At 41.4% G+C, this 110,130-nt stretch overlaps 3 protein-coding genes across 4 annotated transcripts; 2 read left to right on the top strand and 1 right to left on the bottom strand.

The window, feature by feature from the left end:
* Positions 1 to 1,608: 1,608 nt before the first annotated feature.
* MOB3B (MOB kinase activator 3B) lies at positions 1,609 to 108,167 on the bottom strand. Of its 2 annotated transcripts, none has more exons than XM_080372713.1 (5): positions 108,055 to 108,167; positions 105,431 to 105,518; positions 63,102 to 63,710; positions 26,244 to 26,446; positions 1,609 to 5,327 (listed from the first exon to the last, which is right to left on the bottom strand). In XM_080372713.1, the coding sequence occupies exons 3-5, from the start codon at positions 63,517 to 63,519 to the stop codon at positions 5,298 to 5,300; spliced, it is 651 nt and encodes a 216-aa protein (XP_080228839.1). In that variant the 5' UTR covers positions 63,520 to 63,710; positions 105,431 to 105,518; positions 108,055 to 108,167; the 3' UTR covers positions 1,609 to 5,297. The 2 variants fall into 2 exon arrangements, with proteins under 2 accessions (XP_080228839.1, XP_080228838.1); XM_080372712.1 differs by lacking the exon at positions 1,609 to 5,327 and adding an exon at positions 21,101 to 22,036.
* Positions 79,759 to 101,513, top strand: IFNK (interferon kappa). The gene has a single exon (XM_080372714.1). It carries the CDS (start codon positions 97,126 to 97,128, stop codon positions 97,687 to 97,689), a length of 564 nt encoding a protein of 187 aa, XP_080228840.1. The 5' UTR covers positions 79,759 to 97,125; the 3' UTR covers positions 97,690 to 101,513.
* On the top strand, positions 104,747 to 108,537 carry LOC308056836 (uncharacterized protein; the record flags this gene model as incomplete). The annotated part of the gene is made up of 2 exons (XM_080372710.1): positions 104,747 to 106,693; positions 106,739 to 108,537. Exon 2 carries the CDS (start codon positions 107,605 to 107,607, stop codon positions 108,535 to 108,537), a length of 933 nt encoding a protein of 310 aa, XP_080228836.1. The 5' UTR covers positions 104,747 to 106,693; positions 106,739 to 107,604.
* Between the last annotated feature and the right edge of the window lie 1,593 nt (positions 108,538 to 110,130).

Here is a 110,130-nt window from a genome sequence, read left to right as displayed (position 1 = left end):
TTTCCAGTTACTCCACCAGTCCCGGCATCTCTAATCTTTAGCTATTCACCACCATCAGAGACACCCAAAGTCCAGCAGCAGCTCTTCTCCTGGGCGCTGTCGCTACACAGCCAGCAGCCATTCTTAACCCCTATGCTCCTGTTCCCCTCAAGCTCTGTAACTGACACATTCAGTATACTGTATACTGTAGCTTTAGATATATAATAATGTGTATATATAGTTATATATCCTTTAGCAATCAGGACAAAGGACAAAAAGAACAGTCCAACAAGCTGTAAGTCCATATGCTGGAGTTAGTTTCTGTCACCCTATTAGACCTCTATTTCCTTCTTGGGCAGCCAAATTCTAACCAAGGCTCTTTAGTTCTGTCTTTAGGAGATTAAACTTTGCTTTGAACTGGCTTCATCCTATTTACTTGTGCCTTCTGTCTTGGATTGTCCCATCAGAAACCAGCTGAAGAACATGATGAAACCTATGAGTTACCCAGGCTCAACGAACTGTCAGGCACTAGCAGGCCAGCTTAACTAAAGAAAGGCTCTGTTGGTGAGAGGCTGGCCAGTTTTCATTAGTAAGACATTTAGTCAATTTTTCTTGATGTTGCATTGGTGCCAGGAGGGTTGTGAGGAAGCTGGTGCATTGGCAGTGATGGATCTCACTCACTTCTAAATTCAACCCCACAGTATGAAAATCACATGCATTTTTCTTGCTGAAGACTTAGATCCCAAATAACTTCACAATACTTCTGCAAGGTTATGTTTCTTTTATTCAGATTTGGATTTCATCGCTTCATCCACTAGGATTTAAAATTGGTCCTATTCTTTTAATGACTACAACAGTTAGTGTCGGTCCCTCTTCCCATACAGCTGAACCACTACTAAATAACAAACAGAACTCAAAGAGCTTAAGACACAACTGACACCACTGAAAAAAATGAACATACCAAACAGTGCTGATGCATGGAGAAGGAAAAGGAATCAACCACTTATTAGAAAGATGCACCCCCCAGAAACATTACCAAAATAAAAAAAAATTATTCTGTGGGGAAGGGCAGGGAGTGTATGTATGCCCACACTGATACTTCCACATCCATACCCTCACCCAAACATACATACATACATACATATATATATATGGGCACACACACATGCATCGACACACATGTATTAGGCTGGGCAAGTTATTTTTTTTTCTCCAGGAGAATATTATTACAACACTTTATTATATTACATCTGTCTTTAAAACAGGAAAACTTATTAAAACAGAAAATAAACAACTGCTTTAATAGCGCCAACTTATTTGGCTAAACCTTGAAAAACACTGCCTTTATATTTAGCGTGAAATACATGAAAAATCATGTTTAATCATTTTAGATTTAAATGTATACCACTATCAGGTTCTTATTACTCATTTGGCTTGCCTTGCCCTTGGTATAGTGTTCGTAACTGTTAAAAATGTCTTAATTTCTTCTAATATATAGGAAAAAATGCCTAAACACTGACTACTTGTCTATACTGGGTCCCCCAGTGTTATCCCCTTTCAAAAACAGTTCAAAGCATATTATATAATAGCAAGCATATTCCTGTTCTATACATAGTGCATCCTGTTTTGCAGTGCTTGCAGGTACCTCCGGCTCTCTTGCCTCTGCTCTTCCGAACAGATAATGCAAAACCAACCTTTGGTGGTCTCTCTTCTGAGGGCATAGATGAGAGGCATCCTTTCTGGAGGCACAGACAGAAGTGAGAAAGCTACTTTTTGTTGACAGCATTGTCCTTGGGGAAGGACAACTGCTGCTTATCAGTTGAAAAAAAATAATCCCTTTGATAGATCCTGGGTCTCCATCTTTCATAAAACCTAAGAGAGGTCACATAAAGATTTGTTTCATGTTACATTTGTCACTACAGTGACACTAATCTATGTTCACACAAAGTAGAAGTCCATTAAAAATCCCTTATTACAGAGACAATCATTGAAAGCTATTAAGTCTTTAATCACTGAAGGCAATTTTGGTATCACAGGAACCTTTCACTTTCTGAAGTGGACTGTGGTCTCAGTCAGCTAAAGTGATCCCTCTTACAGTGCCTTGAAGCTTAACACTAACAGCATCTCTAAAGTACCAGATTAAAAAAAAAAAAAATTAAAATCCTTTTTAGGCAAGAAAAACTAAACTTGATTGAAAGATTAGAAAGGTCATTAAAAAAACGCCAAAACAAAACAACAAGCCCAAACAACCCCTTCTCCCCCCAAAATCCCAGAACCATATGAAATGCTGGAATTATTAGGAACAGATATAAGTGGTAAGATCAGTTAGAAAGTTCTTCTCATTATGAAATGGATGCTTCTGCATACAATCACATTTAAACTCAGTACTTGTTACATATCCTGAGGAGTCACACAAATCGGGACTTGCAATAAAGAACCAAAGCGCAGTTCTGTCCAGATGTGGCCCCTAGAAATTACTGATGAAGCTGGAATCCTTGAGTATGAGATCTAACAGGATTCTGCCCCTCTCTCCTCTGTGAGCAGGGTTAATATGATACTTTTATGTAGTGATGCCACATTCCAGACATTGCTTTTATTGGGATATCACACACCAGGCACAGGAAAAGGAGAAATGGCATGAGATGGCCTGGCCATGGCTGAACACCTGTGCAGTGGAAGCAAAAGTACCTGTTGGGATGCATTTAGCCAAAGGCCAAACCCTGCCATTTGGAGGACATTTATTCATTTAGCAAATTCCATGTTCTTCCCAGCAGAATAAGCAACCAAAACGAGTGTATTTTGCACTTTGTTGTAGCTGGTTCAGCTCCTGGGTTGTAATGGGCCTTTCCCATTACAGGAGTTTTGGCAATGTCAAAGACAAATCCTCTAGCATACAATTCTGCATTTCCCTCCTTTACCTCAGACAGTATGCTGTACTAGAAAAGGAAGCGTAAGAGTTTCTGAAAAACAGTTTTACAAAAAAGGAAACCACTCCAACAGATAAATTTTGCATTCACAAATGTAATGCATTCACAAAAATGTTATTGAAAAATAATTCAGAGTAACTGGGAACAAATTCTGCTTCATCTTCAGACTGAGTTACAGTGAATAGACTCAAACATACGGTAAGTAGCATAATAAAGTGAAGAATATATTATTTTAATGCATAAAATGCCATGTTTTTCAATTTGTGTAGTGACTGATCTTTATGCACAAAATTTCACTCATTTGCATCTTCACATGAAACTTTAAAATATAGCACTGCAGTACTGCCCAGTCATGAGAACACCAGATGGCAACTGAGCACAGTGAAATTCAAGAGCATTGTATCAGCCACAGTTCCATCTCCAGCAGTGCAACAGCCCAGGCACTTTAGAGCAGTACAAGAAACCCTTTCTTATGCAATTCATATTGTAATTCCAGGCAGTTGTCACCCACATGCATCATGTACCTTCTTCCAAAGATTTAACATTTTTCATCTTCTTTAAAATGAGGCAACTAAGCTCAGCAATAGCTGTGTCAATGAATTCCACAAGCTAGATATATCCTGGAAAAGGGCCAGCAGGCCAGAATTTATCTGTGTGTGCATTCCAGTCCCCAAAGAATTAATTTCATTGCAAAGACCACTAAAGGAGGTAGGAACACTTAAGTCTATCCCCTTGAAAGAAAAGGATGCTGCTGCTTGCATAATTCTAAAGATGCAGAAAAGCCTCCACCATAGCTAGACTGAATGTTCACAGACAAAAAAGCCCTTTGTTCCAGCGAAGATGTGATCACTACCATTTAGAAGCCCTATTTTAAGCAAGCAGGCAAGCCAATCTGAATGTACCACAATATGAGCTAGGAAAGGTTTGCTGTTATTCTTTACTGTCTGCTACCACTGTATTTCAAATGTTCCAGTCACTGGATACTCCATCAGATTTGCTTCTGATACTGTTTCAGAAGATGTAAACATACTTAACTCACTTGAGAAGGCAGCAACAGGCTTCAGCACTTAACTCAGGAAGGAGTTATCTTTCACAATAACACGTGTGCAAAATTCATTAGAAGGCACAGAACACATAGGTGTGTCCACTTGATTCCCATTTATTCAGCTGTATCTCCCTTGTGATCTCTCAGTTAAATATTGCTTTATTTATTCTTTTTTATTATTATAAATTTTTTTTTAGACAAAGCCTCTTATAAGGACATATTTGTCATAGAAGACTTGATTTACTGTAATGGATCCTTCCATCCTGTTCAGACATGTGTTAGTTAAGCTGGACCGAGTACTGGGAAAAAAATTTTGTGTTAGTCCATTGTGGAAAGCAAGCTGCACTGCTGGACACCATTTAGATGCAACAGAGACCTTCACTTAGGTCCTCCTGCTCTAGCCATTATACTTCTCACCTTTACTGTGTTTTCCTCCCAGTTACTAAAATTAAATTTCTTTTTCCCTGAAAAGATGAAACTTTAAGGCGAATGAGGGATCCTTTTTCTAAGAGGACAGAAGGATATCAAATTGCATGATAGATTGGTGTACTTCATAGGGTACTTCAGGAAAATGCTGACTATAGTTGGGTTTTTTATGTAATGTAGAGATATTGAGCAGATTCACTGTCAGTCACAGTATGAATTCAAAGGAAAGACTTCACACTGCAGAGCTATGTCTGGATTCCTACTCATGTAATTGAGATCAGAAACTGTCCCATTGTCACCAATTATGAGTCACAATGAAGAACAAACTGCCTGATCAGCTGAAGGATGTGGCTGTGTTCCTGGAAACACAGGGCTCCATGGCACTTGGGACTGGTGACCAAGCTTGGGTGCCCTGGTGAAGGGTGGAGACTATTAAAGGCTAAAAGTCTTTGTGATTCCAGATCATCAATATTCTGTGGCACTTAGGAAACAAAGCACATACCAAGAAACAAAAGAAAAAAAACCACAACGTTGCAACTAATAATACAGTTTTGTTTCAAAATAACTAATCTGGAGGCCAGCCAAGGGACTTGAATTTCAATAAAGCTTTAGCAGCAGGAGCACAGTCTGTCATCCTTCATGGCTGAAGATGTTCTTGTCCCTGATGAAGCAGCTAGAACTAATATGAAATTGATTCTTCTTTTTCTTAATAATCCATGTCACTCAGATGAGGTTCCTAGCAGCATATTCAGGGTTAAGAACCCTGACAGTGGCAGGAAGTGTTTGTGAAAGTAACTGTGGTTCCCAACTTTCCTGCTTTCATGGATTAAAACGCAGGCTCAATCCATGAGGGCTGTCACATTCTTGAACTCTGCAGTAAGAAGGAAACTGGAGTTTGCATCTCTTTAGTGGGTAGCTTTCTAGTGACACATCCTGGTTGTCATCTCTTTCTGTAAAAAAAAAGAAAGGGAGATTAAAAAGCAAATGACATTTGTTGTAAAGTGTGTGCACATGCCTTCCCCATTAACATTTCTGCATCTCTGCAAATTCATGTGATTTTATATGCCACCATGGTTCTGCTCCTCTCCATCATTTCAAGGACAAATAACCTAACTGCAATTAGCATGCAGCATTTTTTCATTTTTGACAGATTAATACCCTTTCTAATTCCCTAACCGTGTCAGGTAAATGGTGCTGCATCCCACAAAAAAGAAATAAATCACCTACAAAAGCAAGAAACCTTCTAATATAATGTAAGAAATAGGATTCCAATCATTGTCATTGCACCTACAGCCAAGAGGAAACATCCTTTGCCAAGATACGATAATAGTTACAGCCAAGAAAATACATCTTTTGCCTAGTTATTTCTGCCACACATGGACACAAAGGGAACATGGACACAAATCTTCTCTGAAGACTTGACCAAAGCTGTGGCATTTGTCTCTAGGATGGGGTGTTGGAGCATTCACAGGCTCCATTAGGAATTTATCGTATCTGTTCTCCATATAAACCTCCATATAGGATTTATCCTATCTGATTTACAGGCACTTTGATACAAACTTTCTGGTAACTGGCTGCCCCATTCTGGAGAACTCTTTATATTTGCCAGCAGATTTTCTGGAAAGATGTATTAGATGGCCTGTCCAACATCCATTCACATACAAGGCATAAATGTGTGTCGACTGCTGTCAAGGCTAAAGGGCTGATGCATCTAAGGGTCTCTACAGTTGTACAGGTTGTTCCTTTAGGTCCTGTTTCATAGCATCTCCAGACTGTACAGCATTTCCCTTGGAAAATCTGTTCAGATTTACCAAGTTACCAGAAGTTTCTGGAAGTCTTAGCTTGTTTGCATAGTTTGTTACAAGATCATTATTATCTAATGTAAACACCTTGCTGACAGTCTTGTAACTGTATCTTACCCTTGCTTAACAGATCCTTTCTCCACCTAGAATCCTATGCAGAATTGTAGCACTTTTTTCCCTTTCCAGAGCTTTATTCAGTTTTCATTTCTAACTAACCGCATCACTTGTTATTTTGCTGTCATGCACATAACAGAATGGAATATTGTAATTCACAGCTGTTACAAAGACAATGGTAATTAGTACAGTAATGTATACAGTAATGTGTGATCTCCACAGTGATCCATACAGTAACCTGAACTAGTGGTTGCTTCTCTTCTAATTTGTTAAAGGTGACAAAAATGAATGTTCATGGAAAAACCTGTCCCTTTTCTCCTTAAATGTTTTGTGGTAGGTTTTTTGGTTTTGTTTTTGGTTTGTGGTTGTTTTTTTTTTTTTTTTTTTTTTGCATTGTTTTGTTTTTCTTTTAAACAGCTGGAATTAGGCTTATTCCTTCAAAGCAGCAAACATCAAATGCAGAATTTAATATAAATCAGTGCACTCTTGGACAGCTTCCTACTTTTTTATACATAAGCAGATACAAAACGCCTCTCTTTCTTCTTTCTCTGAGAGATCAGAAAAAGCAACTATGCAAGTACCGAATGCGGAACATATATAACTCACTACTACTTCAACACCATGGTAACTAGCTCTGACCAAAGTAGGCATCTAGAAGCTGATAAAATCCAGCAACGCTCAGTTTGGTTGGAAGCCCTCAGGAAGCTCTTCCCAGAGAGGGAGGGCGGGGCAGGGCAGGGCAGGGGACATGAGTTGTGATGTGGTTTAGACACCACGCAGAATTTTTACTGACAGGGCCTAACCCCGTTTCCAAATCTGGTTTTCCCCACTGAGGATGCCAGGTGCTGCCCTGGCCAAGCTGCCTCCGCAGTGTGATGCCTGGCTTGTGGTGCCAGGCTTTTTGCTACAGGCTGAGGAGGCACACACCTTGCGGAGACTGATTAGCACCTTCCTCAGCAAAATCTGCCACAAGTAGAAAGGAGCTAAAAGACACTCAGCAAGGGAGTACTCATTGCGAAAGCCTTTGTTTTCTTCCCAGATTTTAAATTACTCTTTTATTTCCCTTGTCTGAAGATTAATTTGGTGCTAATGCTTAATGGAGATTAATTAGGTGCTAATGATTGAGGCAGTGTTAATCTTTGCAGATGCTTAAATTTACACATCATCAGTGTCTGTGAGTCCTCCATACTGTACTGCCAATAATCTCAGCTGACAGATCTGGGACCTAAAACACCACCACCACAGTTCTTCCTGCAACTGCTGCTGAACAGCTATTTCTAGTCAGATAGTAGCATCTTACCCTGTTAGAAAAGCAGTAAACAGGGCAACTATTGGAGTCATTGTAAACTTGACCACCCTCCTCCAGGAGCACTGTGAGGCAAACTGCCTCCCGACAGAACAATAAAACATCATAAGCAACATGTTCAGCCTGTAAAATGCATCTCCATTCTTACCTTAAAGAAAAAATTGCTTCAGAGGCAGGAGTTTGAACATGGATAAATGTGTCCAGGCAAGGGAAAGAGTAGGAACCTTGGACAATCGATTCATGAGGTATAAACTAGAGGGCTTTAAACCCGTTTGCCATGTGAGCTTCAGCTATGTGCAGCTGTTGAGTGTTTCACTGCTCAATATCATGAAACACGAACCTACCATGCCATTCCTAACTCTTCTGTAGAGGCAGAGTTTATTATTTTATAGTAATATAAATTCTACCCAAGCCTCTCCCTCCTTTGATTTCTGGAAGTTCGTTTGGTTATGAAGTTATACTCATGATCCCTTACATCCACTGCCTTCCACCTAAATCATATTCCCCCCACCCTGTCAGGAGAATGCTGCTGCAAATGGCTTTGCAGTTTTCTCCCTGCTTCTACTGAACAGGCCTTCCGTTCCAACACCTGCTTGGCTTTGGTTTTGGAAACGCTCACCAAAGTTGTAGTGAAAAAAATGTTATAAAACTTAACAAAACATCATCACCTCTGATGCACAGAAACTTCTTCTGTATTGACCTATATTGTTATTGGTAAATGAAGGACACAGAAGTACAGACTATGTTCACACTGCACTCCTGCGTATAAGTGCCTAAGGTTTTACTGATTTCAGCCAATGACAATGAACTAGACATCCTTTAAAAAAAAACACAAACAAACCCCAAACAAAAAAAATAATCAAAGAACAAACCACCCTGATCCTTACAACAGTGAATTGGTACATGCTTTGTGAGAGTGACGTAGTTCTAGTTGGTTTTTTCTTAGAGGAATTTACAATAGAGAACAAAACCAAACAGAAAATGGTTTCTGAAAGACACTGATATAACTATGAAGCTGGCAAAGAAAAAAGTTAGCTTCACTCAAAATGCTGGTGAGAATGAGAGGAAAAGTCGTACCCACAGTGTGTAACCTTGGCCAGGCAGCAGCATGAGGCATGCTGTGTGCTGCAGAGCCCACTGCTGAGCCTTTTACAGACCAGACTGCTCCTACTTGCCAGACACTCCCTCTGAAATACTTACCTTTAAGAACTAATCCCCTGCTCTTCACAGAGCCTGCTGCAAAATCTCTCACTGATTCTGATGGGCGCCAGGGAACTTAGCACATTGCCCCACTCCATTTAACTTAGTGGAGAAGTCCCCCTCAGAGATCTGGCTCTTAGTTATTCTGGTAGCGCACAGCCATTAGGTGAGTACTGGCTTTAACACAAACTCAAAGCCGAGTCGTCTTCAGTGTTTATTAAGTCTTTCTAGTTTTGTGCTTCTCTGAAACTTTAATGTTCGTTTTAATTTGGAAAAGGTGCAAAGGTATGTTCTTGGCTAATAATTATCAATTAAAAGCACATAAGTGTACTACCAAACATGGGAAATGACAACTAGCTGTTGACTTGACTCTTCTGAGATGGCAGGAAGATGGAAATGCTGACTTTTTGGCTTAAGGTACTACAATACCCAGCCCCAGCTGGATATTAAATGAAATACACAGGCTAGACAGACAAGTTAGAAAAGCAGACAGAGACACAGGCAGGCATACACAAGCATTTTTAAAGGTCTTTAAAACTTCCAAAGTCCTTCCATGCTGACTATGATATGGAGAAATAGTGTGAAATAGGGACAATAGACATCGATTGTGATTGTATATGTCTGCTCAAGGAATGTGGGTATGGTGACTGGTCATGGGTGCGGTGTCTGGTCACATAGCCACACAGCTCTGAGGAGACAACTACAGTTTTTGAGGAGACACCTGCCCCTCTTCCTCTAACAAAGGGGAGACGGGGAGACGCCTGCCCTTCTTTCTCTAACAAAGGGGCTATTTAAAAGAGAATGAGAAAAGATGAGAGACATTCAAATGCTATCTAGAGGGAGGGAGTGCTAAGTCTCCTTGCTGGAGAAGATCGGATGGTCACAAGAACATGAATCACCTACAAACCTGCAAGACCACCACATTCCAGGAAACGGACTGATAAGCTAATTAACATACGAAGCGGGTTTAGGTAACGAATATGTATAGGCGTTAATTGAATATTCATTTGTTTTATTGTATAAATGTGGGATGGTTCGTCACTTCGGGCATGCACGCTTGTGGAGGAGCGATCCCCCGTGCATCTGCGCGCAATAAACATACCTACTTTATAACTTTCGAGTTATAGAGTCTAATTCCGCACGTCAACTAAACACCCAAAAATTTGTTAACAGAAACTCTCCATACCAGAGCTTTAGATACCAGGTGTGCTGCTTCTTTAAAACAAATCGCAAGAAATTTCAGAACATTGTTCCATACTGCTGTGTTGAGACTTGTTCCTGCTCTCAATTTTTGACTACTTGTGAATTTGGATTATTTAGAAATAAATGTTGGTTTTCAAAGCCAAAATACAAAACAGAAAATAAAATCTGGACCTGATTGTGTGCTGAATACTCACAGAGCAGCCACTAAGGAAAATTTAACACAGGACTATTCTAAGTAACTTAAAGAGAAACATTTGCTATTCTTTGTCAGATCCTTAAAGTACTTTCTCACTTGCTGGAGTTAATGCTAACAAGCCACTTTCTAAGCACCAGAAATCTGTCTATTCTGTTGGTATTTGTGATTTCAGGGAAGGTTGCATCCCTTAACATTTTTCAGGGAGTACCAACATAGTTTCCCAGAAAAAGAGAAAAAAGCAACACACACAGTCTTAAAAAGGTAATAAATATTTATTAAGAAAAGAATGAAAAAAATCCAACACCTTACAAGCATGCACTAGTAACGGAAGAAGCCTCTTTTCAACAGGACAAACCTACCTATGGGGAGATGCTGATGAAATCTGAATGTGTTATGAAGAATGAGCTCCTCAGCAAAGAATCACATTCTACTAAGAAAATAGTATTTCTATGCTTGTATGAATCAAACATGGACTTGCCAAAATATAAGGCATAAAAAACAATCACCTTTGGACTAGCATTTAATGGAAGCAAGGTGTCTGCAGTCTGCCTTATGCAAAAGCTGACGGGAAAGCTGGTGAAGTGATATGAATAAATAGCATAAATCAGAGTATTCTAAACGAACACCAGAAAAAATGCAATAATAACCTTCACTAGAACCAGGGCTTCTTTAAAAATTAAAATCCTTGTTGAGTGCCTGCGTCTGACCCTTACTTCTTATTCCCCAAACTGCAACCGAGCAGGGCTTGCCATTTCCCCTCCTCACCTCCTCCTACTGCCAGCTGGCAAGCTTAAGGATGATGTGACAACAGCTTCTTTTAGCTCTTTGACGTGGTTTTAAACATGGTGAGGGTTTAGGATGTTGATATAAGTGTCTCAGCAGAGAAGTGGTTAGAAGAAATGTATTACCTCCTGGTGGGTAGAGGCACCCTGCCCAGAGGTACCCAGCAGCCTGGAAAACCTGACCAACTAGCTGACAGCAAGGAGATGCCAGGAAAGGACACCATGCACAATTCACTTGTCCCAACTTATGGACTTACAGAATTCAGCCCTCTATGTAGCCTATCATGTACTCATGTCTTCAAACACTGCACCCAAAAAACCAAAGCACTGCCCAGCCTTAGCCATATTTTTACAGTTAAGGAATTTAATATCTGTGTAACAATCCTTAATCCTTGTGGATAAATACACAACGTTGAGCAGGAAGGCAACACACAAACAACCCTTCTGATCTGATTAGAAGGCTGCACTGGAGCAGACACACACATCACCAGGACACACCTTTCCAAACCCAAAGGGAATACCCTATATACACCGAGAGGCTCAGTGATGTACCTGTGGAGCCAGTTGTCTTTTCATTGTTCAGCTCAGAACCACTGAGTAAGTGGATGAAGAAGCAAAAGGTTTAGAAGAACATTTTCCATGTGGTTCTTCAAAGCACAAATGGCTATGACTTCTGTGACTCTTTTTATTTACAAAGATTTCAACAATTGATAAATAATCATCATGTGGACAAAGCTCTTCGTATTCTGGTCAAAAAGACACCGTTTCCTATGGAATAAATTATGGTCTAAGATCCTGTGCTGCATAGCTATCTATATTCAGCTATATTCATAGCTAATTAACCAGGATAGGAAAGCTGAAGCCACATTTGTAACAGTAATATAAACTGTAAAACAAAACAAAAAAACCCAACCTTTTTTTCTCTGGAATTTTTAGTTAGAGCCATGCCCTGAATCTTCATTTAGAAACTGTGTTTTCCAAAGTTACCAAAAAAAAAAAAAAAATAATTCTTTGCTTCTTTAGTTGCCCCTATCTCTGTACACTGACCACAAAAAAAGAGACTGGTAATTGCTACCCAATGGGCATATTGATCATTTCGGTATTTCCTTTGTTAGGTTTCAGGATGTCTTCAATGAATGAGTCTCAATTACCATGATGGACTAAATTAATCTCTCCTACAATCAGTTTGGCTTCAGGGTAGTTATTTTGAGGCTAAGTATGGCCTGATAATAATCTTAGTTGCTTATTCCTGAATTTGTATGGTTATGTTTGCAGGACACAGGCAAAACCCTGCAAATGTAATCCCTTCTCATTGAATACACAGACATTTTATCAACTGACTGTAAGCAGGAGCAGAAGCAGTAAATTACAGTGGGAAATGCACCTGTCAATAGGGTTAGATCCAGGTAGATATACAGAACAGCATTTAGATGACTGACTTGCTTAAAGGCATTGTATTGCAAAGAGGTACTTCCACCTTCTGTATGTTTTTGTCTCCTGTAATAATAAAGTAAAAATCCTTCTGTGGTTGGTTTTAGTGTATCTTACCCTATTAAATGGACTTGAGATGTGCTGCTTTTGGCACTGAGGTCAAGCAGAGTGAATGAGCAAATGGTAACACTAACTCTAGTATAAAATTTTGCAGAAAATTTATCAGGAGACATGTTAGTTCTCTACTGTGAAGTGCAATTTTGTTGCATATAGTAGTTATTTTTCATAAATAATTATATACACTAACAGATTTATTTAAATGGTATAAATAGTAAATACATATTTCTTCTTTTTTTCTTTTTTCTTTTTTTTTTTTACAAAACTGCCAAGTTTATGAGGTGGCAGTTTTTTTCTTCTGGCAATTTGAAAAACTGGACTTCATGCTTCTCAGTTTTCTAATTCATGTGGGTTTAGAATGACTAACAGCCAAATCGAACACTCAATAAAACTGAGTCACTCAAGAAGAACTGTTAAATTATGAAAACACATCTTTTTAGTTAGGTGGAATAGCTTTCCTGAAACTTCTGATGCCAGTTAGATTAGTGGGTTAAGCCATTAAGTGTTACAGAAAGGAAATTACAGACATTTCTTGAGCAGTTATCTGAAATTTCAAGTTGGTTTTGTTGCCTGAACTCACCAACTACCAAACTCTGATTTAATTAAACCAGAATGTGCACAAAGTTTAGGTCAGGCTGACCCACCCTCTCAAGTCATTAATGCTCAAGTACCCACCATCTCAAGTCATCAAAACTGATGACTGAAAGGACTTCTGATCAAGGGAGTCAGTTTGGGGAAATAACAGATAATGATAAGAACACTGTTATGTAAATTATGCAGGAAGAAGTCACCACATGAAAAAAGTTCTGGCTGCAAGAGGAGACAAGCCGATAAGGTGTTGCAATCACCAATTCGCACTATAAGTAAGAAGCTTGTAACCAATTCTGTGTGTGAATGACATAGATATGTGATGTTCTATGCAAATACTATACTGTATACAGTGTGTACCCTGGGGTATGTTATGTGCACGTTAGGAGGAAGGATCCCCCATGCACCCAGGCTGCAATAAACCAATGTTGGCTTTCTAAACTATCATTTGGTTTTGAGAGTTTTCCAGGTTATGATTTTCGGTAACATTTTGAGTTCTAGGAGATCTCAGGTATTGCTGCTGGTTTTTTTTAAAGCAGTCTTTCATTTGTGAAGATTGACAACACTCAGTCAGTGTTGCCTCCTTGTTTCAGTCTAGAAGGGGCAACTGATCTGCATCATTCAGAGAAGCACAGGATATACCTAAATTGGGAAGACAATATTTCGTCAAAGAGGATGGGCATCAGTAGTTCTCTCCATAGTAATAAAACCCAGTTGAGATGCTAATGCAGATAGGACAAAAACTATCTAAAAGCGTTACAGGAACCATTGTGGGGGAGTTCCCACCACACTTTTTGCAGTGGTGGTGAAAAAGCTTTTTCCAGTCCCTGCTTGCAGTTAATGTGCCTTCCACACAAAGCACAAACGGTAAGGACCCCTTTTGCTAATAGGTTTAAGAACTAGTGTAAATAGACCCATACACATTATAGATTCAATTAAACGCTTAACAGTTTTGCCCGTTTCTGATTCTACCTAGACAACGTATTCTTTAGGGTTTTTCCTTGGTGGAGCACAAACTGCAACTCTGATTCACATCAGCTACAAGTTACTAGGACAGGCAGAGTAAGGTATCACGTTGTGGTCACTAAGGAGCAATTTTGGCTCTGATTCAGCTTAGAATTTAAACACGAGGGCAAGCCCAGGAGCAGGAATCTCATGTGAGTAGTGTAGAAGAAACACTTACGTATCCATTATAAAGCAAATAATTTGAAATTCTTGTTTCATATAACAGCTGACCTGGAATGCCCCTGTCATTTTTTTGTGGTTTTACAACCACAATTTCCTTTTACTGCTCTGCTTTTCCTCCTTGTTGCTGTAAGCAAGCCAGCTACTCCCCACACATACTAAGCTAGCACAGAGCAGCCACCTATTGACTAGGCAAGATTCACATTAACTCAACAGAAACTCAAAATTAATTAAATATTTATGGAAATATTTTTTGTGTGTCGTGTCTTTTCTGTTACATCAATCTCATTGGAGTTGATTGTAAAAAAAAAAAAATAAAGAAGTGCAAAAGTATCAGATGGATGTTATTTTGCAGTTAGTTTCTGCTCTTTTAATGTTTTTCAAAATTGAAGATATTTGGAGGAATAAATTTCTTCAAAATGTTCATGTTCTCACTTTATTCCAAACAGTTAACTAGAATTGTTTTTATCTTGTATTAATAATATCTTTGAAGAACAAATGTGTTGTGGAGATGCCCCTTTATATAGAAGAAGCCTATAACTTGAATTGATGTTAAACTTTAAAACAGGACTTCGGTGGTGTACTTCTCACCACAAAAACAGATAATCATGTCAGAGCACAAAAGCGCAGAGTGGTTAATCCAGAGCACCAACAGTACCATCCCAAAACCTCTGATTAGTTGATTACACACAGAAAATTGTCAGTAGGGAAGACTGTCTGTCCTCCTGTTCCAAGCAGAGTGTGCTTGAGTTCAATGCAAGGAAAACAGTGAATGTGATGAAAATAATGATTAAAAACATGCATGCCAGAAATTATTTACTGAGAAAAACTGACACTGCAGTGCATCTTACAACTCTGAGAGTCAGAGAATCCTGGTTTTCAGCAATGTTAAGTCCTAGTGTTCTCATTTCCCACCCTGACTTCTTGCAGGAAATGGAGGAGATGGAAAAGATGACATTTACTTAGCTACCACTAGTTTCTTGTTCAGCTGGTGGTCACATCTATTAACTGAGACATTCTCATCGTTTGTGCAATGGAAAAGAAATTCTGTTGGATATTATCACCATATCTCTTGTTGAAATGGAAAAATTGGACTGAGGGCAAGGAATGCTTGGTTTCTTTTTTTTTTTTTTTTTTTTTTTCCCAAAGCAAAAATACTGCTGACTAGTTGGCAGCAGTGACAAGCTTTGTCTGAATGGGGACTTTTACTAAATTGATGACCAAAAGGAAAAGAAAAAAAGAAAATTATACCTACTTTAATGTTGGCTCAGCAAGTGTTTCATTTTTGGTAATACCCAAACAAGTAGTAAGTCACTACACCACTTTGGGATGAGTAACAGAATTCGAAGCAACTACAAGCAACAAACATGTATGAAAACTAAATTCATATTGTGAATTGTACTTGAGAACACACAAATACCTACATCACATGCTTAAAGAGAGCCAGTGATATGTCCGTCCATGTCTGCGTTCCTGCTCCCCGCAACCCCCCACCCCCACCCCACCCCCACCTCCCACTTTAGTTATTAGTTCCGCATCTACTGGCACATGTAACTGTTGGGGTTTTTGTTTTCTACAAGGCACGCAGTAAATATTTAGCAAGTGAATTTTGCTATAAGAAAGGCTGATAGTCAATTCTATCTAATAGAGGGCATGGTGTGCAGTTTTGTGGGAGGATGGACAAAAGCAAATCAGAGAAAGGATGGGGAAGCTAGGTGCCAACTTCTCCAGAAGAAGCTATTTGGGTTGGGCCTGCCTGTTCTTACCAGAGTGGCAGGGAGCTGGCAGCTCTCCCTCTGAATGCCCCAATATCAATGCAAGAGGAAGCAGAAAGAAAAGTTTTTCATACAGAAGCTTCACTTACAGGTTTTTTTTTATCAGAATCTGTTAAAGATCAGTTATTCTTCTGGAGCATCAGCAGTATCTATGACTCTGAACAAGATTAAACCTTAAATGTTCTTTGCCTAAAGTTTCAGCTATCCAGACAGCACACAGAACTCGCTAGGAATTTTAGAAGGATAAAAAGTCGGAGATATCTTTAAAACAATACATTAAGATTCACAGAATCATAGAATGCTTTGGGTTGGAAGGGACCTGAAAGATCATCCAGTTCCAACCCCCCTGCCATGGGCAGGGACACCTTCCACTAGACCAGGTTGCTCAAAGCCCCATCCAGCCTGGCCTTGGACACTGCCAGGGATGGGGCATCCACAGCTGCTCTGGGCAGCCTGTGCCAGTGTTGCCTTGTTGTCTGGCTTCTTGTAAGTGCTATAATACAGGACACTTCAGAAAGATCTGAAGTGCTGTACTTTGATGTCAATGAGCAGCAATACAAAAGTAGAATTGGGTAGCTATGAAGGATAATGACAAAGAGAACACAGTGACTTTAATGAAATTAGTTTTCCTCTACTTTTGAGCTCAGACTGTCCTCTGCTGACTGCCAAATAATTTATATTACACAGTCTATTGATTTATGAGTACCATCACTGCTTTCATAAAGACTGTAAATGGAAAAATGGAGAAAATTCTAATTTTCACCATAAATATCAAAAATTAGTTAAGCAGACCAAACAATAATTTGGAAAAAAAAATAATCAAGTGAATTAATAAAGGTATACTTTTATTTTAAAATACATGCTTGAAAAATCTGTCTGCAGAAGAAGTCTTATGTAATCATGTTTAACTGAGCTGTGTTTCATCTGAGTGTACCCTTGTCACAATGCTGATACTTTGCCATGTTTTATTAAGTCTGCTACTGCTGATTTTTCCAATGTGAGCACTGGTTTTGTCTAGTGCCAGACAGGCTATGTTGATGGTACTTCTACTATGTCTGTGGCATTTCTGGCAAAGAATTGCCTGATACATACACATCTTTTCTGGTATCAACAAGGATGCAGCAAAGCTGCTAAATACTTTGTGGAATGATACATTGTTTGTGGTAAATCAGATGTGCAACAGCAGCTACTTGGGCCTCATGTACAGCAATGACAGAGCTATAGGACTGATATTTATGCCTTACTGTAGCCCTGGGAAAGCAAGAAGCATAGAAGAGGAACTCTGAAGTGTTCACCTGAGCACAATCTGCCTATGGTACTTTTAATTAGCTCATCCTGAAACAGACAGGGTGCTTGGAGAAACTCACATGAAAATGGACACTTTTTGATTTGGTATTCCGACTTCTGAACACCTAACAGGACTAGCACCAGCAGCTGCTGCAAGCCCAAACCCTCACATGCATGTAGGGACACACTCCTTCCAGTACACAGGACTACACTTTTGTCTGTGTGTGTGCCGTCAGAAGAGCAGGCTGCCACAAAACCAGCAGTCGCACCATCACAATTCCCCCAACTCTGTGTTTCCACTACCTGGCTTGTGCCAATGTTAGGCTCTGTGTAACTGCTCAGGAAAGTGTCCTGGCAAAAATTCCAGCTGTTCAAGGAGTTAGTCAATAGGGCCCCCTGGGAAACTGCCTTCGGGGACAAGGGAGCAGAACAGAGGTGGCAGATCTTTAAGGGTGCTTTCCATAGAGCACAGGATGTCTCAATCCCCATGTATAAGAAGCTAGGGAAGGATGGCAAAAGACGGGCATAGCTGAGTCAAGACCTGCTCGTCAAACTAAAGGGTAAGAAGGAAATGCACAGGCAGTGGAAGCAGGGATAGGTATCCTGGGGAATAGTACAGAAGCATCACTCAGTTGTGTTGGGATGGGGTCAGGAAGGCCAAGGTGTGGATGGAGCTGAACTTGGCAACGGGTGTGAAGAATAAGAAGGGCTTCTATAGGTATGTCAGGCAGAAAAGGAAGGTCAAAGAAAGCATACTCCCCCTGACAGAGGTACTCAACAACTTTTTTGCCTCACACTTCACTGGCAATCACCTCTCGAGTGAATGGACCTCCAGGCAGGGATGGGGGGGCCAAAGGCAGGGTCTCTTCCACTGTAAGAGAAGATCAGGTTCAAAATCACCTGAGGAGCCTGAACATACATAAGTCGATGGGACCTGATGAGAGGAATGCCAGAGTCCCGAGAGAAATGGCTCTCCCAAAAAAGCCACTCTCCATGATATTTGAAAAGTTGTGGTGGTCAGGCAAAGTCCACAGTGACTGGAAAAAGAGAAATGTTGCACGGATTTTTAAAAAGGGTAAAAAGGATGACCCAGGGAACTACTGGCCTGTCAGCTTCACCTCTGTGCCTGGGAAGGTCATGGAACAGATTCTCCTAGAAGCCATGCTAAGGCACATGGGGGTGATTCGAGACAGCCAACATGGCTCCATCACCGGCAAGTGCTGCCTAACCAACCCGGTGGCCTTCTATGATGGAGTGACTGCATTAATAGTCAAGGGAAGAGCTACAGATGTCATCCAGCTGGACTTCTGTAAGGCCTTTGACATGATCACCCACAATATCCTTCTCTCAAAATTGGAAAGATGGATTTGATGGCTGGACTGTTCAGTGGATAAGGAATTGGCTGGATGGTTGTATCTACAGGGTAGTAGTCAACAGCTCAATGTCCAGGTGGAGATCAGTGATGAGCGGTGTCCCTCAGGGGTCTGTACTGGGACCAGTGCTGTTTAGTAGACAGTCTCCTCCAACACAAACCATTTTATGATTCTATGATTACATGAAACTCATCAGTTTTGGCTGAACTGGTGCTCAGCTGATGCATCCCTGGATCTGACTATGGTAACATAAAGGCTAGCTCCAACACAAGGAAGGAGGAAAGGATTATCCAGTTAGTAGTTATAGGAAGGGCAGGGTCATCATTTCCTGTTTCAGTCTGCGTTCTTCTTGGCTTAAAATGATTGTGGAACTATATCTTAAGTGATTTTTTTTTTTTTTTTAATAGGTTATGGAAGATCCTGGCTGAAAAGCCTAGAGATGGAAACATTATCTTTTGACAAACAACGTCACACATATGTCAGCACTGCTGACAGCCTGGCTGTAAGTACAAAAATAACTCTTCCCCTTGTAGTTTTGATTGTTCTGCTAAATGTGCCTACAAACCTGTCAGTTAATATAACCATTGGGTACAAAGCATTCTGCAGCAGCTCACAAAGCAGCGTATTGCGTAACAATAATGTTGGTGGAAAAACAGCACATGAACATGCCACCTGTGACTGTGGGGCTAGATTGCTCTCTGAATTTTATGAGAAGATCTGGAGTAATTTCACTGACTGAAAAGAAAGTGTCTCAGATTCATGTGAGTGTCATCAGGGCATTAATGTAGCTCTGAATCTTAAAATATAGGATGGCAGAGTTATAGTCATTACACTAACCTCAATGTTTAATTTCCTGAACGTGTTTAACTTTGAAATCTTCTGTCACCCAGACCATAGCAGGTTTTTGCAAATAACATATAATACTGCTTCCTAGGGGGAAAAAGAGCAGGGAAAAAGAAAAAAAACCTCCAAACTGAACAAAGTTTAATGATTAGGTTAATGTATTAAGCATGCGTCTCCTTACTTTGTAGACTGCCTGGACAAGCACTAAAAGTTCACTTCAGAAAGACAAATCTAACAACATAGATGGTTACTTCTAAGCAGCTCCACATATTGCATGAAAATGTTATCAGAAACCAATCATGCTATAAAGCAAATGGAACCATTTACACTGAGAATCATGGAGAATAAAGCAAGAAAACCTGCTGCCTTTGCGTAGCCTGCAGACGATCTCCATCCTCATGGAGGCAGTTACCAGCATCACCTTTTTTATGCGCTCAGCTACACTGACTGCCACCACTTTGCTGTCCACTTGCTACCATGACCAAATGTCACTACATCTAAATGAAATCAGCATTTTAACAGTTACTAGAACAGTACAGTGAATAATATCCTTCTCTAGTTTTCTTCATTCAACTGTAATTATTATTTTTGTTCGCATAAAAAATGTTTATTAAAAATGACTTCTGAGAAAAAGGTCAAAGTTCTCACAGGATGTGACTTATAAAAAGAAAGATTTCTGGAGAACGAGCAAAGCTGATGGTCATATTCTGCTGTCTTTCACCCCTGTCCTCAGAGGGAAATTTTAATGCCATCAACAGTTTGCAAAGTTATCTTCTGGGAATCTGACTGGTTTGCAATATATTTTTGGATACTTCTGAAAGAGCACAAAATTTACTTTTTGGTAACTACATTTGGTACCTAGGACACTACACTGATAAAACAACAAAAAAAACCCCAAAAAAACAAAAAAACCCCACCATTAAAAAATGGCATATACAGGTATCTCTGGCAAACAGATTCATGCATTTGACACTCCTTAATAACTGTGAGAGAAGCAAATGTACTCAAACCACATGTATCATTCTTTCCTATTTGGCAGTGTCATCCTTGCACATTCCTTCTCAGTGCTCATTGGCATGATTTGAGTGCTTGACCTGCCCACAGTTCTGCAACTTGGTAGCCATGGAAAGATGAAATATGCTTGAGTTTGCCACCTAGATTTTTTATTGTAACATGAGTTTCAGAGTACACATTGAATATACAAGCCCTGCACACATTCTCGGGCCCTCTGTGACCTTGCAAAGATTTGCACAGCAAAAAGACCAAGTGTCTTTTTTTTTTTTTCTTCCCCTGTCTCTCCTCTTTGGAGATACAATTTAAGGTTACATTAATATGTAATGGTCAACAGTAAGAAAAAGAGCCAGGTCCACACCTCCCACAACTTTAAAAAAAATAAATGCATCTTGGGAATCTTGTTCCTTCAGGTGAACTGCACCATGCTCAGACCTCCAAACTTAACACTAAAATCTCACCACATTTTTAGATTAAGTTGGGTTTGTTTTTTTTTTTTTGGGGGGGGGGCGGGGGTTGTTTTTATTTTTTTACTTAACTCTGACAAACACAAGGCACAGTGAAATATCAGGCAAATAAAAAAGCACAGATTTGGAAATCAAAACAAGATACTGCAATACACACAGATCAATGCTGAGAAGCTGAGAGCAGACTTAGCTGCATCACAAACTAACTGCTATCTGACAAAATGCCCTGCACTGAGATTTAGTCACAAATGTCTATGGCCTCCGAATCAGAAGGCTCTTACATGACTGAAGGAGACGTGTAGCTAGCTGCTGGATTCTTTGTGTTTATCTTTCTGACAGGCACCTTCTCGCTGGGGGCACGGGGCATGGGTGGGTGGGTATATAACAAAAACATGTGGTTTAATGCCTCTTGCATTACCTTTCTGGCTTTTCAGAAAGTTGGGGTTTTTTTCTGGTTTTTTTATTCTTCTTCCCACCCTTACTAGAGGTCATGTTGCTGTAGCTGCCCTGATCCTCAGGTTTCATGACAGAACCTGTGCCTGTTCCAGCCAAACTTTGACTGTAGCAGTAAACAGGCTCTGCAATCATCAAGCCAAACCAAGCATCTGAAGGTGGTCGCCAGCTACTGCTAAAAAAGACACCCCATGCCCTCACAGTGAGGAATGCTCTTTGAAACTGTTATTTATGCCAGAGAAACTTCTGTGACCTGATGCTGCCATACTTCTAGAAGACACTTTCAAATGATAGATTCCTTTAGGGAGCACTTGCTCTATATGTAGCAGTATTTTATTACTGCTAGTTAGCCTTTCTTTTCTAAGATGGGAGTAATGGAATGTGATACATATCAGAGAAAGTACTCACCTTTCTTTGAGTACTTTAAATCTTCAAATCACTTTTATGATGATTTATGCTGTGTTGAGCTAAAGAAATCAGCTATTTGGAAGAGATTGTGTTGCCTTGCATACAGCAGCTTGCATTCCTTAAAAGCAGAAAAAGCTGGTGAGTGACCTGTCCCAGCAAAATATATGAAAACCAGCTTTCAAGTTACATCTTAACCACGAAGAGTTACACCTTTCACAAGTGGGTTAACAGAGAGTTCTATGAAGCAGTTCTGAAGATAGTCAATCTACTCTGGAAAAAAAGGGGAACAAGGGTCTGGATCTGTAGTTTGGATCCCAGACTAACAGACTGCTAGATTCAAGTGAAGTCTACAGAGCTAGGAAGCATGACAGCATGGTGCTTACACACTTCCCATTTTCAGCAGTGCAACTCCTAAACAACAGCAAAGCAAAAAAGTGAACACTGAGTTATGGAACACAGGAAGTTGTGGTCTTCCCACTCCTTTTGTGTGTGTCAAGGATTCAGCTTGCTGCTGAAGGTAGGAAATTGAACCAGGAGCAAGCTCTACTCTTATTACAACTCTTATTTCATGGCATCAGAGTAGTTTGCAAAACTGTTAAATTCAGGCTCACAATACTTCTGTGAGATGCTAAATATTCTTATATTCCACATGGGAAAAGTCATGCAGAAAGCTACTACCAGAGAGAGGCAAGAAACCCATAACAAAACTGGAAACAGAAAGCAAGGCTTCAACCAACAGATTGCATATGACTTACTTTGCAGAGGATGTTTTGGACTGGGTGTAACTGGCAGGTTTTGGTAGCAGTGGGTATGGGGTGACATTGTGGCAGGAGAGCATGAATTCCCTGTGCCAGTCACAGCTACTTCCAGCTGCCACTGAAACACTGCAAATAACTTACCATGTGCTAAAGCTTCAGCTAGAGAAGCACACGGTGCCTCTGCTCACAGATATTTAAGAAAGCAGCAACCACTTAGAGGAGAGGACACATGGCTGGTGGCACTGTTGGGGATGTGGTTAGAGATGTACTCTCAGAAGGAAGTGCCCTGTGCCAGTGCAGGCACACTCCTGAAGGGACTGCGGGTCATGGGCAACCCTCACCAGAGCAGGGACACCACGAAAGACTGTATCCCACAGTAAACCCATGCTGGAGTGGAGGAAAACAAGTAAGAGCAAGAAGCAGTAGACACATCCCTGGTCTCCTTCATTGGCCCTCACCTCAACAAAGGGATTAGGAATAGCTGAATGTAACACTAGCAGAACCAAGGTGAGTTGAGACCTGGGAGGAGGGAAGAGAAGTTTTTTACCGAATTAGAGCCTAGGGAAGAAAGGTGTTTCTTCATCAAGTGTTTTGTTTATCTCATTTTCCTCAATAACCAGATCTGTAGAAGTTTTGTTAAACGGTGATAAATCAAGTAAAACTCCCCAAAGCAAGACTATTTTGCTTATGATGTGCTTGTAAAGCACTCTAGCATATTTCTTCAGACCTACATACTATAAAATCTGTTGTTAGAGAAAAGGTATCACAGAAAGGAAGCAGAGGGGCATTACTCGCTGTAGCTGGGCTGCTGTTCGAACAGTAAGTTAATGTGCTGAGGCATCTGCATTAAGATTCTTACTAAAAAGCACATTTAGATGAAGTGCTTAAAGCGTGCTACACAAGTGGACACCTACATAGGCTGAGGGTGGGATAGGCACCACTGCACTAGACAGTTTTGGCTATGGAAAGAGACTAAGAAGTGAATTAAGGTGAACTACTGCCCGTGGAAAATAAAGCTGGTCATACAGGGAGACAGTACAAAGCAGATTCCACATCTTAAAATTTAAACCTTAGTTTATTTTCTGATAGCCTCTGCATGGAGGTGTGCCTTAATGTGGTCTTCTGAAAGCTCTTATGGTGCAGACTGCCTTGTCTGTCTGTTAGCTGCAGGAAAGGGGAGATATGCTTTCAGACTTCTTTTCCCTCAAATTAACCAATTGGACATGCGGGTTTTTTTCCCCTCAGGACCACCTGCAGTGTTAGTGACTGTGCCAGCTTCCTTTTCTGTCCCCATATAAAACAGATCTATGAAAGACTGAGGGATCTGTCAAGCTAACATAGTGATGGAGATGGGAAAAAGATACGCAGCATCTTAAACTATAGCTCCCTCTTTGGTTGCAGAAAGGACAAGTTATGCAACTCCCAGAAGGGAGGGGGAACCCTGTTTGACTCATTCGCTTCATTTGATTTTGTTACTGCTGTGCTGGGTTGCAAAAGGCTGACAAAAGCTATTATAAACAAAAAGCATAAATCCTGCAGGCTAATATTACTACTCACCTACTGCCTGACTCAATTCCTTTCTTGAAGTTATATTGATAAATCAATTGCCTTCCTGTTTATTAAAGCAGTCTGTTTATTTAATCAGCTCTTGGCCCATTTTCTAATTATGGGAGGTAATGTGGGTTCATTTTCTGCCATGGTGAACCTGGCAGGGCACAGATTGTTCTCAATTAACACATTAAAATTCAAGATTATTTGTAATGTCTGCTTTTGTTTGGCAACTCCATTCCTTCTCTCTGCCCAGCTGAAGACAAAAACACAGACAGATATTTTCTTTCTGCATTTCCATACTGCTGATACCCACTCAAGTCAGGGACAGGATGATGGAAGCAGGTAGAGCTTTGTCAGTTTGCTCACATGATGTCTTCCCAGTGCAGGTGAAATACAGAGGAGACTCTGTATACCAGCAAAGTTAATAATATTGCATCACATGATGATCCTAAGGATAATTTTGTGAAGGGAGAGACTTCAGGCACCTCCTGCACCACTCTGGCCCCAATCCTTCATCTGTCTGCTTAGTGCAGGAATACTGCTAACCACAAACTGCAGCATTAAATAATTTTTGTGCTCTCTGTGTTCCAAAGCAAGCAAGATCTCGTAATGGCCTTAAGATCGCCTCTCTTCTTACCTCTGAGATGTCCTGCCTTGTACCTTGCTTGTCACACATCTTCAGCATTTAACAGCTACAGCTAACCTAGGATCACTAGTCTGGCAGTTCTTTTTTTGCAGGGCCTCCTTCTATCCCTTAGAACACATTTAGATGTTATATTAAGTTCTCCTATTTTGAAACAAATCATAGATACATAGCAAGTTATCAATACGTGCCATACGCAGTGTCTTTCAGCAGGCCTGGAACTGCTTGAAACAAGACCATTCACTTTTGACTTGCCTTACAGGCTCTCCTTCAATTAACATAAGCATATACATGTACCACATGAGCAACAGCTCCCATTCCTACAGAAATACAGGCAAACAACATTTTGCCATGCTTTCAGAAGTGTTTCTACCAACTATGCTATACACTTCCTTGCAATGTGCCTTTATGTGGAACAACTGAAAACTTGACACGGTCCTGGGCAGCCCTCTCTAGGTGACACTGCTTTGAGCAGAGGTTTGGCCTACATGATATCCATAGGTGCCAGCCAACCTCAGCTGTTCTGTAATTCTGTGGAGACAAAAAAAATCCCAGTGGTTCTAACACTTCATCAACAAGCCGTACAGCAATGCTTTCCAAACTCTGACCCATGGAGGAATGTTGCTCTGATCCCTTTTAAAGTTGGCTAAATGCCCACAGGGGAGGACTGTACATAAACTGCCTTCTGAATTGTGCTTTACCTTTCCTTCTTTGCTTACACTTTCACTTGCATTTGCAAGCAACAGCAAAAGTGTTTCCATTTCTGGAGCCTTACTTTTGGAAACAATATAATTTTGATCTATTGCAGTCGGAAAGGAAGTGTCTGGTTTTGTTACACTGTTAATTGTCCGAACCTCTGTCTCACCTCGTCTGTCTCACTTAAATCCAGAGTATGCTCTGGGTCTAACACACTCAATACCTTCGCAAACACCCACTTAAAGATTAAAAAACATAAAAATTCACTTTTATGTAGACCACTGTTCCCTTCACATGCATTCATATGACTGCTATGAGTACCGCGCTGTTACTGACCAATACAAAACAGAATAAAATTATATATAAAATATATAGTACAGGAAGAAGCAGAAGATAAATGAACTTCTGTTTTCAAATGGCAGTATTTCCCACCTTTTTTTTTTCCTATAAAAAATACACTGCACTTTTCTTTTTCTACCGAGCCTTCTGAACATGTCACAAATACTGCAGCAGATGGAATGGGTCTGTGGACAGAGGCAAGAGTTCACCCCTTTAAATTGCCTTTGTTCAACCGTGAATGTTATTCCTAGATGAAACCCACTGCAACACATGTGGGAAAGGCTCAGTGATGAGAGGATGAAAATTTCCTAGAGATTTCCCTTAGACCCCGCACTTACCAAAGGCTCTAGTTCTTTGCGGTCTATGAGGTTCAGCTCTGTCACAAAGTAATAAAAATGCTTGTAACAGGTATTGACGTGAGCCTCTGCTCCCATGAGGATGATACGGTCAAAGTGATGGATGTATACGTGAACAAACACTCGAAAAAGCCGGCAGAGTATCTTCTTGCAGATCTGAAGAAAGTTCTTTGGAAAGGGAACACCTGTGAATAGAGAAGGCAGGGTTGTCATAACTATCCTGTCATCCTCCAAGACTACAGCTTTGGAGCAAAGTGTGAGTTTATAACTGCAAACCAAGTTATAACTTCTTAGGCCTCTTTCCAATTCAGAAGATCACTTAATGCATACATTTATCTGACCACTAGTGCCAAAGATAACCAAATACTTGAGCAACAACTTTAATGGATCAAGACTGACAGGTACTGGTTCTTTTTTACTGAACAATTTAAGAGGAGCATCCAGTATTATAATGTTCAGAAATGTGATTTTCACTGCAGTGCATGCTGTACCATTAACATCAATGGCTTTACAACCTGAGATGGCTGTTCCCCATACTGATACATACAGGGCTTGTCCTGGAAGTGACACTCTCATTACTCATCTTATTCAACAGTGCAATTTCACAGCACCAAATTTCATAATGAATTTTAAATAACTGACTGATGGACAGACAGCTTTGCTTTCACCTTCTTCCCAGTTATGTGCACCAATATGATTGCTCTTTTAAGAGAAAAATTCTCAAACACACATGAAAACAGCTCTTCCAAAATCCTTAGAAGTTACACCACTTCACAGCTGGAGACTCCAAAGCAGCAGCAAAAGCAACATTTGCAAGTAAACAGCCAGGCATCCACATTGGGGCACCAGTTCCCCTTCACTGAAGTCTTGCACAGCATTGCATACCACTGAGCTGCTCCAAAAAGCTGAAGGTTCATCTTCTTCTGTGAACAGGCCTCTGACATGATGACATGGACTCCCTGGCCAAGGAGGTACCAGGGTATATCCATCACAGATGCGAACACTGTGGTGTCTGTTAGCATGGCAATGAGGAAGTACCTCAGCTGCAGAAGTGTCCTGCTCAGTGCATCCCTGAATTGCCTCTACATTTGCCATTGCTGAGGTGCAGATAATGTGGGAAAGTGTCTTTGGTTTTTTTGGCCTGTACTGGGTCCACTGGAAGCAAATCTTTTTGATACAATTTCAAATAGTTTAAAGATGTAGTGCAACCCCTCTTCCTCCTGACACATAAACCAGGGACCAGAGAAACAGTCACATCTATCAGAGCACAACTACTTCATCTCCTTAAGAAATATTTGCTTTTGGTTGTCACATCCATTCATCTCAACGCTAAAGCTAATTTCTGAGGTCACAGAGAGGGGGCCTAAATGCTCAAGCCATGAATTAAGACATTGCTAAACTATGGAAATGATAATACATACAGATGTCTTGGCAATATTTGAATCAAAACTCCATGCAATTAGACAAACACCTAGATTATAAAAAAAAACATTGCTGTCATTTCCAAGGGCAAAATAAATATGACCAATGAAAAAAAAATGTAACAGAAACCCCAGACAGTATTTTATTAACCAGGGGGATCACATTTCAGCCATCAGAGCATGGCTAAATTCAGGAATGATTACAGCAGCAGCCTGCTTTATCTTTTCATAAAGCTACCCAAATCAGAATTTTAAAAATATACCCAAGAAAATGTTAAGTCTTAAAAAAAGGGGAAGGGGAATAGCTGGCACTTGTCACTGCAAGCTGGTTCACTGAACTGAGAGATGAATTCTTGGAGGCACTTTATCTTCTTATCCACAACAGGCATGTCTCAAAATGGAGAATAATTAGTTTCATCTTCCATGGGCTGACATATGATTGTTACTGAAGAAAGTTACTGTAATGAAGAAACTGATACTTCTGTATTAACTGCCTAAAACAATCTGAATAAACCAGGCCGACAAATCCTTTTAACTTCTCTGCAGCCCCTGTTCCCAATTAACAGTTACAGGCAGTAAGTTTAAAGGCTGTAGAGCACTGTTTCTGCTGTGAGGACTTTCATCTGACAGCTTTTCAGCTGTGTTAGGCAGTCAATTTGAGGGCACATAAATAAAACACGGGAGAAGGGGGGGGGGGGGGGGGGGGAGGGCAAGGGGAGGCTGGTGAACAGCCTAAGGTGCATAACAAACTTGTGGTGTTCACACTGTTTCTCGCATGCATTACATTTTCAGACAGGCTGTGTAGCTTCGTATGCTGTTGCAGAACTCCAATTTTGCAGAGGTCTCTCTGTTTCATTTACTCTTATATAACAGTGAAACATTGATACTATCACAGGTTTATCACCTGGGTATAACAGAATCCGTAATGGCTCTCTGACTTCTCTCCCCTTCCTGCAAAATTGGTTTACAAACTGACACAGTGTCCTAAATAGTTAAAAAGTGCCTCCTTGTACCACTGAAAGCAACTGGTAGCTGTACAGGGAGCTAGACCCCTCAGCCATGGGGAGCCTGCCAGCCAGTCTGTCCCTGGAGCACACAGGGTCACCAGACTCAAAGTCTGATCTACCTCAAGATACACATGAGCATACAAGGTGGCCACAGCACTAGTTTAAACATACACTATGCTGCTCTTTGTCTTCAAAATTAGATGAAAAGGATTGTAGAAATGCAGTCTCGAAGGAAAAAAAAACCCTAACACAACAGGACAGATTTTGATCTCAGTTACAGTAGAATGAATCCAAAGTAACGCCATCAAAATATAAAAAAATCAGAGTGAAACCATTCTAGATTTATATTCTGAGGTCAGAATTTGGCCTAATGTTTTGTTCCCACAGCAACTGCTATAGTTATAAATAAATCAACCACAGGACATAATCATTATGAGTAGCTCTTGGAAATGGGTTAGCTTACATTTAGATCCCTGACTTGTTAAAAGAGTCTGTTCCTCTGTCCTTCAGCTCAGCCACAGTAGCCTCTGCCCTCTCCCCATCCAAGCCTTCATTTAACATAGAGTCCAGGTTTAATAATTCCTTTCCTGGAACTCTGTAGTTAAAAATGGAGAGGAAGAGAAAGAAAAAAACCCAAAAACAAAACCAAAAAATAAACCCACCAACAGTCCAAGTATTTATTTAAACTTCAGATTATTTTAACAGTGAAAAAAAATTCCAGGAAGAAAGATGACTGTTTTAAACACTAAATTAAATTGCTGTGTTATGGTTATTAAAAGGCAAATAAATACAAGGATGACTCTGAAATTTTTGAGTTAGCTGCTACTTGCTACTTGCTGAAAAGATAATACAGAGAGACCAAAAGTTAAAGAAACTAAATGAGGTGGGGATGAAGGAGGGTAACTAAAGGTCTGAGATAAACACAAGAGGCAAAAGTCTGTCTCATTTGATATATGACAATCTTGAATCTTCTTTATTCCATACGTATCATTACCTCCCCTGAAGTAGGTCAATTGCACAGATTAGAGAGGAAACAAAAGAAAAGTCATGATACAGTTTGTCTCTGTTGCCTGATTCATTATTTCTAGGCAAAAGTCAAAAAGTATATGGTCCCAGAAAGTCTATGCTGAGGAATGAGAATGAACAACCCAGACATTTTGCCTGTAATGTTACATGGGGTTCCGGACTGGCTCACATTCCCACTTGTAACATGCAATGAAAATTACTGCACAGTTAAATCTTCTGTGATGCCAGACACGAGCGTTTTTGACTTTCTGTATTTGTGTGAAGTCTCACTTTACTCAAGGGAAGATGGTAAGCCCTTTGCAATCATGCACAGAAATTTTGCTGTATGTTTGAAAATCCTTTTACAGGCCACAGTTATAATTCATTCTTTTTTAAAAAATACACATGTAGGAAAAAAAAGAGACTCCCTTCTCCATCGGCAAAAGGATTGACACTATACTATTGCAAACACAGCTTAAAAACATACCAACCTGGTAAAGTTAAGATTTTTTCCCAGTTTTATAATAAAGAGCAAGAGAACAGTATTACCAGAAACAATTTGGAGAAGGCACCTGAACCAAACCCTCCTTCTCTCCTTTTTCTGTATTTTCCTTCTCCTATGCCTGCTCCAAGTACAAAAATTTGCAAAAGCTGCCCTTAGCTATTTCTGGAAGCTTTGCTGCAAAAACACCTATTCCGATCCAAGCAGATGTTAAATGTTATCTGTGTGTTAGTCAAGGAAGTGTCTGTCTCAAAAGCCAATGAAAACAATGTCGGTTTTGCTGACTTTGTTCCTCACATAAATAGACAGCTGCAAAATATTAGGGATAAACTAGACTACCAGGTATCTATATCCTCCATGCACCTATACCTCAGAGACAGCAGAAGAAAGGAAAACACTGTTGAGACTATATGGCTTTCTAAGCAAAATAGTATCCTTTTCTCTTTTTAAGCAGGACTGCCTCTAACAGTGTTACTCTTGGTAAATAAATCAGCAGGCAGGTGTACTGTCAGAGCTTCAACAAAGGTACTCATATGCTGTCCTGAAGAGAACGCTAAATGGAACAGGGTGCAAATCAGAAAACTGTTTGAGGCTTTCTGCTACTTGAACATCCACAACAGCTCTCCCTGCTGCTGTATATCATGAAATGGGTGATGCCACTAAATTATGCCCTTTAATTAGCAATTTCACTGCCAGAAGAGGTGTCTTATAATGCAAATACTGTAAAACAACTAAGTATGCAAAGCACCTGAAATGACTGTCCCTGAAATCAGACAGAGGGACCCAAACCCTTACACTACATAAGCCAGATCCCTTGGATTTTAAGCAAATTTACAATGGCTTTTCCTGACTACAATCTGATCTCCACCCTGTCAATTTATTACTTCTGCATCTGCTGCTGCAGATGAACAGAAGAGAAACACAGCAAGGCCAGAGAGCAGAGCACTCTAGCTGCCTATACCAAGCAAGGCTAATTTCAAGCCAGAAAATGATCAGGCTGATAAACCCATTAGAATAGATCTGTAGGTCTTCAAGGCGATGAGAACACTGAATGCCATAAAAAGCTGTAGAGTCATGGTTGTGTGACAGTGTAACTCATCTGCCCTGAAGCATGCATCTTCACTATAGTAACAAAATGAGATTTATTGGAGCATTGCATTTTGAAAACTTTATACGGCATTAATATATATATAGTCTAAAATAGGCTTGAGATCCACTAGAATAATCTAAAGTTCTCCTTGCCTTACCAGAAACTATACTACAGATGAAAAAAATGCAGCCTTTCCTGGGACGGAAAGTATAGCAGCCATTTGGCCGTATAACAGCTCAGGATGGCAAAAGAGAGTTTATTAATCCAATGAGTAAATGTAAGAACACTGAAGCCTGGTCAAGATATCAATGGAAAAACTTTTCTCCCCACCTGGCAGAGGTATGTTAATAGTTTTATTCCTACAATTCTTACTGTGGCCTGACAATTTCTGCATACTGACATGGTTTCAGCTTTCTGGGCTGAGTGCACCACTAACCAGCATGGCTTTTATTTTTGTTACTAACATCTGACATCTTCAGGAAACAAACATTCTGGTTCCCCCTTAATTTCACAGAGACACTGGAAGAAAAAAAACGTGTTCTAAAGGCCCCTCTTGGGCTTGCTGATGCAGCAGGATGCAGCAGTATGAAACATTATCTGAAGCAGCAAGCAGCACGGTCTTGGAGATGCACTCAGAACCTGACAAAACAGCCTACTGTCCCCAAGAAACAAACGTTCCAGCAGTTAACTGAAAAACAGAGGCCTCACATCTACCAAAACTCATGGCATGATGTTAACAAGCAACTACAGTTTAAAGGTTAATAGCACAAAAGAAATACTTGTTCTTCAGAGGATTACTGTGCTAAATTCATTTTCAGTGAGCCTAGAAGAAACATTCAGGCAGTTCTAACACCTCAGATTGCAGCCCTTGTGTCTCCTAATGCAAGTCATTTTCTGACCCTTTGATATCTGTGCTGACTTAGGAATATTTTATGTGTATGAGAGTACCTCCAGTGCATATTGATAGTTCCTTCAAGAGGGGATTAAGAAGTTTTAAATAAGTTATTTTTCCCTCCAATAAAATGTAGCTTTTTAATGAGATAGGGAAAGACAATTATGTAGTAGTATGCAAGGGAAATTTAGTAGAAAACCTGAAGTTCTGATCCAGAAAACTAAGAATGAAAATACCCAAGAACAAAACCCTGGCCTCTGACTTTGCCTGAATTAATCCTGATTTAAACCCACACAGCCTGGAATAAAGTTCAGTGTCCTGGGAGAGAATTCTGCACGCTGACAAGCAAGATAAGTCAGGGCTTTCAAATCTGCTTTTACCTGTTAGATTGTTTTTGCTTTTATAACATTGGGTCTGGGGGTAACACAACGGATGCTTTTCACTGTTCTGTTTTTATAACTGTTAAAGGGTTGAGAATTGAATGAACCCACCAGCTGAAGAAAAAAAGCCAAGCAACACCCTCCCAGCACATTTTAGTACTCTCAAATATCAGAGAGCTAAGACAGATTGACTCTTCAATAATTGCAACCTGAACTGCCAATTCATGCCCTTGCACAACTGTGGACTTCCCCTGATACCTGAAGTTTTGCTTGCCTTGTTTTTTCAGAACTGCCTTACTGGAAGAGGTCAGTCTCTCCCTACCATGTAAACACTAAGTGATGTTCAAACACTAGATAGGATATCCAGCTTTCCTCTGGGGAATGCTCAGCACATGCCTGGCACACAGTGGTTGCAGTCAGGTTCAATACCAAAGGCAGCAGTGACTGATTTCATTTCAGAGCAGAGCCAGACAAGGTAACGTTGTTTGTCTTTTATATATCACTCATTTTTTTTGGTGGTATTTCCAGAGCTAAGGACACTCAAATCTCTTCCTCCTGTTTTGCGGGAAAGTATGTTTATCAACAGAAAAATTATGAATCTAGGCAACTGCACTCTTCATGCCATCTTGAGGCCACTGTGCTGAAAGAAAGAGACTTGCAATGTCAGAAAGCAGCAAAAGACATAGCATGACTGTAGCCCAGTGAGTAAAGTCCTGCTCCTGGAAGTGCTCCTGCATCTTGCAGTAGCATATTCATCTTATAAAAGGAAACCTATTTCAAATCCTTCTGGAATACGATGCAGTGTGCACAGGACATCAGGCTCACAGATGGCAGCAGTTCCAAGGGATTTCAGGTTATGTCAGCAAGCATGCAGACATACCCACACAGATCCACTCATGCAAACACACCCACACACGCTCACACTCTGTAAAAGCTATCATTGACTGACAGGTTTTGGATCCTGTGTAATTCCAAAACACGAACTAATGTCACATAAAGTGGATTTGTATTGGCTGCATATGCTCCTGTAAGACTACCTTTACTATTAAAGTAAATACTTTACTATTAAAGCCTGGATTTACACGGCACTCAAAACCTATGATTACCCATGCAAAGGAGCTATTATCTTTTAAACACTCCAATATGTCATGAATAGGTAAGATCTGTCTCTTCAGATGCCTAGGGCTGCATTAGGTACCTGGAAATCAAAGAAAGCTTCACCAATAATTTCATTGAAAATGAGTCTGGGAAATCAATGAGCAAGAGTATCCTTTTATTTTAAAGCATCAGGAAGATAGGCAACATATTATTTTAATGTCACTAGCAAGGACAATTACAGAAACACTTTCAAAAGTTGCATTAATTTGACCTTAACCAACTACTTTTGCAAGATTCATCTGCTAATAAAAATTTTGAAAGAAAATAAGTCAATAAAAATCAAATGCACTACAGGATTAAAAGTTTTCAAACAGAACAAATGAAAGGAGTATTTTAAAACATAACTAGCCAAAGGTAAGTTGATTTGCTGTATTATCAAACTTGCCTGAGAATCAGGGTGCCTCCCTGATTTCACTTAAGTAAAATTTTTTCTTTAACAGATCTTTTACAGGTTTAATGTACTCTAAATCATTCCATAACTTAGCATCTATCACCCAATTCCCACCCACCAAATCTTGGAATATCAATGATTTTTGACAGCCTCAAACACCACCTTTAGAAGAAACACCTGAGGCCCCACTATTCTTGAGCAACACCATCTTATCAACAGACCTTTTAAATATTATATAAAGAATATTTCTACATTGTAACAGTTTCAACTGCACAAACTCTTCTTTGGGTCTTAAAAACTGGTGTATAACATCAATCATCTTTTAAGTTTACAGGCATGTATATGGTCTCACTGTAACTAACAAAGCCTGAAAGCTAAGACACTGAAGAGCAGATAGAACTTGTGTGTAAAACCTGACCGAGAGCTGGCAGCTTTATTTATCTGGACACTTAACATTTCCTCTCTGTAAAGCAGGAGGATGTGTGGATGTGGTTTTGGCATAGCAATTATCCTTAAGCAGCCTTAAAGAGAAGGCACACAGCAGCACAGGTGCTAGCTAGCTTCCACCTCTTCTGTGCTTGCAGGCTTTGAGTCTGTGTGTTTAGCCTCTGAGCACCGATGAACTGTGTAAGATGCAAGGCACCTACATCTCAGACAGTGCTGCCAAAGACAACTAGCACCTGGAGTGAACTCAGCTGTGCACTACTGAAAAAAAGACTACCAAGACACTGGATGGAGAGCTTCAAACTACTACAGACCTGTTTCTCTGATACACAGTCACTAGCCAGCTTCTGACAGGTCAGCGTGCTGGCAGGCAAGGACAAACTTTCAAAAAGGTTTCACTTTTGCATTTTTCAAAAATATCTGTAGGTGCTGGGCTCAAGCTGGCTCTTCCGTGGAACAAAAAACAGTAAATCACAGAGAAAATGTATTTCTTATTTCCTCCTGCTTACTCACAAAAGACCTGTTTATATTTTTGATTTCTAAAATCCTGAGGATGGTGTTAATACTAGTCTTCTAAATACTCCTCTCACCTTCAGGATTTCCAGTCCAGCGTGTCTTAAAACATTAGATCTTCATGAGAGTGAATATGCTTCATGCCAACTTACCCTTTAGTGATGTTCCAGGAAGCTGAATGTTACGGAACTAATGTCTAATGGGGTGCAATTTGTTAAGGGTATACTGGAGAACTCTACCTGTGACAGAAGATACAAAGAGGCTCTAGAGTTCACATGTTCAACACATTGTGCCTTTTTCTTTCCTCCTATCTCAGAGATAAACACAGTAGCAGTTGTGATTCTGCTGACAGCAACAGCTGAGCATGTCCATGGAAGTGTTCAAAGAGCAATAGCAATAAACTCATACATTTTCACAGCAAGGAGTTCATTGCTAGTAATTGTAATGAAACAAAAGTGATGGTTGGCAAAGACCAAGTACTTGATTTTCTCTGCTTGGAGCACATAGTTCCTTCAGGACAAGAGCAAAACACTGAGCAAAACATTTAATTTATAACAATAGCAGAGTATGCAATGTTGGTGCACCACAAAAGGCCACTGCATGAGAAGTGGAACCATGGGAAGGGATCTAGCAATGTGCTGTTGCATGTTTACAGTTGCAACACAGTGCCTTCATCTGCTCACTGAACCTTAAAAGTAGATTTCTACAAACTCTAACCAAATAATATTGAACTTAAACTACGTATTCTTTAGGCAAGCTGTTATATGTGCACATCCTAAGATCCAGCAGGTTCATCTATTACATTTTAGAATTAACATGACTGAGGAAAAGAGAAAGTATTGAGGAGGCTCTGTGGTCCACCACTTAGATTCAGCATGAATCTGTTCTGGAAAATACAGTGACATTCAAAGAAAAGTGTTTACAGACTGTCTTCAAAACACTCTTGCAACAAACATGCTATATTGAGGGTAGAAATCTAGATAGAAGTGGCATACAGATCAACCTTCCAGACCCGCTTACCTTTAAAATACTGTTTTCAGTTAAATTTAAGCTGTCTCAACTGAGAACATAGAATTAAAACTTTCTCTTTAATGTTTCTGACAAAACTGCTGCATGACAAAGGACAATTTCTGCCATTCTGATTTGTAATCATTTTGGAAACTCCACAGTTTTGGGGGGAAAGAGGATATAACACAACCTCTGAAGGTAACTTCCCTAAACTATCCTTTAAGTATGCAATGCCATTAAAGCATTACATACCTGTTGACAGAAAGCTCAGGGGGTGGTGTGTGTCAGTAAAAATAAAAAACATGTAAGGACAGCTGATGGCAAGATTCCCTAATACCATCATTGCCTGTTTTACGTCTTTGCTCTTGGGTGATTACATGAAGCACAGGCTTATTAAATATATAAGGTAGGGCTTTATGGAATCACAGTTACAACCCACCTGCTTTGTGGTTTCTTTCCTTTTTCATTCTGTCTTTTGCTCTACTTCCTTTATATTTTTCTCAAATATACCAAATACCAAAAAACCCCACCACCAAAATATTGTTCCATGCAAGTGGTGGATTGCAAAGCTCTCTTTAACTCCGCCAGTCTCTAAGGCTGGCCCTTCTCTTCTTGTTGTTGTCTTGTATAAAAGAAAACTTTCTAGGGTCAAATTATTCATCTAACGATCTGATTTGGGTTTGATGCCTTACCAAGTTTCTTCATTAACTTGATTATTTTTGTGGATTTTCTCACAGCTGTAAATTTATTTAGCATTTTTGTTTGCCTACAACTTGTATTATTCTGTTGTATGATGAGAAAACCCTGAACATCTTATTCTGAAAAAAAAAAAAAAAACCCAACAAAAACAACCAACAGAAAAACTCCATAACAAACAGTATTTTTTCTTCAACACTTTAGGGCCTGGTCAACATACTTGAATGTGAAGATCAGCAAAACTGTAACTAATTTCATGAGGTTATTCTTACCCTTCTAACCCCTACAATGAGACAAAAGTAAGCAGTGCCTATTGAAACTGCCATGACAATATGCTGAAAATGAATGGTTTTTAATTTCTGTGTGGTCCATATAGATAAATGCACATTGCTCAGAACTGGGAAGGAAAACAAGATCACTCCATTCCAGTATTTGAAAAAAGAACAGCTATAGTACCCCACAAAAATACAAGCCCCAGAAAGAAATGGAACAATTATTCTGCATTGAGACTAACTGCATAAAGATTTACAAAGACACGCTTTTGGATATTGCATAAAATGCCTAAGGACAGTTCTTTCTACTGCAAGAACAAAATTAGTATGCCTGGAAGCCCAGGAAAACTATGGCCAGAACTCCCTGTGGTTCCTGGGACTCATACAAGCATACAAACACACACACACACACACACACAAATAATAAAAAAAAATCTTGTGGTTATTATTGCTGGCCCTTTATAGTGGCAAAGGGTTTATGAAAGGCAGGTCCTGCTTGACAAACCTGATCTCCTTCTATGACAAGATGACCCACCTAGTGGATGAGGGAAAGGCTGTGGATGTTGTCTACCAGGACCTTGGTAAAGCTTTTGACACCGCCTCCCATGGAATTCTCCTGGTGACACTGGCTGCTCAGGACTTGGACAGGTGTGCTCTTCTAGAAGCTGGATGTGTGGCTGAAGCCAAAGGGTGGTGATGAATGGAGTTACATCCACCTGGTGGCTGGTCACAAGTGGTGTTCCCCAGGGCTCAATACTGGAGTCAGTTCTGTTTAATATCTTTATCGATGATCTGGATGAGGGGATCAAGTGCACCCTTAGTCAGTTTGCAGATGACACCAAGTTGGACATGAGTGTTGACCTGTCTGAGGGCAGGAGGCTCTGCAGAGGGACCTGGGCAGGCTGGAGCGATGGGCCCAGGCCAGTGGTGTGAGGGTCAGCAGGGCTCAGTGCCGGGTCCTGCCCTTGGGTCACACCAGCCCCACGCAGCGCTACAGGCTGGGGCAGAGCGGCTGGAAAGGGCCTGGTGGGAAAGGGCCTGGGGGTGCTGGGTGACGGCCGGCTGGGCAGGAGCCAGCAGTGTGCCCAGGGGGCCCAGGCGGCCAGCAGCACCCTGGCTGGTGTCCCCAGCAGGGTGGCCAGCAGGACCAGGGCAGTGACCGTCCCCCTGCGCTGGGCACTGCTGAGGCCACCCCTCGAACCCTGTGTTCAGGTCTGGGCCCCTCTCTGCAAGAGGGACGTAGAGGGGCTGCAGCGTGTCCAGAGACGGGCAGCGGGGCTGGGGAAGGGGCTGGGGCACAGGTCTTGTGGGGAGCCGCTGAGGGGGCTGGGGGTGTTTAGTCTGGAGAAAAGGAGACTTGGGGGACCTTATTGCTTTCTGCAGCTACCTGAAAAGAGGTTGTAGGCAGGTGGAGGCTGGACTCTTCTCCCAGGTAACTAGCCACAGGGCAAGAAGAATCAGCCCCAAGTTACGCCAGGCGAGGTTTAGATTGGATATTAGGAAAAAAAAAAAATCACTGAAAGGGTGACGAGGCTTTGGAACAGGCTGCTCAGGGAGGTGGTTGAGTCACCATCCTTGGAGATGTTTAAAAAACATGTAGACGTGGTGCTTAGTGTCACAATTTAGTGTTGGACTTGGCAGTGCTGGGTTAACAGTCAGACTCGATGACCTCAAAGGTCTTTTCCAACCTAAATGATTCTATGAAAATGTATTGCCTGATTGAATACTTCAAAGGAGGAAGGTATACTTCAAGAAGTCAAAAAACCTCTTACAAGTTGGTTGCTTTGTTCCTGAAAAACTAGAAGAGGTGCTACACTACATGACAGCTGATAAACATGCACCTTTGGAAAGTGGTAAAGCTTCTTAAAATAATTCAGTGCACAACATGAGGTGACAAGTACAAGTTATATGAGAAGCCCTAATATAACAAAGATTCCTCCCTGCAGTGTTACACACTTTCATATTTTTCTATTAGCCTCTTTGAAAACCTGATTATTAGTAAACAAAGCTAAGAAGGGAGGGGAAAAAAGCCTGTTGCACTCACTGCTCAGTGTAGCACTACATCAATAACTCAAAAGATCCACTGCACTGCCAAACATAATGGAGACTTTCAGCTTAACATCCACAAATGTGTCTGTCTTCTCTGAAACTTACAGCTCAGGCAGACAGACAATAGGGCAAAGCAAATTAATTGGCTGTTACCGTTATAACCTGTCACCCCATTCCGTCCACATACTTTGCTATTATTATGATACATATGTCTGATCTACTTCTAAAAGTCAAATCAGAGTTGGTTTACTGTAATGTGCTGAGAAGTGTAGCAGTTGGGGTACTGGATCATTAGCAGGATGCAAGGGAAGGCACTGTCTGTCAGAAGGGCACAATGGACCACTCAGAACAGCAGCTGCTCGGGGTATGTTCCTTCCATTCGTTTCTAGGTGTTTGTCCAAACCAAATTAGATGCAGAGGCAAATACATTACGTCCAAAGGACTTAATGAAAGCTCAGCAATTTACTTCAAAAATAACACGAAAACTATTGTTCTGGTTCAGGCTAGTATTCTATATATGATGCTTTCTCCTAATGCCCTCCTTGCCTTTGATCACTTTCTGCTCAAGTGATTTGCTGTGCCTACTGCAGCTTGTCTATTCAGTAGCCTGCAAAAGATCTCTCTTCAAACTGCCTCTCCAGATACCCCTTAACTCCATCTGTTTTTCCAGTTACAGCTTTCTTTGGCAAGGTGCTCTGCAGTCTGCCCAACACCGTGTTTCTTGTATGCCTTACTCTCCCTGGTGAGTTCTTGGGTTGGAAGACGCAGTAAACAGGCAAACCTTGTCTGCCACATCTGCCCCATATTCTACTCATCACCTCACCTCTTTTCCATGGAGACATGTCTAATAAGTCAGCTCCTCTGTTCCTAACGCAGAGGTATTTCTGTACCTTTGCTCATCCTTGTTGCCTGAAACTTTTAGAGTTTTAACATCATATTCTCTGCAATGAGAACTGCAAAAAGGTGCGGGAGAAACACGGATTTACATAATTGCATAATTATGGGTTTTGTTTTGCTTCCAATTTATTTCCTAGCAATTCTTAACATTTGATTGACATTGAACTGTTTCTTAATCCGCATGGTAATAGTCTCCTCAAAGGTGATAATTCTTCACAGCAACCCGAACAGTTTTCCCACATGCATCACTTCTTACTTTTCTATACCGAGCTGTATCTGCTTTTTTATTGCTCAGTTATTGTCTCACAGCACTGCCTTCTGCAGTCTTCAGTCAGTCCCTGTCCTGCTACCTTGAATAGCTTCAGAAGATCAGCAAATGTTATCACTTCATTGCTCATGCTTTTTTCCAGCTTACCTATGAATATATTAAGCAATCAAAGTTCCAGCATGTTAGGCTGCAGAACTCTGCTGTTGACTTTCTTCAGTTCCACAGGGGAAGAATTTGACTACTTGCTCTCACCCTTTGCTTCCTTTTCTAGCCAATATTTTATTCATTTATCACTTGCAGTCTCAACATTGCAAAGTATCTTTTAGTATGCAAGTATCATAATTGTATCATGACCAAGGGACCACTTTTTTTGCAGGGAATCATAAAAAATGATAAAGAACAAGGACTAGTCAGGGAAAACCCTTCATATACAGTGTTCTTCAATTAACAATTGTTCTTAAAAAACAAAACAAACAGAAAAAACCCTCTACACAGGAGGTAAATTGAGATAATTTATATGACAAGGCACCAAAAATGAGTCAAAGAAAATCAAGTCACCCTGAAACAAATTTTCCAGAGAAGACAAACTAATGTACAAAAGAAAATGACTGTGTGATGATGGGTCACCTGAAAGTAGACATTGTTTTTTGAAACTTTCTGTTGGCTACAGCAACGTACCAACATTATCATAACCAGTTACCCAAACCATTGTCCAAATGTAATAATACAGCTGGGAAAGGCTCACATGAAAAAATACAGGGTGTGAGGAGAGGGAGATGAATACAGACATGAAAAGTAATGAAGGAGATGGATTTCACCAATAAAAAACTAAAGTTTGGGTTAATTGATTCAAGGGACAAAACAAAACACCAGCAAGACAGATCCATAGGATAACACTGAATACCTAATTCCTAAAGTAAAGCAATAGTAGGAAAGTTAATTGTTCCATTCCATGCAGCAACACCTCATTAACAGGAATGGTTAGATCTTTCTGTGAAGAAAAGACCAATTTCAGTTGCCATTGAAGCTGGAGTACATCTTACTGTCTCTGGCTTTTGCTCCTTATTCTGTTAGCTCACCCATTAATAATCCCTTGGCCTGCTTGATTTCCTTTGGCAGTTATTCACACTCAGTCAACCGTGGCAGTTCAACCATTTTCTGCTATTTCAGCTTAGTGCACAGGTGTATTGCATCACTGAGAACTAATCTGTGCTCTCGGTGTAAAAAGCTTTTGGAACAGCTACTCCCACTTTCCAGATTGCAGAAAACTTACAACTTTCCTACTACCCTTTATCCTTTCAGGCAGTAAAGTTTTACCACACTGCTGGAAGCTAATGCTAAGTATAGCCTTATACTCAGAGACTGTCCATTGCCCTGATTTGTGTGCTTCCTTTTATACATTCCAAGCATCCAGAAAGCAATTTTTCTTCAAAGAATCTGTCATTTCTGGCATGCACAAACTGACATGCTCCAATCATTAACTTCTGAGATTTAAAAAGCTACTCCAAGCTCTTCTTTTTTCCTTTGAGACCATCAAAGCTAGAAGTAAACACTCAGAGAGTTTTGCGCTTCTGCTTAAAAAAAAAAAAAATAATTCAAAAGGCAGATGATGTTCAAACCCAACTGAAATATAGATCGGAAGCTCTGTGTATGTCTCCCCTGGGAAAAACATGTTAGTAACAAGGCAGCGTGTGGAATTCAAATGCGGCACGCAGATGGAAAGTTTAATAGGTGTCTTTAAGTACCATTAGGTAATTTTACAGCTTGTCCCTGGCCAACAAGGGGAAGTGGACCATTAAAGATGTAGTGCTAAGAAAGAACCATCTGCCAAAGCCAGCAGATGCTGGTTGGTTGAATTAGCAGCTGGAGCCTGCAGCTGAGAGTTGTCATGCTCATTTCTTTGTCTGTCTCAGTCACCGGGAATTAACAATAGAAAGTTAAAAAAAAAAGCAGTGTCCACTTTGCTCAGCAAAGGATACTGGAAGTTCACATGAGAAGACAAACTACTTGCCTTTTTGGGATCATATTCTGACAAATAGGTTATAAGTCAAAACTTCAGTCCCAGGGGAACAGGACTGATGGTGGAAGTTAAGAGTTTTGAACTCCTGCATGGGTGATTAAATCTAGACCAGATGAATACAGATGTTACAGAGGAAAATGCTGGGGATATGCAGCAGCGAAACTGTGCCAAAATACAAACAAGACAGATACTGTTCATTTTATTCAAGAAGAGACAAATATTATGAAAATCAGAATACAGTTTTATATGAATTTTCATTATAATCTGTAACTAGTAAGCCTGATCTTCAATATCCTAGACTTTTTGTAATCAGCCTTGATTCATAGTCTACGTTTCCATCCCATCTTTTTCTCTTTGCCTACAAGACACTGGTTTATCATTCAAGAAACATTTTGTGAACAAATAAAAGTGCATAACTCTTGGGAGTTTTTATGGAAACTGATTTTGTTTCCTACACCTTCTGTTATCCCTCACCAGAAAGTCACCTGCCTGTGTCCCCCAGCACTGGTCCAGGCACTTCTGAATCTGTCAGCTACGCCATCTGCTATCCCAAGGGGCTTTGAAAGAGTTGGGCTGCCATCCACCAGTTACAGCAAGGAACATTTTGGCAGGGTCTATTTCAGGCTAGTTTGCCATCTATCATTATAGCACAAAACTTAATCTAAAAGACACACTAGAAACAGTAATACTTGTTCTAAGTGACCACGTTATAAACATTGGTGGATACAACTGGAGGTGAGGAGGGGAGTGACACACTTTGTGAGAGCACTGGGAATGCAGAGAGTTTTGTCTTGGGACAGATCAGGAGTCATTCAAGAGCTTCTGTGTCAAGATTTGGGGGCAGACCAACATGGGCACTGTTGTGGAGGGTATCTGCTTGTCCTGGTTTCAGCTGAGACAGTTTCTTTTTCTTCCTAGTAGCTGGTACAGTGCTGTGTTTTGTATTTAGTATGAGAATAGTGTTAACACACTGTTTTTGGCTGTTGCTAAGTAGTCTTTATACTAAGTCAAGGACTTTCCAGCTTCTCATGTTGCTATGCCAGTGAGAAGGCTGGAGGGGCACAAGAAGCTGGGAGGGGACACAGCCAGCACAGCTGACCCCAACTGGCCAAAGGGATACTCCATACCATGGACATCATGCTCAGCATATAAACAGGGGGGACTTGGCCAGGGGAGGGGTGGGATCACTGCTCATGGACTGGCTGGGTATTGGTCAGCAGGTGCTGAGCAATTGTATTGTGTATCACTTCAGGTTTGGTTTCTTTTTTTCTTGACTTATCTTTTTCTTTCTCTTTTTGTTATCTCCCATCTCATTATAATTATCATTATCATTATTAGTATTAGTATATTTTACTTTATTTCAGGTATTAAACTATTCTTATCTCAACCTACTGTTTTTTTCTTTTCCAATTCTCCTCCCCATCCCACCAGAGGGGGTGGGTGGGGGGTGCGAGTGAGCACGTGGTTCGCATGGTTGCATGGCACTTAGTTGCTGGCTGCAGTTAAACCACATCACTGCTATAGACTGCCTGCTCAGGAAAAAGTACATAAGGCCTTCTGGTCCCGAAAAGGAACTTTAACCCCTCTAATACCTGCTGGAAGAACAGTCCAGCAGGGCTCAAGCAATCCAGGAGACTTCTTGAGTGCACTGCAGCCTCCTGGCACATGTAGTAGAGAAGCCAGCAAGGAAAGGTCCTCTGCCAGACTTCATAGTTAATGAAGGAGGAAGAACTAGTGGGGGACGTGAAAGCCGGAGGCAGCCTTGGCTGGAGTGACCATCAGGTGGTGGAGGTCAGGATCCTAAGAAGAGATAGGCAGGCAAAAATCAAGATGACAGCCTTAGATTACACAAAAGCACATTTCAACTTCTTCAGAGACTGGGTAGAAGGGTCCAGTAGGGCTGGCTGGTAATCAAGGATCACCGTCTCTGAGCTCAAGAAAGGTCTGACCTGACAAGTAGGAAATCAAGCAAATGTTGCAGGAGGCCTGCATGGATGAGGAAGTTGCTCCTTACTAGAGTTGAACCTGGGAAGGCATGTGAACAGCAACAATAAAGGATTTTACAAGTACATAAACAGCAAAAGGAAAACTAAGGAACATATGGGTCTGCTGCTGGATGGGGCACAGGAACTGGTGATAAACAATATAAAAAAGGACAGGGTACTGAATGCCTTCCTGGGCTCAGTCTTTGCTAATAAGATCGGCCTTCAGAAATTCAAGGCCCCTGAGAAAAGAGGGTAAGTATGGCAGGGGGAGGGAAATAAAAAAAAAAAAGAAGGGATGCACCCACAAATGCTGAGGGAACTGTCACTGCAAGGCCACTCTTGATTACCTTTGAAAGGTTATGGTGACTGGGGGACATTCCTGGAAACTGGGAGAAAGCAAATGTCACTCCTATTTTGATGAAGGGCAAGTGGAAAGATGTGGAGATCTCTAGGCCAGTCTGCCTCACCTCAGTTCTGGGAAAGTGCTGGGAGAAAATCTGCCTGGACAGCATTTCCAAATAGATGAAGGACAAGAAGCTGATTGGGAGTAGTCAGCACGAATTTACAAGAGGAAAACCACACTTGTCCAACTTGATGGCCTTTATAATGAGGTCAACAGCTAGGCAGACAATGGGGAGAGCAGCTGATGTTCTTTACCTTCACTCCAGCGAGGTCACCATACCTTCTAACATCATCATAGACAAGATGAGAAAGTATGGGTTAGACAAATGGACAATAATGTGAACTGAAAACAGGCTGAACTAGTGGGCCCAGAGGGTTGTTACCAGTGGCACAAAGTCCAGTCAGAAGCAAGTCACTAGCTGTGACTTATGACTCAGGGCTCAATACCAGGGCAAACACTGTTCAGTATTCTCATTAATGATCTGGATGGCGGGTCAGAGTGCACCCTCAGGAAGTTTGCAGACCATACAAGTCTGGGAGGAGGGGCTGGTACACCAGATGTGTGTGCCACTGTTCAGAGAAACCTACAGGCTGGAAAAACAGGCAGAGAGAAATCCCACCAAGTTCAACAAGGGTAAATGAACAGTCCTGCCCCCGAGGAGGAACAGCCCAGGCACCAGTACACTCCAGGGGCTGAGTGTCTGGAAAGCAGCTCTGCGGAGAAGGACCTTTGGGTTCTGGCAGACCAAACTGACTGTAAGTCAGCAATACACCCTAACAGCAAAAAAGGGCAATGGTATCTGGGACTACATTAGGAAAAGCATTGGCAACAGGTCAAAAGAGGTGATTCATCCCCTGCTTAGCCCTAGTGAGGCCACAGGTGCTAGGTCCAGTTCTGGGCTCCCCAGTAGAATAAAGACATAGACTTAACAGAACTGAGTCCAGTGCAGTGTCACAAAGGTGATGAAGAAACTGGAACATCTCTCGTATGAGCAATGGTTGAGAGGTAGGACTCTTCACTATGGAGAAGACTATACAAGAAGGTGTATACATACCTTATGGGAGGGAGTGGAGATGAGAGGGCAGATTCTTCTCCATAGTGTCCGTTGACAGGACAAGAGGAAACAGACACAAAATAAAAAGACATAAAATACTGCCTGACCCAAAGAAAACACTTTTTTGCTGCAAGGGTGGTCAAACACTGCAACAGGTTGCCCAGAAAGGTTGCAGAGTCTCCATCCATGGACTGGACAACCTGCTCTACATGATCCTTCATTGAGCAGGGATGTTGGATTAGATGATCTCAAGAAGTCTCTTCCAGCCTAAATTACTCTGTGATTCTGTAATTCTGTCCAGCACAGCTCCAAGTGCCGGGATGACAGAGTGCTCGCTGTCTTACTATGCTGCACTCACAGCCCTTAAGGAACCCCTTTACACTGGAGCTGCTAGGGGAACTATTTAAACGTGACCACATTAGGAGGTGAAGAGGCCTGTTCCCATCTGCCAGCCTCAAGCTGTACTGTACAACTCCCACTTGGAGGGGTTACAACTGCTGCAGGAGTACTTTGACAGACTAGCTTACAGTACCAGACCTAGGCCACACCATAACAGAATATTGGCATCTTGACAGGTTCAGAGACCAAGTCCTTCCCCAACAGCAAGAAAGGAATGCACGTTCACTTCCACTTCAGACCATCAGCACAGCCTGGAGACTGGTAGCAGATTCAGGGGTGCAGATAACTTCAGTACATGCTTAGCAAGGTTTTTGTGTACCTTGATGAAGGCAGAATATGACTGACACTGAACAGTGTTTTTTCATTGCTGGAAGAGTGAAAGTTATCAGTGGAAAAGTTTGTAACTGTCTATTTAGTAGTTTAAGGCCAGAAACTTATCAGGTGACAGTTTACATTATCACAATACGCAACTTGTAATAAGACTGAAAAGGAGTTGCTCAGTTTGAAAATATAAGACTCCAAAAGTCAAACTATTAAAGAAATGGGCACTCTGAATTCTGAAGGAACAGTGCTTTAATGAGACCTCTGATTCCACGGGTGGCCTCCATAGCTCCACATCCCCATGATGCTGAAAGGCAGGTACAGTTCATTAGCTGTTGCTGTTTTAGGTGACTTTTGTGGGTTGGATTGCAGGGTAAAGCAAGAGATGAAATGGCTTTCAAAGCTGGCTCTAATTTTTTGCAGGGTCTCTGCAGCTGCCTGACACAGACCTCTTTTCCAAAGCCGAAGTTCAGTTTTGTTGTCCCATGCTATACCCTCCCTTAACTGGGACTGGTGCACTACAGTGGTAGTGGTGCGTGCCTGAGGACCCCACCTGCTGAAGAAACTTTCCCAGAGCTTTAGGGCAGCTTTGTCTAAGCAGTGAATACAGACTGCAGCTGCTGGGAAGAACTGGGGTTTTCTCTCTATTCCTCTGTTTTGGCCTACATACTTTGAACTACTTCCAATGACAAAAAATCATTAGCTTAATGTTCCCAGCTATGCCATATAGAATCAGTTTGTCTTAGAAAGACTTTATAAAAGATTCAGATTTTAGATTCAGAAAACTGACTGGAAGTCAATGACATTTGTCTGTTCCCACCATATTTACAAAACCCAACCTGATGATAAAAAATGTCAGGGAAGTTGCATTACCAACAAAACAAGATCCTGATACAACAAACATAACTTTTGTAAAGTAGCCCTATAAAATTCCTATAAAGAAAAGCCTGCTCAAAAAAAAAATCAAGGAAGGTCGCATTGTCACCAGCATTTACCCTGAGAATGCAAAGACTTCTAGATGTCATTTAAAGGAGAACTTAAGATGTTCAATAGAATAAAAAGAAGTTTTGTGTGCCTTAACAGCTGAGCCCTCATAATAGGAGACATGCTAGGATAAGCTTGGGCAGATGACAGGAGAGATAACAAGGAAATCCTTCATTTTAGCTGAAGGCTACATTCCATGTGACAATTTTTTCATCTTCAATATTTACATCATCATTTGCTTTACTGTACAGCTTCTCAGCTCATGTGCAAGCAGCTGCAGTTCAAACTTAAGTCCTCAGTGTCCTGCAACCCAATTGTTGGCAGTGGGAATGGACTATGCAAAACTAAAATTTTATCACAGTCCCAGTGGCAAAGTCCACATGAGTGAATAACCCCAATTTCTTTGTGTTAACAAGCTTCAGTTCTGGGGTTCCCCCCTTCCCCTCCTTTGCCACTGTTGGTATCTCAGAAGGCAATTAAATTACCGTTGGGCTTGTGTTGGTTTTTTTCTTGACATCTGTTGCTGTGCCTTGGGAGAGTTACAAATGTTTGTGTAATCTCTGCAGCAAAAATACGTACTGTTAGTTAACTGGTAATCAGCTAGTTCAAGTTATAACACAACCTGAATACTAAAATGAGAACTGATTTTTATTCAGAAATTTGGAGTCTGCATGTGACAGCTAGTGTGACATAAAGATTTTAAAATATGGCTGTCCAAAGACAATTTATAAAGTATTTAAAGGTACTGCAGGTGTAAATGATAAATGATAAAATGGGCATAAAGTTTTAGATCCTTGATTTTCAGTTCAAAAGAGAACAGAAGGATGTATTTTTAGCTCAAACTTTCCAACTGCTCTTCCCTTCACAAGGAAAATTTATGGGCAGAAATTCTAAATGCAGCCCAAACCAGTAGAAACTGAAATGAGCAGAATGCAGAGTCACCATGAAGATAAAACAGCTGGACTGCCATTTGTGAGATACTCATTCTTGCCAGAATCCCCCAGATCAAAAAATGTTCTGCCACCTCTGAGACAATATCCACCATGTGGATTGCTGGAAGGTGGGAAATAGCACCTTCCCCTTTTCTTACAGTCTTCTCCCATAGACATCCTCTATTGGGCTGAATGAATCCTTGCTTTGAACTTCACAGTCTTTCTTCTACAAATCATATGCTCAAAAGCCATGGATCTGGAATCAAATATTCAAAAGACTGTAATCTTGTGGGTCCTGAATAAACACTAGGCAAAATCTTTCTCTGATCTACAATTGAATTCCTCCAGAAACTCTGTCAAGCATTCTCTTAGAGGGCAAGAAGTGCATGGGATTGGAGTCTTTCTAAAGCCTTTCAGTTTTCATTTTGTTCACTCCACATGCATACACAACTCTAGGGGTTTGGGAACAGATCAAGAGTGTTTTTGGAATCACTGACATCACCTGTTTCTAGATGCACCAACGAACCACTGCGTAATCCAGGAAAAATCACTTCTACTCACAATTTCCTATCTGAATAAGTACTCATATATTATGTAGACTACTTCGATTACCTGAGCTTTGGTGTCTTATTTGACAAATGAAATATTAAAATTCATTAATATTGCTTTATAAGGCTCTTCAACAATTAGATCTTAAAAAAAATCCCAAAAACCAAAACCAAGCCCTAGAACTCCACGGGAAAGGCAGCCATGGTATGCAACTAATTTTAGAGCACATAAATTCTAAACAGATGTATTGTTTTAATGCGCAAATATTCACTGGCACTTTTTTAAAAGGTCTGATGTCATTCAGCATGTGATTTGGAAGTGTCCCCATTGTTGAGTACTACAGCTTCAAGCTTTAGGGATTTGTCTATTAGATGGCTGAATTCTTTCTATTAAGGATGGTTAGAGCTGATGCTGTACAAACAGTACCCATTATTTCACCATGCGAATGTTGACAGTATACATTTATTAGTAAACTATAATGTTTCGCAGCTGAAACATCTGCTCCTTAAAAGAAAAGGTATTTCTTTTCGTATCCAGATGAGAGTTCTGTCTTTCAAAGACAGCTGTTCCTTGTCCTCCCTTTCCCCTTCCAACTATTAACAGACTTTGATTATTCCCTTCTTGATCATCTCTGATTCCAGATGTCTCGGCAACCTTCCTTTTGTTTCTCATGAGTCAAAGTGCTAATGATTCATGTTATGAGAAGGAAATACAAGTTTCCACTGTATATTTTCGAGCATATGAAAAGGCACAGCCCCCGTGGTGTTCCTCAAATGTGACTCACCGTGAGGTGGAAAGAAGAAAAAAATCCTCTGTGTTAGCACTGTCAGTAAAGCCTGTTTCACTCCATACTGTGTTGCTGAGATGCTCTAAGCATTCGTCAGGTCTTTTCTAATAATTTACTTTGCTGTAAGTGGGGTTTTCTGCTCAGTCATACAAAACAGTCACCCACCCAGTACCACAACCTGCATTTACCCCCTATTCCAAGGACTCTAAGACATGGCTCAGAGGATTTTCCAAGTGAAATTTTTGAAAAGGGAGACTCATGAAACACTACCAAGATCTGTGTTTTAGGAAATTCCTGTATCCATTTGCGTGTGGAGGCACAAACTACAGTGGTGCATCATCTGCTGGAGAGCGTCTTGAGTCAGTCTTCATGGAAAATGGAACAATTTAGACCTTGTGTAACCACAAGACTTCGGGTCTCACACAAACAGTATCAGAAAGTTGTTTGATATTTCCACAGTCCATATGCTGCACCTATAAGTTCTTTGGCACATAGTCTACTATAACCAAATAATTTTTACTGTATGAGTGGTTCATCCTCATGACACAGGGCTTACAACTCAGCACAAGAATGACTGTCATGCTGCAGAGCCTTCCTCTGGGGACCCTGTTGTTAATGTGAGTTACAGCACAACAAGAGCTGTCTGGCATCTCACAGTACACTGCTTAGGTACATGGAAGCTACATTAACCATCAATGGCAGAGAAGGGAAGTTTGTTGCTTTAATTAAGACTGCTTATCCAGTTCTGTCCACACGACTAGTAGCTAATAGTTATCTTAACTATTTCACATTACTTCTGTGACTCATCAGATCTCTTTGCAGGACAAGAGCTTGTCCTGCCACAGCTACACTGATAAGACTGGCCTTCAGCTTTTGGCTTCAAATGCCAAAAGGCATATGCAGGATGCATATTTTGTTTCCTGTTTCACTGCAAGCAGTTCTTGGACTTTGTTGGCTGATGGGTTCCAGTCAAAACTGTCCAGTTTATGGGGAATAAAGACAAAAAATTATGCCAGTGGCTACATATGTTAAGAGGATAATGAAAGAGAACATCAATGAAATTCCAGCTTCTGTTGTATATCTGTGCAGTTCCAAAACTCATATATTAAGTAGAATTTTGCAGGGGTAACAACGCTGCATAGAGATATCTTGAGGGCAGATGGGAGACTTGATGGAGTTCTGCAGTGCTTAAAAACCATGAACATGTGAAATTTTACATGACACAAGTACAGCCACAGGACAGTTGTTTTAGGGAAAGCAAGCAAGTCACATAAAAAGACAAGCTTGCACACACCAGTGGACTGAAAAACACAGCTTAGAATTATCAAGGAAAAAAATCCTTCACTCACCAGCTACAGGCATGCCTTGTGTTGGTCATATTTATCTAAGTGTTTGCATTGCAGCTGTGGAAGGTCAACAGCAAGTACTTAACAACTTTTGCTTGGAATTCTCCAGGACATTAAACAAAGGTGCAAGACAGTATTTTACCCCTGCTTGGGTACAGCCACAGAAGCACAGAAAGGAATGACCTACCAAAGCTTCTAATTTTTTAGAATTAGAGGACATGTACACTCCATCAGAGAATGGGCCATAAGCTGACCAGTATCCGTTTCTGTCCTGTTGTTCAAGTGTTTTTGGTTACTTTATTTTCTACCACTCAGTGTGCATCTATACACACAAAAACACACTTCAAAAACTTATTTTGTGCTGCTTACTTTTTGAAGCTTCCATTAGCCAGGATAGTACAGAAAACATGTTTTGGGGGTATTACAGCACAACTGGCTAATATGAACAATTCTGCACTCACCCCCCATTTTGGACAGGAAAACAATTATCTATTTAAAAATGCCTTCCTCATTACAGAAACACAAAATGAAAAAAAAAATGTTTTACAACAGTATCACTAACTAATATTAGCGTACCATTTAATGGAGTATTTCTTGCTTTAACACTGTTGGATGCTAGCTGGCATTAGCAGGACATGCCTGATTTAACTAGATGAAAAGCAATGAGGTATACTACATGATGGTGAGACAACGTAAAGTAAGGTCTATTCTTGTTATACATGTTCTTAGCAAAGATCCTTTATGACCCTCAGTACACAAGTATCAGTAAAAGTAAGAAGGATGCTTTATGTTACTACTAAGCATGACTATTAAGCAAAATAAGTGTATTGGCTTGAACATGAAGGAATTCTGATAACTGGTGTTCATACTGATTCGTATCATACTAGATTCACACCTATGTATAATATAATATATGTAATAGAACAGGGTTTGATCAATTACTTTTAAGGCCACTGCATGCAAACTGGCTGAATTATGATACCTAATAAATAATTAGTGAGCTGTACATAAACCCAAAGTCTTTGCAGGTGTTTAAAAAAAAAAACACACTCCAGTGTTTAAAAAAAAAAAAAAGTTAGGATCATATGATTTAAGGGTCAACTTTAGACCCAATCCCCACCTTACTAATCTCCATTCTTTCTGCTAGGCTAATGCTAGGCTTGCTTCAGTTGAACAGAGACCACCAATTGTGAATCCTATGTGGCAATGGTGGCTTGGTAGCTATGACAAAAGCAAACTCTTCTCCATTACTGAGCCAATGATGGCTTGAACCCGCTTTCAAGAGTAATTCAGCTTTTCTTGAATGTAGAACATAATCAGGCTTGTATGTGTTCCATTTTAATGAATGGCTGAATGGCTCTTAACAGTTTTGTGGAACAGAAACTATAAGCCTTGGTCCAGTCTGTGAGGACAAAGGGTTGCTGAAAAAGCAGGAGGTTTGAGTATACTGTAGAAAAGTTGCTCTAACAAAATGCATGCTTTCCTGAATAATGCAAAGACTGACTTATGCTTTTTTGTTCTCTGCCTCCTAAACAACCTTATATGCTTCTGTTCTAGGTTGCACCAACTTACATTTTTTTTAAAAAAAACAACCCCCAAAAACCCCAAAAAAACCAACCCCCAAAAAACTTTATGCCTGTTCCCTGTCAAGGTACCAGGCCTCTTACCATCTTAAGAATCAATACAGTGGAAGGGATACAGCTACCTTATTCCAGATCATGAGTCAAGTTTTCAAGCTGTTTTCTTCAAGGTACTGAATAGCTAAGGCATCAAGTATTGACAGTCCCCTGAGTGAGGGACCAGAGTGTCCCACATACCACAGAAATGGTGAACCCAACAACCACAAAGTTAAAGTGGAGGCACTCTGAGACTCTGAAATAAACTCCCTTCGGAACCATCATTGTCCCAGCTTTCACTTTTTTAGTATGGCTTTTTCCAATGTAAACACATGCAAGACCACTTACGAAGAAAAGATAAAATATAAGATGCAGCCAAGTTGACAAGAGCTAGTCATGTCAAGTGCAGCACTACCAGTGAGTGTTCAGCTGAAGACAGTGCTCAAACTAATCTGGTGCAGAAAAATGAATCCTATCAGGAGCCACGTTAAACAGCTTTTCTCTGGGAATAAATTTTCCTCCCATAATCTCCTGCTGAATTTTTTTTCTCCAAGCAATATGCTACTACAGTTGTCTTTAATGGAAGCACACAAGTGACTTAATCACACTTGACAGATAATGGTGATGAGAAAGTTTGATGGTTTTCTCTGCAACATTGTCAGGGTGAATGCTGTGCTATAGAGATGTTTCAAATTATGTGAAATTGTTGGCTTTGCATTTAAAAAATAAAGAATAATAGAATAATTTAGGTTGGAAAAGACCCTTAAGGTCAGACTCCAACCATTAACCTAGCACTGCCAAGTAAACCACTAGGACACACCAAGGATGGTGACACAACCACTTCCCTGGGCAGCCTGTTCTAGTGCTTGATAACTGTTAAAAAGTAAAATTTTTTCCTGTTTCCCAATCTAAACCTTCTATAGTGCAATCTGAAGACATTTCCTCTTCTCCTGTGGCTACTTGGGAGAATAGACAAACACTCACCTTGCTACAACCTCCTTTCAGGTATAAGGCCTACTCAAGACTCCTTTTCTCCAGACTAAACACCCCCAGTCCCCTCAGCGGCTCCCCACAAGACCTGTGCCCCAGCCCCTTCCCCAGCCCCGCTGCCCGTCTCTGGACACGCTGCAGCCCCTCTACGTCCCTCTTGCAGAGAGGGGCCCAAACCTGAACACAGGATTTGAGGTGCAGCTCTTGACACCTGCCCTTTAGATATTTGTATGCATGGATAAGATCCCCTCTCAGCCTTCCCTTCTCCAGGCTGAACAGGCCCAGCTCTCTCAGCCTGTCCTCTTAAGGGAGATGTTCCGGTCCCCTCATCATCTTTGCAGCCCTCTGCTGAACCCTCTCCAGCAGTTCCCTGTCCCTCCTGAACTGGGTAGCCCAGCACTGGGCACAGCACTCCAGATGGGGCCTCACCAGGACAGGGCAGAGGGGAGGATCCCCTCCCTCCACCTGCTGGCCATGGTCCTCCCAATGCCCCCCGGGATCCCACTGGCTCTATTGGCCACCAGGGCACACTGCTGGCCCATGGGCACCTCGCTGTCCACCTGCACTCCCAGGTCCTGCTCCACAGAGCTGCCTTCCAGCAGGTCACATCCCAGCCTCTGCTCGTGCATGGGGTTGTTCCTTTCAAGTTGCAGGACCCTCCACTTGCCTTTGTTGAACCTGTTCATCAGGTTCCTCCCCACCCAACTCCCCAGCCTGTCCAGGTCTTGCTGGATGGCAGCGCAGCCTTCTGGTCTGTCAGCCACTCCTCCCAGCTTTGTATCATCAGCAACTTGCTGGGGGTGCGCTCTGTCCCTTCATCCAGGTCATGCATGAAGAAGTTGAACAAGACTGGACCCAGCACTGACCCCTGGGGAACACGGCAAGCTACTGGCCTCCAGCCAGACTCTGTGCTGCTGGTCACAACCCTCTGAGCTCTGCCATTCAGCCAGTTCTCAGTCCAGACCTCACTGTCCCCTCATCTAACTCACACTGCCTGAGCTCACCTATGAGGATGTTGTGGGACACAGCGTCAAAAGGTTTGCTGAGGTCAAGGTAGACATCATCCTCCCCTCATCTACCCAGCCAGTCATTCCCACAGAAGGCTATTAGTCTGATCAGGCATGACTTCCCCTTGGTGAATCCATGTGACTGTTCCTGACAACCTTCTTTTCCTCCCCATGCTTGGAGATGACCTCCAGGCTGAGCTGTTAAATCACCTTTCCATGGATGGAGACGAGGCTGACTAGCCTATAGTTTCCTGGGTCCTTCTTGAACTTTGTGAAGTGTGGAGTGACATTGACTTTCCTCCTGTCCTCAGGCACCTCTCAGGTTCTCACTGACCTTTCAAAGATGATGGAGAGTGGCTTGGCAATAACATCTGCCAGCTCCCTCAGCCCTTGGGAGTGCTTCCCATCAGGGCCCATGGATCCATGGGTGTCAGGTTTGCTTCAGTGATCTCTAACATGATCGTCCTTGATCAAGGGTAAGTCTTCCTTTCTCCAGACTTCCTCTCTTGCCTCCAGGGTCTGGGAAACCAGAGGGCTGGCCTTGGCAATGAAGTATAGAAGGCATTTCCGCTGTGAAGGTTTCTAAGTTTGCTCTGTTTACATACAGTATGTGAATCTAGAAGGCAAACATTCTATTTCAAAGCAGGTGGTGTCCAAACTTAAAGACAGTGTTGGTGCATATACGTCTGGCTGAAGCAAAGACCTTGTCCTTGCTTTAGGCTTTCAAGAACTTTCCTTAGAACCATACCACTATAGCACTCCAGCCATTCCACAGTGAAGTTAAACAGAGATTGTACTAAATTATCTTATTTTCATATCTCTGTGACCACACTTTATTCTGATTTATTCTGATGATTGTCACCAAGGTCTGGAGCAGCTGAAGACCCCATTGACCTATGTCTTTTCCCATGGGTAGATTCTGCATAACACATGCCCTGAAACTACCACTGTCATCCTCAAAAGGTTGACCTTAAAGGCAGAAATACTTTAAGGGAGTATGGACTATCATAAATTTTCTACAGTATTTCTGAGCTGAAATAAAAACTTCAATTGGATACAATAAACGTAGGCAAAAAAGTAGCCACTAAGAAAGCTGATACTTGTGTACCTTATTTCGCTTGAGTTCCAAAACATGAACCAGCAAAGTCACTATAATCGGTAAATGCTTCTCCTACATATATTCTGCTTGCAGCATATCAGACAAAGTCTGTTTTATAAGGTTTCAAAAAAGGAGCTTTTCTACTTGTCATCAGGGAAAGGAATGTATGCAACACTGTGGAATGCAGACTACTCAGTTCACACAAACCCACTTCACATGGCAGAGCATGCTCAAGGTACTGAATTTCCCAGACTTTTGAGTTGGGCACAAGCTCAGCCCCAGTATTCCATAGACTTAACAAGCTACAGACATCAGTCATGGTAGCTAAAAAAAACAGCTCACCAGTTCAATTAGGGTAGAAGCTGTGATTGTGGAGTTGTAGATTCTCTGACAGACTAATTTATGCCCCACAGTTTATGCCATTACAGTGTGCTGGAGTACTACATTCCTTGAGAACAATGGACCTAGCAGCTACAAGATAGACCACTCCAGTTCCCACCTGGGACTCCACTTCTTGCAGGTGTTCCATGCTTCTTTCTTCCTCCCACAGCGGTATTAGGGTGAACAAAGATCCTGAAACCTTTCAGCCTTTGCAGAGCCAGCTAACACATCCCTCTCCCCATGAGCTTTCCCTCCACCATTAATGCTACTGCTTAAGTTCTTATTCTTTGGGTTTTTCTCTGTAGTGTGGAGAATGGAAGAAAGCAGCTGAGACCTGCTTTTCTACATGTTTGTAGAAATGCTTTTTAGCCCTCAATGATTGCCATAATAAGGAAAACCTGGCATATCAGGCATCAGCCTTCTCATATGCATTCTCCAGCATTCCTTCAGCACTGCCAAATCTTTCTCACAAAAAAATTTGCACTTACTAAAGAATTTGCTAAAGAATTTGCGCTTACTTTCTATCACACATATTTTCTATTATTATCAGAACTAGAGTGAAGAATGGGATAATTTATACGTCTGAGCTGGAAGCAGACCTATATAGTCCTTGAATGGCACATCTAGCATCAGATCAAGAGTGTGCACTGGGGAAGACAGCTTTGGGAGCAGTCTCCTGTCAGTTAACAATGATTGTGCTTGAGGATTGTCTAGACAACTCCTAAGCTTCTGTCCCTATTCTTGTAAAAGGAGAATGTCTGGACTAATCAAGGCATTTCAGATACCATGCAAAAATAGGGAATCAAATTGCTCCAAAGTATAATCAGTCAGCAAGAAAGTTAACGCTAAAAAGGCCAGATATATAGTTAATCTAGTAAACTGTATCACTCACCACACAGATGGGGCCAGCACAGTTTTTTTCAATCTTCTTGGATGGTACCCTTGAAGTGTACTAGGTTTGTGGGTTAACTCATCTGCCAGCTTAGTTTACATAGAAGCATCTGTTTAGATCCTGAACCAAAGGAACAGGAAAAAGGGGAGAGGAGGAAGAAGCTCTGACATGTAATCTAGTTGAAAATATCTATCTGATATTTTCCAAGCACACATATTTAAAGACACCAAACTTTCGAAGAGGATAGCTGTGCTGCTGCTATAACTTTGTTGTAACATATATATATATGTACATACAGAATTAAAATTTTAATGTGGAAATAGAGGAATACAAAAGTCTTTCTATTCCACTGGCACAAGAGATTAAAGCTCTTGGCAAGCACATCCATACTGAAGAGAGGGACCAAGGAAGGGCAGCAACAGTGAAAAGAACATAAGCTTTACAAAACAAAATTCTTCTTTAGCCCAGATCCAGCACTGGTGTGACAGGTGTAAAGATCAAGCTGAAAGGATTGTTTGGAATTTACAACAGTTTTCAGTTGGTTGCCTACAGCTAAATACATCTACCACTGGCTGATTGAATGATCAGTTAACATGCAGAAATCTGAGCCCCACCTTCAGCTCCCGGCAAAGCTTTGTCTTAAAACGAAAGAAATTAACCAGATGTAGAGATTGTACACTTTTATTGAAAGGTGTGTGTGCATGAAGTAATGGTGCGTCCTAGACGGTGCAGTTGCAATGGCTGCAAGGAGTGAATAAAAAGTATATGAGGCCCACACCATGGACCTCACACTTTGGAAGAGCAATAAGACAGGGAAAGTTGTAAGACAAAGTCAATGATGTCAAACATCCTTCCTGCATTTCTACAGGAAGAGACCTTTGCTCAGCAAAAGTAGTTGAGTCTCTATTCACAACCACCAACCAGCTACTCCCCTGCTCCTGCAGAAAAGTGCCCCAAGTGGTAACTTTTATTACTGGCTAGAGATCCAGAAAAATTCTGCCACAATATTATTAAGAAACAATTGAAAAACTGTAGTTATTCATTTAGTGGTTGTTTTGAATCATATCCACAAGAGCCCTCCAGAGTCTTGGTCTGCTTTTTTGGATGCATTATAGTGACATACTGGGCTCCTCTTTGGAAGTAGTGTCACACACATGCTTTGTGCAAAAACTCTGAAGCTATCAGCTACCAAAATTTACTGGTTAAGCATGGACCAGGCAGTGTATTTCTAAATATGCATTATTGTGTCAGCCAAAGTCCTAGGCTTTAAACACTTCAAAAGTATGTTTTCATTTTCATTGGCCATATCTAGGCTATTTGATTACAGTAACTTAATAACCTTTGAAATTCTCCTCTATAAAGACTCTAATTAGAAGTTAGAAGTAACTAGTCAGACGTTAGAAGAGTTAGCTCAGAAGTGATTTTGTACTTCCATTAAATGCTGAATTGTAGCTTCTTAAACTGCTTAAGCAGTTTCTAATCAATTTAGCTGTTGTTCCGGAAGCAGCCTGTCAGTGCTGAAATTACAATTAAGAATCACAGGATAAAAAATTCAGGCTGGCACAGATTTTGGGAGGCCTGCATTCCAGCCTTCTATCACATCAGACCAGGTTGCTCAGGGCTTTTTCCAGCCTGGTCTTGAAAATCCCAAAGGACGGAGACAGCACAACGTCTCTGGGCCCTCTCTCAACTGCTTTATTGAACTTACTGGGAAAATTTTTTTGTTACATCAAGTCAGAAAGGAAGTTCATGTTCTAGTTTATTTCAGCAGAACTCTGTCTTCTAAATGTCTTCTTATTTCAAACTATGGACCTGATGAAGAAATCACGTGGTGATGTTCTCTGGCCTGTGTTACACTGGAGGTCAGATTAGAATAAATGAAATAATCCCCTGTGCCTTTAGAGATATATATATATATCTTTCTCAGTAACACTTACAACAGAACAAAACGTTCAATTCACTGAAAATCCAAACAAGACAGAATTACACCCTGTTTGAAGCTGCAATGAGGAGAAAAAACCTAAACCAACTGAATCTGTCGTTTGAGAATCAGGGTCTGAAGGGAACACAGTAGTGGACAGCTGCTTGCTTTCTTAGCTCCTTTTTTGACACTACCCAAACACATACTGTGAAAGCTGACAAGTGGAGTTCACCAAAAATTGCAGCTGTCCCAAGGATCCACTGCTTCCCGTTCCACACGATTTCTTCAGTCTGTTTACCAAAAAGCAGAGAGATAAAAAAAAATAAGTAGGGGAGGGAAATAAAAGGTACTTGTGAGACTATGGAGTATTTATGTTGTCCATATGAGCCTGGGAGATACATCCCTTGGAAGCTGTTTAAATAGTGAGACCACTAGGTGCCTAGAACAGCAACTACTATTTACTGAGGAAAAAGAATTTACCCTAAAGCTAAATAAAACTCCAGCACACTACAAAAATTCATGCTGGGAGCTAATATGAATAGCTTCACCACAGTGGCCTGAGCAGGCAAACGGAGTGAACTCTCTTCTGTTCTGTTCCTGCATTCCCACTTAGTCAGGGGCTGAGACAGGTGACAGTATTTCTGTGGTTACATACAGAACTTGTCTCCAGAGCTGTCAGACTCTTACATTCCTTAAATCCACTAAAATGGATAAAGGAAATTCAGAATAATGGAAATAAGGACAAAGACTTATCATGTCTAAAATCCTCTGCAGACTGTGAGGCCATTTTACAGAGACAGTCCTTAAAGCTTTGGTATACAAAGACATGCTCCTAAGTATTCAGCACCTCTTTCTGTCACCTGTAGACAATCCTTGACAGCTCTTCTGTTCCCATATCAACTCCCTTTTCTTCTGCCAGCCAGTTCAGTATTAGTAGGAGACTGGCTGGAAGAAAAGAGAATCTCTACCAGCAAATGAATAGACCAGAATAACTGGAGTAAATCATAGAGGAGATAGCACTGGTAAGTGGCCAGAGGTCATCGTGCCAATGTAAACATTGAGAGGGTTAAATGCAACATTCATAACAATTTATAACTCTATTGAATTATGTTTTTTTTACACCACAGAGGAACAACAATACCACACACAAGAAAAGCCCACCAAGCCTGGCTATCCCTATTCTGAAATGATTTTCCTTGAAAGTAGCTTCTCAATGAAAGCTGTGCTGAATCACAGCTCTTGAAATCCCTTTTCAGACAGTTCACATGAGATATGTCAAATGAAATAAGGCAATTTTAATAGAATTAAGCTGAGAAAAATGTTCAAATTTCTGTGGACAGCGCCTATGAATGCCACTGTGGAATGTCTTCAGTCTCTTCACCAAACTCGTTTGCTAATGGAAGGGTCAGCCTCAATCCCCATGCACTGGACATACATTTTTTCCAGAACAATTCTCTGAGATCACATCCTACACAGACTCAAAGCAACAAATTATCCTCTTTACGTTACAGCCACTCAGTGCTCCAAAACTCTTGCACTATTAGTAAGGACATCCCTAAGTCTGTTTTGTTTCACATCTGAGTATATCATCTTCCAAGATTGATTCCAACTTCTCTGAAGAATGAACAATCATCATTTTCACTGTCATTAATTTCTCTAAATGAAAATAGAGGTTTGCATTAATACTAATGGTGCATCTAACCAAAGGCTGCTGCAGACAGATAAGAACAAACAGTACCCAACACAGTAACAAAGATTCTCTGATCAATTGTGAAAAGCAAAACATGTAACAATACACATGCTGAGTAACTGCATTTCATTCAACATCTTTACGAGCAATACTCAGACAGGCTGGCAGGCAGTATAATTTCCATTTTATGGATAGAGAATTGGTGTGCAAATAAATCAGAAAGATTCCCTTGAGAGAAAACTAACTTACCCAAGAATAGACACAAACTTCCCTTTGATCATTCTGGGTGCCTAATCAAGGACTTGCTGAAAGAAGAGGTACCCAGAACACCAAATCCAACACAGTACACACCTGTTTCTGAATTGTAAAATCTAAGGCCATTCAAACAATTTTACTAACCTTACTTTACTAACTTTACTAACTAAGTTTCATACCACAAATGGGTGAGACAAGAAGATAACGAAAAGTGTGCAGGTGCACACTATGGTATCTGCAACAAAGGCTCAAGATGAGGGGAGAGCAGAATATAGATGCAAGTGCTGCTTTATGGAATAATGCCCCAAAAGGTATCTATAAAATCTCTCTGCAGGACTGCCCAGACATCCCAGTCTGTAATACAACCATGGTGCAGTCCAGCACTCCATAAAGGCTCACGCAGACTCTTCCCCCTCCTCTAAGTCAATTCAGAGTGAAAGATTTTTTCACAGACATTAAGCATTCCTGTTCTGACTTGTATCAGAGTCCATCCCCATTCTAGAGATCACAGGTCTTTCCTGTTCCTCAGCTTCTTCAGATTTGATTTGATGTACAACAGCAGGAGCTGCTGGGAGGAGAAAACTGGTAGACCGAGGGCATTTACTGATTCCATTCTTAGGATGACAATAGGTAAGCCTTCAGGATAAAAGTTCCTCCAGATATACCTTAATACAAACATAAGGGGGGAATACCTAGAGCTAAAAGCTTGTGTGTTACAGATTGTTGGTTCAGTAAAGCCCATCAGCATGCCAGTGTGTTACCTGCTCCCCATGCTCATAGACAGAACACATTTTCTGCATATGCAAGAGCAGAGTAACAATACTGGTATACTCCAAGACGGAAACCTGATGTAACAAAAGCTCGCAGACATACCAATGGAGAAAACCCACATATTTCACTGCACCTTCAATTCCAAAAATCATTCACCCTGAAGAAACATAAAAGAACAGGTGCTTGAGAAATCAAACCCATTTTTCACTACACAAAATACATGGTACTGCTTCCTTTGAAATTCTCCTTCTTCTTGCTGTGCTGGCAAAGTCCAGATTAAAAGATATGGTTAATGCCTTCTTTCTACCTGTTAGAGTAGAAAAGAAATTGATAGGAACTGGGGAAAAAACTCCACAAGTTTATCCTGACAAACAACTGCCAAGGCCAAGAATAAGATATTTCAAATGTCAGGAAATATTGATAGACACAGCCTCTTGACGTATCTACTAATTAGCAGCCAGCCCTAGCTGCATATAAAATGCAAAATATGGGGCTGAAGTAATTGTAACGTATGAACATTCTTCTTATTTGTTACTCATCTGGACCAAGTATTTATACATAATACCTCAGATTTCTTCCAGCAAGCTCCCAGCCTTCCCCCCTAGAAGAATCAAATCAGGAGTCCTTAACTAAGATTGCTAAAAATTACATAATTACATTGACATCTCCAGAGATATAACAACCTGTCTTTTTTTTTTATTACCTGCAGCCACAGATAAAGATTTAGGCTGTCTACACTACACAATGCACTCTTGCAAAGTTGTCCTTACCCAGAAGAAACTATACCAGCAAAGATAATTTCACTTACTTGCCCCACTCTTCAGGAAAGCTGGTAGCGTTATAAAAGGAATATTGTGCTGCCCTTAACAGCTCTCTCATTTGGGCTGTCTGGTTAAACCATAGCAAAGCTTGTTAGTTATATACAGTCTTAGAAACAGAAACTTGGAGAATAATGCACTTCCCAATTCATCAGTTTTGAATGGGAAATCAAGAGGTGGGGAGGGCAAAATTCACTAAGTTCGTCTCTACTGCCTTGCACTGCACACAGATGTACACATATTGAGAAGATGATACCAATGTAATTAGGCTTTGCTTTCCATCCATTCTGTATCTGCCTAAGTGGCTGGGCAAACAGAACAGCAACACAAACTCGATTAGCTTTCAACAAGCTAATAATGCAATGCTGACGTGATCAACGTGAGAGGTTTACCAGGGGCAAATGGCTAGAATGAAAACATTTTAGGCTAACAAAAAGCACAATATCTAGCAGCCACAGCTAACATTTCATACATTTCAGGCTATTCCTGAAAGACACTGTCCTCTCCCCCAGCTCCTGTTCAAAGGCTCAAACTTAATAATCTCTAAAAATGATGGTAGGAAAAGACCATTCTTAGTACACAGAATCAAAGGTAGCTTATGCTTTAGGACTTCTTCCTTGCACTTACCTACACTGGTAGGAAATATATCTTCATTGTTGATCTGCACCTCGATCCAGTCCATGAGAAGATTCATATATTGGGGTGCTGACAATGCTGTGGGCTTCTTGTACTTCATATCATCCTGCCACCGGTACTCATACTTAGGGCCTCCAGACATCACTGGGCAGGTCCTCTCTGTGCAGAACTCACAGACAGTTCCATAAATGAGGTTGATCCTATTGAAGAAGTCAACAACATGGACAGCCACCCAGTCATTTTGGTCTTCTCCACTGGGCAACTGCACGGCCGCTTTCAAGTCCACCCCTGAGTTCAGAGAGGCCTGCGCTCGTTTGTGAAGTTCAAACCTCTGGGTTCCAGGTTCAAACTTGCGTTTTGGGCGGAAAGTCTTATCCTTATTAAAGACTTGCTTGAGTGCTATGGACATGTCTGCTAATCTTCTGTTCTGCAGCAGGTGGCAGAAAAGCAAGGCTGAGATTTAATGCAGGTATCTGAAAACAACTGCTCCCTATCACAGGTCCTTCAGGCCCTGATGTTTTCCTCAGAGAAGCTCGTATCAACTTCAGAGCAGTGCACTAACTCTTCCTCTTGAAAGCCTTCCCAAAAGGCTTCATGTCCCTAAGGATATGGAAACAATACACGTTAGTGGTGAACTCTAGTCTGGCCCTGTCAGTTTTATTACTATTTTACCATCATTTTCCACTAATTTTGAGCTGAAAAGCAAATAGCTAGCCTTAAAAGTTGGTCAACCCCTAACATGATGAACATTTAAAATAAAAAAAAGTGCCTAATTTTTTAAAGTTTTAAGGAATTAACTTAAGTGTCCTTTTTAATCATCTACCCAAATAGAGGCTCTTAAGTTATCATAAAGGCAGGAATTCAATAAATCTTGTATGATCTTCCCATTGTTAGATCATTTTTAAATCAACCTTTTCATTTTGCTGCATTTTTACAGTGGTTGCATACCATACATAATGTATAAAGAAATATAGTACACAAAATATTATATGACAATTTAGAAGTCTTATCTAACTGCTCTTAAAGTGACTCTAAGCATTCACCATAGCTTCAGTGCTCTTTTCTATAGGAAAAAAAAAAATCTCTGTGCAAGACTTTTCTGTATTTGTTATCTTTTTTTAATTAATGAGCTATTTGATTTTGCAAACCTCATAGAAACTAGTTAGAGTGAAAACTACAGTATTGCACAGGACTAATTCCTGGTTCCCACAGAACTGCACAGAGATTTCTACTTTTCTTGACCCACTTTCAGGAATTCAGTAGTGGTCCTAATTTTCTGTTGGATTGTGTAGAATGATTAGAAAGCAGTGGTGAAACTGCCACTTTCTTTACAGCTCTATTCATCTCTACAAGGGGATACTTGGCATACCTTCTTACAGAAGGAAAAGCATACATTGTTTCTTCTAAACGACACTGTTAACAATGAATGGTTTTAACAGCCAGTTTGAGAGAAAAAAAAAATAAATTACTGCAATAAAGCCTTGTTTATTTTTATATACAAGAACGTGCAGAAGAGTATTACCATCAGTAAATGTAGGCAATTAGTAGGTGATATGGTAGATAGGGGCTGTCTCAATTAGACTTTGGTTTAGTACTGAAGTTTTTATGATTAAAGACAGGTTACAAACATTTCATGCTGTGAGTTATTTGAAATAAGTAACACAATATGTTTTAAATTTGCACAGTACTACAAAAATCCTACCCTAACAGTGGCTGATAAATTTGCATCATGGAATTATGTGTGCTCCATGGCTTCCCTTAACAGAAATCATGTCCATGAAAATTTTACTAGGCTGTTTCTGGAAAGCGCTGAATTCTTCTGAAGGCAGTTGGTAAAGCTTTGCTGAGGCGCAGAAAGGAGGAGGAAAACATGTTTCTTTTTTCTTAAGCCCCACCAGAAAGCAACACATACCTAAGAAAAGAAAGTCAGGTGTGCTAGACCCTGCTCCCACACAATAGAATGTGCCATAAAAAAATCCTCTCCCAAGCAGCTGAAAGATTAGCATCCAACCAATTTGCCAGCAAGCAGCAGCTAAACAAAACCAGCAGGGAAGGGTTTGTTTTTCCTTTTGCTGATGGCATGACGGAGGGATACTCCAGTCATGAGTTTATAAACAGTTATTCTTTCTGTGCCAGCAAAATAGAAGAAGTTCAACGATGAATTCTAGGGAGACTACTGTATCTGACATGTCCCTTGGAGTAATGTTCAAACACAGAGATCCTGAAACCTGATAAAGGTTGTGGAAAGAAGACTTTAAACAAAACTGACCTTGGAACAATTTACTTAAGTGTCATTGCCACAGGAAATCATTAAAGAGACAGCTTTGTCCTAGTTTATTGTTTGTTGCTAAGACCCATAACCTCTACTCTCAAATGCTCTGTGGAAGTCAGCTGTTTATTTCAAAGCCTTTCAAAGAACAGGTGAGTACTGCTGCACAGGCTTTTGTGATTGACACACTTAGAGATGGCATGGAGCCAATGTCCCAGTTTGCAATAATAACGATGTTAACTTCAGAGTTTTACAGCTGAGGTAACTACTTTTTTCCCACTTTAATATACCTGGCACTCTTACGTGGCTCCTTTGACTGCCTTCCTCACCTGTAAATATTCACCAGAAAATGCAAGAAGTTCTTATTTAAAGCAACATGCTAAGCACCAAACAAAACATCTTCAAAAGACACATTTTGAAGCACAGTACTCACTGATGTTAAATACTTTCTAAGTAAAACAGAAGACACAGTATTTTATACGCTATTTTCTACTAAATATGCAAACAAAATACATACTCTCTCCCACTTTTTCTCCATACATTCAGTAAATCTGCAAAAAACAATTAATGCGAGAAAAAGCAACCAAAATATCCAGCAAAGAACTCATCATCTCAAGTCTTCTGTGTACCAGGAGTCATGTGTTGACTGTGGAAGCACACATACATCAGAGTCAAATTCAACCCAAAGATTAATCCAGAAGATTATTCTATTATGAGGTCAGATGAAACTGTTCTTTAATCCACCAAAGCAGAATCAGAATAAACAAATACTTCCTGTACATTTCCTGTCTGGAGAGTCTTCTGTTCCACACCTTGCAATAAAAGCTCAGGCTCTTCCTCTTTCATCTTTCCATACTTTACACAACACAAAACTACATACTATCTTTGCAAAGCAGGACTGTAGAAGTCAGACTCACTGTTTAACTTCTCTTAGAGACTTAGCTGTGCTAAGAGCTGATATTTTTCTCTCTTAAAATGTGACTGAAGACTGTGCAAAGCCAGGGGATGCATAGACTTGCTTTCTCATGCATTTTCGTGTACAAGAACGCAAAATAGAAGAGTGTGTGACCTGATGTTCACAGAAATATTATAATTAATCATCCCTCTCAAATATTTTTTGGCATCCTGCTTCCTGAGGGTATTTGCTGTCTAATTAACCCTTGTCTTCACTCAAAAGCTAACAGAAATGAACAAAGAAATAAACAATAATTTTGAGACTTACCCCCTCCACTTCTGAAACAGATTGCTTTCCTGCAGATTACACAGCTGCCCTTTACTCAAGCTGCCCCAACTCAAGCAACAGCTTGGTTAGGCTCTTCTAAACAGTTACAAACAACATCAGAATTACTTCCCTGGAATAAAGAAGCTTTGACTCACAAGAGACAAAAGAACAGGCTCACCTGATTTTCAGCAGAGATTAAACACACTTTAGGTGCGGATCCTTCAGAGACTGAAGCTAATGGGAAAGCTCTAGCCAAAGTCTGTGGGCTCTAAAAGCATCTTTACTGCTTAGGCAATAAAGTGGTGGTAGTTAATAGTAGGATGGCCACTCCCCTGCTTTGGAATGAATCACTAAGCCACTCCAGGAACTTAGGCACCATTAGATTTCCACCAGGTTGCTGCACTGTGTTTGAATCAACAATCAGTGATGAGAGGTTTGTCATTCCATCGCAGATCACATACTGTCAATTAAAACTTTGTAGTGTTGGATGTGGAAAGCAAAGCCAATGCTTCAAAATCAGACAGCACTAATGAAACGAAAATTCATCAGACAGCCTCAACAAAAAACGGTGAGCAAAACCTCCTGATTTTTAAAGCATTGAGAATGTAACTTGGCTTGCCAGCCACCGCTTTCACTTCCGTGACAATTTTCATCTGATAAGAATGAGAAATGGTCCCAGTTTCATTATCTCAGTTGGTGGTGGAAGAGTTTTTTCAGAGATGAAACATGGTGAATAATGTTGTGGTATTGGTTAGACTGGATCATAACACCTTGAAATCTGTGGTACAGTAGCACCCATCCTCCTTCTATGTAAAACTAATTTTAACTATTGCCAACAGATATTTTGCAGTCTCCTCTCCTGTCACAGTAATGCCAGCGGAACTGATCCTGACTTATACCTGTACCAAAGGCAATAGAAGCTGGCTTCTGATCTTTCATGACAGGTCCTAACCATACAATGAGGCATAAAGAATGTCATTGTGGCTCATGGTGTTTGGTTTGATGGTATACAAAGCCAGTGTTTTGGATAATCTGGATGATCTTCTGAACTAGATACTTAATATATGTCTGTCCTGATATGGGCAGCTCAGATAACTCCTTCCAACGATTCAGCTTCTCTTCTTCCTTTTCATAGCAATATATTTCTGAAGATGTGTGACAGTCACCAACAGTTTTACTGCTATTTCCATGCTATTCCACGGCATGAGTAATGCACTTGGGTGAATTTCCTTGCTGGCAGAGCCATGGCTGAGGACAGTAACTGCAGATTTGGAGATGATCTCAGAATAGAGAACCAGACCCTCACAAAGTTAATCCATGGCATCAGTACCACAGTAGGCAATGCTGTCCCTAGCCTTAGGTAGAAACATGGACATACAGAGACAGCAACTCAAGTCTAAATGAGGTATACTAAATCAACATAACGAAATAATAACACAGTCCTAGCCATGCAGATACCACTAAAAAAACCCACCCTCAACAAACCACACACTGTAACCACCATCATGTCTGCGTCACTGCTGAGTTAAAAACATACTATATCATTTCATCATATATAATTTTATTAAAACACAGGTAGTAAGAATGTTAAATGACACAATTTATAAACACATACCTTTCATCACAGCACTCTAGTGAGCATTACGCAAGCTTTAGAGGTCTGCTTGGAAGGTAGGTGGTGTAATTCCCATTTTATTAATCAAAAAAGTGAAGCAACATGACTTTTCAAGCATCAATCATACAGTAAGCTGTCTATCCAGCGAGACACTGTCTGAAAACCAACTCCTGCATCAACTGATTCTTTACATTTTTCCTTCCAAAATACAAACCTCCATTTTGAGCACTTGTGTAGTCTGATCCAAACCCAGAAGCCTGTAGGAAAGCACACATTAGATTCAAATCCCTTTAAGGTCCAACATTTTGTAGACTTCTCACGTTTGGCTTCATGCTTCACTATCCATGCAAGAGGCCATTTTACTATGGCTACATCAGACAACTGGGGCAGGAAACACATTATATGGAGGCATAGACACATACCATACTCCTTTCTGATTGAGCACTTTTTCTACTTCCAGGCTCTTGTTTGAAAGCCAGCATTATACTATAAAACGAACAGGTTCTCTGTACAACTAAAGTATGAAGAATTATTCAGTAATGAAAGGTCTGTCCTGAAATCTGAAAGCATCTTTCCTATTTACAAACTAAAAATCAGTGAATAGGAACAATAATATTCCATGTATCTTATTTACATACTTAAATTTGTGCAGTTCAGCTAAGTTTTACCTGAAATCACAAGGAAAAAAAGATTTTGTACAATTATTTGTATCCATAGTGAAAACTTCTTTATATGAGAAGACATTCTTCAGGGGCAAAACTCCCTCCTCTTACTAACATATAATGTAAACAAGGAGATTAAGATCTGCCTTATGGCTGTGCCAGAACTGAAAGGGAGGGAAAAAGGATCAAAGCAAATTTAGGTTACTGAGAAAATGTCTCTTAAAAGCAGCATACAGGAACATAGGAACAAGGTTCTGAAGGTCAGTGCATCTTTTTCTACATTCCATCCTAACCTTCACAATCTTCCAGTTCCATAAGGACTAAGCTCCCAGAATAAGGATGTCTGACTATTACTCTGAAACTTAGAAGAAGTATGCACAGATATGTGTACACAAAGTCTCAGTTTCCCAGGTGCTGGCTTGGATAACTTCTCCATAGCTTCTACAGTGAAAGCTTTCAGGTAGAACCATCACTATTAAGGACAACAATGTCCTGCTGCAGCATCTGTCCATGGTTTCTGTGTTACTTAGATGAAAGCTAGAGCATGCCAATTAATACACAAAATAACAACAGTAAATGAAAGCATCCAGTGAAAGGAAGCTTACTGATGCTCAAGACAAGAATTTGCTTTTGTTTATTGTGGCAGAAGTCCCAGAAGCTTTAGGAAAAAGATCAGAATTTGAATTAAAGTCCTCCCCAAGGCAAGATTCCTTTCTCCAAGTTCTTTCCTTTCCTCTAAAGCCACTAGGTTTACCTTAAGCTAACCTGTTGATATCCACAATAACAGCACTGCAGCCTCAAGGTACTCAGGTAGAAAGTGCTGACTGGGAAGAATCCTTCTCATAGTTAGAAACTTCCCACATACAGCAACATCCATTATTTTGACATGCAATAACTAGCCTTTGTTTTGTCCATGTATGGGGAAAAAAATGTATGGCAGCAAGTGATTTCATGAAATGAATAAAAGCCACAACTGTAAAAGATCACATAAATCTGTAAAAGAAAACAGCATAAATACTATTTTCATAATCAAAAGGTCAAGGCTCATTGGAGTAAATATAAATTACCTTTGATACTTTCCTTATTTAGACTGATAACAACTCTACCCCATTTTTAAGGTAAAAGACTGAAAAGGGAAAGCAAAATACAACAGGTAATTGTCCATAAAACCGTGTGCTATAAAAATGAACATTGGTGAGTAACATGTGACAAACAGTAACTAATTGGACCAACTTCTGCCTGAAAATCTCTAAGCTATGCTAATATTATAGCAGCATTTGACAAAGGGAATAAAAAGATGTTTTATGATTCTGCCAAAATACATAGCTTTTCATAGAAATAAAACTGAAAAATAACAAAGGGCTGAAGAAGAGCATTGATCCCTTTGTTGTGACTGCATAACAAAGGCTTGGGCGGCGTCAGGGGATAAAACATGGTATTTGCAGTCCTTTTTAGACAAATGCCATTAATGATATTGTTATAGTTGTTCCCCTATGATTTATCTACAACGATTTAATTCCACTTCTTTCAACATTCTCTTCTATACAGTCTACAAAAAGGAGAAGTCCCTCCTTCCTTTTAGGAAGATTGTTTATACAAAACAATTAGAAGTCAACTTAAAACAGCAGTCATTTCTATGATGAACTATATCAGCTGTTTGACAGCAGCAGAATCAGATATGATTGCTCAAATCTTAGGTGTAAATGCTGTTTATTAACCCAAACGAAGCACGCTTTTCAACATGTGGATAATAGTTTGTGTTTAAATAGAGGACTCGCCTCTCAAGCAGCAGCATTCTATTAAATGTAACAGCACGTCATCTGAAATTCTGGGAAGGTACACTGACTACCTTGAAGATACTGAGCATACCCTGGCTCTTATTTCTTCACTGTAAGTTTATAATGTGACAGCATCCATGGCAATCTAGGATGTTTTGGATGGGAACGTGGCCTTACTGTAGCACGCAGTTTAAGGTGAACTGAAATGGGTATCTCTCAGACCTACAGTAAAGAAACTGTAAAAAATGCATGTTTTAGATTACACAGAAGCTCAGCCTCTGTTCTTCCATCATCCAGGAACTTCAGGTCTTGACCCTCTACAGACTGACAGTGATACAGGGGTATGTATGCATACCTATGATTTTTTTCTGAAAAGTCAGTCTTGCCTCACCTCCTCCCCTTTCATGTTCATGCCTTCTTGCCATCTGCCCTATGATACCTGCCCCAGGTTTATACATCCCCCTGCACGGAGCTGTACAAGACCAAGATGTAAACTACAATAATGAAACCAACCACCAATTTTTCATCCCAATCAATTTCTTTGACCCCCTGCTTGGCCACACAGCACAGGGGAAAAAGAGCACAGCATAAGGAAAGGTCTGTGTGGAAGGCAGAGGATGAGATAGATGGAATACAAACGAAACCCATGGGAATGCCTTTTCAGGCACAGCCACTTCAGTGAATGGCACAGCCACTTTAGTGAATCGCAGTGTTTGCCACAAGCATTTCAGGCTTCCCAAACTTTTAAAGCAGGTGGGGAACTCCCTTTAGTTCAGGCAACTACCAAGGCTAAAGCTTGCCAGATTGACAGGTGACAGTGAAGCATGCAGTTCTGACAGTCCCTTTGAATGCTGTTTTTTTGTTGCACACCCAGGTTCTTCCAGTTCTCTCCCTGGTTCACAGGCTTTTACTGGTCTGAGCTGTAGCTAACATATGTGCAAACACAGTCACTAACACATTCTCTGCAAGTACACAGACAGCCTCTGCTTTCAGTTACCTATCCCTTGTGACCTGCTACATCCTTCCACCACTAATAAACCAAAGCCTTTATGAGTCCCTGTGCCTTGTTTTGCCAGCTGCTGTTAAAATTACCATTCTTGTAAACTGTTGCCATACTGGTGGATTGGGTAGTTCGATCAGTCTGCTTACTGGGGTAGAAGTAGACAGAACCAGCTCACTAATCCTGCCTCTGCCAAAATCTTTGTCTCTGTGGATGGAGTCCTCTCCATAAATGTATGGTTCTTACACTTTTGTAGCATGCTTATTGTAGAATTTGCTGCAACAGAACTGTTATCTTTCATTCCTTTAAAAGCAATATACAGAGGACAGATGAAAGGGGTAAGAAAATTTTAATGGCCTTAAAGAAGAGGAGGACATAGAAATTAAATTACGTGGTGACTCCCTATAACACACATTTCTTCCATTTTGTTTCATTTCTGACTCCAACCTGTTTCAAAGATGAAATTTTGACTATGCTTCAACAGAACTATAATTTTACTTTTACACTCCAAACACTGTCCTGGTAAGACAGTAAGAGCTCCTTGTTAAACCATGGTTGAACTTCATAAGTCTCATTGTTCTGTTCAACTTAATTCACTTCTAAAACTACATTGTGGTTTTTAAAAGTACTGGCAGAATTGTGTAGACTGTGAGAGAGTTAATATATGATTTCTTGCTCACTCCTGTACTCTCAGGACATCCACAAGCCTAAAATTAAGTCCACTGAAATCTGTTGAAAAAATGCCAGTCAGGTCATATGAGGGAACAGCGCAATATGCACACAAAAATGTGGTCTCAAAGCACGTGTCAGGGCCTTACTCTTCTGCTTTGTGTACAAATCAACCAGAGGGCAGGTATTTCTGTACAAGGCAATACAATGCCTTATCTGCTAGAAGCCAGCAGTTTATCCCCTAGAACTTCAAACGCCCTACTCTGCATGCAGTGGTCAAACTCAGTGTTATTTTTGGTCTAAATCTTAGCTTTAGGAAACCATGTATGTGTTCTGCTTTAAGAAAAAAGTCTAAATGATATGTTCCATCTCAGTGACACTTCAATTAAAACCACACATTTTCTTGTCCAGTGAAAGCATGCAAATGAACAGAGATCCAGAGTCATGTTACATACACTATGCTGGCAGGAACAAATAACCAACACCCCACGGAGAAAACAGGACTTCCTGCAAGCATAGCTGCTAAAAATGAGATCTAAGAAGGTCAGCTGACATCTATTCAGACCCTTTAGCCTTAGTCTGGCTTCTCCTACCAAAGCTTAAGTTCATCTGTAGAGAGTGGATAGGGCAGAAACAGGTTGCTGACACAGTGCCTCAGCAACTGTCCTAAGAAGTTCAGGATTTCAGATATGTTTTCCAAAGCAAGGATCTGCAAGAAGGCTATGGCATCTTCAAACTGGTGTGTTGCTCCCTTTCTAACAAACACCGATAACTCTCAACATGTGCATGGTGATTCTCAGCTACAAAAAATTACCCTCAACTCAATGTTGCTGAGACAAAAACTTGCCTAAAATCATGTGGGAGTCAGTAATTGAGCTTGACCTATGCAGCCCCTCAAATAGTTAATAATTCAAAACTGAGCAGGACTGCTATAGGCACTAAACACTCCAGCAGAACAGTGAAGGTAGCTCCACTATTAACAGAGGGGAGACAGGATTTACTTGTCTTTATAAAGTAGAGCTCATCAAGACAAGGCAAAACACATAGTTCTTTACAAATAGAGGAATATGAAAAAAAAAAAGGTGATAATTTAACTGCAAATATCTTTCAATTATTTATATCACAGATCTAAAACCTTGTCCTGAAATGGAGTTCCAGCAGCTGTAGGACCCAATCCATTTACTTCAAACCACTGCTCTGCATGGTTATCAGAAAAGCTAAGCGTATGTAACAACAGAAGAAATCTTTGTTTCCTTTTGTTTGGATCTAAATGCTCAATTTGGCAGGTAGGGAGAGTGGCAGCAACTACAGTTGATTATGAATGTTTTCAAACTCGTACCAAGGAGCCATAATTATAGTCAAGGTATGTGTATGTGTGTCGTTTGAAGAATACAAAAGATTTCACAGAACAGAGAGATGATGATTTTGTAGGTCAATGGTCTGGTGTACTTGTAGCCTGCAACTTGGCACAGCATAATGTGCTTCAGCAGCATGCAGTCACAAGGCATTGCCTCTGCAGCTGATGGTGCAGTCTTATGTGTCTACTTGTATGATATGCGCTTTCAAAATTCAGAGAAATAAATAATTTGCTGTGCTGATTTATATGTTGTTCTTAACTTCCAGGACTAAAGTGACTTGATGATGAAAGAGATTTTTCTCTGGAGAACTATTTTCATCACTACCCTGCAGCTTTATCAAGTTCAACCTTATAATTTTGTCGAAATGACCTGCTATTATGTATAGGGGGTGCCAAGGATGCACGGAGCCTCTGGGCCAGTCACAATGGGATGTTTTTGCCACTCATTCCCAGTCAAGCTTATTTCAGCCTCCAATACAGTTAGCTGTTGCGATGCCCCTGTCACTCCAGAAATACTAATTGGTTCTGCCCCTTCACAGCTTGTTGGCATTAGAGTACACTGTGCACCTGTATCTACTAGAGCTTTATACTCCTGTGGGTCTGATGTGCCAGGCCATCAGATCCACACAGATCAATAAACTCTGTTATCCCTGGCCTCCATCTGGCTGGAGGCAGGGTCCCTCTAATCCTGGTTGCAGGATTCCCCAACAGGATGGCAAGTGGTGTGAAGTGGATGCTCACTTATGTCTTACCAGAATGGACTAGAATTCCTTTTCACAGGATTGAGAGTAAAGTCAGACCTATCACTCTGTTTGGAAAACTGCCCTCTGGAGCCTGGAGTAGCAACCTTCCTGGAAGACTCCTTATTTGTGATTGTTTTTCCTTGTCATTCACACACCCATGCCTCCAGAGTTGAGGTAGGTTTTCCAACCCATCTCCTCACATCCTCTCCATGGTCCCACAGGTAAAATTACAGGGTATCCTACGGTATCTCTTATATTCTCCCTCCCCAACAGAAGGGCCTCTACAACTGATAGCTGAGATGTGGGTCTGTACAGGTGGAGAGTGGTATATATATTCATCAAGTTGTTGGACCAGCCTCTCCACAGCTGAGATGATGGAGGTAGAGGCACTACCTTTATATCCTCGACATGGCAAACCACTTCATTCACTGCTGGGTGGGATTCCAATAATGGAATTCCAACCCATTGTTGCCAATGAGTTCGCATACGATGATGGTGCGCTCTGCACCAATTTCTGCCACATGGGTCCTGTGCGTAAGACTTCATCAGGATCTGTGGGTGACGGTGGATTGTCCTGGTCATAACAAACAATTTCTTTCATGGCCAATTCCCTCAAGTACCAGATATATTTCTCTACTGCAGTTCACTTGCCTGGGCAACATGTAATATCCTCCTTGTAGAGATACCTTTCCTTAACATTTGACAGGAGTCACCTCCAGAGGCTGAAGGCTAGCATTCCTTTTCCAATTGCCTTGTTAATGCTCCCTTCTTTGGAAAGTGACCCCAGCTGCTTGGCTTCCCTACTCTCCAATTCCAAACTATTAGTCCCATTACCTGAGCACTGTGCTGACCAGGACGACAGCTGAAAACTCTTCACATATCCTGCAGCACATTCAAGGATAGAGCTCAAGTGGTTACCTCTTGCCAGCAAACAGGGAAAGCTCAGCTGACAATCTCTGGAAGGTGTTATTTGAAAGACTGCTTTGAACTAGGATGGTTCCCCACATCCTGGCACTGCACAGTTTAGTTCTCACTAAAAGCCAATTGCAATGGGAAGCACCCGGATCAGCAACATGCTTTTCATTCAGACCATAGCCAAGATGCCATACCCTGGCTCACATCATAATCAACACAAACCTATCTGTTATGTCATTGAGTGTCTCCATGCCCATGTTCTGTATCTCTTTCCTTCTTCTGCTTCCTATCAGAAACACATCCAGAAGATAATGGTGTTGAGGTATTTTTTTCACTACATATTTAGCACTTCTAGTACACAGCTTTATTGTATTTATTTTAACATTTTAGTTTATCCATTACAATGTTACAGAATCTTTAACAGTACTGAGAATGCTGATTATGTTTACACAAATTTTAGCACTTGCAATTTATTCCTAAACTGGCATTAAGCCAAAACAGCCTTAGACCTACTGCCCCTTATGATGCTTTTATCTTGTTGCTACATGAATAAATGGTTAGGAAATTCCATTGCTACCTTGCTATTCTTTATCCCATTACAGTCACATCTTTTGCCACCCATGCATTCCATACATTATGCTTTTGATCCCGTCTCAATTTATTTGAGTATACCCAGCTGTATCACACATAATAGCTGATATTAGAGAGGCAGATGCCATCATAATTTTTGAGGCAGCAGTCACCACAGATCCCAAGAGTACTCCAAAATAATAATACATCTGCTCTCTGAAAAGCATGCCACCCACCCAACTAACTGAGAAAACTGAAATCCTATCCTAATACAGCAGGGACAGAAGTCCAAGTTTCCTTTAGGAAAATGAGTGAGAACTCATGGTAGCAAGCCACACAACTGAGTTTCTAAGCAAGCAGGTTTTTTGAGGGAGTCACTGTCTTGCTGACCACTGTTCTGGCTCCAGCAAGACTTGAAACTTAAGACTATAGATATTTCTTTAGGAATGGACAATAATACCCAAGAAGTACCAAGGTGCAAGTCACTGGCAGTGTATCTGGTAGATACTATAATTACAACAAACTGGATGGTAGTTAATAGATGGAGTATCCCATACTGTTTCACAGACTGAAAACACACATCTCAGCAATGCTATAAAATCAGATACAGATTCAGAAATATTTTCCCTTCTTGTTTTTTCCCTAGATGGAATTTCTATCCGTCTTAGTCCTCTCTTTGTTCCAAAATATCATCTTAATTTTCCTTGCACGTTTTTTTCTTTCTCCCCTTCTTCACTCTTCTACTTAATATTTCTTACAGTCATGTCCAGGAACTGCAAGATGCTTTGGTTAAAAGTGTCAGCTAAACAGCAATTTAGAAGGCCAACATCAGGCACTTAAAGCAAAGGCTGCTGGCTACATCCCATTTTGCATCTACTGAGTTTCTAACCCTAGGTTCAAGTGTGGAAAACAATCAGGCAAATACACAAAGATAGTGTAAACCTTCTACATTTCCTGCTTTTTATATCATCACGTGCAGACACATACAATTATTAAATTATTGCATGTGTGGGAGCACATGCAATTAGAGGAGTAGTCTTCTTGTGCACTTCCTGTTAAGATCAACTCACTGAAAGTTGTACAGCCTGTAAGACCACAGCCTATCACCCAATTATTCACCTGCCTGCTCAAAAATAAAACAAGATTAGCTCCATTTAGGTCAAAGCCACACTGATTTAGCACACTCAGGAATTCAAGATAAAATCCACTATTCTGTGATTCATTCTTCAATACATCTGCTTAAACTTAGCATGAAAAGTGTGTATAATTACAATGGAATAATTTACTACTGCCAGGAAACCAGGATTTTCCAAGTTCTGCTAACCATCATCACTATTTTGATTACTATTTTTTTCTTCAGCTACCAACTCTTTTATTTTAGAACAAATATGAACACTGGTGCTATATTTCCTCTACTTACTAAAAATAAAAACCAAACTAGTCAAAACAACAGACAAAGCTGAAATGTTCCAAATATGGAAAAATAAAGAGCTTGCAATGCAAGAATACATTCAGATTCAAATATATTTCAACAGGAGTTAAACAGGAGTTACATTAAATTTACAGCAGTAAAATGGTCATGCCAATTTAACACAAGATAATGGTTAACTTTCAGAAGTCCCTCCAGATCTCTCTAAGGGCCTAACTGAAATTTACTTTATTATAAACATATTGATAAGTCTTGAGAATATCATAAAAATGTAAGGGTGCTTCTGAAATTGCATAGGCCCCATGCAAACTCTAGTATTCAAAGTCCAATGTAATTTAGTGAAGCAGATCACATCTACAGAGAGTTACCTAGACGTAGAATATAGCTGTTCTGGCCTGCAGAGATACAACAGGTTCCCTTCACATTCTGTAGATTTCCTCCAAAGCTTCTACATTTAATGTCACTTCCAGTTTTCCAAGACACACACCCATGGAGGCAGAATATAACCTTTAATTTCCAATACACAGGTACCTATCCACACCCCTTAAGCCAAATGACATAATATCCTGCAAAACTTCACAGAACAGTTATCATCTGTAGTAGCCTGGACACATAAAATTTTTGCTTGTTGGCAGTGGTCTTTGGATATACTGACTTGTAATTCTTCTGTGTCACAGAGACACTGTATCCAGACTGTGAAACTGCATACTCTGTACCTGAACTGTGCCTTGAACAGAAGAGATTTCAACATATGGTTACTAAAAGGTAAGGGGTAACCTTATGTGCTCACTTCTGATCTGTCACATCCCTTTGTCATAAGGACTGTTAGATTAATGGCACAGTTTATTCCAGTATCAGGCAGATGTTACAGAATCGATTCACTGCAAAAATGCAGGAAACATTATGTCAAGCATTATGCTCCTTGTCTGGTTAAGACTTCACAATGTTTCAGTTTCTAAGACATTATCAGACAAATACAATTAGTCTAGGGTACAGATATGTGCTGCTGTACTACTGTTAACATGAGCATTAAAAGATAAGACTTTGCTGAAACAGATTCCAAGAGTGCAGGCAGCAATCCAAACAAGTGAGTTGATTCAGCTGCACTTTCTTTTTTTGTTCAGGACTGAGGAAAGGGGACATCTATGGGGAATATAAGGAATCAACTCATTGTTTCAGGCTTCAGTATCCCTGAAAACTGAAACAACCCTCCTGCTAGCCTACTGTCTGTTTTGAGTTGAAACACTGGCATGCACATAAAAAGAACTTAAGAAGAAATAAGCTTTCAGTATAAAGACAAATTCTCATTTCAGTTATAGTTGCTCGAAGCAGAGAATAAGAATGGAGGCATGTTTTGCTTCCTCAAGATGGAGGTAAAATGAAGCACAGAACAGCAAAAAAACTATTCTGTAAAGAGTTAAACTCACCCAACAATTCAATTCTAGCCCCACAACAGCTGGGGATGGAACTAGATAATCTTTAAGGTCCCTTCCAACCCAAACCATTCTGTGATCAACACCTTCTTAAAGTAAAGCACCAATCTTTTTGTGGGTAAACATGTTCCCACTTGAGTTCAAATTTGAAATCCAGTTTCCATGACAGTTTTGGCAGACTGTCAGTCCTTCTTTGCTATCCTACCCACACACACTCACTGATATTTAAAGATCTGAAACAAATATCTGCTAATAGTACAGTACACCAGTTCCAGAGGAAAACTATGATGACCCTACGGAAGATAAGTAGTAACAGTCTCTTTTAACTATTTTTGTTTAAGGAAGAAACCACCTCTGGAAATACTATACCTGTCAACCACGAGATACAGCCGGATGTTATGGATCTCCTAATTATGAAGCTTTAAGAGCCAATTCTTCATGAGGATTTAGTCCCTTCCAACCCAAACCATTCTATGATCTAACATTTCAGAAAATGGGCTCACAATTGGCTCCTTTCTATAATACTGTACTAAATGGGCCCACTAATGGTAATTCTGTCCCCTTCTACCCAAGTGGTAAAAGAGTAGTTTAGAGGGCCAACAAAGATTTGGCCTCTTGACATGAAAAATCACAGCAAAAATACTCTTTTAGTGGATATGATTTTTTGTGCGTACTTCCCATCAAGGGCTTTTGAAAATAAATCCTGAAATTTAAGAGTCCCAGACATGCTTGAAAAACAGCTTTCACATCAGATTAAATATACTGGACTATTGTATATTCATTCCTTTAGTTTAACTAATAGAACAAGATCAACCTGTCTAAAAAGAAGCTTAGCATTGATCATTTAAACTAGTACAGATTGTGCTAAATTTAATAATAATGCATGATAGTGTTACTGCAGCAATATAAACAGAGTGATCAGGACATATTTAAACCCCACAATCTACAATCTACAAGTGACAGGGCAAAATGAACAACACAATATAATGCATTGCTGAGCACAAGCCTGTATTAAGAGCAATTAATGGCCCTACCTTAGAAATCTAATAATTGCGAATCACAAATCAGCAACTCCACCTTTCTGGTCCAAATGTCAGATTATATGGCATAATAAGCACTCACACATATTAAATCAAATAAATGCATGAACAAAGTTCGTAACAAGCAACACCAGCAACTCTGAGTTATGTATCAGTAGCTTACTGGGTAGGAAACCTGGAAAAGGGAGAGTAAGGCAACTATACCTCTGGACTGACATTGCCTAAAATGGACTAAATTCTGAAAGGGCTGAGAACTGAACAAATTTTGCCTGTATGATTTACAGGGACAACACAATTTCAGCCAGAAAGACAATTTCATACTTCTTACTGATCACCTAAGCCACCTGACCTAGCCAGCACCAATGTTTCATCCCTGCACACTCAGAACACAGAAGTGTGCTGGCTTTGTGGTTACCAGACCAGACCATTCCTCAAAGTGTTACTACACTATATTCCTCAGAGCATGAAAACTGGCCAGCATGCTGGTCCAGCTCAAGCTAATCAGTGTTCCCATAATGCAGAACACTGGTGTCTCCAGTGCAGATACATACAGTAATCCAGCAGAAGAAAGTGCAGCTGCCTCTGCCATGACTGAGAACATGGCAAAAGTTAAAGCCTTCAGATAAGCTGTGGGGGCTATTGTCAAAGCAAAGTACATAAACTCAGGGAGTATTTTTCTTCTGGTATGAGATGTAGGACAGTGGCAAGATACAGAGGGGTTACAACTAAAATCTTTGTGAAGGGAATCATTTGTTCAAATGTAAGTATTTCTGTTGTAGATTTTGACACATTTGGCTCTTGTCTAGACTCCCATTATAGTTAATGAAGAGAAACATATTTCTATGGCATGACTCACCTCATCCTAGACATATATCAGAAATATATCATACGTATCAAACTTATAGATGTTGATCTATCTCTTCTGAAAATAAAGGTAGCCTAAGGTAATGTGTCCAGATGTGCAAGTCTTACAGCTAGAAGCTACAGATCCCATCCTTAACATCCCTTCACACTCGCAGCACTAGCACTTCATTAGATAATGGGCATGCTCCTTTGCCCATTTTTCTTCTACTGTCTCAACAGAAGCAAAGTAATGCTTCTATGTTACACAGGGTTTCATTAATACATCTAAGGAAAATGTGTGATTTTCTCATGCAAGATGTTTTCAGAAATGATTAATTATGTAAATATTGTATTGGTCTTCATGAAAAAGACAGAGTAATACTTGTCTACTGAATTTTAATACAATAGTATAGAAGTGCCTCCCATGGCAGGTGATATTGCTGCAACAGATTATGAGACCTAAGATTCTTAAACACACATGACTTAAATTCTACAGGACAAACAAAAAAAACCCCGAACCCTGACACTTTCTATCAAATCCCAGTAGGGGCCTTATGGTTTTAATGCAGCCACTGGTGTCCTCATACACACACACTGAAACTTCAAAGTTATTCTTTCCAGACTTACTCCTCTTAAACACAAGGCAATTCCATTGCCATGGACTGAGTACACAAAGATATAACTAACAGTTCAGAAATGCAAGTGGGTTAGCCACAAGCATGGCAGAGAGAAAGCCCTCCTGGACTTCAGTAAGTACGTGTAAGAGTTGGTCCAAAGAGAACGATATTGTCTCAACATTGCCAACAGTGACCTGGCGATGGAATGTGGTGACACAAGACACAGAGACCCTGGGAAGGAGAACTGCACGGTACGAGGAGTACTGTGCCACTCCCTGCTACCTGGGACTGAAAGGAACAATACGATAAGGCCGCATAACCGCTGTCCAGAAGATGGATCACAACCACTGTCATAGCAACGAACCAGAAAACTTGAACTTCAGGTGAACTTTCTTCACTCTAATATCATTATAATACAAAACCACACCTCCTGGTCTGAAGCCACCCGCCTCTAAGGCAAACCACACCTCAGGCACTCACTCCTCTTTGGACATGCTGGTAACCTGGCTCGAGAAGGCGGAGACTGGCAACAATCCATGGGCCAGAGGAGGAGCGAGGTGTGTTGCTTGGCATAAGAGACGGCTCCTTAGCGACTGAACTTTGGAGATCTTCCCCACCAAGGATCACAACGATCGGAAGGACCGGTGGGACGCTGCCTGGACCTGGGACCATAGGGATTCCTTGGACCCATGGTGGTAGCTATAATCCTCTTTCCTTTTCCTTTTTTACTTTACCTTTTATTCACTTTCTGTCTTTCTACCTATCGCAAGCTGCTTTACGGGCAAACAATAAAATTGTGCTGTTTAATTGAAGCATAACCCCTTGGCGCGGTCACCTTGATTTTTGCACTTCGAGATCATAGTTAACGAACCATCACGAGTCCACTGAGGACCGTGACAGTATGTAGCACCTGAAACTCAACATTGAGTGCAAACATGCTGGTGAGAATTCGAAACAATTTTTACACAATGCTGTTACAATGTATCGAACAATGGGCCCTGCTGAAAACCACCAGAAACTACCATGTCTTTCCCATTCCTCCTTGCTAGTTTCCCAGAAGCTATTCTTGATCTTACCTATCCAAGGCAAATGACAGATAAATTCAAATGGTCTTACATGGCCTCCACCCACACCCTTACACATACAGTCTCCTTCCAGTCACCATATTTTATTTTCATTGCATTGAATAGCTTGCCATGAGGCACTAGGCTTTACATTAAAAGGCTGTAACCAGTTCAATTCAGATTCTCAAGGCTAAACTCTTTATCTAATAAATCATATGTACTCCCTATTATCCTGTGAAGCTTTCTACTACAGCATAAATGAACTCCTTATACCCACCTCAATTTCCCTTAAAAGATCTCAAGCTATGGTCCATTTTTAATCCTAAGTAGTTCCTAGATGAGAACAGCATTATGCCAGATTTTGAAAAGCAGAAACTATATTAGTGATGACTGGCACAGCTCTCTCTCCAGGCTTTTTTTTATACAGTAAATTCTGTTTTGTTACCATGTTAGTTTACAGTATGATGCAGAAGATAGTATCTGGAAAAGTGGGCATCAGTTAATGAGGTCATTGTAGCAGACTCTCATCCATCATCCCACGAGGATTCTGCAGAGTGTCTTGATAGAAAGCAGCCAGCCATGAGAATTTTGGAGACTGGCTCCACAGCAAACCTATCTGTTTGAATGGGAGGGCTGGATTACGCGGGCTTTTCCCAGCTCATGCTCCAGTTTTACTGGTAAAAGATGGATCATTAATAACTTTATCTGCAATTCTGCCTAAGAAAGTGACCTGGCACTTGCATTTGGATGATTTTATCTTGTAAAGCAGCACACAGCAGGACCCAAGATTGTCTAAAGCAAAAAGCAGAAGCAAAGCTCTGCCTCCTCCAAATCCCTCACAGAAGAGAGAAAAGCTGCCTAGATATGCAGTCAGGATGGAATGCAAAATTCCCAAGGATTCTGCAAGTATAAATTTGGTTTTCCTAAATTATTCTGCTCTCAGGACACTAAAGGAGTTAAAACATGCATCCCTTGTGGTGTGTACTACAGAGATCCACCATGTTCTTTAGCAGCTCATTCTATTCTTTTCCTCCATCACAAGGGACAAGATGCTTTAGCAGAGAGCTTTTCAGCCTAAGCATTTTTGTTGCAAGACAAGGTACCTTAAAGATAGTGTCAAATCAAGATTTTCTTTAGGGATTACAGTGGAATGCCATCAGTATTCTACATGCTTTACATTACATGTTAGGACTCCTTCGACTCCTGCATACACAATGGAAGCACACTGCCCCTGAAATCAGCCACATTTGGTGACACTGCAGAAACCAGTAAATTGCTAGCTCAAAGCACTAGAAAAAGCTATGAGGTAAGAAGCTTACACCTGCAAGGATAATGAGCTGTACAACCCAAGAAGAATTTTCCTTCTTTATAATACTTTAAAGGGCATTAAAGTAATTAAATTATGTTTGGTGTCTTTATCAGTCTAATATACCAAAAAGAAATCCAATTATAAAGGCTACTTTATTATAACAGTGAAAGACCTGATTTTCAAATGGCCCTTCTCTCTGCTGTACGATATAGCCACAAAATTCTTACCAAAACAAATCCCACTGTCTCTTGTGTAAAATATTTGTCTCCTTGGCTGCTTTGGGAACATCAGGTAAAAGCAAGAAAGGTAAGAGCAAGTCATTTGTCCAAGGTCACACAGCAGGCCAATAGCAGACCAAGGAAGAAAACCACAGTTGCCTCATTCAGAGTTGCCATCTGTTCATGAATCCAGACTCTAAACATGCTCTTGAAGCAGACTTTGGCACCTTTGTTTAACTCAGCTTGAACCTGCTCAATGAAACAACACATGTCCCAACTTCCACTGGATAACAGAGTCCTCCAGGTCGAATAGCTTCACAATGGAAATGAAACAAATGTGGACTTTAGAATGTGACTGTCAGAAACACAGACAACACAAACTTGGCATCTTATCTCTCAGGAAGTTTTTTCTGTGACCTGCTAAGAAATTGCAGTGCTCTTGAAAGTCTCAGCATCATTAAACTAGAATAGGCATGGTCATAATTATTAAACTATCATGTTCAACATGCAAGCAGTGCAGAAAATAGTAGAAGTGGAAGGAGCCAGCTCAAGTTATTGGAAGAAGTATGGACATGACTCATTAGATTTTCTGGGAACAGATGGAAAATCAGAGGATGAATTTGATTTACTTTATGAGTTACTTTTGTCTCCTGCATGTACTCTAGTCCTTCATCCTATCATGCTTGATAATCACCTCTTCTTCACTACCTTGTTTCTTAGCTCTGGAAACTGTATCACTTTCCAAAGGAACAGCAATGTTTTAAACTGAAGAGATTTATACGGTGTTGCCTAAGGTCGCTGTCTGAAAACAGTAAGTTCTGAGGAGGAAAAATAAAAATGGTATCAAGGTGCACTTGATGAGAGAAAATGCAAACCCCTTAAGATTCCAAGGCTCAGCATCTTCTCTCCCATTCCTGTGCCTCTTTCCAACATAGCACATCTGTCCATCAGTCTGTGATTAACAGAGAACAGTTACTCATTTACCTTGGGGCATCTAGAGTAAAGGCCTCTGTATGTCTGACCTTACCCAAGTGGTTTCCATACACCTTCAACCTGTGTGTAGGTTTAGATTCTACCACAGTGAATGGTTTTCTGGAACTGAGTCCTTTGGAACAGGGGAACAGAATGCATCTCCTCCAAGCTGAACTATCACTATCATGTTGAAGGAAGAAATCAGACTTCCACTTGCTAATAACAGTTTTGGTGCTGACAACCACAATAAAATTAAGGAAAAAAAACCCCAACTTTAATTCTGGCAATTGCTTTGTTCAAGACTTCATTAGAAATGTTACGCATTATATTTATTTATTATATATAATATATTTATTATTATATATTAAATATATTTATTATATATATTTACTCCCAAGGACATTCCTTACAAGAAATTAAACCCTGTAAAAACAGCTTACCATTGATCTCTTCTGCTCAAGATCCAAATGTCTATGTGAGTATCCATCCCAGCTGTCTTTACAGAGATGCAAAGTTTTAATCCTTCAGCCCAAATTCTATTCAGAAAAAAGAATGTCAGTGCTAAGCACTCAGTACTGGGAGTTCCTCTTCCTTCTTACCCCATGCTGGGGAGAACAGCTGCACCATATAATTATCAGTTGCTTAGTACACAACAGTTGTCAACACCCTTCCTGTGAAACATTTTAAATGAAGCTCCTGCATAAGCTACAGGAGACAAACAGAAACAAACCACAAACCACTAACCAAGTTAACAACTGGACTCTAGGGATGAAATAACACCTCTACAAAGTAAAGGTGGCCCAAAACAAGGAGATGAGATGGGTAGAAAACGCCATAAAGCCAGAACAGCACTCTCCCTTCACTTCTCAAAATTCTGTTTAATTTTAAAAAAATAGGAAATAGCGCAAGGAAAACCTTACTCCTTTAGCACCACAGAAATTTGATGCAGGTTATCTGGAAGCTACTTCTCTTCATCACCTTGCCAAGACAAGTAGCTTGTAGACAGAAAACGTGTTGTTAGTAACGAGAATCATGCAAGTACTTGTTTTCCTTTGATGTGGAGTGTGGAGGGCCTAGCTGATAAATCAAAGATTTTTTTAACTGAAGTTCCAAAACCAGACAGTCTGGCCTACAGCTGTCCTAGTTGCCTGGGACATAAATGTTGGTAAAAAATAAAGGCAACTTTTTAGCTGTCACAGCAGAGGAAGAAATAAATAAAGGAGAAGAGAGGTAACTACAAATACTGCTCTCACCTCTCATCCCTCTCAGATGATGTACTTACTGGTCTGTCCTCTTACCTATCATCACTAACAGAATAGCACTGTTTAAGTGGAAATCGTCTTCTAAAAATTGGTCCTATTCAGTTTCGTTCCTAAGAGTTAAGAAAGAGGACTTTGGACTGTGGCTAAATTACAGACCTACACAAATGCTATCCTGCCAAACCACCTGTCTGCAGTACAAACCAAAACCTTCCTCTATTTACACCAGGGTTAATCCAGTCTGAAAAAAGATTATACTCCACTGTTGTTATAAAAACACTTCAGCAGTCTTGAAGAGTGCTATATACAGTACTAGGTTAAAGTGAAACCTGTTTTGAACTCAGACGGGTATTAAAAGGGTTAAAATTTCCATTTCATAAATTTAATGATAGCCCATTTCATCTCTTCTTCTAATGGCCAAATTGTGAACAAAAAAATAGGTGTGGTACTGACCCCACAGTAGCAGAGAAGACTTTTATTTCAAAAAGAGGCTTTCAGAAGAGTTTGTTTCAGGTAAAAAACGCAGGATAACCAGGATCATTTTTACATTTTAAGCAAAGGAGTGTTGTGTGGGATCCTTCTGTTCTTCTCTATCCGAAAGCCTGTCTGTGACTTTCTCAACTATCTACTGAATGAAACTAATTTCTTCCCTTGTCCTTAGGCTATCATGGTATAAACTGTAATGCCACTGCTGCAAGAGCTTTTCTTACAGGACATTTCTAGTTTATTTTTTTAACTTGATGTACCATCACAGGTAATCAAAACTGACACACCTGCCAAAACAGTTGTGTATCTCACAGGTTTGCCTTTTAACGCTGTGGTTTGGGACTTGCAAAAAAAATTTCAGTTGCTTCATACTTCCAGTATAGAGGTGTTGCACAGCACATAAATCCTGCTACATAAACAGCAGCCCAAGGGTGTGCTCATAATAAAAAACTTTTAGCCCCTTTAATTTAACATTGGACAACAAAATACTGTTATTGGTTTGAATTCCTCCCATTAGTGCTAAGATTCTGCTATAAATCTCTACAGAGGCAACAGTGGCATTTAGGAAAGAAGCTTTAGGAAAGCTTGCAGCTCTCAGGGTCTCCAGGTCAAGCGATTTTTTTCCAGTCAACAGGAGTACTGGACTAAAAGTGGACTCATTCCCTGAGCCCATTTTTAGTTTTTCAGGAAATCATCAATCTCTCCAGAAACTTGCTAACCTCACTGTTAGAAATAGGTGGGAGTTTGGGGCCCATAGCTGCTTTCTGCTTGCAGCATTCAACATTTTACTCCAATAAAACACTGACCCAAATCCATACAGCAAATCTGAATTAACATTCACAGAAGGTGACTACTAGGCCTCTGGCGTGAGGATGTAGCTGTTTGGTCAGTGTCAACCACTGGAACTGGGATGAGTAAGTTTATAGTACTGAACCTGTTGTGGCCACTTGCAATAGTACCTCTCTTCGCCTAACATGCTAGTGCCCAGACCGAAATGCAGCAACCTATACTCTTCGTCCTATTAAGGGTTTTAAAGCTGTCATTCCTACAGACTGTGAAATAAGTATTACGGTGAACTGGTTCATAGTTTTGGCACATCAAAGGTTCCTGTGTTGAGATGCTGCCCAAAACACTGATCTGTCACGTGCTAGCCTGCTCAGTTGCCTGTTGTGTGTGCTGAGCAATTTCAAAAAAAAGCATTGGCACTAAAAGCCTATACCACTTATTAACTGCACTGCATTAAAAGGCACATGTGCCAGTTCACTAACTAATTCCAGAAGCAATCTCCTCCCATTTAGTCCAAACAATCTTTTATTGAGCAAAGACTGAGAAAGGACTTAGGAAACTTACTTAGCTCTTTCACAGACTTTGGTAAAATCCCAAGTTGCAAAACACACAGTACAAATAGTTCTTAACTCTGGAGTCAGCATCTACACAACAAATTAATTTAATGTCACTGTTCATTTGGAGTCTTCAAGCAGGAAGTCTGAACTATTTCTTATGCAGTATCTAGTGTGAGAATGGATGTACCCCAAACACCCCTACGCACAAGGCAGACAGGTAACAGATACAGTCATATTTTCATGGAGAAATACAAACTGTTCCCAAGTTGGAATCTGCCCCACTGCAGGAACCTATGTAACCACACATTCTTCCCAAGGCTTGTGAGAGCCTTCAACAACTTTGTTAGTTGATAATCCTTCAGCTATAGAGACAAGTGTCCCTGTGACATTAACATGATCCAAGGCAAGCTCTTAGAATTGCTGCTAATGACCATTTTCAGGATGTAACCATCTACCCAGAGGAAACAAAGCTAATCTGAAACACTAACATTGGGGGGGGGGGGGGGGGCACAACAAAACACAAACAAAACAACAAGCAGAACAAGCAGAAGCCGGCATGGTTATTATTCCTGTTGCCAAACCAAGTTGGCGTCAGTACTCTCTGTCCTCACCTTATTTCACATGTTCACAACAAGTCCACTGCAACTATACTTGACAATAATGCTTAATTCCAAAGACATGCTATCAATGTAGTATTAACTTTTAACAACTTTTTAAGGGAAAAGATGTAATTATCTCTCTCTCACACTTCTCAACTGATTTCGTAGAAACATGATGCTACATAGTCCAGCTGTCTGTTTGGCTTCCCACAATAACTTTCCAAATCATCATCCAGCTTCAATGATGTTTGAGAAAGCAGTTCAAACCTCAGACTAAATACTATCCTCCAGAGTTCATAAAATTAGCATCTGGACAAGGATGAAAACAAGCCTACTGACCTCACTAAGGAAAAACCTAATCACTCAGCACAACGTGGAATTGAAAATTACTTGCACTATGTTCTCTGACTTACCTTTTGAAAGCTTTGACAGAACATGAGCTGGAGAATTGAGTGAAAGGTCAGAAACTAGGCTTCATTAGTTCATGAAATAAAATTTTAAAAATTATAAACACACCGGGCACATATAGTTAAATCTTTTACTCAATGTATCTGGACCATTCTGCATCACTACTGAGTTAGCAGTCTTCCTACATTTATGCTGCATTCATTTTTCAAGACATTTCTCACAAGCAAACTGCCATGCTGAAATAAAAAGGATATGTCAGCAACACAAAGAAGTTTTCATTACATCAGAACAGTAGTTACCCTCCACCCGATGTAAGTGACCAGAAATCCTGTTATCTGTTATTATGAGGCTGATAAAGGATAGTCTACAGAATCACTGTATGCATATATTGTAAGAGGGAATAATATGAATCCAGGTTTATAGCCTCTAATACAGGCTAACATACAACACATCGATTTGATTCTGGCATCAACTCTGTAAGAGAGAGGTCTGTAGCACACATACAGCAGTTGGAAATCTCAGGTTAAATTGATAAGGTTCTTAGCTTTTTATTAGTTTTGTTTCAAATGGTTTTGCTCTGTTCTACATTCTGCAGTCAATCACAGGCCAAGCACTAGAAATGAGGAGCTGAGACACTTTGCCATATAGCTAATGGTTGCCTCTGTGGATCTCAAGATAAGACCACACAACTCCTTCAGTTTGCCTTCTACAGAGCACAGTACTTAAACTCAGTCCTCCTAAACTTAAAACACCAGGTTTCCAGCCTCGTAGTGACACATCTGCTTTTTAAAAGGTCTGAAAGCAAAGAGATCTGATCAAATCATCAACATCTTAGCTCTAAAGGCTGAGAATTTTATTTTTCCTCAGAGGCCTTACCATGGGAAATCAGCAAGATCAGATCATCCAAGCCTAAACATACCTCTTAGGTGGATCTGAAGGCTGCCTGCTGATGAAAGCAGGTCCCGTTCCCATGCTAATAGCCATGTTCTTCCCTAGACAAAGGGAAGGGGATTGGCTTTTCCATCACATTAGTTTCCCAAGCTGAAACAGTCCTAAGGCCAAACAGGAGAGAAACAGAACGAGCTCTTTGGGTAGGAGCTAACTATTAGATCAATTTGGATGTGTGTGGTAGAACTTCACCCTAAGTTTGACATCATCTGTGCCCTATTAGAGGCTTGACCCCAAGAGTAATTTGACTGACAAGGATCTCTAAAAACACAAGCCGCATGAAGTATTTCCTCTGCAGTTGGGAGTAAACAAGTTGGCTGGGTGGAGCTTTCCCTATCATGGTTATTGGATTATGTGATTCAGGCTTAAGGGTTCTTCACATCTGAGAGAAGAAATGTAGTGATGTTTGCTCTCTTTCCAGAAAGAAATGCTGCTCAGCAGGAAACCCAAGTGAGTCCCTCTCCTGGAATCTAGTCTGGCATTTTGGTTTCTCACTTTACTACACACAATTTTAACAAGACCAGCACTGACCAGTACAAATGAGAAAACATCAGGAACCTTGTATCTCCTGTCACTATGGAGATGCTTTCATGACTGCTGTTTTATTGGCTGCCAAGATGACCTTTTTACAGATGGATGAACAATAATGCTAGTCTAACTTTATTACAATTGATTGCAAGCCGATGAGAACACTAGAGTCAAAAAAATCTAACACAGGCTGACAATGCAGCCAGATGGAAATTCCCTTGAAAAGCTAAACAGCCTTTCTAGGATATTTCACCTCTGTTTTTCTGATAGACTGTCCTCTACACTTTCCCCATAGCAAGACACTCAGTAAAGATCAATCTTTTCTTCTTAACCCTGCAAGTGCTCCTTTACTTGTACAGACCTCAATAACATGCATGAGGCAAGATGGGTACTTTATAAGCACTTAGATGAGACTCTGGATTTCCTACTGGGATTGCTGGTCCCTGGCTGAGAGAAAATGACCATAATTTGTTAGGGTAGGCAGAATCCAGCAGCACAGCAGAGGCAACGCTGCAGTTCCACACCCCCAGCTCCAGCCAGAAGTGAGGCTGAGCATGCATTCCCAATAGGCATACACACAAATACGTGTGGCACGTATATACACACACACATAGCCAGATAGACACAGGCAGACACACAGAACAGTCACATGAATACCAACAGCTTCCTCCTGTTACCCTCTCTTGCTGAGCAGGGCAAGGTCTGCTGGTGGGGATACATATGTGTACACATGTACAAAGTGAATCCCTCCAGCAGCTGGGCTCAGACACATCTGCCCTGTAGCTGTCTCTGGATCCTGACACCTGGACTTATGGGCCACCAGGTCTTCAGCGCCACTTCACTTGCTGGAACAGACTCCCTCGCACATGTGTGCGCACACACATACAAACATCTCCACAGCAGATGACCAAGTCTGCCTTGGTTCCCCCAAATATCCAGACCGTTCTGTGGTGTCATCCTCAGAGGCAGAGACGGACATGGCCCTCAGATCACACTAACCACTCACTGGATAGTCTAGATTGACACTCTCCAGCACTCACATGCTCTATCACATACCCTCACTTGCTGCAGTCACTGACACAGCAGACACACAGTTCTCTGACCCCTCATCCCAGTCCAGCTGCTGGCACATAAATTCACTTATTCTGGTCCCTCCTGTTGCTGGTACCAAAGACACATGGGTCTTCCAACCTGTGGTGTGACTCTAGATGCTAGTACTTAGACCCCATACTCACACACCTCTACAGAATACAGTCCCTCACCAAGGAAAATACTTAGAAGTGGAGTTTATTAAGAACACAGGACATACTGATGTTCAGGCACAGGACATGACCAAAGAAATGTAGACCAGAGAAATATAAACAGCTGCTGTTTATACATGACCAGACCTTTTTATCCCTTCATTGGTCTATTTTCAGATGCTTGTTCCTTCCCAAAATGCCCAGATCCATCCTTTTCTCTGCCTTTGGTTCTTCCCCTAAGCACCCCATAACAGGTCCTACAAAATCCTGAAATGCTTTTCCTGTGCATCCCATAATGTATCCCCTACCTCTAGGCAGCAACCCTGTTCTGTTTTAACTGCAGACAGTACCTAAGTACCACACAGCTGCTCACCCACTCCCCCATCCCCAGAGAGATGGGTAGGAAAATCAGACAGGAATGTAAAACTCGAGGGTTAAGGTAAAAATAATTTAATAATTGAACTAAAATAAAATAAATAATAATAATAATAACAACAACAACAATTATAATGACAAGGAAGAAGGGAAAGGAATAAAATCCAAAGGGAAGGGAGACATAAAGCCCAAGTGATGCACAACCCAACTGCTCACCACCCACTGATCCATGCCCTGCCAGGCCCCCAGCAGCGATCCCAGGACCTGGCCAGCCCCCCCCCCCCCCCCAGTTTATATACTGAGTGTGATGTCCCATGTATGGAACACCTCTTGGCCAGCTCAGGTCACCTGCCCTGGCTGTGTCCCCTCCCAGTTTCCTGTACCCCCTCCAGCCCTCTCACTGGCAGGGCCTGAGAAAGTGAAAAGTCCTCGACTTAGTATAAACATCCCCCGGCAACAACTAAAGACATTAGTGTGTTACTAACACTGCTCTCACACCACATCCAAAACCCAGCACTGCACCAGCTACTCAAGAAGAAAATTAACTCTATCCCTGCTGAAACCAGGACAAACCCCAAGGAAGTTTGTAAGGTGGTCCAGCACTGACTCATCTGGATGTTTCTCTCCCAAGCCATGGCAGTGAGGCTCCCCCAGGACAATCCTGGAAGGGGGCCTTCCTCTGAGTCTTTAATTTGGGGTCCTGCTTGCCACTGTGCCCCTGCACTCCTCTGGGTTTATGGAGGTGGGGGTTTGTTGGGCTATGACCTGTGATGGAAGCAGCTGGGGTTAGTGTTTTTCAGGCTCCCCTACCTGCCAGTGTTTCTCTGCATTACAGTGTGGGGTGCACACCATATTTTATCATTTAAACCAACAGATTTTGTCACCATCACTTTTTAAGCAAGGAAACTGGGCAATACTGAGTGAAACAAAGACAATCCAGAAGTAGTGTCTCTCTCAGAAATCTGAGATTCTGAGGTCATCTGGATTCAGAACTGCTTTGCATTTATCAGGCCTCAGTCATGTCACAATACTTCCACTAGACAACCTTGACACAGAGCCTGGGTAAAGCTTTGTAACACTTCCAAGGCACGTTGTAACAGTATTTCTGTCTTGTAATGATGTAGTTAAAATACAGGAAAATGAAAAGACACTGAGCCCCCATATCTCCTAGGTGAATTCAGATCTGGGATCTCAGTTCCATCCAGTTGACTCTTAGACCTTTGTACTAGAGCTGTTGCTTCAGATTTAACCTCAGAATTCTGTTTTCGGGTCCCACCTGAGCCACAAAACTTTCATGCCCTCGGCTGCTTTGGCACAAAATGGGATCCACAGTCCAAGAAACGTTCTTCAGCCTTCACTGAAGCACAACAGCCAGTGTGAGTACAAAAAGAAGATATTTTGAAGCTCTCACTTCAACAACTTCTCACTGTTGTAACAGACAACATCTGTAATGGAACTATATTTTTAATTATTATTATTTTAAAACAAAATAATTCTACCTCACCAGAGAAAAAATGGTTCTTCAGTGATTCTAGGTCCCTTGAACAAACTCCAAGGAGGTGTTAAAGAGGAAAGAATGCAATGCAAAGCTTAGAAAAACATGAAGCACTGAATCAAAAGCATAGATTCATACCTCCTGCTGATTCAAACCATTCTTCTCATTCCCACAGGGAAAGTATTTCCATTTTTGCAGGAACAGTCAGTAATGCATTAAGAAAGGGTCAGTGTGAGGAGATTGGTCTCAGGGAAGATGGTTTGCAGCAGAAGGTAGAACACGTATATCTATTCTTCCTCTCTGTGTTTTCAAGGAAGGAGAGTTTTAACTTAGAAGATAGTACTCTTCATTTGGGTAAAGCAGATGTCCTCAAAGCAGGGGAGTTACAATATTGTGCAGAGACAATTCGACTTCCCCAGGAAGCAATCATCCTTACTTGTCCCTAGATAAGCAGCACAAAGCCAACAGGTCTTTTGATTCCTAATCATTCAAAAGGTTCTTCCACAATGAAGATGCTGTCTCCTTCACCACATACAATCATCCCATCTAGAAGTGACTGTGAGCAGCCTTCCCCTTATTGACTTTTCTTTTTTTTTTCTCCCTTTTTTTGAGAAAAGAAAATTTTTCCCATTTCTCCAACAGCAGCTAAATGATTCTTAATTATTGCTTAATCTCCCCTTGAAATTTTAGTATTTTTTCCCCATCATCCAAATAGGTCATGGATCACTTATGAAATCATAATGGAAGGAAAACAAGGAATGACTGGGGATGTGACTCTGCTCTCCAGCGTACAAACAGAATAAAACTGTTTAATAGTGAATCATATCCAGCTTTGCCATGCAGGACTAAGCTGTTCATGTCACTTTAGTAGACGAAAGGACAGGTCCTCGCCTGCTTTGAATCAATGTTTTTCCATTTAATGCAACAGAACCATGCATATGTACACCAAATTGAAATTTTGTCCTGAGATCTTTACTGCAAAGTGAGCCAAGTTAAAGGTGAGGTAAATTAGCATTTAATTCTGGACTAAACTATCAGAACCATGGCCAGACATTAAAACCATGTTCCCAATGGTGAAGCTTTTGGAACAGACTCTGATCTTTCTGATAAAAAACCCCACATTATTAATGCAATTACCTAGCTGTAACCTAGACATGAAGCTGATGTGATTCATTCTCATATGATGCCTTGAATGCACCCATTTCTGCTAATTTCTCACTATGCACTCCAGCCATGCATCAGTGTCTGATTCAATCTGCTACTTATTTTTATTCTGCTCAATCTAATCTATTAAAACCAGAATTTTATGACACTACAGCCTCCTGAGTTAAAAAAGAAATGTTCTACTGCTTTTTTTAACACTAACTTTGTATCAATATAAAAAATGTCTGAGAAATGTATTTGCTGCTGCTTCAAACTGTGTGTAATCACTAGTAAATGCATTGTATGCCCTGGGAACTTTTGTAACAAATGTAATTTCAGGAGAACTCATAGTTATCCTTCTTCTACAGGCTCCAGTAACTTTTTATTACACTAAATTTCAACTAGCTATTCTGATCTTCTTAACACTACATGTTAACACTACATGCTAATAACAGTTTAGTTTAAATCATTTTGATATGAGCACAGATTTAAAAAAAAATTAAAAAATATACAACAAAGGCAACACCTCCAACTAAGTTTAGATCCCTTACACACTACAAGTCATACATAACTTACATGTGTTAAGGAATACAAACAGATATAGCAAACAAAAAGCCAGGGAAACCTAATAATCCTGCCTTTAAAAAAACCTAAGAACTGAAAGAGGAAGTAATTCAATGCCTCACCAAAAGATATATGTGGCAAATCCATGCATTAAATCTAACACAGACCTCTTGATTCTCAGTCCAGTCTTTCAAACATTAAACCATTCTCCCAGCAATTTCATTCATAAATTAACTTCTCTGAAGATCTCTGTGTGTAGATCATCCATGACAATACCACAATATTACTATAGCATTAGCATCAGCAGTAGCAAAACAAGAATAATAATCACAGGAGCATTAATATATTAGTAACGTCCTGCTGTATAACTGCTGAAGTCATCCCATTGCTTGCTAAAGAAACTGCTTATCCATAGCAATCTTTCAGTCTGTCACATTGTAACAGGTCTTCCCAAGCATCAATAGGAATTTTTTTAAGAACAAAATAGTTTCTAATCTTAAGAGCATCCAAGAGTTCCTTTGCTGCTTACATCGAACATTCCTAAGCTTCAACATCTTCCATTCTTTTTCAAATATCCCTGTAATCATGAGGGCTGAATTACATTAAGGGCATGTCCCCTGGTTTTCTAAGCTGTACACTTCAGTGACCAAATCACTTTTGTTCACATATAGATTTAGCAATCTTTGAACATTCCCACAAGAAAAGAACGCCTTGTAACCCAGCCTTCAATCACCAGCGAGTTCTCATATTGTGACTACAGGAACCAGTCGAAAGGGCTGAGAAGCCAGCAGTACCCAGAAACATGGCACTTTGTTATGTATATTCAGGAACCAACCAAGCACTTTAATTTCAAGCCACAGTGCTTATGTAGCACTACCTCAGAACTGTCATCACAAAAGGCTGCGACTGTTTTGGGAACTTATAATTAACATGCTGGTAGCTACCTGCAGTCCTACTACAAGCTACCCCAAAGACGTGATATTCAGAGTACACTGGCCAGATACTGGGAGACATGTTCTGGCATTACACTGATCAGGGTGGTCCTAAAGACAGGACATTTTGCTACCAACGCAAGTAACTCAGTCTCCTTGAGAGCTTGCCTTCACACAGGAGGAAGCTTCAGAACACAAGTTTACTTACTCTGAACTGTAAGGAATTCCTCTTTGTTACATAAAAGCAAGCTTTTCTTTACAGTTCTAAAAATTTAGGCTGATTCATCAAGTGATGAAGTAAAAGAAAGCCTCTCTGAGTGGCAAACTATCATAGATTTTGGAGACAAGGCATGTGTCTTAAGAATTGTATATACTCCCTTTTTTGCCAACATAGTGATAGCAATGTATGCCCCTAGTGAGTCAATGCTTGTGTCAACAACAGGGTTATTTTGCTAATAAAATTTAAGCCACTCCACAAACAAAAACCAATCCATCCTACTGGAAAAGACATTTGTTTTTAAATCAATAAAATTACATCTTACTTAAAGTGCATACCTGTTAGCTGAGGATGTGATTCTTTTCACAGTCTTTGTCAACTTAAGCATATAAATAAAATCTCAAGACTGCCTGTTCCAGTAAGAATATGAGAAGATGGAATGTCCTTACCAGATTCTAACCTGCTATTCTGTCCATGTCCTCTGACTGATCAGATTGACTCACTCACACTTCTTTCAATTAAATACAGTCAAAGCAGAAATAAGAAACCTTTGCAACTGTTTGAAATAAACAAACCTTGGCAGTTGATAAAAATGCAATTCCTACAAAATGAGTAATACATAGCATGTCATACAGAGGAAATAAATTCAGACATGAAGAAGAAGCATGTGAACACAGACAAGACAATCAAGAAACTGCAAGTTTACAGATCTGCAACAAAGCAAGGCAAGTAGTGCTGACTATTTCATCAGTATGACCATCTTGGTTCAGAGAAGTTTGCTACAAGTTTGTGTTACATTGTGTTACATTCAAATCTCGCATCCAGTTTGCCTTTTCCAGGGATTCAAAATGAATTACCACAACATTAACTTTTTGTGCAAAATGGGTGGCTGTTTTTCTCAGCAATGCCTCAGCGAAACAACTGATTTCAGATTCCCCATGGAGATTACCAATATCACACAGAAGAATGTCAAAATGATCATCTATGAGTTCCTCCAACAGATCTTCCAACTATTTAGCAAAAATCTTCCTGTTGGTGCTTGGAATATAAGCAAGACTGAGATATTCCAAAATGGAATTCATCAGCAAATTGAAGAATTAGAGATATGCTTATCAGAAGAGCAATCAAAAGCAAGAAACACCTTTCAAACATGGATCCTAAAAAGCACTACCTTCAGTGTGAAAAAGTATTTCCAAAGAATCACCAATTTCCTAAAAGATAAGCAATACAGCCACTGCTCCTGGGAAGCAGTCCAAATGGAACTGAGAACAAGCCTTATAATTTTTGACAGTCTTATGAAAAATCACACATCATAAATAGGTAACATCTTCTATTTTTTGATTCTTTGTAGGAGTCTGATAATTTTCCCCTTTTTGATAGGTTTTTAATTTCCACATTTTAATAATTTTCAAATTGGTAACTGGGGCTTGTTTTAAAAAGCATTCAGTGCTCTAAGTTAAACATATAGAGCTCAAGTGAAGGGGGCACTTGGTTTCACTGCTTCTATAGAATGTAAGCTCTTTCAGAAAAAAGTGGATATTGCTCCTCTGTATTCTCTCTTTGCACTATATAAAAACATTTTTTGGTCTTTCCATGGAATATGCCAATTGTTTTATGACCTGAAATTCTTGCATTTGGATACTGCATAGATTTTACTTTTGCATTACTTCACTAATGCAGAAAAAAGTAGAAGGTACAGGCATGCATAAGGAAGATGGACCTTCCTAGAGTTTTGCACACTACAAAGATTTAATTTACAAAACAGACAAGAATTTAACATGACTTGGACCTCTTTAAACTTAAAAATAATGATGGGTAGACCTTCTGAGCTAGAAAGTAAATTCCCAGCCTTGATTGTTATTTTGCAAGTACACTTACATCTATATCTGGGGACATAAACCCCATTTTTCTGTATAGTGTATTTAATAACTGCAGCATATTCAATAACTGCAATATGGATTTCAGTTGGATATTGTTGGTTCACAATATGTATCAGTTCTATCTGCTTTAAATTCATAAGCAGATAACATTAATTGGAAAATATTTACCATATGGACATAGATGTTAAAATTTCTTCTACTCCTCTCCCACCTTTCTCTCTCTTATACAGTGAGCCAAGCAGTGCTTCAAGTCATCACCTTCCTCAGTTTAACTGCTACCCAAGTGACCTTGAATACCTTCGATCTCATACTGCTCCCTATGTGTTAGAGACTGGATGAGTTCTGACACGGATTTTTTTGCACCACAGATTTCTAAGCATATCTGATTCCTAAAATATGTTTATCATAAATGGAAAGTCTGGAACTGGAATGTAAAAGGAAAAGAATTAAAATATTCCTGTGCCTATACAGGACTGGGGAAGAAAAAGGGAATAGTCTAAAGAGGAAAAATTCAATGTGCTGCTACCATTACCTGATAAAAGAATCTCAACATCTCCCCTGAGAAGTTTGAGGGCTGGACAGCCACCTCAGTCCCACGTCTTTCCTTTGTTTAAATGGAATACATATCTCAAAATTCTTTCCCACTTGGGGGGGATACAAGGGGGGGGATGGGACGGGGCACAATGACAAAAATGAATTCTGCATGTTGTAATCCTAATGGAATGGTATTATTATTGACAAAACCAAGATACTTACAACTGCCTAATTTTAAGCATCTAAATTAGACTTCAAGCTAAAGAGATCAGGCCCACCCACTTTATTCTCATGTGCTCCTATCTTACAGAAATGAGGAGGAAAGAATGGATTTCTGAATCCTGAATGTAAGTCTAATTTCAGTCACCAGCGTAAAAGTTCAGCTTTTTATCTGGTTGTATAGGGAACATAAGATCGATTTCATACATAGTCTATGTTAAATTCCCAACAACCTCATTAATCAATCTGTTTTGTTAAACACTTTGCAACTACATTGACATCATAGTGATGTTTGATGGCTGCAAAATACATTCAAGCATATTTCATTCTGAAATTATTTTTTTTTTTATTTGCTGCTTTTAATATATAGTTACTGTGGGGAATTAATATAGCCCAATTTTGCACACCCAGCTTAAGGAAGTTGCTGAGCTGAAGCCCATGAACTTGAGGTTTCCCTGTGCATAACGCAAGATGATGTCAGGTTGTATCTACATACCTATACCTACAGTGGATGTACTTCTCTTTGCTAAAATCTGCACTTGGATTTCAGTTTCTGAAAAGCCAAGAGTCAGCACAGACTTCAGCAGAATGACTGGACACAGCCTTACAGATCCTACTAGATTACATCAATTCTTCACGGGATCACAGCATATTTTGGTTAGATAATGACAATACCATGAGCAAAAGCCCATTTCCACACAGTGTGTAAATATTCACTTCCTTCATCTGCTCTTCTGGGGAGGTACTTTCATGAATGACTATTAACTCATACATGCTTTATTATCAATTGTGACTTACATTTCAAGATACAGTGTTTTTTTCTGAAAGGGAGAAACAAGAGGGGTTGTAAAGCCATACACTCATTAGGTGATAATTTGGGGTACCCAAGTGAACTTAATTGATAACTGGTGTCAGCTAAGCCTTTATAGGGAACAGGTGTTTAAAAACTGCCTATGCTAGCTTTCTGCAAAAAAATCTTTGCTTTTACAAGTTAATTATATCTTATAAAAGAAAAAAGAAGTTATTGTAGACATTACTTTCACATTTCCTGTCTGGAATTCAGTGTTAACTCCTAATAAGGAGCATAGAATCATAGAACAGTTTGCGTTGGAAGGGACCTTAAAGATCACCTAGTTCCAACCCCCCTGCCATGGGCAGGGACACTTTCCACTAGACCAGGTTGCTCCCAGCCCCATCCAGCCTGGCCTTGAACACTGCCAGGGATGGGGCATCCACAGCTGCTCTGGGCAACCTGTGCCAGTGCTTCACCGCTCTCACGGTAAAGAGTTTCTTCCTAATACCTGATTAAATCTACTGTCATCTAGTTTAGAACCGTTACCCCTCAGCCCGTCACTACAGGCCCTAGTAAAAAGTCCCTCTCCAGCTTTCTTGCAGGCCCCCTTTAGGTACTGGGAGGCTGCTATAAGGTCTCCCCAGAGCTTTCACTTTCCCAGGCTGAACAATCCCAGCTCTCTCAGCCTGTCCTCACAGGAGAGGTGCTCCAGCCCTCGGACCATCCTCACTGACCTCCTCTGGACTCGCTCCAACAGGTCCATGTCCTTCTTATGTTGGCGTCCCCAGAGCTGCACACAGTATTCCAGGTGGGGTCTCACAAAAGCCAAGTAGAGGGTGAGAATCACCTCCCTCAACCTACTTGCTGGCCACGCTTATGTTGATGCAGCCCAGGATTTGGTTGACTTTCTGGGCTGCAAGTGTACATTGTTGGGCCATATTGAGCTTTTTGTCCACCAGCACCCGCAAGTCCTTCTCCTCAGGGCTGCTCTCAATCCATTCTCAGCCCAGCCTGTATCGATTCTGGGGGCTGCCCCAGCCCAGGTGCAGGACCTTGCACTTGGCCTTTCTGAACTTCATGAAGTTCACACAGGGCTCCTTGCCAGGCCTGTCAAGGTCCCTCTGGATGGCATCCTTTCCCTTACAGCATGTTAACCACACCACTCAGCTTGCTGTCACCGGCAAACAAGGGTGCACTCGATCCCAATGTCCGTGTCACCAACAAAGATGCTGAACAGCACTGGTCCCAATATGGACACCTGAGGAAGGCCATTCATCACCAGTCTCCACTTGGACATCTCTTTTGAGTGCAACCATCCAGCCTATTCCTTATTTATCAAGTGGTCCACCCATCAAATCCATGTCTCTCCACTTTATAGACAGGGATGTTGTGCAGAACAGTACCAAAAGCTTCGCACAAGTCCAGGTAGATGACATCAGTCTCTCTTCCCTCATCTGTCAACACTGTAACCTGTCACAGAAGGCCACCAAATTTGTCAGGCACAGTTTGCCCTTAGTGAAGCTGTGTGAGCTGTCATGAGTCACCTCCTTATTTTCCATGTGCCTTAACATTGTTTCCAGAAGGATCTCCTCCATTTTCTTGCTGGACTCAGAGGTGAGACTAACTGGCCTCTAGTTTCCCCAGATCTTCCTTATTTCCCTTTTTAAAAATGAGGGTTATGTTTCCCCTTTTCCAGTCCATGGGAACTTTACTAGACTGACACAACTTCCCAAATACAATGGATAGTGGCTTAGCCACTTCATCCACCAGTTCCATCAGGACTTGCGGACCTATCTCATTAGGTCCCATGGACTTGTGCAACTCCATGTTCCTCAGATGGTCTTGAACCTCATTTTCTCCTGCAGTGGGTTCTTCACTCTCCCACTCCCTGCCTTTGCCTTTTGTGATTCAGGCAGTGTGGCTGGAGCATTTGCAGGCAAACACCAAGGCAAAAAAAGTCATTTGAGTACCTCAGCCTTCTCCATATACCAGGTAACCAGGTCTCCCATTTCCTTCCAGAGACAGCCCACATTTTCTCTAGTCTTCCTTTTATCACTGATGTACCTATAGAGACTTTTCTTGTTGCCCTTAATGTCCCTGGCCAGATTTAAGTCTGTCAGGGCTTTAGCTTTCCTAACCTGTTCCCTGGCTGCTCAGATGGTTTCTCTGTATTCTTCCCAGGCTACCTGTCCTTGCTTTCACCCCCTGAAGGCTTCCTTTTTATGTTTTATTGTCCAAGAGCTCTTTGTTCAACGATGCAGGTCCCCCAGAGTTTTTGCCCAACTTCTTCTTTGTCGGACTCACTGCTCCAGAGCTTAAAGGAGGTGATCCTTGAACATTAACCAGCTTTCTTGGGCACATCTTCCCTCCAGGGCTCAATCCCACAGTACTTTACCAAGCAGACACCATGAAGTCCAGGGCAGCAATCTTCCTGCCGTCCTCACTGTCCTAAGGATCTTCAGCTCCACCATTTCATGGTCACTGCAACCAAGGCTGCCCTTAAGCTTCACACTCCCCATCAGTCCCTCCTTGTTGGTGAGAACAAGGTCCAGCACAGCACCTCTCCTCATTGACTCCTCTGTCACTTGGAAAAGGAAGTTATCATCAATGCATTCCAAGAACCTTCTGGATTACCTATGCCCTGCTGCGTTGTCCCTCCAACAGATCTTGGGGTGGCTGAAGTCCCCCATGAAGACCAGGGCTTGTGAACATGAGGCAGCTCCTCTCTGCCTACAGGGGGCTTCATCTGTTCCATCTTCCTGGTCGAGTGGCCTGCAGCAGACCTCCACTATGTCACCTGTCCCTGTCCTCCTTTTAAACCTGACCCATAAACTCTCAGTTGGCTCCCCATCCATCCTCAGGCAGAGCTCCATGCAGTCCAGCTGGTTGCTTACATAGAGGATGACACCCCCTCCTCTCTTCCCCTGCCCATCCTTCCTAAAGAGCTTGTAACCTTCCATCCCAACATTCCAGTCATAAGAGTCATCCCACCATGTCTCTGTGATGCCCGTCAGATTGTTGCTCTGCAGCCGTGCACATGTCTCTAGTGCCTCTCATTTATTCCTCATGCTATGTGTGTTTGCATACAGACATTTAAGTTTGGCCCTCAATGAACGATGACTTACTGGCTGGAGCAGCTGGAATCCCTTGTGCTGCTCTGCAGGTACTCTCCTGATGCCCTCTGATCCCTCTCCAGGCTCTAGGCATCTCTTGCTGGCATTGGCACTAAACTGATAGGAATGGGATGGATTGAGGTTCTTCTCCTGCAACTGTAGTTAAAACCCTTTCACCAGCTTGGCAAGCCTTTGACCAAAGATGTTCTTCCCTTTCTCTGTCAGATGAACCCCATCAGCCCCCAGAAGACCAGATTTCTCAAAGGCAGTTCCATGGTCTAAGCAGACAAACTCCTGGCTGTGGCACCAGTCCCACAGCCAATTGTTGATTTGCCAGATTCGGCTGGCCCTTTCAAACCTTTTCCCTTTGAGTAGGAGGACAGATGAAAAAACAATCTGTGCTCCAGAGTCTCTTACTGCCACTCCCAAGGCTTTGTAACCCTTCTTGATGCTCCTCAGACTGTTCCTGACTGCATCATTGGTGCCCATGTGAAACAACAACTGGATAATCGTCAGTGGGCTGTATGAAGTTTGTTAGTCTCTCGTAACATCCCTGATACAAGCCCCTGGTCAGCAGCACACCTTGCAGCAAATAGGTTCCTCCGTACCTCTCAAAAGAATCACCTACTGCTGTCACCTGCCATTTTTTCTTAATTGCGCTGGTTGTTATACAACAGGCAGACTGGGGTGCCTTACTCAGCTCCAGCATGTTTTCTGAAGTTTTCTCCTTTTCAGTTGGCAGAGCAGCAAAGCAGCTCTGCAGGGGCTCCTCAGGCTTCAGAGGTAGTGTCTTTCTCTTGCAGGTCCTTGCTGTTACTATCTTCCACTCTTCTGCATTATTGCCCCCACCCCTCACCCCTGGTGCGCTGGTGGGGGATTTTTTGGCTGTGTGGCTGCAGGTCCACTGCAGGCTGCGCTCGGAAGCAGCTATATAACTTTTTCTCGGCCTCCCTGATGCTATGCAGCCTTCTCACCATCTCCTGCAACTCAGCCACCTGCTGCAGGAGCTCCTCCACCTGGGCATACCTTCTGCAGGCTGGCCTGCTGCCCGTCCCTGCCTCAGGAGAAAGGTCTACACACGCCCTGAAGCTGAAGGTCTGCACTGTGGCCTCTCCCTTCAGCAGCTCCATGTAGGTAGAGGCACTGGCCACTGCCGCGGCAGATGGTGCAGACCCCCAGCTGAAGCTGCAGCCTTGGCTCTCAGTGCGCCCACCATTCTGCCACGAGGGTCAGGCAGGATGAGGTCCCTGGCCTGCACCGCAGCCGGAAAGCAGCTCCTGGCTGTTGGACGACATGCACTTCAAGCCGCTCTGCCAGGCCAGCGTGATGCCCCTCCCTCAGTGCTGTGCCCCCCTGCCCCCCTGCCCCACACACGCCTCATCAGCCGCCCCGGTACAGGTGCCTGGTGCCGGAGGTCTCTGAGCTCCCCTGGGCTCTCCCCACTGCTCAGTAGCCCCCACTGCACTCATATGTCTGCTAGTATTTGTTTTAAAACTTCAAAGCTGCATAATTATAATTATTTTTTGTACACCCAAAGTGGGAATAAGTGTAAAATAACAAAAACAAACATCCCAAACCAATGCATACACCACAGGGGGGAAAGACTTGCTTTTGAGAGGGGAGAGGTTCTCTACTACCACATACCTAAATATACTGCACGTTACTAGCCACAGAATTTACTACAGTCCTGGACTAAAAACCTGCATCTTTCGGTAACATGAGGTTATGTTCAATCTTCACACAAAAGTAGAATTTTATTTTTTTTTTCTGATTGTACTTGTGTGGTAAGGAAGCACCCACAACAGCAAAAGCAGCAGATACTTTGAAGTAAATCAAACAGAACTTGTGAAGTCTTGACTGAAGAATCCCCTGCTCTTAATGTGTTCCCATGAAACTATTTGATTAGCCTAAGAGCCTTTTTATCTTTTTGGAGTAAATCAAACTAAAGTTACAGTTCACAAGACAGGGTGACCCAGTTCTACACCCTCTCTTCCTCCCTTTCCCACTTTTCAATCTCACATTCTTGTCCTGCTCTAACACTTCTTGAACCTTTTCCTGAGGTCACTAGACCAACAGAAAATTATCCAAACAAAACAAACAAACAAAATCCATACTTCTGTTTCAAGGTAAAGATTTAAAATAAAGCAGGGAAGAACACCCACTGCATATGAAAACCAGCACAAAAGAGAAAGGCGAGCATCACAGCAAGACTGCATAACAACCGCAGGAGAACAGTGAGCAAAACCTCCCATTCTGTTACTATTATTTGGTCCAAACTCCTTTAAAAGAGCCTCTCAGTTACTTCATGTACAACTGACTATTAGATCTTCAGCTATACCCGCAGTTCATTCATAATCCTTTTTCCTTCAGCATACTAATGTGATAATTACCTGCCACCAAAAGAGCTTAATGCAGTAGTAAACTGGCAATTTCTCTGGAAGTAAATTTAATTGTACAGTAGTTAGCTTTAAAATTCCTGTTATATCTTACTCATTTTAGCTTTCTGTCTCCATCTTACCTGCACAGGCTTAAGTCCTTGGCTCAGAAGACGCTCAGAAGACTCATCCGTCAAAGGTACTACTGAAGCATCTAATCCTAAGATAATACTGTAAAACACAAAAATGAAAATAACATTGTGCTTTGCCTATAAACTATTCCATCTGAGATCTCAGTTTACCTGATGATAAAGACTGAATACTAAACAAAGAACAGTACCCCATTTTTCCAGTAACATTTGTAAACAATTGCTATTCCAAATGACTCTGTGATCCATGTTCCCAGGGCACATGCCCCTCCCTGCTTCTCTTAGTTTCTGTTCCAGTAAGTAAGTACCTTCCTCAGGGATCTCAAACAATGCTGAGTACTTTGCTGGCAGTTGACAACAATTTATCGTGACAAAAATATCAGCAGAGGAGCTGAAGTGATTTGGTCCAGTCCCAAGTTTCACATCACTCACTAATGAGCTCTAAATAGCACCAGCTACTACACCAACACTGCAGCAAACAGCATCAAATCATCATTCCAAGCTGCTTGATGCCAAACAACATCCCATTATTCTGCATCCATCTCCCTCTGCTCTTTAGCACTTTCTGGAACTCAGCATTGCTTGATTGTACCCTGTGTACCTTGTGTTCCTCTTCTTTCTACCCTATCCCCTCTTTGAGATGTGCATACTCTCTGTTACAAAAAAAGCAGCTTCCTCCTTGGTTTTTTTGTTTTGTTTTGTTTTGGGTTTTTTGTTTGGTTGGGTTTTTTTTTGTGCCAGGGAAGCTCTTTACCCCACAGAGTGGAGAAGCAAAACTGTCACAAAAGTTGGTCCACTCAGAAAAGTCTGCAAATCTTGAATAACATGCTTTGCTATGGTGTAAGATGGAGAAACAGGCTCTCCATCTACCTACTGCAGAGTATCTGGCCCATAAACTCTTCAGTCTGAGAAGAATATCTGGAAGATTTTCTCACGACTATCCCTCATTATATATGAGTATTATCTGTGTGTAAAAACACAGTTAAATGGCTTGGAGAATAGAAATAATCCTGTTGTCTACATAAGAAATCACTGCAATCTAAGCAGGGGTTGGAAGGACTCTCAACCATCCTTAATCCACCTGATAATCATACAGGTAAACTGTTCTTGCTCTAACTTGGTTTAGGACACACCCCTGCATCAATCAGAACAGTTTGTTTACAAGAGCTGCCCACAACCAGTCCCAGAACAGTTCGTGACCATCAAGGGGGAGCAGGAAGGCCTCTACATCTTCAAATGACAGTTGACAACAGTCTTGTCAGAAGAGACAGATGATCTGCAGGGTCAATCAGGTGCAAGCAGGAGCCTCCAGGAGCCTTTGCCAATGAGGACCACTCAGTGCTTGCATTGTAGCTGTTCTCTTTTAAGCCAACAGTAGATACCTCTAGGGTTTGCTGATCCTTGCACTGGCAATTACTCATTTCTCCATAACAAGCCCTGTGTCAGCCTCTGAGAGACCAGCTATCATGTTGTCACATCACGATGCTGCAAAGACTTGCAGAGATTTCAAATCCTGTGTTTGTGTTTCACTAGTGAACAAGTTGTCTAACTCAACCATTTTTCACTGAGCAACCTTGCAAACTAAAAGCAAAATCTAGCACCCCGAACCTGTTTCTGCACAACTGAAAGACCTGGCAGAGCAGCTGCATGGCAGGTTTCTGGAAACACTAACTTCATCTCCAACATTAAGATAACCGTAGCAAGACTGCTGTTTTTAACAGGCTGTGTCCTCAGCTTTTGTCATGCCAAAGACAAACTCCCAGCCCGGGGTGCCGAGGTTCCCATCCCTTTGCTCAACACAAGTACAACATGACCAACAGGCTGGGCTCTGATCTCACCTCCCCGCGTCGGAGTACGGTGCAGAAAGGCAGGAGAAGCGGGCTGGGAAGGGTTCACCATACTGGGTTTAAATAAATGGGCTGGGGGGAGCCAACCCAAACGCGAGGCTGACGACTGGTCGCCCCCTCCTCTCTAAGCCGCACGGCCCCGCTCCTGCCGGCTGCTCCGCACCCACCGCGCCGCGGCTGGTCGCCGGAGCCCGCAGCTCCCTCAGCAAGACCGAGCAGACCCCTGGAGCTCTGAGGAAAGCACGCAGCGACCTACCTTTTGGGGGGGAAGCGGGGGTCTGTCTGTGTGTGTGTGTGTGCGTTTGAAAAGCCGTTAAGAAAATGCACCTTTCCGCGGGCTCCGGGCCAGCCGGCTGCTGTACCTACGCAGCGCCAAGGGGAGCCAAGTGCCCCCGGCACGGCCCGCCCTGCCCCATCCCCTCACACGGTGCCCACCTGCCGTTTCGACCGGGACAGGGAGCGGGGTTCCGGCCGCCCCCGCCACCCCCCGCAAGGCGCAGGCCCCGGGCCAGGGAAGCGCGATGGCTGCGGGGGAGCGGGAACCCCCCCGGCGAGGGCAGGTATCGGCCGAGCCCCCGCGTTCGGCAGGTGTGGGCAGCCCCCCCCGCTGCGCTGGGCGGAGCTGGGGCTGCCGGCGGGGGCGCCTCCATCCGGGCTGAGCGGGACGGAACGGGCGGGCGGCCGGAGCGCGTCCCAGCCGCAAGTTTGTGCGGCGGCGGGACCGGCCTCTCCCCTCACGCGCAGCGACCCGACCCGCCGCTCCCGCCTTACCTCCGCCCCTCCGAGGGCGGCCGCTCGCCCAGGTGCCTTCCTCGCCGGGCGGCCAGGGAAAGGACGGGACGGCCCGGCGCGGCTCCGCCGCCCACCAGGAGCCCCGGCGGCGGCAAGGCACTGCCCGGCCCGTCCCGCCCCGCCGCCGGCTCCGGGCTCCCGCCGCGCGGCCCCACGCGCCGTGCGGCCCTGGGCGGAGGCCGCCCCCTGGCGGGCGCGGAGCGGGCAGCGGCGGCAGCGGCCGAAATGGCGGTGCCCACCCGCAGGGGAACACCGCGCCTGGCTGGAGCGGGGCGGGGGGCGCGGACCCGGCAGTGGCTCCCTCAGCACCCGGGCTCCCCGAGGCCTCCCAGCGCACGCCACGGCAGCCCCCTCCCCTGCCGCCCCGTCCGAGGCGCAGCCTGCTTGCCCTTGGCCACCGGGGAGAGGCCTGACCCTACACCGCATTTAGCAGAGCTTGGTAGAAAACTTACCTCCGTGTAGGCAACAGACGCGGAACGCCGAGCTGCCGGGGAGCCTGTAACGAGCAGCAGGAAAACCTCAGCCCCCACGACCTTCCCAATAGGGCTCCGCGTCTACACAGCGCTCCAGAGGAGTTTGCCCTCCAAACCGGTACGGCTTTGCCACGTTAGCCGAGGTCAAAGACCGTGGTCTCTTCCCCCAGGGCTGGAGGATAAGATACATAATTGTACTTGTAAATGTCTTACCAAAGATCCCTCTAGCTGGTTTATCTAATCCAGGGGTCCTCAAACTACAGCCCCCCAGGGTCCTCAATCCGGCCCCCGGTATTTACAGGCCCCCCCGCCCTGCCGGGGGCTGGGGGGGAAACCAAGCAGCCGCAGATGGCTGCCTGCCACTGCATCTGCGCCGGCCCCTGGTTAAACAGTTTGGGGACCCCTGGTCTAATCCATGGGTCCATGGCAGTAGGCTGACACACAACTGTTTGTATAGCTAAATCCATCTTTGTATTTACATTGATCTAGTTGTTTTGGTAGGGAAGAAAAATACTCAGCAAAACACATTCTCCCAGCTGACTGTATATATACATAGCTTGGACATAAAGCTTTCTTTTTCCTGTCAACATAGACTTCAGGGTCTTACACCTTCCCATTCGACCTACCTTTTCCACTGGCAAAAAAGGGGACAGAACATGACACATGACATAGTAACAGCAGAGACCCGTTTCAGTGCCACCCAACTCAAAATAAAATGGCTATATGCCAAAGTATTCTTAAGCGGAAAAAATTCAAACTGAACATCAATGCTGAGCGAGTTCGGGAAATGTTTTCACAAAGACTGAATGAACACAAACCAACCTCCCCTCTTCTCAAGCAGCAGAAACCCATGTGGAAACATACAGCCTAACACAGATGCAAGACAAAGGACCATGCAAAACTGCAAGTGTTCTTCTGAGAACAGAACAGCATGGCAAGCACCGACAAATGACCCTGGTGAGTGGTAAGGCTCTCCTCTGAAGGAAATCTATCTCAGAAGGCATGGGGAAGAGGGCTGCCCACTTTACAGGTTTGCAGAAGATTGCAGAAGATTGCAACAAATCAACAAGGTTTGTTGAAGATTGGCATTGCCTCCCTTCCCACTGTGAAAGGCAAAGGAAGGCGTCCTCTTTTTCCCTACTATGGACTCTAACACTGCCCTCACAGAAGACCCAGCTTCTGTCTCTTTTCAAGCTGGAGATGGAGTGCAGCAGCAGCTCCCATGTGGCAGAGGCAAAGCAGAACCTTAACTGGACTGAAGGAAAAGCTGAATCCATGGCATCTCAGGTGAGAGCTGGGCTTAGGAAATATTGGCTGCCAAACCAGAGAAGGAAAGGTGAGTGGGTAACAAAGAATGTGCTGGCAGTTTCTGACTGGGAGGTAGACTTGAGTTGCTTGGGGGAAATACCGTATTGTGACTGATTAACTGTTCTTTCCAAACATTTGCAAATAAAGATAGTAGAAGTGACCTTTGTACCTTCATAAACACAGCAAGAACGGCCTGAGAAGTGACAATTTTTCAAACAAACTTTTAGTTTTAGCTTGGCAGCCATTAGGTGTTTCTCACAGAGCTATGTGAGCA

The sequence above is a fragment of the Falco punctatus genome (assembly GCF_963210335.1).
Source record: "Falco punctatus genome assembly, chromosome: Z".
Lineage (NCBI taxonomy): Eukaryota > Metazoa > Chordata > Aves > Falconiformes > Falconidae > Falco > Falco punctatus.
Note: the sequence above shows the minus strand (reverse complement) of the source record. Positions and strands in the feature narration are given on the sequence as shown.

Coding starts and splice junctions, on each gene's coding strand:
- MOB3B (XM_080372712.1), bottom strand. CDS start 63,519: ATGTCCATAGCACTCAAGCAAGTCTTTAATAAGGATAAGACTTTCCGC. Junction 26,447..63,101: donor TATATTTCCTACCAGTGTAG/GTAAGTGCAAGG, acceptor CTCTATTCACAG/GTGTTCCCTTTCCAAAGAAC. Junction 22,037..26,243: donor GCAAAGAACTAGAGCCTTTG/GTAAGTGCGGGG, acceptor TCTGCTTTTAAG/GAATGCAAGCTGCTGTATGC.
- IFNK (XM_080372714.1), top strand. CDS start 97,126: ATGACCATCTTGGTTCAGAGAAGTTTGCTACAAGTTTGTGTTACATTG.